Source organism: Choristoneura fumiferana, chromosome 20 (genome assembly GCF_025370935.1).
Source record: "Choristoneura fumiferana chromosome 20, NRCan_CFum_1, whole genome shotgun sequence".
Classification (NCBI taxonomy): Eukaryota; Metazoa; Arthropoda; class Insecta; order Lepidoptera; family Tortricidae; genus Choristoneura; species Choristoneura fumiferana.
In genome coordinates, this window is record NC_133491.1 from 9,958,272 (window position 1) to 10,102,450 (window position 144,179).

The 144,179-nt window shown below is 36.0% G+C and overlaps 8 protein-coding genes and 2 long non-coding RNA genes across 15 annotated transcripts; 4 read left to right on the forward strand and 6 right to left on the reverse strand.

Annotated features, from left to right (window-relative positions):
• Positions 1-38,904: 38,904 nt before the first annotated feature.
• LOC141439295 (neuronal synaptobrevin-like) lies at positions 38,905-49,970 on the reverse strand. 2 transcript variants are annotated; one of them, XM_074103554.1, is made up of 7 exons: positions 49,864-49,970; positions 47,030-47,237; positions 44,113-44,191; positions 43,069-43,148; positions 42,177-42,228; positions 39,924-40,052; positions 39,175-39,265 (listed from the first exon to the last, which is right to left on the reverse strand). In XM_074103554.1, coding segments are annotated over exons 1-7 (552 nt in total). In that variant the 5' UTR covers positions 49,866-49,970; the 3' UTR covers positions 39,175-39,263. The 2 variants fall into 2 exon arrangements, with proteins under 2 accessions (XP_073959654.1, XP_073959655.1); XM_074103553.1 differs by lacking the exon at positions 42,177-42,228 and having other exon boundaries at positions 38,905-39,265.
• Positions 49,971-50,894: 924 nt separating this feature from the next.
• On the reverse strand, positions 50,895-59,028 carry LOC141439297 (neuronal synaptobrevin-like). 3 transcript variants are annotated; one of them, XM_074103555.1, is made up of 7 exons: positions 58,914-59,028; positions 56,561-56,702; positions 55,097-55,175; positions 54,825-54,904; positions 54,571-54,622; positions 53,838-53,930; positions 50,895-52,915 (listed from the first exon to the last, which is right to left on the reverse strand). In XM_074103555.1, coding segments are annotated over exons 1-7 (450 nt in total). In that variant the 5' UTR covers positions 58,916-59,028; the 3' UTR covers positions 50,895-52,913. The 3 variants fall into 3 exon arrangements, with proteins under 3 accessions (XP_073959656.1, XP_073959658.1, XP_073959657.1); XM_074103557.1 differs by lacking the exon at positions 53,838-53,930; XM_074103556.1 differs by lacking the exon at positions 50,895-52,915 and having other exon boundaries at positions 53,844-53,959.
• A 15,252-nt stretch (positions 59,029-74,280) lies between these two features.
• On the reverse strand, positions 74,281-76,339 carry LOC141439174 (uncharacterized). Its single transcript, XM_074103342.1, has 4 exons — positions 76,268-76,339; positions 75,507-75,589; positions 75,225-75,360; positions 74,281-74,922 (listed from the first exon to the last, which is right to left on the reverse strand). Exons 1-4 carry the CDS (start codon positions 76,290-76,292, stop codon positions 74,855-74,857), a joined length of 312 nt encoding a protein of 103 aa, XP_073959443.1. The 5' UTR covers positions 76,293-76,339; the 3' UTR covers positions 74,281-74,854.
• A 669-nt stretch (positions 76,340-77,008) lies between these two features.
• On the forward strand, positions 77,009-79,318 carry LOC141439411 (uncharacterized). The gene is made up of 4 exons (XM_074103695.1): positions 77,009-77,113; positions 78,198-78,265; positions 78,767-78,905; positions 79,221-79,318. The coding sequence occupies exons 1-4, from the start codon at positions 77,089-77,091 to the stop codon at positions 79,316-79,318; spliced, it is 330 nt and encodes a 109-aa protein (XP_073959796.1). The 5' UTR covers positions 77,009-77,088.
• Positions 79,319-80,036: 718 nt separating this feature from the next.
• On the forward strand, positions 80,037-81,618 carry LOC141439412 (uncharacterized). The gene is made up of 2 exons (XM_074103696.1): positions 80,037-80,202; positions 80,544-81,618. Exons 1-2 carry the CDS (start codon positions 80,037-80,039, stop codon positions 80,606-80,608), a joined length of 231 nt encoding a protein of 76 aa, XP_073959797.1. The 3' UTR covers positions 80,609-81,618.
• Positions 81,619-95,698: 14,080 nt separating this feature from the next.
• On the forward strand, positions 95,699-113,098 carry LOC141439122 (PAS domain-containing protein cky-1-like). The gene is made up of 12 exons (XM_074103262.1): positions 95,699-96,100; positions 105,070-105,251; positions 106,344-106,417; positions 106,499-106,588; positions 106,948-107,136; positions 107,506-107,690; positions 108,496-108,602; positions 108,894-109,044; positions 109,487-109,716; positions 110,252-110,345; positions 111,784-111,932; positions 112,198-113,098. The coding sequence occupies exons 1-12, from the start codon at positions 96,090-96,092 to the stop codon at positions 112,368-112,370; spliced, it is 1,635 nt and encodes a 544-aa protein (XP_073959363.1). The 5' UTR covers positions 95,699-96,089; the 3' UTR covers positions 112,371-113,098.
• A 12,606-nt stretch (positions 113,099-125,704) lies between these two features.
• On the reverse strand, positions 125,705-130,897 carry LOC141439298 (uncharacterized). The gene is made up of 5 exons (XM_074103558.1): positions 130,722-130,897; positions 129,674-129,872; positions 128,341-128,393; positions 126,558-126,738; positions 125,705-125,951 (listed from the first exon to the last, which is right to left on the reverse strand). Exons 2-5 carry the CDS (start codon positions 129,699-129,701, stop codon positions 125,764-125,766), a joined length of 450 nt encoding a protein of 149 aa, XP_073959659.1. The 5' UTR covers positions 129,702-129,872; positions 130,722-130,897; the 3' UTR covers positions 125,705-125,763.
• Positions 130,898-131,812: 915 nt separating this feature from the next.
• On the reverse strand, positions 131,813-132,972 carry LOC141439166 (uncharacterized). The gene is made up of 2 exons (XR_012452565.1): positions 132,936-132,972; positions 131,813-131,932 (listed from the first exon to the last, which is right to left on the reverse strand). It is a non-coding gene; the product is annotated as an uncharacterized lncRNA (long non-coding RNA).
• A 28-nt stretch (positions 132,973-133,000) lies between these two features.
• On the reverse strand, positions 133,001-134,210 carry LOC141439109 (uncharacterized). Its single transcript, XR_012452558.1, has 3 exons — positions 134,053-134,210; positions 133,607-133,650; positions 133,001-133,055 (listed from the first exon to the last, which is right to left on the reverse strand). It is a non-coding gene; the product is annotated as an uncharacterized lncRNA (long non-coding RNA).
• A 1,493-nt stretch (positions 134,211-135,703) lies between these two features.
• LOC141439108 (uncharacterized) lies at positions 135,704-141,982 on the forward strand. Of its 3 annotated transcripts, none has more exons than XM_074103248.1 (7): positions 135,704-135,849; positions 136,425-136,557; positions 137,949-138,030; positions 138,730-138,992; positions 139,469-139,569; positions 141,060-141,198; positions 141,783-141,982. In XM_074103248.1, exons 4-7 carry the CDS (start codon positions 138,968-138,970, stop codon positions 141,863-141,865), a joined length of 348 nt encoding a protein of 115 aa, XP_073959349.1. In that variant the 5' UTR covers positions 135,704-135,849; positions 136,425-136,557; positions 137,949-138,030; positions 138,730-138,967; the 3' UTR covers positions 141,866-141,982. The 3 variants fall into 3 exon arrangements, with proteins under 3 accessions (XP_073959349.1, XP_073959350.1, XP_073959348.1); XM_074103249.1 differs by having other exon boundaries at positions 135,708-135,849; positions 139,469-139,560; XM_074103247.1 differs by having other exon boundaries at positions 135,713-135,849; positions 139,469-139,593.
• Positions 141,983-144,179: the final 2,197 nt, after the last annotated feature.

Sequence of the window (144,179 nt, forward strand, 5' to 3'; positions counted from 1 at the left end):
AGTGCTAGTGACCTTTCTTTCCTATTAATTGTTTAGCATGAGTTTTTTTTCGTCTACTATTCCTGTAATAGTTGAAAGAAAAGCATATTATGCACCTCGCATTAAGTAATTTATATTGCCCTCGTGCTTTTTAAAGCCCTCGCTCGCGCTCGGGCTCCAAATCGGCACTCGGTGCAATAATAAATAACTTTCTGCTTGGTGCAACAATCTACTAAAAAAACAGTCAAATACCGAATTAGTTAATTAAACCTAATTACGCTGTAAAAACTTATTGTCGTCAACTCTTAAAAACCAACCACAATAAGCCGTGAAATGAATTAGTGCGAGGTTTCTTTCTGATTTCTTTGTCAGCTGCATTTCTTGACTTCAGTGGTCTGTGACGGACGTGTTTTGGACGCCTGGAGCGCCAGACGCGGCTGAGCTTTGGTATGTTCGGTACGGTAAGTTCCACTTTTCTTTGCGTAAAGATTTCCGAAAATCAGCAATGAGGTGATACGTAGCAAAACGAGGGTCACCGACATAGCGAAGTGAATTAGCTCATTCAAGTGGCAATGGGCAGGCCATATAGCACAGAGAACAGATGGCCGTTGGGGCCGAAAAGTTGTCAAATGGAGGCCGCGGATCGGCAAGCAGGGTAGGACCACTAATGAGCGGACGGATGACCTGGTTAAAGCCGGGGTCCTCGGTGGGTGCAGGCCGCTTTTAACTGAAGCAACTGGAGGACATAGGCCTATTTCCAACAATGGGTGACCTACGGCTGATTTGATGATGGTGATGAAGCTTTCAAAGCCTATTTTGCGTTGCGTATTTTGGAATAAATCGCCAACGTAACAATATAATAAATATACAAGTATTTTTTATTTGTTCAAATACAAGGTGTCCCTCGGCTATGCCACATAGAGAGAATAAAGTATCTTAAATATAGTAGATAGATTTTTCTGTTGAAAGAAGACTTTATTTTGATTTTAAACTGCATTCAAAGAGATTTGTTTGTTTCAAATCATTCATGTTAATTTTGATCTACTTCCAGTGGTCGGATTGATATGAAATTTGGTGTAACTATAAACGTATGTTGGATGACATAATGCAAGCAGAGTCAACAAAAAGTACAATTAGCTAAAAGCATATTTTTTTTATTTTAACAATATCCATAAATAGGAAACAGATATTAAATCTTGTCAAAAACATAAAAATATCCCACACATTCCAGTACTAAAATATTTAACGTTCCTTAAGGATAATTAAGACTTGACATTCCTTCACACTGTTGTATCTGCCACGGTTGTTACGCGAGAATCCACAGAAAAACCAAACTTCCGAAAATTCCGGGCGTGCCTCTTACCGATTCGTTCCGACAAAAACAGATAACTGGGCCCAGTTCGGGAATAGCTCGGCTCTAGCACTACATGACCTCGCTGGAGGTTTGAAATAATTACCATGACCCGAACCGATTTTGAATCGCGAGGGCAGTTTGAATTTAGGTAATTCATTGCCACGTTTTCTTTCTTCTATAGTCTTCTAAACTTCATGCTCAACTAATTCATTTCATCGTGTTTCGTAGTATATTGTGAGAATACTGATTTGCACTTTATTATACATAGGTACTTCTTTTCCATGTAATGGTATATTTTTATGATGATTTTGTTGGTTTTCGATAAAATAACCGCAAAATGAATGGGCATTACAATTGAATATTTTTTTAATAAAGATACTAAGATACTACCACGTAATTAAAAAAAGTGAAAATAATGCATAAAAGTATTTGCACGGTGACAAATAAGGCCACCTGATTGTTCAAGCTTTTGTATAATGAACTCAACTTTTTTTAACATAACAATAAACTTCATAATTTGCAAAAGATAAAACTTCATACTTCTTTTCATACAACTTTCAGTGCATTATTAAACCCGCGATCATTCAATAAGTTATTGAAATTGGTAATCACAACAATGCGTGCCAGAAGGCAAAGAGACCACGTGCGCATGCGATGAAATATATACGTATTACCGAGGCATTCGACGCATGCGCGGGCCGAATAAAACAGCGTGAAATTAAGCCGGTGATGGGGTGGGTCCTATCGATATATCGACGAATCATTGCCAATAATTGATTTAAAACAATCTTATTTTCTACCACTAGAAGAAAACTACCGATAAGGGAACGTATCAAAATAAAGTAGAGTTTAATTAAAAAATGGACGAAATACATCATTATGTCATTTGATATAACATAATTCTCAATGAAACTATTGATTATACAAACTTTTATGATCGCGTAATCTACAGATTGGTTTAGGTTAGGTTAGGTTTAGTTTATAACAATCCTGTAAAGATGACAATTTCAGAGGAAATTGTAGTACTTATATCAAATGACTATTCTGTATTTCTTCCATTATTCTTTTAAACTTTATGTATTTTGGTATGGTACGTACCATAACCATGGGACTTAAAGAGAAGAAAAGTCAGAAAATAAACCAACATTTTAAACTGTAATTAAATTACCTAAAGCCAAAATTAAGCTTAGCATGCACTAATTCAAGATTTTTATGTCATGGTCTCTAGTGATTGTAGCAGGACAAGCTTTGCTTATCTATATATCTATACGTATAATTAAAAATATATCGTAAAATGTGTTGCTAAGCGCAAAGCTCAGGAACGGCTGGACCGATTTTACTAATTCTTTTTTTGTTGTGTTCGTAATTATCAGGGAAGGTTTTTATGGAAGAAAAATTTATGAAAATGACAACGGGGGCGAAGCCGCGGGCAACAGCTAGTGTAAAATAAAAACTGAATTTTTGTAAAAACTTAAAGTTTTTTTAGTAACTTCCATGTTTTTCCCAAATATGACAATAATTAAAATTTTTAGTTCATTTAACATTTTATAATACCTGGGGATGCAAGTGGTTAGTTGTCGTTCATTATGGCGTTCTAAGAAAGCGGCCATTGTTGAGAAGTGGACGTCCATACGACGTAATGATGTTGATAATGATAATTTTATAAAAAAACTCTATCTATGCAAAATCTGTGTCAAATTTTATGCCCACAAACATCGATGAAGTGGCAAGTCTAGCTCTGCGAATCGCAGTGCATAGCTACGCGGCTGCTTGGGAATCTCGCGTTACGCAGCCTGTGCGCAAGCGCAGTACACATAAGTCACGCAGTAGGGAAATGATTAGATGCAAGGAAAATGTTGACAATGAGATTGAGGTATAACTCGCTCATAACTACTCTCACCCAGGATTTAATTAAGACTTTCGGGTCCATATCGTCTCGCATACTTATCAAAAGGCCTAATGTAATGTTTATCAGAATGATCGTTTGTCATAACTTTTCTCTAAATTCAATAATTGTTCAGAATTATTATAAAACAAACCTAACCTAACCTATAGTTTTCTATAGGATGAGCATTTAAAAATTTCAGAAAATTTAAGGTTTCAATGGGAAAAAAATTATGCCAAAACGATGATTCGGACAAAAATTACGGTATGACTTCCGAAGAGTATGCGAACTTTGGCGCTCCCGCATCCAGTGCTTGAGCGCAACTCTCGCGTTGTCATCAGTCCACCTAGTGGGAGGCTGGGCAATACCTATCCAATCATCATCATCATCGTCTCAGCCGTAGGACAACCACTGTTGGACATAGGCCTTCCCCATACACCTCCAATCTAATGTATTTTTATGTGTATCGAATATGTATTAAATAAATCTCTCTCTCTCTCTCTCAGTGGCTTCGGTTGGCAGCGGCCTGCATCCACCGTGAACTCGCGGCTTTAACCAGGTCATCCATCCATCTCGTGGGGTATCGTAGGATTATGTCTTTTAAAACCATTAGGGGGTTGCTAAAACGATTTTTAGATTCAGTGATTTGTTTGCATAATATTCAACTTTAAAGTGCAAATTTTCATTAAAATCGAGCGTCCCCTCCCTCTGAAATCTAAATAGATGGGTGGAAAAATTAAAAAAAATCAGGATGGTAGTTTTCTTGAGAATTATTAGTAGTTTAAGAGTTAGTAGCAGCCGAAGGTATAAAATATACTTAAACTTGGAATACACACATACACACACACACAAACATCACGCCTGTATTCCCAAATGGGGTAGGCAGAGCACACGAAACGTTACCGCTTCGGAGCCACTTTTAGCAATTTTAGGTTTCAAGTTTGACAAAAACGGTATAATAGTGACAGGTTGCTAGCCTGTCACCTATGGTATACCTTAACCTATATCCTCCTATATCTTTATTAACTTGGAATATTCCGTACAAAATACGAAATCCTTAGAAAAATATTACTTATTTTTTTCGTAATGGCTACGGAACCCTATTTCGGGCGTGTCCGACATGCTCTTGGCCGGTTTTTTAAAGATCCCTAAGTTGTACCGCTCCGGAAACGCTGCCCCAGGAAGCTAGTTCCATACTTTAGCCGTGCGTGGAAAAAGTTTCGCTTAAAGCGGACGGTGCTAGATTGCCAATCATGACCGAATTAAATGTAGTGAAACTTTGCTGCAGGCAACCATTTTACTTTATCATAGTGGTTTTTACAATTTCTAAATTGAAAATACAAACTGAAATATAGATGCACAGAACAGAAACACCGAAAAACCGTAATCAAATCATCCTTCAACAAATAACTGCTCGTACGGTAAATTGAACGATTTGAAGTTCGGGGAATCATTTCTCTAAATCCGTTAAAGGATGAACTGTCAAATGTATCATTAATAATTATTCTACCGCATAATACTCTGTGTACTGTGTCCGGCCCATCCCACTTTCCATTTCCTGACTACATTACAATAGCTTTTTATATCGATACTTATTCGGTGGAAACAATGCGCCTCCCGTGCGGAATCGGGAATGTTATCTTTATAAAATATGCCTTTATACCTAACTATTGGTATTCTTGGATTGCGTTGGACAGATACATGTATTTGAAGAGATACGCAAATGGAGGTGATATAAAAGGAGATGCTAGAAAATTCTTATACCTACGTAAAACTTTTACGTTAATCCAGAGCAATGAATTTTCATTAAGCACTGTCTAAATTCGTGCTATTCATGTGTGAAGGTTGCTACCTTTTGTCAATATAATTGCTTAGCAATTTAATTGATGACAGATTCTTCATCAAAGCAAACACTAAGGCGTATTGTTTCAATTGACTTTTAAGTGAAAATAGTTTTTTAAATGTTTTAAGTTGTTACAACTGATAATTAACCTTACGGTGATAATGAAGTCAGTGCAAAAATACTATTACTGAATTGTAACTGCAAACAATAACTTTATAAGTAAAGATATTTTGTCGCGTGTTCACAAAACAATTGAAAAAATATACAAGCTTTGTGTTGTTTTTGCTCCCTTTCTGATGGTTGTCATTTGCTTCAACATCACACGTGGCTCTAATGTGGTGTATTGTTAAGCTTCATTTTGGTGTGCTACCACTTATTGATAAATGTTATGTGACAGATATCTGTGATGTCATCTCTGTTTGTATTGACGGAATAAACAGAGAGGGCACCACATTTATCTGACACATAAAATTTATCAATGAATGGTGAAACAGGCCCATTATCATTTAGTGGAAAGATTCCTTATAGATTAATCACTAACACAATTCAGGTAGTTTCAACAACAACCACTATGATTTTTCTCCTTGATGCGTCATTTTCATTAATTAGGTACGCTTGTTGTACATTATCACTAAACTTAAATTAAAGTATATATTGCTGCTAAATTAAAGTATGTTTATATTTATTGAGCTATTTCCATTTACGAAATACGTTTAAAGTGATTCAACGCCCGCCACGTTAGACAACAGATTACAACGAGCATCGTAATTTACTTATCGCGATGCTAACCGCCCCCATTTTCTCTCCTACGAGTTGATAAGATGAAATTACTGATATTATTGAGGGGGACCCACCTACGAGTGAGCGTCGTTAGGCGACACACTGTCGGGGAAAATGATGAACTTTTTAAAATATTACAAACTAACCTACTAACAAAAACTTGGAAAACTCCCGACATGGTCACTTCAAAGTTCAATATCTCAAAAACGGCATAACCGATTTTGATAAAACATGTCTAAAACCATTTCTAGAAAACCTGCTTTCAAATAAAAAAACCCGCATTAAAATTGGTTTACCCGTTTAACAGGTACGGTGCCACAGACAGACACAAACTTATAACGCCCCTCTTTTTGCGTCGGGGGTTAAAAAGTAAAGAAAAAGCTTTTTCTCTTTATCATCATCGTCATATCAGCTGTAGGACGTCTGCTGTTGAATATATGTAGGCCTCATCCATAAACCTATAGTTGCTTCGGTTTGAAGCGGCCTGCATTCGTCCATCTCGTTGGTACACGACCTACTCTGTGCATGTCGATCCGTGGTATTCGAGAACTTTTCAGCCCCGACGGCCAACTGTTCTCCGTGCTATGTGGCCTGCCCTTTGCCACATAAACGAGCTAATCCGCTTGGCTATGTCGGTGATCTTCGTTCTTCTACGTGTCTCGTCATATCTGATTTTCTCTTTATTTAGGTAGTTCGAAACAATCGGGCCTCAAAGCCGCAAGATGTGTGCTTAGTGGCAAAATATGTATGCACTAGCTTTTACCCGCGGCGATAAAAAAACAACCCAAGCAATAAGAAAAAAAAACAGTCAGAAAAGCGGGGCAGGCTTCGTAGGCTCAATGACATTGGTGACCTGGCACGGCGCCCTCACCTCACTATTACATAAAGCAACTTGCTTGTTTCTTTTGCAAGCGCTTTGATTATGGGCAAAACGGCCTATGAAAATAAAACTTGATAATATTTTATTTTAATTTGAATCGGGACGGAAAATCAGACTGCGCTTTTTAGTTGATAACAATTATAAGATTAGTTTTGGTAGCATGGTGAACGGCGGCTTGGGGTCACACTACAAAGGTCTATGTAGACTCAACTAAATAGATCTCAAATTCCAAAAAAATCGTGTGAGCTCGGGTTCAAATTACTCTGCTTGATAGGCCATAACAGTGGGTAGCAGACAGTTGACGGTTGGTTTAGCGCATTTAGGGGCTGTTTCACCATCCATTGATTAGCGTTAACCGACGGTTAAATGTGATGCCGTCTCCGTATATTCGAACAAAACAAATAGAGGCGGCATCACACCTAACCGCCAGTTAACACTAATCAATGGATGGTGAAACAGCCCCTTAAAGGGATTCATGGTAATAACACTCGAACAAACTTTATTCAAAAACACAACAACTCAAAAACTTGATTATATATTATAATTGAGTTCTACTTATACAGCCAAGCTCCAAAAAATCGTCGTTTCGCGTGCGAACTGACAGGCAAGTGGCTGTCTTGCAGGGACTCAACTAATAATTTTTGGTCAAATAATACATAAGGCCACTTGTGACAAATGGCCGTATAGCATGATACGACGATTTGTTCGTCGAGTTTTGAGCTCGTCTGTTGCAAGCGAGGACAGGCGAGGCGAGACAGCGCGACGTATTGTTTAGCCCGCGTTATTTAGCGCGATTGAAATTTCAAGCCAGCCGCCTAATGCCAGTGCTTTCGTGTGTGAACCTTGTAATATGATGTGTTTTAGTATCTTAGATGGCCGGGGAAAACGCGTCGAGAACGTCTTTATAATTCCACAGAGAATACACTGATGCTGTTTTTAGGGTTCCGGAGCCAAAATGGCTTCAGACAATAATGATGGGAAAAATTGAGGGGAAAAGACGCGTCGGAAAAAGAAAGAAATCGTGGCTTCGAAACATCAGAGAGTGGACCGGTATCGCCAGTGTGGAAGAACTGTTTTTTCTGGCGAGAGATAAGGAGAGATATGCGGAGCTGACAGCCAACCTCCAGGAGAGGCACTGCAAGAAGAAGAAGCCAAAATGGCAAAAACGGAAACCTTATAGTTTCGCCATGTCTATCTGTCTGTCTGTCTGTCCGTCCACGGCTTTGCTCAGGGACTATCAATGCTAGAAAGCTGTGATTTTGCGCGAATATGTATGTAAGCTATGCCGACAAAATGGTACAATAAACATTTAAAAAAAGTTTAGACGATAAATATAGACGTAAAGTGGGGGTGTTTTTTTTTCTCATCCAACTTTGTAGTGGGGTATCGTTGGGTAGGTGTTTTAAAATCATTAGGGGGTTACTAAAACGATTTTTCGATTCAGTGATATGTTTGCAAAATATTCAACTTTAAACTGTAAATTTTCATTAAAATCGAGCGCCCCCCCCCCTCTAAAATCTAAACCGGTGGGTGGAAAAATTTGAAAAAATTCAGAATGGTAAGTAATGATAAGTATATCAAACTTTCAAGGAAAACTATAACGGCTAAGTTGGCTTGAGAATTATTAGTAGAATTATTATTAATTATAACCTAGTTTAAGGGGCTGTTTCACCATCCATTGATTAGTGTTAACTGACGGTTAAATGTGATGCCGTCTCCGTCTATTCGAAGAAAAAAAAAGAGACGGCATCACATTTAGCACTAATTAATGGATGGTGAAACAGCCCCTAAGCGTAAATAGCAGCCTGAGGTATAAAATAAGAAATCCTTAGAAAAATATAACTTTTCGTAATGGCTACGGAACCCTATTTTGGGCGTGTCCGACATGCTCTTGGTCGGTTTTTATCATCATCATCATCATCATCCCAGCCTATATACGACCCACTGCTGAGCTCAGAATTCCTCTTAGACTGAGAATAAAAGGGCTTGGGCCGTAGCTCCCACGCAGGACCAGTGCAGATTGAGAACTTCACACGCATAGAATTGCTTCCCAGCTTTGTGCAGGTATGTTCAAGACGTTATCTGTCTTCATAAAGCTTTGTGGTTAATTTTGGCTGTCATGAATTTCAGTTCACACAAAAACACATGTCTAGTCACCTTTTTTTTTAGTTGATGTTTTAGTCTCAAAATGTACAGAGTACTATACTATGTTGCCAACCTAGAGGCCTAAGAAGGTAATACCTCAAGTGCCAGTAATTTCACCGGCTGTCTTACTCTCCACGCCGAAACACAACAGTGCAAGCACTGCTGCTTCACGGCAGAATTAGCGAGCAAGATGGTAGTAGCATGATAGGTGGCATTTGAAATTTACCACGAGCTTTACGGTGAAGGAGAACATCGTGAGGAAACCTTCAGAAACCTGCGAAGCAATTCAATGGTGTGTGTGAAGTTTCCAATCCGCACTGGGCCCGCGTGGGAACTACGGCCCAAGCCCTCTCATTCTGACAGGAGGCCTGTGCCCAGCAGTGGGACGTATGTAGGCTGGGATGATGAAAGGAAATAAAGCATACAAACCTTCCTCTGACTATTAAAAAATCCCATGAGACAACCGGGGTGGGTTTTTTATATTACCTGTAATAAAAACGACAGCACCGATTACGACTACATATAATTAATTACTGTCTTAATTACAAAATTCTCACACTTTACTATGAAAGTGTTGGTGTGACCTGAACGACTATTCATCTTCTTATTTCACACCTACTTTTTAGAGTTCCGTACCTCCTAAACTACTGGACCGAATTAATTGAAATTTGGTACAGTCGAGGTCAAACATACACACTACACAAACACACACACACACACACACACACACACACACACACACACACGCATGCACACACGCACGCATACATACTTATACTTACTGTTTTTATTCCCCAATGGAACGCATAGGTATAGTTTCGCCATGTCCGTCTCTTTCTATCTTATATCCTGCCTATAGTCAATCCCATAGCACTAAATACTTATTATTAACAGGACTCTGTAACTTGTAGTAACACAAGAACCGAAAGTTCCATTTTTTTCACTACAAGATACGAGTAACCTACATACACTACAACTACTGGCTAGAAGCACTAACTGAGCTTAAAAAATAAAAATAAAAAATGTTAACGAGCACTAGTCTATCGAATCTTAATTTAAAAATATCTGCCGTAAATTAGTACGGAACCCAACACCGCGTGGGCCGAAACGCAATTACTTAGCCGCTTTTTTATATATATCTTCCCGTACAGGGCATCGCAATTTATCGGCATGTAGCAAATCTCGTATCACCATAAACAACGAAAATCCAAACTCATCACACCACTAAAAACATACAATGTATGGACATGTTGAGTTTTTAAGTGGACGCCGGGAATCGAACCTGGGGCTCGTTACTCGCCGCCTAATGAACCGCCACTTCATTAGCGCTGCAAAAACGCCGACTCCGGCGCATCGCCTCTATGCATCTTGTATGAGACACCCAACGGGACGGACGTTATTCCGCAACTTGTGTGTAAAACTAGGTTTATACCGCGACTGCACCTGGAGAAATAAAACATGGCGAAACTATAAGGGTTCCATTTTTGCCATTTTGGCTACGGAACCCTAAAAATGGTCAACTTTCTATTACGCGAAAATCTTGAAAAATAAGGTATTTGACAATTTTATTCATTTTTTAATCTAATTCTTTTTTATTTCATATTTTCGACCACTGGAAATTGGTAAAATTTGACTTTCAAAATTATGGGTAAACGAATGATTCATTTTACTTTATATGTTCTTAAAAAAGTACGACAGATTTGACCTATACAAAATATTATAATTATAATAAAATCATACAAAAATATGTTTAACTTAAATTTCGACGGGGTTAAGTTTTTACACTGACGTTTATGATAAATAATTCTGATCCAGACTGAAAAGAAGATTGTGGAATGCTCTATACAGATATACATGTCTGTGACCATGGCGTTTTAAATTCAAGGTTCGATCCTACCCGTACAACTAAGCTACTTTTGTTTTGTAACATTTTCAAATACTTAACTTGAATTTGGATAATTTGTTGATCCTCATAGTTTAATCGTTAAATCGATCCATCGACATGGCGGTGTTGGTTATCACTGTATCTTGGTACGGGGGCCTTTAAATAATTTTTAACATTTATTTGACATCTCTTAGATAAACATTTATCATCAATGTACTGTCAATTTTGTATTTTATCACATTCATTTGAAAATTACATTTTACTTTATGAAAAAAACAATAAAATTAACAGTGATCATATTTTTAAAAAGTGGCAGATCAAAAATAGAAGTTTTTCTTACTCACTGTTCTTTTTGTTTACTGTTCTTAACTACTAACAAACTATTTAAATAACCATACCAAATTTCAAGTCCATCCCGTCACTAGAAGTTGGTGCACTTGCACTAGTGAAAACTTGTAAAAAAATATCTAAGTGAACGCACGGGGATAAAACTGTATGAGAGAGAGAGAGAAACATTTATTTAAACATATTCTATACACATAAAAATACATTAGCTGGAAAGAATACAAAAAAACATTGAATAGTATAAAGTGGGTGGGCCCCCTCAGCATAAAGTTACGGCAAGCCGCAACGCTGTTTTTCAGTGGGACCCATTTAAAAACTAAAACATATAAAAACATACAACACACTATGATGACACGAACGCCAGCGGAAAGAAGTTCGCAAAGAAACTTTTAATCCGGAAGCATGTAGGTATGACAACAATCCATCAGTTTAACCATTTTCGAAACGTTAAACCGTTAAACTTCAACAAGTCAGGCCAGGATTGTAGTGTAATATTTACAATTTCAATAATACCTAATGATATTGTGATGCATTACAATAACTCTCGATAAACTATAAAAACAGTGCAAAAATAAAATAAACATTCCTGATTAAAGACTGGATGGGAACACAGCCCGGCCCATTGCAAACCCGTTCACGATAAGTGAAGGTACCGTCATTCTTTGCAAAAATAATTCAAAAAACATTAACGATCATTCATAGTAGTCTTTTTCAAATGCGCTCAATGTGCGTAGTGACTGATAGTGTTACCCCAGTCAGATGGATCATTATTGAAGCAAGGTAAGTATCAGTTCGTTCTCCAGATTCTCCAGAATACTCCAGCCGTTGAGCCAGTTAGTGCAACGATATATTGCGTATTGTGAGCTACAAATTGATTGGCGCATCACACGGACCGCCACCTTCGCGCCTGTCACTTCGTCACTCCAAACACACACAGCACATGGCACAACGTATAACACAACACACAACTTTAACACAACCACATACAGCTCACACAAGCATAACGAACAGCATTCTTAAATTGGTGGTTTGAATTTCTGGAGCAACAGGATTTGATCCAGTTTGAGTTTTGTGTTCCAGTGTGAGAGTGAAAATTTGTTTGGGAAGGAATTGTGTCGGTGTAAAAATATGTCAAGCGATGCAGAGAAGTGTCAATTGTAAAAGATTTCTGCTGATCGGCGTATAATATTATCGGGTAGCGTTGTTTTAGTGATACGGTCTGGATATGAAGTGGAATGGTTAAAAAAATATTTCTCGCGTGGAAGCAAGCAATAAGGCATTGTTTTTAGGGAACTTGAAGGAAAATTGGGCTTTAACTAATGATATCTAGTTAATTAAGCAACAAAATGTGTTCATATAAAAACACAATGTTAAAGTATTAATTCACATTTTAGAAAATAATATAAAATGTAAAAAGCAGTAGGGATTCGGCTTTTTTAATGGTTGTCCTGATGTCCTGTTGGGCTGTCCTTTAATTGCCTTGATTTGTATTATTTCTGTTATTTTAGTGATTGCACAATTGTGCATGAAATTTATTGAAAAAGTACACAAATATTTCAGTCCACGTAAAAAAGTGCAAGTAAAAATCAAATTAATGATATAACGGATAACTCACGTCTTAAATCGAGTTTAGCTCGACATATTTCGGGCTAATCCGTATCCCTTCTTCTTAGGAGTAACGCGACTCGTCGGCTGCTGCAACACGCGCAACACGCTCGCTGTGTTAAGACGTGAGTTCTATATCATTTAATATGAGTGAGTCTCACGGTAGTTTCATGTTTAAAACCAAATGAATGTTAAAAAATTGTGATTTTCACACATGTTACTCTGACAGACTCATACTATAGCGAGATGAATTGTTCTCATATTGCACGCATGTACACACTAGTGACTAAGACTGTTGCCATACAGCTGAAACATCCAGATAAATATATCAGATAAATGAATCAATAACATTTTACATAATTAAATTCCCTCAGTAAAAAAAATAAAGACAAAAATTAAGTAAAAAAATACAAATAAAAAACACGAGTGCGACTTTTTGTTTTTTTGATTTCAGGTAGTTTTCTATCATCATCATCATCATCATCATTCCAGCCTATATACGTCCCACTGCTGGGCACAGGCCTATATCTCCCTGAAATAAAAAGTTAACCTTTTTTTATCGTACAGCTGGCAAACGAGCAAAGTTGTTCTAAAAAAATTAAATCTTTAAACGACTGAAAATTCCATTCCTCAAAACTCGTCCACCATTTATTTCCTAACCAAAATAAAATACGATCCGTAATGAAGTACGTAAAAAGATCATATATCGATAAACAATGGTAGCACAGGTTCAATAAATTCAAAGACATGCTCGGACAAAAATGTTCAGAATTGTTGTAGATACAGTATTTATGTGGGGAGCTAACCCGTGACCCAAAGCTACTGTACGGCCCTGGTGGTCTGGCTTGCATCCATTGAAATACTTAAAGCTGAGTATAAAGACAATTCATCGTTAAGAGAGCACTTTCATGGAAGCAGAACAGAGACGTAGGCCCACTCATTCAAAGTCTAAGTGAAAGTCAAAATATCTTTATTCAATTGAGGCTATAACAAGTACATAATATGTATTGTAAAACTCTTTATTGTACATAAAACATATGAAAATATGTATGAATATGTATGTCCAAAAATCTACCACGGGATCGGAAAACCTCAGTTTTTGTTAGTTCCTCGTTAATTTTCTACAATAGGGAAAGGTTTCTATGATTGGATCACTTAACTTCACTGCCTTATAATCTGCAGAATTTATGTAAGTAAATAAAACATTCATATTTACAATAGGTAGCAGTAAAGATCATATTAAATAAGATAAGATAATTTATTGAATAATAATTTGCAGTACAGTCAACGTCATAAGTAAGTGATCACTTTTGTACCATGTCATTTTAATTTCATGTTTGAAAAGCTATACGAAGTTGTGTACTGACTGAAAGCGACAAAGTACTAAAGTGATCACTTATTTATGAGTTTGAGTGTACATGATAAAAAATACAATATTTTACAAAATTCTATGTAACACGTTTGCCTGCACCAGGGTAACTAGAGAACTCTGTGTCACAGGCTAAAAGAGCTAGCACAAATTAAAATAATTATCTATGCTTAACAGTGCAAATAGATATGCGAAAGTGTGGAGAAATAAAATAAAGTGAAATCCAATCACAATAAAAAAATAACAAAATACGAGTTGTATTTACAATTATTCAATTAAATTTAAGTAATGTGTTTTAAGATCGTAATAATAAACAACACTGAAAGTGCAATTTTTAACCGGGTCAAATCCATTAATTAAGCCAAAGTAATTAATAAACTAAACTACTCGTTTCACATCCACGCATGGGCACAGAGACCGCTTCACAGAACGAGAGTGTACGCGTTGTAATTCCCAATTTCAACCGACTTCAGCAAAGGAGGAGGTTCTCAATTCGACTGTATGTTTAACGATTATTTTACGTCAAAATATCAGGAGTTCAGTAAAGTTAATCGCGGTCTATATCCCGTAGAAAACTGCGAATATCTAAACCCGTAATGTACACTATGCCACTGGAAAGAGCTCTCGAACAGTGCATACCGCGCTCAGCGCTGTAGTAGTTTTTCAATATGCTTCCATAATTTCAGTCCGATCGTACACTGTAGGTCGAAGGTTGCCATTTTAATAGATGTTTTTCTACGTCCAGCCAGGTTGCTATCGTGGACTGCATAATGGTTTGTGGGAATATTCAAAATCGGAAATAAATTAGTATACAGAGTATGGTTTACTCGCAACTTTTTGCTGTAAAAATTAGGAATGAACTACCCACATGGTGCTGTTCTCGAATAGCTTAAACATGTGGCCTTGAAAGGAGAAGTTTACTTATTTTTAACCCCCGACGCAAAAAGAGGGGTGTTATAAGTTTGACCGCTATGTGTGTCTGTCTTTCTGTCTGTCTGTCTGTGGCACCGTAGCTCTTAAACGGGTGGACCAATTTGAATGCGATTTTCTTTATTTGAAAGCAAGTTTTCTAGCGATGGTTCTTAGATATGTTTCATCAAAATCGGTTTAGCTGTTTTTGAGATATTGAACTTTGAAGTGACAAAGTCGAGGGTTTTCCAACTTTTTTGTTATCTAATAAGTTAGAAACGCACCAGAGATCCCACAGTTGCTGTTTTGTCTAGATACACTTACCAAGACGTCAAGTATTCTAAGAGCATTCTCCACCTCCCTCGAAAAAAAAAAAAAAAGAGATCTATACACCTTCATGCAGTGATCGTAAAGTCTGTGTATAGCTTTGTAGATATTTTTGCCCTTGGCTGTACTAAGTTCAACAAATTTATACTTAAAATCACGAAAATTTTCAATACATCGAAAATCCTATGTAAGTAACAAATTAAAACATACATCCAGCCTTTATTGTATTTTAGTAATGCAAGAGGCACTGGCGACTGATTGCAGATTAAAACAAAAACAAAAAAAATCCAGCCTTTAGGTTTCATATTTGATGCCATTCACAAACAATTCCTAAAAAGTAGTTTTGCGGAATCAAGGAAAATATGCCAAGTAGACGAGTAAATAGCAAAAACAATTACACAACTACTCACAAAGGAATGCGCATACAAAACTGTAAGTACTAAACCATAATTGCAATTTCTCAACCAAATAACCTTTAATTAATAATCAATTTGCAACGTCCTATAAATCACAATAGCAAAAGATATACATTGGTAATAATAATTTATAATGCTGCACTACCCCTCAGGGGCTATCAGTGCGATACGCGTATAATCTAATCTATCTCATGTTATGTTATCTGACACTACCGAGAGGAATAATAAATACAGCCTTAGTAATGTGGGGAGTAATTGATAACCGAGCAGTTTTTAACGTTGAAAGTATAGGCGAATTAGGATTTATTCGTTTTATTAGCATTGGTTTAACTTGTAAATCAGTGAGCCGTAAAGTAATGCAACAGTATATAGTGCTGTCTGATGTAAGTTCATGACGTGAATGATTTGCTTTTTATTAAAAAGAAACAAATAGCACGGTTACGTTTCTGGAGCGTTGTATATGTGTGTATTTCTTAGTTCATCTCTGTCTGTAGCTTGAATGGCTGAACGGGTTTCAACATACTGAGTTATCATTTGATTCTACATGTCTTTGCACATGATTTGGTTAGTAAGACGCTATGCGCCAAAGTTCACATACAATTTCAACTAACTTATAATTAATAAAAAACTTATTGACAACAGCATATCAGTATAAAAAAATCTTAGAATTGAAATTACGTACAGTCAACAGCACCATGTTGTACACATAACAAAGCGTGCATAATATAAATAAATATCTGATACGACTCTATTTCTAGGGCCGGTAGAACGTGTCAGATATTTTTGCACGCTTCGCTGTGGTAGATATTAATGCAGGAGATAGTACCAAAATTTCCAAAAGACGATTTTTCATGAACTTCTTTATTAGCAATAAATTTATTAACAAAAAAATACGAAGGGAAAAGTGAAGATGATGATTTATGAGTACAAATTGTTAGTAGAATAATATTTGAATAGGTAAAAAAATATATAACAGTCAATATGGACCTGCGATGATCACCATCAATGTGGATAACAATGTATGTAGCAGATACAGGACCTATAACGTTAAATAATTACCTGTCCTTGATTGCTTATAACGGCTGCCGTGTTTGTTCGAATTAATTATAGGCGATATCGATCGCAGCGATGCAGACAATACTCACTGCATTGTGCGATTTACGTTTTCTCGATGTAAATTAGTATTCATGACGGGATAGATTTTGTCTAGATATGCCGATTATTTTTACTGTTATTTTATATCATGATTGGTCCCTAAAATCATGTCAAATGTCCATGTCACACCCGTGTCGGTTATCGTTGGGAACGATACACTCGAAGTTGTTGACTTTGTCCAATTTCGACAAAGAGGTCGCCCGAAGAATCCAATTCGGATCGTCCAATATTCCGCAGTGCCTGAAGATTAGAGTCTTCGACCAGTGTGTGTTGCCAGTGATGACTTATGGCGCTGAGACGTGGTCCTTGACGTTGGCCTTTTAGAGAGGCTCAGAGTCACGCAACGAGCTATGGAGAGAGTTATGCTTGGACTTTTTTTGCGCGATAGAATCCGGAATACGGAAATTCGTCGAAGAACTAAAGTCACCGACATAGCTGGCAAAATATCAAAGTTGAAGTTGAAGAACAGATAACCGTTGGGGGAGAAAAGTCCTCGAGTGGCGACCAAGAACCGGAAGACAAAGCGTTGGCAGGCCTCCCACCAGGTGGACTGACGTCATCGTGAGAGTTGCGGGAAACCGGTGGATGCAAGTGGCGAGTTGTTCATTGTGGCGTTCTAAGGGGGAGGCCTTTGTTCAGCAGTGGACGTCTTCCGGCTGATGATGATCCCAGTAGTGGCCTAGTTACTCGACATTATGATTGCTAGCTAATTTACTTGAATGCAGGTGGGTATCATAAAAGGCGAGTAAGGGACCTGATATGAGAATGGGCACATATGGAATGAATTTTCTTTCAACTACAAACTGCGAACTCCAGGACTGAGTTGAGGAAGGCAATGGGAAACCAACACACTATTTTCTCAAGAAAATCGTCATAAAGTGTCACTACTGACCCTAAAGGTCAAGGTAAAGCTCATTACAGCCACCCGGCACCCGACCAGCACCGCCTCGCCTCGAGCGGTTAGTATTCTTCATATGGATTTGTATGGGTATGCGCTCACTACATCAACTCCGTACCGTCACCGGATCACCTCACTCGCGAGGTTGCCACGCGCGGATGCGAGTGGACCACTCGGTGATAGCCCGCTGCTCGCCGCCAAACTACTAGGAAATTCGTAGAACACGCGAGGTCCACTCGTTGTCAACGCGGCGTCCACTCGTGAACCACCTGCCGACAACGAGTGGACCTTTAACCGCCGACTATGACCGCTCTCTCAAGATGCTGTGTTTTGGAATACGTCGAACGTCGAGTTTCCTGTCGTCTGGCTTACTTATCTGTGAATCTAAAAAGTTTTATTGTCGTTCGCATAAAGTGTAGTATTGCTTGGTCTGATTCACAGATTATAAGTTGGTCAGTCTGTACATATCTTCGGCATAATGTGCTTAGACACTTGAGTCCTATCTAGTCGTACTGTATCTTTATCTCGTTCTGAGGTACCATTAGTGTCGCCTGTTCAGTGTTCACGGGCATACGTGTAACCCGCTGATTTATGCGCCAAGCTTTCTGAATCGATAATTTGTGTCGTGTCTCTTTTACGACCTCAAAAAGGATCATCCTTCTAACAATGGGCAGTCATTGTCTTAGTTTTTCAAGTCCGGGTAAAAACCCAGATGTTAAGTACTATAGATATACGCTGACGTTAAGTAGACAATATATGGATTAAGACCAGCAAGGAGGAAAATACTCTGAATGAAGGTGGGAAAATTTACCCAAAAGAGACCCTTCTTTATTTTTAAAAAGACTACAATACACAATGACTTTTTACTGAACACTAACACATAGTAAGCTGTACAGAAAATACAGGTGTATAGACACTACAAGAAGGGTATTTTCATAAAAAATATTTAATCCCTTCTTCGATTAAGAATATAGTTTGTAAACGTTGTGTTTTTTTTTTAGTTTTGCGTTTGACTTACATCTATGTCTCTGAATATGGAATTTCTTTAGTGTACCCGTTACATTTGCGTTTACTTAAATTGTATTATGTTTGCGGTTTGAATATTGAATCGGCCTATGATTATTGTAGATCAAGAAATTAGATCACCGCAGTTATTATTCTTTACGATATCATAGACCGAGTTTCCTAGAACAATACTTCCTGTCGCTAACAAAGTAAACAAACCCCAGGAAAACAACTTAATTCTTACAAAAGATATCGATCGCCAACAAGAAAATACACGGGAGCAATGAACAAGGAAAATCCAGCGATGATTTGTTCTTTAGTTAGAATTTAATATGGGTTATCATTGAGTGCAGAATCATTTACGTCAATAAACCACACGTTTCCTTAATATTTTTGTACCTAGAAAATAATGTACGGGCAAAGTCAAAGATATATTTGGAAATAACTAAAATCCGCATTGGCGATCCCTTGCTTCAAAAAGCGAATCAACTGTGTGAAACAATGAAGTTTTGCTAAATACTCGTACTTGTGATGCAAATCATTATAAAAACAACATTGTAAATCTGTTTAAAAAATATACCTATACTTCGTTGAGTTTCTTCTCAGCAAAGGTTTTTCCGAACCTGTGATAGATTTTTTAAGATTCATAAGTGCTTGTTATAATAGCCTAAATTGAATAAAAATACTTCGACTTTGACTTTGTTTACATTTTGCTACCTTGTTGCATTTACATTTGTTTTCATTTGAACTTGGTTAAGGCGTACAGTAACAAGGTTCTACCTCTAAAGGGTAATGATGTCTTTGAACTCGACTACATAACAATAGTGTAATAATTAAAACTAGTGTGAATACCTTGGCCATCCTAGACAGGGCAGGTACGATATAAACACGACGCGAGACAGGCCCGCTGTAGAAATTATACTTGTAAAACCCAATTTCAAAGATTCTCAACAATTACATCTAAATAAATTCAAGCTATGGCCCGCTGTGACTAGGTGCAGCACATTTGTGGCCTATACTAAAACTAGTGACTCCTTGAGCTGTAGCTTTCGCGAGCCTGTTTCTTATGTTTTCAAACCCAATGATTGGATTTTTTTTTGTGAAAAAAAATGTTTGTATGAAAATCAAATGTGTAAGATAATGGGAGTTAAAAAAAACAATCAAGTGTCTGTTCAATGGTATAATCATTACCATATATAATATTTAACGTTTAGAATAAAGTTTGTACCTCCACGTTGAATAGTTTGAGAAAGTGTAATGATTTTTAAAAACAAATGAATGAAAAAATATAACAGAAAAGTACAGTGTGTTTGAATATAATTTAAAATAAAAAGATATTTTTTGTAGGTGGTAGGACCTTGTGCAAGGTCCGTCCGGATTGCTACCACCATCTTGCTCACTAATCCTGGCGTGAAGCAGCAGTGCTTGCACTGTTGTGTTTCGGCGTGGAGAGTAAGACAGCCGGTGAAATTACTGGCACTTGAGGTATCCCATCTTAGGCCTCTAGGTTGGCAACGCATCTGCAATACCCCTGGTGTTGCAGATGTTTATGGGCGGTGGTGATCTCTTACCATCAGGAGACTCACTTGCTCGTTTGCCATCCAGTCAAATAAAAATAAAAAAAGGCAAAAACAGTCAAGAAAAAATCCCACTAAAACCGACTTATAAAACTTAAATCTAAACTCAATACAGCTGGCAGCCCATTCTCAGCAAACATGAACAAATGAAAAATTGTATCGGAAACCTAACAAAATAAAAGTGAACTCAAAGATCGCCCAGATTGAAACGTCCCTCAATAAATTTACCACGTGCCTTTAAAGGCTTTCAAAGTATAAAAACACCGCTCCGAGCCATAAATTATAACAACATAAACACCCAATAAGTATTGAGCTGCGAGCGAGCTGCAAAAAGCCGGCTAAATGCGAGCAGGACTCGAGGACGAAGGGTTCCCGTAACGCCTTATAATTTACATTATTAAAATCGAGTCCCTCATTCTGAGGGGAGGCCTGTGCCCATCAGTGTAATGTATATAGGCTTGAATGATGATAAAGATCGAGTAAAAACGCTGAAAGATTCCTTTAAGATGAAGGTTTCTTTTAATTCTTAACTTCATTTTAATCTAAGTATTTGCTGTTACTTAACGTCAGGGATAGTGTAGATAGCGGCTATATATATAGATAGTCCGACGATAAGCGGCTATAGTACCTAAATTCATCATCATCATCTCAAGCCTCTCTCAGCCAATTTGGTGTAGGCCTCCTTCAGCTTTCTCCACGTCGCTCTATTCTGAGCCGTCTGCATCCAGTTACTGCCCGCAACTCTCCCGATGTCATCCCTCCAACGCATCTGAGGTCTTCCAAACGGTCTCTTGCACCCCCAGCCCCAGCTTGCCGTACCTAAGTTACATAAACTTTAAATGTTTTTTTTCTCGTAATAGGGTCTCATAGGCAGCCTTTCGGTAAAGAATCCTAAAAAGGGCTGGGTTATATTACTTGTGATATAATATGCGGGTTCCGTCGCTAGAATACGACAGGGCGTTTTATTAAAATTGTAGTTTGGTTTAAAGTGCTTAGTTTTCAAGTCCGTAGCTATCTATAACATTTTTATAAAGCTTTTTAATAATATCAAACATTAAACAAAATGGTAAGCTTTTATAACTTACCACCCTCATCCATTACCCAGATATTTTACTGAACAGATATTTTATACTAATAATAATAATATTTTTAGGGTTCTACAGACTAAAAAGAGTAAGAGTTCAATTTAGTCATATTATCTAAAAGTAAACTATAATTTTATACATAAATCTTTCCTGTGGACATACTCGCAAAACTTTGGGCTTATAAGTTCTAAATTGCATTTTACCTTTTTATCAATATTCCCAGATCTCAAAACTTCTTGGTCTCAAAATACCAAAATTGCAGAATACCTAATTTTGTTTTCTTATAACACCGGAATCTTAAAAATCATCAAGGCTTTATTTAATCTGCGGCTGGACAGTTTGATCCAAATAGACGAAATTTAGAACGTAGATGTACCTGTTTACGTTATTAGATCTTAGGAATTTTACAAAGGCCATTTTTTCTAGCAATATTCTCACGAGATTGGGTTATAATAGCGTTTTATCTTGAGGCTTGTAATTTTGCACGGGTATTTCGAACACCTAAGTGAAAACTATAATTTTTTTTTTTCAATACCTGTGCATATTTATTATAATCTGGGAATTTCTATTCAACTTTCTGGCTAACGAAACCACGGGAAAAGCTATGTATGGTGTAATTATGTATTTAAGTATCTGTTCCTAGCCGTTGTGTAGAAGTTTTGCTTAGTATATAAGAGACTAGATCAATTGATGTAGGTACAGTATCCCACCAGATTTATTTACTAGCTTATGCCACTCGGCCAAGTTAGCCTCGTACTGACTGAGCCAGCAGCTTCACTCCACTTTATCCTATTCGATGGGGTCCACTACTATTCGATGTTATCTTTTTTTTCTTTTTTCCATATAATGTATTTTTATGTGTATCGAATATGTGTAAATAAATGTTTCTCTCTCTCTCTCTCTCTCTCTCTCTCTCTCTCTCTCTCTCATATCTCACGAATAACAATTTGAAAACAAAGGAACACTAATCTCAATTGTTTTGATTTAAGTTGGGCCCAATTACTTACGCAGAATCGCCCTGGGTCAGATTTTACTTAAGCGACAATAGTTTCATTCGTTGGAACCCCAACACATCGGCCACTTACACCATGTAATGACCAACAAAACAACGCCATAAATTCAAACTTAAAGAGGTGTTATAATTAATGTACGGCTCGTAAAAGGATGACCGTAAACGCTCGGTTAATTTCTTATCCCTTTGTGCGGTCAAAATGTCATAATTTGTATGAAATCAACACAAATAATTACACGCTTAAACATCTGTAGGCGATTCGAATCATGAGATTATCTTTTGCTTTAAAATTCCGACTGGAGCTTTAGTGCGGCTTTTTGAAATATTATATTCAGTTAGCATCTTTACAGGCTTTTAAATAAGTCTACAGAATTATGTTACAAGAAGAGGAACCATAAATAATCATGGCTACTGGCTTGTTTTGATGAGTAATATTTTAGATTTTTTTTTATTGTGTACCCATCCGTCTCAGCAAATATGGCCCAGAACACAAACCTAAACCACTGTTGTAACTAATTTAGTCGGTGTTTTAATGTTATTACAAATAAAAAAGGGTAGTCAGTAAAATTAAATTACCACTAAACTTATGATCCAGTGGCTGCACTCAAATATACCAATGGATATTTTAAATCGATATATAAGAGTTGATTTTCCGATTTTCCACATTAAAAATAGCGCACTGACGATTCTGAGTGCGGCAAATTGATATACCTATTTATTTATTTATTTTTCGGAACATTAAATAAGGAAGATGTTAAAGAGACGGTGCTTTTAATCTTTAACATTACAGATAACTCTTACTTCCAAAGTTCATTAATTCGTACATAGCGTAATAATTACTAATAGTGGGCGCACTTAATTTGTATCCTTCAAATAGCTGAGTTCCAACGCTCACTGAAGATCTAACGGATTAGGACTTACAAATTAGCGTAACCACCCTTTTAACACCGAGTTACATCACTAGTTGTTATTCTTACGCTGTAATTCATCTTTCAAATTAAGCTGACCAATAAACTCGGCACGAGCGTAGCCATAAAATGTGTCGCAGGACATCTCCGTTGAACGTTTATTTATACCCAATAGAAAAAATAAATTGCAACATGAACACGAGTAAGTAATTCACGAGATTGCCCCGTTAATTTACAATGGATGGTATTGTGACTTGGATATGTTGATGACTATTTATTTTAGACATCGGAAAGCTTGTTTTGTAGTTGAAATACTATTCGATATCATTGTGCTTGAACTGGGTTACTAAATCGAAAATAGAAACTGAGACATGGATGCACAGAAAAACCAGAAAAAGAGACCAGCACTGGGAATCGAATCCAGATCCTCAGCATTACGTGCTGCGTGCTATAACCCCTACACCACTGCTGGACAGGAATCTAGACACGATTTTTTCCTATGCATACATATCTCAGGTTACTAAAGTTTAATTAACGGGGCAAAGGGCCAAAGTATGGCTAGTCTGGTCTGAAATAATGCAGTAGGTAGGTACAGTTTCAATAGCGACACAACTTAAATATACAGTAGGTAAACAGAATTTATTTTTTTGTAAAATATACATAATTGATGCTGCATCAATTTTGAATACCAATTTAAAAAGTTCAAAGTATAAAGGTTCTATGACATACTCGGCTATATAATGAACATAATCTGGGGTTAAAAATAATCAAAATTTTGTTTAATACCAAATTCTGTTGATAAATTAATCTTATATTATTAATAACACTAAAATTGATATTAAAATAACAAGGGGTATAGTCGGGGTATGCCCAAATGTTTCCACCAATCCGTGATCCTCACCTTGACAAAAAACTACGAATTGGTTCGAAACCTCGACTACTAGGTAATACATGAGTGTCCCGTGGTCATCACTCATATTTGTTTTTAACGTTACCTATGTTTATTTTTAATAAGATAAATGTTTTAGGAATGCTCTAGCCGGGAATTAATTGACTGACTTTGGCCATGGCATAATTGGATTTAACACGTTGTCAAAAAAAAAAAAGTTTTTTGATAAATGTTTTCCTGATAAATTCAAAAATATATTATCACGCATCTAACATAATATTTCCTAACTGTTACATACAACCATCTGAATCTGAATGCCAACGCTAAGAACATTCACAACTATTCCCCCAAACCACTCAACATCAACAGTTACACTTAAAAGCACACCTACACTGAATTATTTTACTTAGAACAGATACCAAGGTGCTGAGTCGGTTAATTAACCCTTGTAATGGTATACGAGCTGCCCGTTAAATTAACAATTTATAAGCGTGTTTACAACTAAGCCCGTGTGATAACATGTTTTATTAGACATTCAGCACTGATAAGTGAAGTCTTATTTTATTTTGTTCCGTGTCTAAGCAATGTAGCTGTGTTAGGGTTAATGTTTAACAAGATTGACTATTATAAGGTATTATAAAATTAATCTGGAGTATTTCAATCAATATAACATGGTTGTAAATATCATTGGCGAATTTTCATTGAATTGATGTAATATTTTATTTGATATTCAAAGAATCACTTTCAAAACGTAATATAATGAGCAATCTTTGTTGGGTGTTTATATGGACCTATTCAGCCATTTTCTAAAACATCCCGGAAGCATTCTCTAATACCTCGTATAAAAATAATACTGAAAAAAAGGATAGCTGAACTAGTTAGGCTACTTGTCGTTTAGCCAAAATTTACTAAATAATTAGGAACCAAAATAATGCTAATATTGCAAAACTGATTTTGTAAGACATCAGACATCACCTTACTTTTAGCTACTAGTAGGCCTTAGTTTTGTAGTCACTGAAATTACTACAAGCAACATTTTTTTGTTACTGTTAGCAAATCTTTTTTTTTTAGTGCATGGGCGACATAAATTTTTACTTTCTAGGTACTTCGTATGTAAAAGTTAAAATATTTCTGTTTATGCAAGTTAGTTCGAATTATTAACATCGAATTGATGGCAACAGTGTGGAGTAGTTAGCAGTTCATATTTCTAAACACGCCAGGTAAATTTTGGCGATAGAAGTCTTAATTTACTTTCACTGGGGTTGTCCTATGTGTTTATTCCTTATCTTCATTAAGTAAATGAATTGAGAAAAGTCTATTACCGAACATAGATAGTCAGTTTTTTATTCTGCTAGAGACAGAGCTAGCCTATACATTATAAGCGATGCTTCTGTCTTGATGCCAATCTACTCACAGTGTTATGAAGCAATCGCATTTTCGTTCTTCTAATTCCCGTTGCAATATATTAATAACAAAGTCATTATATTGGGGCGAAAGATTCGTCGACTAAACTGCCGGCAACAACAAACACAAATTGGCCACGGTACAGTAATTGCCCACTAGAATTAAATCAAAAATTTACAAAGAAAAGTGGTGATAAATCATAACAAATATCGTGCTAATTATAATAATCTAGTCGCTTTTATCATTAAATTATTTGTATTATTGTTGTTTCATATAAAAAATTCAAGTGGGCAATTACTGTTACGTGGCCAATTACTGTACCTATGGTTTACCCAACGTCAAACAAAATCAAAGTCTTTAAACCCATACCTATTCGTATAGTATTTCTCAACAACATTGCCTATAATTTTCAGTGACAACAATGTACCCAAATTGTATCATAAATTGGCCAATCTATTGTCGTAACCCATTACCTTTAATACAGGCAACGCGTAACGACTTTATCACATTATGCCCTCAGGTACCTCTAAATTTGGCTGACACTCGCCATTGATTAATACCATCCAGGTGTAAATCTTAATTACAAGCTGTCCTACACAAATCCGAAATAACTAACACATAGGCCAAATACACAGCACTTATGCCCTTTTAACTTTGTTATATACACAAGCAATTACCAGACATTGTCATTATGTCGCAGTACTCGTAGACCAAGTCACCGCCCTGGTTTAAATTGAACGATATATCTTACGTTTTATCTACATTCCGAGTCGATATTCTGATAATATAATCGAGTAATCTGATATTTGAAATCGATTAGAATTTTTTGAGTCGAGTTGTCAAATTGTGTTTGAGTAGGTATATTGAGTGAGTCATATACTTGACTTTCAAAAGGGTGGGGCTAAGTTTCGGACCAAATCATAGTTAATCGGGTAATTATAATAATAATGTGCCTGGGTAGACTTTGTTAAAGATAACTATCTTATCTTAAAAAACCTCTAAAGCTTTAATTTTGGTTTAAAAATAGCACCCTATACGTAGTAATGACGTAGGTCATAGTTTCCAATTAACTTGAATTAATAACAGAGTTAAATCTAAGTATTTATTAGCTCTTTTTTTCTTTCTTTTTTTAAACATTATCAAAGTATAATATAAATTAACGTGTATTAAAATAAAATCTCAGATTATGACAGTACAAATAGAATTCTGCAGAGAACCTGGATTATTATCAACAAATGTACCAGAACGAATTCCATTTTATTATGATATTAATAACGTAATGATAGCGGACATGTCAAAATAATTGCTTGGCCGTAATGGTAAATTAAGATCAACAAATTAAATTCAGACACGGTTGATTAGACTGGATCTTAGATAGTGTCTAATAAATAGCTCCAGCTGTTAGGTTGACAGCATTGGATACTAATATTGGTCACTACGAGTATTTCATGAAACACCAAAATTTGGTAGGTACTTACAAAGTATTTCTCCTAAGTGTTCTTCTAAAAAACTATGTAAAAATATCTTAGACTTAAAACACTTACATACTCGTAAATACTACTTACTTAAAGAAGTGGAGCGCCGTCTTCGTCAGAGAGGTTTTGCCCCCCGCACTGGGTCGTTTCTTATGGAAAAGTTGTACATCGCTGTTCAACGCGCCAACGCGGCGAGTGTATTGGGCACCTTTGCACCTGGTATGGTGCGGGGCGGGTTATTTGACTGATTGTGTGTGTACCTATTTATCTGACTTCTAGAAGCATCTCTCTTAGGCAAGGCCCGATTTTTGTTTTTTTTTATGTCTTTGAATAGTTTTAACGCGCTGGGACCCCACGGACCAAGGGTCTTAACACCGAATGGGACAAAGTCGTATTCGGTGCCTAGACCCTTATACTTGGAAAATTTTACGTTTTATTAAAAAAAAATTACAAAAAAAACAAATCTTCACTTGGCTTGCCGTGACGTGAAGAAGGGGCGAGGACAATAATTTTATTAGTAAAAAATACGTGGTGCTCACAAATGTCTGGCTATCATGGGGGAGGCCTAGGTCCAGCAGTGGACGTCCCACGGCTGATATGACGATGTCAATGAGGAATATTAATATTCTTATAAATATTTATTTATTTATCTTTTACTTAAATATTATAATACGAATGTTTGTTGTCGGGTCTTGGATGTTTTAATATGTATTTAAGTATGTATTTATCTATATAAGTACGTTTATCCGTTGCCTAGTATCCACAGTACAAGCTTTACTTAGTTTGGGACTAGGTCAATGGGTGTCGAGTGTCCCATGATATTTATTTATTATTATTTATTTTTTAATATCACTAAACAGGCAAGCAAAAAAATATTCTTCATAACTATGGTACTTGTGGTTTTGATGATACAAATACCCAAACAAAAGCGACGGTTATCTCTATCAACGTGTTGGCAATTAACTCTTACACGGAGGAGGTATGAGCTAAGGTAAATCATGGCTCATAGTAATTTCGTAAGTTGGTCAATAAGCTTCCGGGTGTACACAACCTTATAGGGTTAATGAAATTTAAATCTGATTATTGGGTCAGTTGACAGTGGCCGATTTACCTACAAAGTACTTATGTGTAATTCAGAAAACAAAATAGCGCTAATCTCAACTGTGTTGATTTAAGTTGGTCCCAATTACTTAAGCAAAATCGCCTAGGTAGATATTTTGTATGTGTGTGTGTGTGTGTGTGTGTGTCTTAGTATTTGTTACTCCTTCACCCCAATATGGCTGGACGAATTTGGATAAAATTAGGTATATTTATCTGGAATAAGACATAAGCTACGGGAATTTTGTAAAATCCCGGAATTTTTATTCAACTGCTGGATCTAATGCTTTACGCATGCGAAGCCGCGGTTAAACACTAGTATTTCATAAGACAAGGGTAACACAGAACCTAGTAAAAAAACTTGCGACCGAATTTCGCTGACAAGATGCCTACAAGCGTTACTACTGGCCAAAGAAATGGAAATTTTATACTACAAAAACTGCACAAAAACCTTCGTTTCATCTAGCCAAAGTGAACAAAAAGAGCAGTAATAGCTTGGACAAATAAGATAAATTCTGTATTTACTATAACGACGCAGCTATTAGCCCTAAGTGCCTCCTGTTCGCCGTATGCGCCACATGTTTTTGTAAACAGTCCGACGCCGTTGGCCCATACAATTTGTAAAACGGTTATAAGCATTTTTATTACACTATCTTTTATATCTTTTACTTTTATTACGGCGTATCAGCCGTAGAATATTCACTGTCAGACAAAGGCTTTTCCCATGCCATCCACTAATATATATTTGTACATCTGTTTCTCGGGAAATTTGTTCATTTTAAGTAAGTATGTGTTTTATACAACTAACTGTTGTCCGTGAGATTTTCTCCGAAGAGTTTGTTTATCAATCCCGCTCAAGATTAATAAAATCTCCATACCAAATGTCATCTAAGCCTGTTCAGATGTTATTGCGTGATGCAAAAATATTTCGCAAATTTCCTCGTTTTTTTAATGTGTAGGTAATCCTTTACATTTTATATATATTTTAAACGAATAGGAAGTCAAACAAGCAAGCGTACTACCATTTACCTTAACGTTAGATGGATTGCAGAATCAGTTGTGTTATTTTGTTAGCCTAGAGGAATGCAAGTGATTAAGACTTTCGGCAAAAAATACAGCTACTGTTATGTAGGTCAATTAAAGCAAAGCAGCAACTAACTAAGTCTCTCGTGTATTTCAATTCAGACTTTCTTAAAGGAAAATTTCATTCAACTTTTTTTTTCCAAGCTAAACCTTCATTGTATGGCGACTGGCATCGCCCGATCTCTTCTTAAGTAGAGTGTAAAATAAAATTTAACTGCCCAAACGACATTGTGCCTGTTCAATGGCAGCGGTTATAGAATTGTACTATGATTATTGCTAAAATAAAAGGTTATGGGCACTTTCCAATGTGGGGGACAGGGACAGTAGGAAAAAGCTTTGCGGAACGACAGAACTTGGTTGTGAATAACACTGTATTTATTAGGCCAAAGTTATGTTATTAAAAACTAAAACTACCATGAATTAAATGTTTTATAAATAAATGTACCTTTGCTATTATTATACCGGGTGTGGCCTGTGATACGAGCAAATAATTAAAACATAGATCGTATTCGTCAAACTGAACAACATTAGTTCAGCGATTTTTAAAAATAATAGAGTCTTTAGATTTTCCTTTTTTCATACAAATTAAATACTGCTATCAATGTACGCTATCCTAGAACACAACTGACGTCCCCTGGCACGCTACAAACATCAAGCATTTTGCTTTACATTGCTTCTTCGAATAAACTTAAAAGTGTAATAAAAATTAGAAAACTAATTATTTTTAAATGTCGCTGAACTAATGTTGTTTAGTTTGACGAGGACGATCTACGTTTTAGTTTTTTGCTCATATCACAGGCCACACCCGGTATTATTCAAAATGTGGCTCTACCCATTTATGGGACTAATTGCCAATGTCAGTAAAAGATAATTACAAAACATGTGGTCCAGTTCGGTGAAAGACATACTTTATAGCTTGTTCACACTAGCGGTTTAGCCCGCGTTCCCGCTCCACCGGGAAAAACGCTAGTGTAAAAAAGCTCTTACACAACTCTATTTCATATTCGATTCATATTATCTGTCACTTTAAAGATTTTCCATTACCATAAACGTAATATTTTTTTACAAATCAAAGGGTGGATATACTTACCTACTTACTTAATTTTGAGTGTCCTGTTATTTTGCAGCTTAGTTTTATTTATTTATCATTATTTTTCACCAAAAAAATTTTGATAAATGCATTGTTTGACAGAGACATATTTAGATTTAAAAAAACTGCTATTAACTTCATAGAAAAGCTATAAAATAAAACTAATTTAACAAAACTCAAAATAAGCCACGTGATTAGGATTGGGAATTAGAAAAGTATCTGTTACACGATACATTCGTCACGTATGTGTTGACCATGACTTCATTCCGGAAAAACCTCATAAAAATATGCTAGTAAAGACAGCCATTTTGATAAAGGAATGCGATCTCATCTCGCTTCAGCACGTAGCATGCGCGCGCGCACCAGTAGCGCCCTCCATCGTTATAACAAAACTCACCCATGTAGAAACCGTTAAGAATGAACACAAATTACAAAAAATATATTGTTTCATAATGACTGCCAAGTAAGTTCATAATAAGACATCTTATGAAATTAACATTTGCACTGTAATATCTTCTTTTTCTTTGTGAAAGTTGCCTAGACGAGATCACTGGACTTTGCTCACAACGTGGTGTTCAATAAACAAAACATTGTATTGTTTTGTAATAACATCACACAAATTAAATTGGCAAATCGACTTTACCATATCCATGGAAGCCGAGGTTTAGGTGAAACAATATGAAATGCATTAAAATACAATCGCATTACAATAATACTTGGGATTGTTGCTCTTGTCGGCGGATCCTGCGATGATTGGACGAGTTACTCGAGCAGCAAGGCTTGTGCACTATAAAAAGATGGAAGCTTTTTCAAATTATACTAAGAAAAATACTCGGAGAAGGAAAGCTAAGCTATAACTTTAGTGTCAGTTACTTATAATAAGTTTCCTGACGATGTTGTCCTTTACCGCAAAGCTTGTGGTAAATCTCAAATATAATTTCGCCGGCCATTCTTATTCTGCTGTGCACTCAATCTAATTACGGTGTCACTATTGCTGGGAAGAAGCAAGACACAGTAGTTAAACTGAGTCCATGAATGAAACAGGTCATGCCCATGTAATATTTCTGTGCACTCTATCTAATTACCGTGTCACTTTGAAGTGACATGGTACTTAGACTGGTGCACAGATGAACGAGAAAGGCCGTCGCACATGAATCGTACTGAAAAAGAAATGAAGGCTAGTAGCATCTAGTAGTCTAGAACTCTATTAAGTAACATACTTCAACAGTCGGGACACATTACTGGGAATATTTGAGCTGGTCATCTATTTGAATTGGTCCTGACTGTTGAGGTTACTTAACAGAGAGTCGTCTACAAGACTTGTTTGTTTGTTTATACTCTTTATTGTACAAAAAGGAAGTATAAAGGTGTACTTATCCCTATTCTGCCAATCAACCTTTAGAGTGTCTGACTTGTTTTTCTTTTTCAGTTTATATTTAAAGTTTTCTAAGAGCTATCGAGTTCTTTGATTTTTTTATTACTCGTAACGCTTCATCTGGTCGTCGAGACTAACACAAATGACCGCGAGTCTCGTAACATACTTGACTATAAACTAGTAATCGCAAGTACGATATGAAACAATTTACTTACAACTCGCATTGTTTCGAGGTTGAAAGTGAATACCATTTCTCTAAGGATTAAGCACGTCTCGTATGAGATTCTCCGTATATTATAGTGCTTAATCCAACCAATGATGGAATAGACTAGGAATGTAGGTGAAATAATTTTAGTAGATTGATAAACAAGGGTTGTAAATTGACCATTTACACTCGAGTTGAACACTACTTTTCATCACAAATGCGTGGAAATAAAAAAAACCGTTATAAATGTATACGCAATTTGTAACAGAGCGGAAGACAATTTAACGCGCCAAACCGTCTTTTTTTTAATGGCCTCGCGCTCTTTGGCTTTGGCACATTCAGCCAGCAGCATTATGCCAGCATGGATTTGGAGCATGGAGGTTTGGAGGCTATTTGGAGATAAGTATTACGCATTACATTAGAGTTCGGAACAATTCTTTTTTTTTTTACTTACTTCCCTAAAGATGTAAATCCTCTTTTTGTAAATCGAACTTAGAACACGGATTTCAAGTTAAATGTAAATTCCCAGTCCCCTAACAAAGTGCCTATTAATAGAGATAAACATTATACAGCGACTGAATTATAGTGAAAGTCGCGAACACCTCGTTAGTTTGACGTAATAATCGCAATTTGCTGGTTACGGGCTATACGTAATAGCCCTTTATGTTGGGACCACTTTATTGGCTCGCATGCATGCACTTGGTACAAAATCGAAGTTCGCATCATCTCGTCCTTCTCACTCTCGTATTAAATAATATAAACGGCACCTGGCAGGCTACTCCGAAACTCGAAACTCGAAGTTCGTGTCGTGCGGTCCCTCTGACACTTATACTATTTAATACGAGAGCGAGAGGGACCGCACGACACGAACTTCGAGTTTCGAGTTTCGGAGTAGCCCTGCTGGACGGCAAGACACGAAGTTCAAAATTTTGCATTTCGTACTACACACTATAGGACCAGTAACATTCGTATTTGTCGTGCTACCTACTTTAATTACTTCAGACAGTCGCAGTACCCATCAAAACAGCGTAGGGGAAGGTCGCATCGAGAGATTAATAATCGATATACTCGTAGAGAAACTCATTGTTTGATATTTGTCACTAATAAATAAAGAACACAGTGTACCCCCTATTTATTTAATACGAACAATGTTACTTCTTAATACAATAATGCATAGACACGTCAGCAGTATTCAGTAGTAGTTGTGTGATTCCAAATAACAAAGTAAAATTGACTTTTTTTTTTAGATTAGAAATGTAAGTCCGGTAAAGAGAAATTTTAACCCATTTTACTCGTACCTCATGACATTTATACCAAGACAAATAGTCCCCAACCATTCATCTAAAATATTTGTACTGTAAGCGCTAGACCCAGGAGGCTCTCATTATTTGTAACAGCCAATCTCTCAACACGGCATAATGCTCACGCCGAGATCACACAACGAGGTCGCGAGGTCAAAAAAATGTATTCATAGTAAACACTTCAGAGAACTTGAAAATAAACAACGATATGTGCTCTTCAAACACCTGACAGTCCCATTACCGCGTACTGTCAGCGCACAGTGGTCCAACTCCACAGCTCGAGGACCAAGATTAATTTAAACTGTTTTTCAATGAAATTTCGTGTTTTGTTTAAGATAATAATAATAAAATCGTTTATCTCAGGCAATTATGGTCCATTCGATAAATACCTGAATACGATATCTTTCGGCCAGAAAGCAGCGCTCGCGATGGTCTTCATCAGCAGCCGTGGTAGGTACGCGCATTTCAAACGAGCTAAAGTGCTATTTTATGTGTATTTATTTTATATTCGAGTTGCCGAATTGCAAACATACTTACTCAGTAACCGTAATGTAGAATATTTGTATACCTACTGCTAAAAAGTAGCGAAACTTTATTTAGCACTCGCTACTAGGTACTCGCAACTTTGTCCGCGTGCGTCCGTGGTAATTTAATTTTATAAGTCAAAGATTTTTTTTTAAATCAACTGAGAAATGTTTGAGTCTATCCATTAGTAACAAATAATATATTTTTTCCAAATATTAGTTTCAAATATTATATTATCATCACAGTAAATTATCAGAACTGTATCAAGTTTCTTATGTAGTAAAATCTTTTGCAAGTGGTGCCTTAAAATTATTGTTTTTTTTAATACATAATAAAAAAGTTTAATCCATACTTTATTTTGTCCCAATCCAAGTGGCTTGCGGCTCACGGTGCGGCTCACTCACCGGACATCAGCGCAGGCGCAGCCTGACACGCAATTAAATAATGCCCAGAGTTCACACTAAATTCAATATCTCCCAGTTAACTTATCCTAGAGCCTTATGATTCTGATAGTACCAATGGTGATCTTCACTGATTTCTTATGTAAACCAAATAAATATTTCTCAATATATATTTGGTTTATATAATCAATATTTATTATATCTCAGTATATACCCATACCCATTCCGCTATTAAGATACATCATTATTAAATACGAAGAATTTATAAATCGAGTATTTTAGGTTTTTTTCTAATGTGTACTTACTATCTTTGATTGAAGACTCTTTCTTTGTTCACCTCTTTCGTCCGTTGGCCATGCGAAGCCGGGGCGGGTCGCTAGTTTGTTGAAACTTAAGTTCTAATGACATATATATTTCCTAGAATACTTGGTACATACTATTATTACCTACCAGCGTTACAAGTAAAAAGGGTGATTAAATACAATATTGTAATCAACTCGAATTCAGTCGAGGACCCATAGTACACCAATACGCGTGCGTCGTTCAGAGTATAGTTCGTAACCCAACACGCTTTGTTTTCCCAGACAGTTCCCACCAAGAAACTAATTGACTGTCTGAACAACGAAATATAGCGCGAACTCTTTTTGCACGGTACTATTGTGAATAAACTAAAATAAAAGTGCCCCACAGGCCCTGTGACCACAAAAAAACAAATTTTTAGACTACAAATGGCCAGTTATAATTTACCGCGGTGCCAAACTTTTCTCAAGTAGGTATTTTGCGACTACGTTTTTCAAATTTTGCTAATCTGAAGCTAATTATCGCTTTATTATATTATCTATCTGCCTGTCATCCTTTTTAAACACGTTAACTTTTTAATTTACAGTAACGGTTGAACACTAGGTACCAACATTACTTAAGTTCCAGTGACACGCGCGTATAACTCATGTCATACCGCCATTAACGTAACTCAAAATGGCGGGCGAGAATCAAAGCGAAAGCGCGCGAACTCTCATAACATTCTCTATGGTCTAGTCTAGTTCAGGGCTTCCCAACCTGGGGACCAGAACGCTATTCCAAGATATCTGCAGACTGTTTAAATAGATAAAAATACTTATAAAATTATACATTAATTATGTACTCGTAGTCTTATATAAATCTAAGACGTTCAATAGGACACAAATTGCAGCTGTCATCCTAGTGCAATTTAAAACCAATACCATGGAGATTACATTATTTATTGTATTAATTGTACTGATGACAGATGTGAAATCGTAGCGACTATAGCCAAAGGTATGGGGTTGAAAAAGTTTGGGAAAGGCTGATTTCATCTATGATATGCTAAGAAATAAGCACTACCATCAAACAAAGTCTAGATTATGAACTGTAGTCAAACTATCTAGAGTTCTGTTTTCCTTGGGTAAAATTTCAAATTTTCTTCATTTTCATTATGACAGGATTAAATTTATCAATTTACAAAGATTGTTCGATGTCTCGCTTTATTAACACGTTAACGGAGCGTGATTGTGTCTCGCTAAATATTAAATTATAGAAGTTTACCGTGCTTTACCGATAACACATAGTGCCAGTCGTTAATGGGTTGGCTACGGACAATCTTGATGCATTACTAACGTCTTGGTAACCTATAAACGTAATATTAATGATACCTTTTACTTGCAGATAGAGGAGTATGAAGCGATCAGTGTTGATTTACGGTTAATTGAATGTAATCACTATAGCTCTAGAAGATACTGATGTAAAATGCATCTTAGTAGAGTTCGAACTACTTATAAACTAGTCCATAATTATTTAGTGCATGTGCTGAAATTGAATAACTACTTGAATAGTGTCGTCCAAATCAGAGACAAATGAAAATCAATTACTTTATCAAGTTTACTTTATCTCATTCGTAAATATTTATACTTCTGTCTTATAAGTAACTCTAATAAAATAACCATGAAACTAAGACTAATAATTAGACTAAAGGTGTATCTATAAATACTATAAAATAAAGTCACTTCCCGTCGTCTGTCTGTAAGTAATTTTTCAAAACATAAAACTAGCGACGCGCCCCGGTTTCGTGCGGGTGTATTTTCGGGGAAAGGGAAGTGACAAATGAAAATGAAAAAAATTAAAATGAAAAAAATTATTCGAGACAAAATATCACTCTACAAAACGAAAAAAGACGTGTCATTTCATTAGTTTGGACAATAAAAAAAAAATCAGTATTTTTCGGAAATATATAAGTATACCTTCCGCCGCCTAACTTTGCCTAAAAGTTCATTGCCCCGACTAGTACCACAAAAACTATAAAGACATAATTCCAATAATTGAATAGGCACTATACCGTTAAGCGATTCGAGCACAATCCGGGAGTAACGTAAAGACGTCGCATGAAAAATTTATCTCAAAAATGCGTCAAAACTGAGTATTAGGTAATGAACTTTTAGACAGATTTATATGGCGCGAGGTATACTTATTTATACTTTTTTATGTGAAAGCTAACTAGGAATGCCACTATATTATTGGATCTACTAAAACTTTTTGTTATGACAACGATTATACGTACGCATGCGCCTATTTTAAATGCCCTCTTTCATAATTTTCATAAATGTGTAATCATCATTATCAGTAATAATTAAAAGTCCTTTAATTATAAGCATTTTTGGCGTGTGTTAATTTTTTTTCATATTTTTACTGTACGACTTTTTAAATTTTTATGCTTAGAAACCATACTTCAAACCTAACTAAACATTTGGTTATAGTTTTTTCTAATTTAACATTTTTATTTCCAATTAAATAAGTACAGTGTTTTTACTTAACTTGCTGTGTCAGTATGTTTGTGGGTTAAATCTTAGATGTCTGATTTAACCTTCATTTAGTGATCGGATTGACTTGAAATCGAGTAAACATATTATGAAGGTTGGATGGCAATGCACAAATGTGATGGCAGTGTACACAAAAAAAAACCGGTTTTTAAATTAAGAACTTATTTGAACAAGTTTTTGAAAAATATCCTTTTTGTAAGTACTTTTTAAACGAAGAAACTTAGAGTGTATGGAGATAAACATGCTTGAAACGAATGAAATCTTCGAACTATAGAAACACATAAGATACTTAAAGATTGCGAGGTGGCCAGGGCCCCAGTTCACAATATGTTTGTTTATTATGTTCCGCTGTGTCGGCCTAATTCGTTAACCTGCTAAGTCCAGTTTTGGGCGAAAATTACTTTTCATACTTGTTAGAAAGCGCACACCATTCTCTACCGTTTGGTAAAGGAATAACGGCGATATAAGCATAAAATAAGTGTCAAATCTTATGCTCGAAAAACTGCTGTGTGGAAGTTAACACAGAAAATCTGCTAAGTTCAGTTCGGGCCTCAGTTTTGCACTGACAGTTATTCGCGATGCCATGTGCTGAAAATCGTGAAAATTATCAACAGGGTAAATTTATTGTGTTATTTCTCATAGTTCTATATATTATTTAACGTCGAGAATATATATTCATTAATTACCTATTTTGCTATTTTCGTTAATTACTATAAGTTGTTTTTATTTTATATACAAAGAGTAATTTTAGGTGTAAGTACAATCTCATAATTATTAGAGTGATTGATTAACATTAAATACAATTTTTATTACTGGCTAAATTGGTTTTATCGTATAATAATAATAAACAAATTGTTATGGATGTTTTCTCCAGTAATTTAAGTCTTATGACTGCTAAGTCCTATATTCAATTTAACCTTCAACACGAAAACCTGCTAAATACTCCTTTTTATTAATTTCCTGTGATTTGTGTAAGATATACTGTTAATTATATCTTTAAAATATCAAGTTTAGTCATAGCTACCAACGGGATTATTAAAATTTTGATTAGTTAACGATTGAAGATTTTATGCAGTTTTGTCAATGTCCTGTAAACTTAGCCAAATGGATTTAGAAGGTTAACGAATTAGGCCGACGCGTTATCTAAACAGCTATCGAAGCACTTATCTCTAAGCATGCTACTTCCAGACAACCCAAGATGCTAACCTTTGCACCAGTCTCCATATGTTCCAATCAATAGCGTTGAATTTTTATTGTCATTTTATCACATTTATGGTGAACGTGGACGGCCTTTATTACAAGAATAGTTGAAAATAAGGCTTTAATTTATATTCATTTTCAAATAAATTTATTTTAATTTTAAGGCATATTCTTAGTATTGAAACGTTATTTCTAACGATTACAATGTTCGTTTATGTTACTACATATTTAAAAGTCTGTAGGTACATAGAGTCTGTTAAGGGAGTCGTGTCCCTTGAAATAGTCAACATTATCAAAAATCTTTTAAATTTCAATACAAATTATAGGTACGCTGAAAACTATAAGCCTAGATACCTCAGTTTCTAAACACCGCATTAATTAAAAAACAGCTACATAAATTCAAATATCAATTTTGAACATGAAACTAACATGAGACTTACTAACGCATAAATTAACATGTCGAGCTAAACTCGATTTAAGACGTGACTTATCTGGATTTATTTAATTAAGTATGGCTAATCTAAGCTAAAATGACGCGTCCTTCACTCAACGGGGATTCAGTTCCCCGTTAGACTCAGGCGGTCATTGTAAGTAAGTTTTGCTGTCCAAATAAACATAATGAACTTATTGAATTGAGTGAGGGAGGCGTCATTTTAGCTTAGATAAGCTCTATTTCAAGTATAAGTCATTAGTATGTTTAGCTTATTATCGGTGTTATAGGTAGAGTCATTCACGATGACGCGTGCCGTGGTTCTTATTACAATGTCATTAATGGCTAATTTTGACAAAATCACGCGTCTTCGTGGATGGCACTAGGTTTAAACGATGTTTAAAAGATTTTTGAAAATGCCGCCTCTTTAAAGGCATATCTAGTCGTAATTATTTGGGGAACTAATTTTCAATAAGTACTTCGTATTTGAGAACAATGTTGACTGCTTTCTTATAATGGAATAACTCTTCGTATAATTCCGTGTACAGAGATTGCTCACGTTGTGGACTTGTAGTGGGGGTTTCCTTCAATATTTTATTCTGGAAAAGAAAAACATGCTAGTCAGGTTGCCGATAGTTATTAAATTTTTGCTACAACTTTAATCATTAGAAATATTCTTCTTTTTGACCAAGTATAAATATTAGTCGCAGCTTCAGTTACAAGCGTTCTTGATAGATAAGTACATTTTACTCAGTCACAATTCACTGTTTCACTGGAAAAATATCCAAAAACATGTAAACCACAGGCTGTTTTATCAATCTTTCTATAAGGTCGTGAACCTTTGCCCGCATAAAAAAACAACTGTTACTTCTTTCATAATCTTGAAAAATATGCTTTTAGATTCCATTTTTTTTTGCAAAAAAATCTGCTGATATTACACGCAGAAGGGTTCCCCTCGGAATAATCATGCGTCGTAATAATCTGAACTTAATTCCGTAATATTAAACTATTTGTTAGTTAAGCCTGTGCTACACGGTTTTAAGCAAAGATTTTAAACAGTGTAAAAAATGATTTAAAACACAATTTGTCTTAACCTTTAAATGCCCTTGGTAGACAACCGTGCATTTCAAACATCTGACAGAACTTTGCGGTTTGTTTCAAACCGTGCAGGCAGTAGCTTGTGACTCGCTTCGATGAAGCTCGCCTTGGTTAATACTGTGATTTTAAGCCATCAAGGACACGCTTTAAGTTACTTACATTTTCCAGCTGGGGCAGTGGTAGCGGTCGCTGCTGGCGTTGCCATTGTGGCGGCTGGAGCCGGGGCCGGCGCCGGGGCCGGGGCTGGTGCCGGGGCCGGGGCCGGCGTATCACCGCCACTATAGCGAACTGTCAAAAAACATTATTCTGAAGATTTCGACTACGTCAGAACTAAAATTTGCAATTTGAACTGAGTCAAAATTGTTAAAAGTTACAGCGTTAAGGATTGACAAGCTGAGAATCAAAATACGCTGACGTCGCGCTATAAACACGAGGACGTGCTTCATTGATCTTAATAGCGAAATCCAAAGTCATGAATTCCAGTCCTGAGGGTCTATTGCGAGTGTCAGTAACGTTACACAATAGGCTCTCAGGTAAGGTACATTCAATACTGAACGTCAGGCATCAAAGTAGTTTGAGTAAAGCCTCATTTAGACGATGCAAGAACTTGTATGCGAGTTGCATTACGGTGCGGACTATTGAGGGACAATTAATTCAGTTGACCTGACAAATAGCGCAATGTAGCGAAACTTGCATGCAATTCGGATCGTAAAATACGAAAAAAATCGATTGAAATGACGTAAATGGGCATTTTCACAAAAAAGTGTACCTATTCTTTTTTTAATTGGAAGTGACAAACTGGCTCATAAAATTTTGTATGAAAAAATAATTACATTTTGAAAGAAAAGGGTACGCTTTTTTTTAAAACGCCCAAATATGACAATTATGACAACCCTAGCACTTCAATGAATTTTGCTCGCATTTCACGCACCCTGGTACCTAATGGCAAGTGAACATGTAGCTGACATTTCTATAGTATCTCTGAGTAGAACATTTTTCATCTGCCTTAGCTACTTAGTACTACTCCTAGTAAACATTATTACTATCACAAAACTTATGACAAAAATAGTAGCACAAAAAGCCTACCTACTGGGTATTTCTACCGGCTTTTAATTAAAACCAAGTAAAAATTACTGGTACAGTCAAGTGCAAAGATATGTATACATCCCAGTCTCAAAAAATGGCATCATAATTAAGATCATAGATTTGGGAACATCTAAATGTGCATAAACATGTATACATTGTTTGAAAGATAGGTATGTATATGCTACATGTGCAATAATATAAAATAAATCTCTATGTATATACTTTTTCTCTGTACTGTTACTGTAAATAAAGAGTTATTGTATTGTATTGTATTGTATTGTAATATGTCTTCAGTAATTAAATCATAAATGAACTAAAAGAATTTCCTTGCTCACCCGCGACCTTTCGATAGCTAAGCTTATGCAAAATATGCGTGGTCTAACAACTGGTAGCATGGTGTACGGTTGTGTTACTCTGAAGATGAGCTCTGGTTGAGTTCGAAACGCGTCAGTGTAGTGTGGTGGTGGTGATAGATGGGTTTGTGTGATTTGTGTGTGTTCTTACAGGTGGAGGTGGAGGAACTGCATGAACATGCATATTTTGCATAAGCTTAGCTATCGTAAGGTCGCGGGTGAGCAAGGAAATTCTTTTAGTTCATTGATATGGACCTCCGCAAAGTAACGCCTGATTCAATAAATTATTTAAATCATAAATTTTAGAAACACCATAAAGCTCATAAATACGTATACGTCATTAGTCAATATGACAATCCTTCATTCATGATTTATAACAATTATAACTAAACCATATGTTAAAGTGGCCAGCTGGCCAGCCACTTAATTCTAAAGAGTCTTTACGTAATACCAACATTAACCAGTCACTGGCCATTACCAAAAAAATGCAGAATATTTTGAAAAGAGAACTTTTAGGCCTGAAGGCAATCTGTTGTTAGATACTTTACTACGAGTATGTGAACTGATTTCTGAAAAGTAAAAATGTACTGAATAACTGAACACATGAAACATAGAATAGTAGTTTATTGAATCATTAATAAGTGTCATATATTAAAGAGATAAAAAATTTAAAAGCAACGATTGTAATAATTACTTATATGTTACGCTTCATATTTAAAACACACTGTAAGTACACAACGTATTACATTTTTTTATATAACATTAATGGGGGAGGCCTTTGCCCAGCAGTGGGACACTTCTATAGGCTTTTAAATAATAATAATAAATAATAAACATTAATGGACATTACTATATTTTTTACTAAACAATAAAATCTAGACAGTGCGGCCTGTATTAAGTTACAAAAAAATCTTGCGTTTGAAGAAGTAATGACAATGGTTTACTTACAGAAAATATAGATTAGTAGACTCACCATACAGAATACCTATTATTATGAGCGCGATAACTCCCATAATAATCATCATCTGAAATACGTTATAATTGCTTACTTCATTTATCATACCATTACCTATTTTAGAATTACCGAATTTTTTGGTCGAGTCCGATATATTGTTTTTTGTGTTTTTGAGTAAAATTTTGTTGTTAAAAGCGTCTGCTGATTACTTTGAACCCGTGATTCAAGATTTCAATTTTCTAAAGTATGACTGAAATCACAAAAACAGTCACAGTGTACTTTTACGAATGTGGTTAATGTATGTCCCTGTAAGTACAGCCTCGTAATTCTTGGGCCTATTTAATTAGTACCCGAATCATCAGGGCGTACGAGTACATAACTTACTGTAGTAAGAAGATAATAAGTAAGAGTGATAAGTAGTTAAGCATCTATTTATACAAATGTATGTACACCTGTAAAGTTAGGGTTTGCTGAGACTTCTAACGTTGCAAGTGTGACTGCAACTGTAATCCAATCTTCGCATGCATGAATAAATCATTTCATAAATCATTTACAATAACATTTGAGAAGTACAGAAACCCCCTCGCTATCCCTGCTTTTTTTCAATGACACGACCGCTTTCGTTGTCTTTTTGTCAAAACAATTGCTATGTGCATCCCGAATATGATAGATAGATAACAAAAACATGCGTTATTTAACGATGCAAATTTTCAAATGTATATTTTCTACCGTAAAACAGATGATTATCTTGAATTACGTTTCAAAAGGCATAATGTAACTTTATATCGCTATACTTAACGCATCTTTCTCTTTGTGTCAAAACTTGTATGAAAAGAACAGATGCTAACGATATAGTCATCATGCTACGGCAGATACTCTTAAATGTTTATAAATTGTTAGGTATTTTTACCTTTAAGTTTTGTAACCAGAACTTATTTTTCAGACTGGCAGCTTGGGTTTTGAATGAAGATGCACCCTCTTCCAGGGCCTCTGTAATAAAATAACTTATCTTTATGTGTTTATTCAACTATTCAAATTATTTAAAACCGTTTGAAGGAAAATCAGTTGTTCGCTTAGGTTTGAAAAAAATCTCTTAAATAATCACAAAAAGTTTTGAAGAACTACTCAATGTGAAATATTTTAAAATTAATATGATATACAGCGTGTATTTTTGATACTACCTCAAACTTTAAGGGTAGTTAGTGAAGGCCCTAATAATCACATTTTATTATGTTTTAGTAAAAAAAATTGACTTATTATTTTCCTTACAAAATTAATTAGCACGCAATGTATCACTACGTGATACTGCTTTGTTTTTATTCAAACGTCGCACTTGTTGACATGACAGCTGTCACAGAACGTTTCTCTCTCGTATCAAATTATTATACGCGTTACATTGCTGCTCGAAAATATTTGAAAAATTTATTACGCCCTGGTATTTATGTTTAAATTGACAATTTGTTTTGATATCGGTTCACAGGACTTCAATCTTCGTCTGGTTACAGTTTTAGATAGTATCAAAAATACACGCTGTATTTTAGCAGATGATTGGGTTAGTCTGAACAAACCCTAATGTAAAGGTCATCGGATTTTTTGATTCAAGATGATTCAAGTCACGTCTTGAATATCAACAAAGGTATGAAAACATAGCATCCATCATTAAAAAAATCAGTATAAATCTATGTAGGTATGTTCAGTTCAATAATCTCGCATATTGGAAAGCATTGCACCATCCATGGTCTTCTAGGCGAACCATTTTCGATAAATTGTCTGTTTTTAATTTGTGCGAACAAATGTAGTTGACTGTTGCTATATCGGTCAGCCATACTAATACAATCAATCTCTCTAAAATTTTCAAGTGTGTGCCAAAAAAAAATCCTATCACATGACAGACGGATGGACGGACAGACAGCCTCTGTGTATTAAAAATGTAAATTATGGAACAGGTTGTTACCAGCATGTTCAGTCAGCTGCGATATCGCATTGTCTCTCTCCAAGACCTTCTGCATGTTCGTATTCATAATACTGACCACCTGAAATTATTAAGCCAAATATTAAAACTATAGTTGACTAGTTGACGTATTTCTTTCACTTATTCTAATGCGACAAAGTGAAAAATTAGATATACTCGACCGCTAAGTATATGAATCGAAAATGTCCACTTATCGTGAGACTCACTTATTTTATATGATAAAACCGGCCAAGAGCGTATCGGACACGCCCAGGATAGGGTTCCGTAGCCATTACGAAAAAATCAAAAGGATTTCGTATTGTGTACGGAATCTTCCAAGTTCAGATATGTTTTATACCTTAGGCTGTTATTTACTCTTAAACTATTAATAATTCTCAAGAAATCTTAGCCGCTATAATTTTCCTCGTAAATTGATATATCTAGGTAACCATTTTCACTTTTTTCAAATTTTTCCGCCCAACAGTTTAGATTTTAGAAGAGGGGGGATGCTCGATTTTGATGAAAATTTGCACTTGAATGCAAGTTGAATATTTCGCAAACAGATCACTGAATAGGAAAATCGTCTTAAAGGGGGTTGCTTTGGTTTTAAAACACCTATCTAACAATACCCACTATAGGGTTAGTTGAAAAAAAAAACCACCCCCACCTTACGTCTATCCAAAAATATTTATTTTTTTTTATTTTACCACTTTGTCGGCGTGACTGATATGTATATTCATGCCAAATTACAGCTTTCTAGTACTAACGGTCTCTGAGCTTAGCCGCGGACGGACAGACATGGCGAAACTATAAGGGTTCCTAATTGACTACGGAACCCTAACAAAAACGAATAACTCATGTAAACGTTATCATTTAAAATGTCCTCTTAGGTATCTTCTGTTCGTCGAGAGTAGATAAAAGAATAAAAAAATGGTTAGTATTTAAACGCACATCAAAAAAAGTCCTTTTTTATCCAAATAAAAACGAATTCACATCAAAATTACTGATTGCACAGCAAAATATTCCACTCAAAATATTACGTAATAAACCGCAACTTATATTCGTGGCGTACCGCTATTTATCTTAAAGTAAAGCATTTTTATTACTGCAGAGCTAATAATGACTAATGAACCATAAAAGAATTTCCTTGCTCACCCGCAACCTTATGATAGCCAAGCTTATACAAAATATGCGTGTTCATGCAGTTCCTCCACCTCCACACTGTAAGAACACACACAAACCCATATATCACCACCACCACACTACACTGACGCGTTTCGAACTGAACCAGAGCTCATCTTCAGAGTAACACAACCGTACACCATGCTACCAGTTGTTAGACTAACAAACCACAACAACCGTTTTAATTTGTCACTGTAACTCCCCAAGTACCTTTTTACCAAGTATTTTTTTCTCAAACAAAACAAAACTAACCACAAAATATTAATAAATTTTAATCGTCCTGTAAAAAATTTAATCTTTTCATTTTCATTTTCACAACACCACCTTGATTTTTTTATTTATTTACTGTCAAGGCGTGTTTTATTAACTGCCATTGCTGAAATTAGACCCACGCCGTTATTAATGAGCAGGTAAATTTAGTATCATCTCCCTTGCTACGGTTTGTTAGTCTAACAACTGGTAGCATGGTGTACGGTTGTGTTACTCTGAAGATAAGCTCTGGTGTGGTGTGGTGGTCTGATGGTGGTGTGGTGGTCTAGTGTGGTGGTGGTGGTGATAGATGGGTTTGTGTGATATGTGTGTGTTCTTACAGTGTGGAGGTGGAGGAGCTGCAAGAACACGCATATTTTGCGTTAGCTTGGCTATCATAAGGTCGCGGGTGAGCAAAGAAATTCTTTTAGTTCATTGATATGGACCTCCGCAAAGTAACGCCTGATTCAATAAATTAATAATGACTAACGCACATCATACCTTGTAACTCTTTTTTATTATAATGTAGCTTCTATTTTCATATAGCGCACAGCAGTTTACATAAATTAAACAGAATTTTATTTGACATTTATCCTCTTATTTATTAAGTACAACATATGTATACCTATCAATTTATTTTCAGCATTTATATACATTTTTACATCAAGTAATTACATATCCAGCCACATGCATGTGCCATGTGCTTGTGTTTGGCCACTAGTAGGGGCCAAACACTAGCACATAAATTAACACAAACATACATTACACAAGCTTTGCTAAGCTTACTTTGGGACTAGGTCAATTGGTTTGAATTGTCCCGTGATATTTATTTATTTATTTAAATTATTTCCTAAATAAATTAGGTTCTGGCGCTTCGCCTCACGCGACGCGACGGCTCAAGCGTTGTGGTCGCAATTGTACCTTACGCTCCTCCTCGCTCCGCTTGTCGTCGTATCTATTTTTCCGGTGCCAAATTGCCAATAAGTTATTTTGCTATGAGAATGAGCATCATCTACGCACGCTCTAGTTAATTTGCTGTGCAGTCAGTATTTTTGTTGTTTGATGTATATTTTCGAATTATCTGCAATACTAGTTTTGCTAAACATTTAGTTTATTTGTATTGAAATAATTTAATTGATGTGCAAAAGTATATAAATGATGAGAATAAATTTATAGGCAATTATTTATTTGATGTGCAATTAATAATATTCCTAAAAAACAGGAGTATGTTCTTTAAAAATTCTGTTTATTTTTTATTTATACTTACTCAGTGTTATATTATCAGTGACTATTAGTCACAAATACTAAATAAAGAACATACATTACAAGATTCTGGAGAAGTTTACAGTTAGTTCCCCATAACAGCGCTGGTGTAGTAATGTTGCTAAAATGCTGCAGGCATTTACTTTTTTTCTTAGTTCGTCCGTTTGGACAGGCTAAAATGCAGCCACTGAAACTGATGTTCTAATACAAAATAAATATAATTTACGTCATCAATTTGCGCCTGCGTTTGCTGCAGTCGTCGTTGGGCTGCCTGCTGTTGCATAGTATGAGGGCCCCCTAACAGCTCCCCGTCGGGTCCATACTGGGGCTCTCGGGGTGGGGGAGCCCCAGGGGCCCTAGTAGGGGCCCCAGGGACCGCGGCAGGTGCGGATGCGGGAGCCTCGGCAGCTGCTTCCACGTCTTTGTCTTTGGCCCTGAAAATAGTGGCTATTTAAGTAGTAGAAGAATGAGTAACATCAAATCGTAATATTAACGTTCGTAAGTAACGTTCGCTTAGCGGTCCGGATGCTTGCGGCAGGCAGACTCATGCTACGGGCACCGGAGCAGAGGCAGACTGAGGAGGAGATAGCGGGACGATTTGACCGTTTCTAGTCAGACTGGTAAGATTGAGAATGTAGAGACGAGTGGAAGAAAGGACAAGTTTTTTCCCAGCGGCAAAACAACAGTTAGGTACCTAATTGTTTTAAGTCTATATCCATAATCATGATGCATATGTCGGCGGCCGATCGTAAAATCCGCCAGATCAAGAAATTCTTAGGCATATCGTGAAATGGCGCCATTTCATGAATTGGCCAGTTTAGGCTGATCATGAAATTCCTAGGCATATCATGAATCGCCGCCATATCGGTTCTAGCACTTCGCCGGCCACTGCCGCGGCACGCTCGCTTCACTCACTCAGCTCGTGCGTTGTGGTCACAATTCATACTAAACACTCTTCGCTTAGCTCGTCGTGCCTAAATTTTCCTTTTTTTCGGCATATTACGATGTGCCCGGTATAGAGCTAGGAATATCGACGAATGCGTTGCTCTTTATCGATCTGCCGTATTGTTTTAGAGCCACTGGCCAACTTTTAGGCATATCATGAAATGGCTCCATTTCATTATATTCCTAGGAATTGCGTGATCTGGCGGATTTTACGATCGGCCGCCAACACATACAACTACGTCGAAATATTGGGAGCTCATTAACGACAATCACGGTCTATATGAGGAGATTCGTAGAAGAACGAGGGTCACCGACATAGCCAAGCCAATTAGGTCGTTGAAATGGCAGTGGGCAGGCCATATAGCATGGAACAGATGCCGTTGGGGCTAAAAAGTTCTCGAAAGGAGACCGGCGATCGGCAAGCGCAGCGTAAGACGTCCACCAACGAGATAGATGAACGTATGACCTGGTTAAAGCCACAGGTTCACGGTGGATGCAGGCCGCTTCCAACCAAAGCAACTGGAGGTCTATGGGGAGGCCTATGTCCAACAGTGGACTTGCTACGGCTAATATGATGATGGTGACCGTCTATATCCCGTATCAAATATGTCTTAAGTCCTAATTTAACCGCTAGCCGGCAGGCTGGCTAGCCTCTATGTTGTCTAACGCGCTCACATCACAATCCTGCGATTCATTCATTATCTCTTTCTACTGCCATTTTACTTCGTTTGATAGAAAGGAACAGTGATTGGGATTGCGACAGTGCGCGTCAAACCAAACTTAACCTAACTTTTATTGTTTTAAAGGAAAGTAAAACTGAACTTATTATGAGCAGTATAACAGTGCAAAAGATTTTAATTATGAGGTGTTTTTTAAATTCTTAACTGTGTTTCTAATTGACAAATATTTAACTAAACATCACACATATCAACCAATTACTTCACAAGTGTGTAGCAATTCATTATCATCATCATCATCAACCGGAAGCCGTCGACTGTTGAAACAAAGGTCTCCCCTTTAGAACGCCACAATGAACGGCAACTCGTCTCTTGCGTCCACCGGTTGCCCGCAACTCTCACCTAGTGGGAGACGGGAGACCTGCCAACGGTCAACGGTGTAGCAATTATGCCGCTGATATTACCAATGCGAAAGTTTCTAAGTACATAAATACGTGCGTGCGTGCGTGTCATTTTACTCATTCGTGCTAAAACAGCAGGAGGGATTTGAATGAAATTTGGTATGTAGATAGCTGGACTTCTGAAATAACACATAGGCTACAATTATATAATAAAAAATATAGAAGTAACGGTAAGTAAAAGTATAATCGAAATAATTGTCATCTGAGATCTCTTACTCCATTTCATTTAACTTTGAAATTTTAACAATCATACTCACTCATATTTTTCAATAATTCAAGTTAATAAATATGTAGATAAATTAGTAAAAATCTTGATTTTATTAAAATCATAATTAAGCGAATGTAACCGTTTAATTTTTAGGTTAAATGAAACTACATACATAAGTAAGAAAAAAATGATGGCGACTATACGGGAATAGAAGTAGGTACCTACTCTAAGGGACTGAGTCCACCAAACGTTGAAGAATCATTGATAAAAGGTACAAAAAGTTATGGTCGGAGTCAGGGTGTCTGGTGTGTACATCGAAGAAGTTAGTTCGCTAATCAATACTGAAATTGGCAAAATGCCATATGACGTCAAGGCGAGAATGGGATAAGCTTGGATATGATAAAACTATAATCATAGACGTTAGTAAAAGTATGAAGGTGAATACAAAGACCTGCATTATTCTTGATTTAAAACATCCTATTGTTTATACGTTGCCAAAAGTACAAACTTTGTTTGTAATTCTTAATTATTTGAAAACCATAATATTATTTTACTGTTCGCCAATAATACTGTTAACAAAGTAAGTAAAAAAGGGAAAATAAAATAAATTATATCCAAAAAAATCCATCAAAAAATCTATTAGTAACTTGCATTCTGAAAAAAGTTATAAATGTTTCTATTTAATCGAACCAAACTATTTCCAAGCTATTATCAAAACACTTTGTAACGACATAATAGTGTCAAAATAAATAAAAGCATAATTACTTACATTTTTTTTTATTCAAAGTACAAATGCGAGTCCCAAGTTGGTGAAAAACGGGAGCAGACTGGCTGGCGGCACTACGACAGAATGACGCAGAGCAGTAAGCTGCCCTGTTTTCAACTAGTGTTGTCTTTCACATCGATATATGCGACAGAATGAGACGAAATAGTGCGCCGAATGACTAGTGACGTGGCGCACATCGATGGTTGAAGAGTACTTACTTCGTATAAGCTATAGTAGGTTAAAACTTACCCCAGTTTTTGGAACAGTATACCATTACTTGATTATCACGCTATAAGACTCTTAAATTCTATTTAGTTGTTTATTTGAGTTGTTTCTAATGTTGAAATAATGTTAACACATGTAAATAAAAAATGATTATTTTACGTATGTATTCTAGTTTATTTTATTTTTATACGACAGGTTAATAGCACCCTTTGTTTTAATATTTTAAAAAGTCCTTCAATTTAAGAAGTGAACTATTTCTACTAGAAGTCTACCGAGTCTACAATTTCTAGTTTCAATAAACTTAAACAAAACTTTGCAGTTTTATGCAAGTTTATGTTTTATTACTAACTTATATTTAATTGAGTACGAAAATAAAATATACGTTTTATCGGGCTTTTGCGAGATTACCAGCTGATGTTTTTTCGTTACTTACTTCTTTTTACTACGATCGTATTTAAAATCCATTTTGACCATAAATTTAATACACGTCGTGAGTTTTCTATTTAATTAAATTTGTCATTTTTTCAGTAAACGTTAACAGCTTCATGAATATACGCATGGTATTTTCAAATTCTTCTGGAATATTTCAGGAGGTTATTACTATTAGGTTAGTGTGACTGTTAAGGTTTTTCTAAACCTACAAGTATTACAGTGAAATATTTTGGAAGAATTTGAAGACATCTTGTATAATTATGTAGATAGTTCTATATTTTCAGAGAGGAAATGAGTAATTATGTTTTTTTTGTGTATCAAGAAACCATCATTCGTCATTCAATGGTTAGGTAGTTTGGACGAAAATAAAACAAGTGTTTATTCACATATTCATTATTAATCACATTATTGTATAACCTAAAATCGTTATTTTTATTATAAGTGTTCTAAATTCAATAAACAACTATGTAATTGTCGTCAAACGACGCCCTTGCTTTGTAGTTTTAGAAAAATAACAACATTTTTTCACTCATTGAAGTTTGTAAGGTTTAGGCCAAAAAAATAATGAAAAGGTCAAATATTTACAGCCACAACATCATAAATGTAAAATTTAACATGTAATCAAAGATTATGTCTATTCGTTGACTCAAAAATATTTAACTTTAATTATAACACTATAAAATGTTTGTATTTATTGATATGATCATTCGTAATGAAAAAAAAACGTGAAGGTCAAAAAGTTAGAAGTGTAGTTGTATTTACAAAGTCAAGTTCGATATTAGTTTTGGGGCACCTTGTATATATATTTCAATCTATTCCATCCACATGATTTCTGAGCGTTTTGAAGTGCATTAGATGTGCTTACGGTTTGTTTTTAGTATTTTCCTAAAGTTAACAAGACATTGATAATGCTATTGTATTCATCTCTTTAACATAAGTGCATTTTGAAGTAGAATCAGGGAAAATCTACAAGAATTTAACACCATCGATTCATCGATCAGAAGTTGCAGAATATCATGTATGTCTATAGATCCACGCATCATTCCAACGTTATTATAAGAGAACTAATATTGTCAATGGCACCATATTATAACCTATACTTACAATTTTCATTAAAATGTATAATGAAACATTCAAATCAAATAACTAAAGTATCCAAGATTTTGCAAATTAACAACAATAGTCATCTAATTTTTTCTAGTCACAAAAAGGGATAACTCTCTAGCTTCGTATAAAATTGAAGGCACAAGATAAATAAATCAACAACTACCGAATAATCTCTACGATTTACATAAAAATTGTAAATACAGTCCATTTTATCCATACATATACTTAAACCATTTGAAGTTAAATAGATATTTCCAAGAAATCTATTAGCAAATACTACTTTGACAGTTTAACATAACGTCTAATTGACGTACACAAAATTAGAAATTAAAAATAAATCTTAATAATATTCCGTAATACATATAATATTTGCAAATAATTGACCCCAAGAGGCTGCAGCAGTGTCATTCCTGGTCTGAATTTGTTTTATATTTTTTCGAGACGTACAGTCTTCAACTAGATATGCCAAATGAAAGAAGATATGCAATTCTGATAGGTATTCGATAAAATTATCTTAAATCTAAATTTCTATCACTTAACAATTCAATTCCATTTTTCGCTATTGCTGCTAATTTTATTGGTGTCACGAATACGAATTTTATAATAATTGCAAGATTTTACAGTTTTAGATAATTATAATCAAGAGTGTGACTAACCAAATCATTAACTCGTTTTGGAATAGATAGTTTTATATAAATATTAATAAATTTCCGCTACATTGGAAGAACTCGCTCACTAGTGTATAACTTTGAAATTCTTCGAGCAGGCTTAGGCCAATTTTAATTAAATTTAAATTAAAGCAGCTTCACAGCGAAGTTTCAAATTATATATTATAGAAAGGACTTGCTCGTAGAGTCCTTGAACAAGGCACGCAAATGAAACTTATAATTCAGCTAAAATGTTACATACTTATTACTTTTACTGACTACAAACGCATTGATTTAATAAAGGAAAAATATTTAGAAGTATGTCTACAAAATGAAATAAAAGATCTTTTGACCAGTACTTCAGTAATTTAAGGTAAAATTGTAAATACTTAACGGCAATTTACGCGTATGATATCCATTTAAATATATTATGTGATATAATTTTGATAAGGATAACATTTAGCCAAATTTTGTTTCATTTTAGGTAGGTATTCTAGATTCTAGAGATGCTACCTAATTTATTTAAGTAGATATTAGAATGTAAAGTACCTAGTGTAAATACGTAGTATATGGTTTTGCAGACAGCTTCACGTTTTAAGTAGAACCCAACGGATGCGATGAATAAATATCTTACATGTATTTTCCTGAAACATAAATACGATCAGTAAATACAAATTTCGGTGAAAAATATAATCAGCGTTGTCTGTAAATAGATCCCCATTAAAATAAACAAGTTTTTGGAAAGATTTCAAATTTCAATCAACAACGTTTATTCGGGAAGCAATTTTACAATCTCAATTAAATTTATCCTAGGATTTTTTTTATTAAGGCAATAAACAGTCACATAGTTAAACATTGCATTTATAACATGAAAAGGTAAACCTAAACAAATATGAAAGGGCTGTTTCACCACCCATTGATTAGTCTTAACTGACGGTTAAACGTGATGCCGTCTCTATTTGTTTTGTTCGAATAGAAGACGGCATCACATTTAACCGTCAGTTAAGTTAAGACTAATCGATGGGTGGTGAAACAGCCCCTTAATATTAAAATTTAAGAATCTCAATGCAGAAAATTACGAAGACTGCCCATTTCCTCAAATATTTTAAATGTTGGTGCAAAAGATGTGGAACTCGACCGTTTGTAATTATTTTCAAACTCAATATGTAAATGTGAATGTATTGTTTTAGAACTCCATACTCGTAAGTGGGACGTAAATATTGAATATCTTACCATTCTCCAGTGTTGATAGTATTCAAAACGTGTAAGAAAGCGTAGTTGTGTATAAAAAGGTACAACAGTAAATATTGAAAGGTGTGATGTAAGTACTGAAATGTTTCTAAACTACTTCGATGAATGTCTGAAAGTGTCAGTAAATGTACGAATGTAAAACCACAGTAACAATCCAATATAAATAACACAAAAATGTGTAGGAAAATAATGTTTTACTTACCGTGGAACTCACCAATGTAAATGTATCAACGAATACAAGCCCTGAACATGCGCAAGCGTTTAGATCAAGAAGGAAGTAAGAGAGGGAAAGACAGAAGATCTAACGTTACTCACAATGAATAGTATTAGCTGGCATAGTGATATTGCTGGTTATGCCCGATACACCCGAGGAGATGCCAGTCATAGTCGGGGTGCCACGGTATCGAACTAACCAAACATTTGTTTAATGTTATCACCTGCAAACAGCCATGAGCAGAACTTATGCCTCGAAGCTACTACTGGCTATCTCAAGAGCCTCGTAGTTCAACAAGGTTTAGCGCTAGAAGGATAAGAGTTTACTACGAGTTCTTCTGGATAGTTGCGACTATTATTGTAAGCCTTTATTTATTAAAACAGTTTTATAAAGTGTATATTTCTGATGATTCTTTGTAATCTACTGTTCATTTGTAATATTTTATGTATTTAACAATATAATTTGATCACAATTTCAATAACAGCAATCAGTGATAAAAAATACGTTGGTGTCTAAAACCAAAAATATAAATTCCTCCAGAGAACGTAATCACAAAAGGATTGGTAAATAAAATGTTGTAACAGTCACAGTCAAATAGTAGAGTGGGAATTTGCAAGGCATAAGGTTTTTGAATACACATTGAAGGAACAATATACAGCCAATTATAACACAAATATTGCTTCTTTGGGCAACAAAGTTGAAACACAACCAATCTGGCCGGTAAACTTGTTTCATTTCAACTCCTGTTGCTCATAAGATTTCTAAATTTAATTTTTCTAAGTTTTTGGTCACTCGACAACATTGACGGAATATTGTTAAAGTGTAACTACTTACCAAACAGTAGGCCTATTATGACGATTCCAATCACTCCCATTATTATCATCATCTGCAATAATGTGATATCATCATTTTCAGTATTGACGTTTGTTTTAATTATTATGGTTTTTATGAGAAAACAACATAAAGTATCAATTTTTTAGCTAGTGAAAACCTACACAATAATATATTACTATATCTTCAGCTTTTTGACTTTGATTAAACGGAACCAACGTTTAGCTGCTATTATTTCCAAGCTAATAATTGATTACCTTTAAATTCTGTAGCCAAAATTTGTTCTTTAAGCTCTTTGCCTGTTGCTCAAACTGCGACGCGCCGTATTGGAGGGCATCTACAAAAATAAAGAATATTGTTCGATTATTGTACATATTACTAGCTTAAAGTTTATCTTTTATATTACTATCATTATTAGCTGGTGGCACGTCATTTGCGTAAAATATAATTTTGCCTTACTACACTGATTAGTTAGAAAGGTAGTAATTTGTAATTGCTTATTTATCACCTATTCAAAAATTGTTATTACCAGCTCTGTCGTCCAGTTCTGATAGCTTTGCATCTCTCTCTAGTACTTTCTCCACATTTGTCTTCATAATGTCCACCACCTGAAATTCAAAATATTTTACATAGTTTAAGTTTGTAATTGAAAAGTTATCATCATTTATAATGAACATTGAATAGATTGTAGCACCCATAACCTACCATTGATTTTAAAAGCATGGTACATTTTTACCAATCTTTTTGTACTGTAACAAAATGTAGATATTTCCGATGGAATGCAAAAGTCTTCGTATCACAAAGTCACAAAACGCTTCGTCATCATCGTACCATAATTTATTAACCCTTGAATTAACATGTGCACTGCAAGGCCGACTTGTATATTCACCAAGGACAAAAGTGACAACAGGTTGACCTTGACCTAGCCCTTTATGCCCGTTTCACACGAGGGCAGAACAGTCGGGCAGGACAGTAGGCAGCACAGTACCGTAAACTGCTTCAACTTTGCCCTCTGGCGCCAACATTGCCTGAGTTGATTTTGAGTCGCGATAACTTAGGACTCTTATAGTTTTTAAACTTTAATCTACACGGGAATTATTATTACGAGGAGACAAAAGTTTAAAAACCTAAAGGGTGCTAAGTTATCGACTCTAAATTGAATCAGGCAATGTTGGGGCTAGAGGGCAAAGTTGAAGCAGTTTACGGTACTGCTACAATCTGAACGCACACGCCGAGACAGAACAGTACTGTTCTGCTGCCTACTGTCTTGCCCGACTGTTCTGCCCTCGTGTAAAACGGGCATTACAGTAAGTTAATAAACGTACGCAGTAAATAAAGGCGCCTGACTGAAATATGTGATCATAAAATCAACGAGAAATAACGATCATCATCATTTTCTTCAGATTATAGACATATTAGATATTTTGACCTGGATAACTCACGTCTTTAATCAATTTTAGCAGCCGCCGAGTCGCGTTGCTCCTAAGAGGAAGGGTTACGGATTAGCCCTAAACATGTCGAGCTAAACTCTAAAGTGCAATTTATTTATTTTTTAACTCGTATGCAATATTGCTGAAGATTTTGCGCCCCAGTAATATTAAAAAATAATGTTTTATTTTACAGCATACAAAAAGTTACCAATTAACACATAACCAATTTGTAGGGTTCCGAATCCAAAGGGAAAAAACGGAAAAACATAGTAAAAAGAATCTGCACAAAACTGTGAAACAATGCAATGGTGAGTGTGAAGTTCCCAATGCGCACTGGGCTCGCGTGGGAACTATGATCCAAGCCTTTTATTTAGAGAAAAGTGCCCACTAGTTGGAAGTAGTCAAGGAAACTGAATCACATAACCAGGGTAGAACCTTTGTGCTATACATCTGCCAATGAAATCATAGCGAAATTGGTTATGAGGTTCCACCCTGGTACGTGTTTCAGTTTCCTTGACTGTATATAGGCTGGGATGATGATGATAATGATGATGATGCTATACCTCATCGACTTGCGCCTGCGTCTGCTGCAAGCGTCGCTGGGCGGCCACTTGCTGCATGTTGCGTGGGCCCCCGATAATCTCCCCGTCGGGACCGGTCTGGGGCTCCGTGGAGGGCATGCCGGGGGGGCCTTCTGGTGCTGCCCTGGAATACCAAAAGCAATCAATATAATGAGACATCCAATATAATAGGGCTGGCCATATCAGCGGAAGAACTGTTAACCGCTGGGGTAAACGAGTTCTTGAGTGGAGACCTTGGTAAGCGTGGCGTAGGACGCTCTCAGACTAGGTAGAGCGATGATCCTAAGAGGGGGCTGAGGATCGTGCTCAGTGGCTTTTAAGTTTAGAAGCCTATGTCCAGAAGTGGACGAAGATAGGCTGATGATGACGATGAATGAGACAAGCGCAGCGTAGGACATCCAAGAACTAGATGGACGGATGACTTGGTTAAAGCCGCGAGTTCACGATGGATGCAGGCCGCTTCGAACTCAAGCAACTAAAGTTCTATGCGGGGAGGGCTCTGTCCAACAGTGGACGTCCAATAGCTGATATGATGATGATGATGATTGTAACCGATATCTTGACTAAGCTAGCTTTCGATAAAAAAAAACTGATATTTCTTTTGTGAGCTATGATGCCACTGACAGACATTACGTACATAAAGCGGTCAAACTTATAGATGGTGAGTTATTGTTTCTGAAAAATTCTTCTTAACAATGTCAATCATCTAGATTCAGTAAATAGAATAAGTCACCCAAATCAATACCAAACTTGGCAATATGCCGACTCAGCATATTTACGGGTAAGGTCATTTACCTACACTTATTTGACTTAGTTCCATTACGGAATATGAAAAATGATAGTCTAGAATTCGTTTTAAGTTTTTGAGACAGTATAATGTTCAACTCATTTAACCCTTTAGTGGATAACGTCAAGATATTTGCCGACATACCACTCAGACATTTTATTTTCTTTCTCAATGAACGTGGTGTTAGTTAATATAAATTTTGTTTCGCATTTATAAGATAATATACTCGTACTAATCTACAAATAAAAAGAAAGCCGTTAAAAGTTATTCCATCCCTTGTTAAAATATGATGATTCTTAGGCCTAAAGTTAGATTTTTAACTATTGCCTACATTTGAAGAAAAATGATAGTAAATAAAATTTTCTTTGCTGGATTTATCCAGTAGTCACAATCCTTTAGTTTCAGAGACAAGTTTGGCGATATAAAGTTTAAAGAAAAAAAAACTGTTATTTGATTATTTAAAAAAATGAAGACGGCAATATATTTGCCACTATCCGTTAAGTGTCTAGTGTTTATTAAAGGAAAGGGTAGGTAACTATTGTTATTATTTAAATATGAAGCAATAGCTTAATTCAATACTTCAAATTATTACATGCTAGCAACCTTTAGCTAGTTTTGCTGGGATTACAATACCTACTTGGAAATACCTACCTACATATTAAAAATTTATTCATTTTCGATACTTCCTGCCACCCGCAGTCCCCCCAGCAAACTGACATGACGGTCTTGTCATTTACTGCCCTTGGCTGATAGCGGCAAACATATTGCCGTCTTATAATTCAGAAACCCCGAAATAATATATATATTTCTCTTTCTCAAAAATCATAAAAAAAACCGTGCTGTGCGTTCGTTAAAGTTCTCGATTCGTTGCTATAAAAGAATAATGGCTTTGGATTATTTCTGAGAATGAAATAACATGATGTCAAAAAAACTTACTGCTTCAGTCTAAAGCGAAAATTAAAACAGATTACTCAAAATTTTATGTAAGTAACTATAAGTTAATTCTATATTAACCATCATAAAGAATTTTATTAGTAAACTTATTTGAAAAAAAGAAGTGAAACGTCCTATTTTCTTAAGTTCACCTTCATATGCACAGTAAAACATTTTCAAAACATCAATATGAATCATATCTTATATTCATAAATATTAATCTTTTTTTAAATATTTTTTATTTTGGGCACACAACACAAAAAGGAAACGACAGGTAGGTACGTAGCCTGAATTTCAATAAACTGTGATTCCGTGATAAAGTAATAACTTCGGATTGGTGCCAATAAATATGACACTTCAGTGATTTTAACAGATTAAATCAACAAGTGTGAATTTTTTAAATAATTATTCTCTTAGAAGTGCCTTTCAGAAACATAAAAAATAGTAAAATGTATTTTTTTTTTCGGTATAAAAGTAAAATTGTGTAAGATATCAGTCAGGTATTTCAGAGTGAACAAAGCAACAGATTAGCATTCCAATTTGCCGCATGCAACAATCAATTGATCAACTTTCTACGATTTTTCAAACTTGATCTCTAATTTCAATCGTACTTACATCGCAATTTTTTCTCCTTGTTAAGTGAATTTATAGGTTTCTAAGGTATTTGTATGGTTGAGAGCTTTCGCGGGGCTTTCAGGCGCACGGTCTTGCCGCAAAGCACGACTGAAGCCGGCCGCAGTGAAATCGCGAACACAAGTGCTGACGGAGCTTTAAATCCTAGTCCCAGTTCTTTTTTCCGCCCATTTTTTTTACTTTTATATCATTTTTTAAAAACTGAATGAACGGAAAGATATATTAGTGTTGAGATTACTTTTACGGTGATCCCGTAAAACCTAAATTGAAAATACAAACTGAAATATAGATGCACAGAAAAACCAGAAAATAAGACCAACACTGGGAATCGAACCCAGGTCCTCGGTATTCCGTACCGCGTGCTATACCGTTACATAGCACAACAACACAACAGTATAACAGTGGTGTAGCGGTATAGCACGCGGTACGGAATACCGAGGACCTGGGTTCGATTCCCAGTGTTGGTCTTATTTTTCTGGTTTTTCTGTGCATCTATATTTCAGTTTGTATTTTCAATTTATATTAGTGTTCTTTTTTCGTTTAAATGTATTATTTTGCAACTAGAGGTATAACGTGCCAGTAAAAGTTTATCGAGCGAGCTGTCGGTATGCCTCCAACAAGATGGAGCGACGACCTGGTTAAGATCGCGGGATCGCGTTGAATGCGGAAAGCACAAGACCGGTCTGAGTGGAGAGCCTTGGGGGAGGCCTGTCACAGAGTATATAATAGTACTAACGTACAGAATGGCCACGCACTGATTCGAGTTACCCCACCCCTCAAGCGCAGATTGCAGGAAAACCGCAGGAAAGCAGTCGGGTGCGCAACGAATTTAGGTCAGCCGCATGGCACTAAGTTCGGGAGCAATAATTTTGCGAAATGGTAACGGTACCCTACCTACTTCCTTTTATAAATAAATAATGATTTCTGAAACTATCGCGATTAATACATTAAATAACTACCTACCGAATAACTCGTTTAAGTTTGTAGTCGTACATCTATTGTAATTGAAAATAATAATGCTTAAATACACAGACAGACACATTTTAAGTAGGTTTAAATAAATAGGTAAGATTAACGATTACATTTATTTAAGCGATTATATCTAAGCCATACCTACATATAAGTACCTTTTAAATGTCATTGGTAGTACTAATGGTACTAGGGTTTTGCGATAGTCAGCCCTGTGTATCTTACGCACACATTGACGCGTGTACAGACGTCTTCGTGTTTATGTAGATTCAAGAACGCGTATTTTGTACGTCGTGGCCGCCGTGTGCCTATGTCCAGCAGCAGTGGACGTCATTCGGCTAACATCATGATGATGATAATGAAAAATTTATGTCGAACATGACGGCTATCATTTCCATTCTATTTTCAACTTTTGAATCAAAAACCGCATGGAAATGTTTTTGTTGGTTTGAATAATCCAAAATAAAATACAAAAAAATGACTGCAGTAACTGTACTTTTATGATTGGTTTTTGGAGTCTTTTTTTATTTTTTATTTCAACTCCAAATTTGTTACTTTTACGGGTATCCCGTGAAACCATATCGAAAATACAAACTGAGACATGGATGCACAGAAAAACCAAAAAAAGAGACCAGCACTGGGAATCGAACCCAGGTCCTCAACAATCCGTGATGCGTGCTATAACCCATACACCACTGCTGGACAGGAATCTAGACACAAATTTTTCCTATGCATACATATCTCAGGTTGCTTATTTCAACTATGCTACTTAAGCAGCAGCACTAGCCTTATCCTAAGACCGAGTATAGTAAAGCGATGGTAATTACAAGTATGTTAGACAATATAGCCGCAGATGACCAGACGTTTTGGTGTTTAAGTATTTCGTTAACCACTTTCGTGATCGCCATTCCTTTGGTTGCCGCATGCGCGCCGCCGCGGCCGCATTGATCGTCGGACTCGTGGGGTAGGTCCGGGGGAAGCCGCACGTGTCGCACTGCATCAATGAAATGCATCAATGTAATTACGATAAGCTGTGGCATTTTTTGGTCACAACGAGGTTTGATTCATAAACTTTTTTTGAATTTTGTCAATTTAAGGATTAACAAAAATAATCCAAAGCACTCTCATATTATTTTTTTTACTTCGCTTTTGTTCTACTGAAATTAGAACCAAAATTAAAAATTTTATTGTCAAGGGTTGGATCCCTTTTTTGTTAAACTAAGTGCATTATTATTTGTCGTATACGAGTTATTAAATATTTTACAAGTTCCACGGTTTTGACTGTTGCAAAAATTCCTAATTGCCTAGGAATGATAAAGAATTTATGCAAATTTTAGCTTTCTAGATCCAAGATTTTGGGCTGAGCGTTGATGAATCCATCAGTAAGGACTTTCATTGTTATTTAGTAGGTGAAAATAAGGATGGATAAGGTCTTGTGTTCTAACCCTTGGTACGGGCAGACTAACTTCGATGTAATGGCGGTTAGTAGTAAGTTGTATGTATTCTTTATTACACCATCATCATTGTTATATCAACTGTAGGACGTTCACTGTTGGACATAGTCAGTTTATGTCAATATTTTCATGGTAGAAAGAGATGGTAAATGCGATTATAATGATGAGCTTGTTAGACAACATACCCTTAGGATTTTTTTTGAATTATCTGTTGGGGATAAGAGCAACAGCTGAGCGTTTCCTTATTTGGTACAGAATAAAACTTATTTGTTATTTTCGTGGCTAAGATCCAACTTTTTGGCTGAAGTATGTAGATTTTTTTGGTAAACCCGCGCCGTGAATGAATATTGTTTTTCGATATATACTCAGCGTCATAAAATTTGGCTCACTCTACATACAAAATTACCTGTTTTTGCATACATTTAAGGGCCTGATTTTTGCCGCTCAGTATATTTTCCTCCTTATTCATGACCGCCTGTGTTTAGCTAACGTTAAGTTAACATTATGTATGGGTCAGGCTATGGTACGTAACGATTCAACATGAGAACCGTTTAAAAAAATGGCCTGATAAAATGTTCAGTCGACGCTACTGCCATAGTTGGCGTGGCGGCATTTTACGCCAGACTACAAAGCAAAAAAATGCCCAATTAGGGGACTGCTTTTAACGAAAGTATCATTTATGTATGGCAAGCTAAAAATTTTCATATACGAGTATTTACAACTCTCAAGTGTCAACTTTATCATATTATGTCGTTTTAAATTCAGAAATAAAAAACCTTTTCTTAAAATATTTTCATTATTTCATACCATCATCATCATTTCAATTTGTAACCTCTCACAAGTGACAAACTGTCTTAACTTCAAAAATTAAACTAATGGGAGTCACTTGTTTCAAACGTTCAAATGTCACTGGCCGCTCCAATCAGCTCGGACGCATAACGTAACGACGCTTAATGCTCGCCGCGTGCGTACGCGCCATAAAACAATACGAATGCTTACCTTTTGTGATCAGCGCTATTATGGACAAGACACCATACATTTTTTTTTAAACAGTGATGTATTTTTTTTGGTGTAAGCTTCATAGCCGTCCAAAAACATTTGAAGCATTACAAGGAATGCAGATGCGATATAGTGGTGCCAATTGTGAATGGAACGTGTGGAACGTGGTGCGTTTTTTTAATTGCCTTCAAAAAGAAGGTACTCAACTAATTGTATGTTCGTTAAGCATCTCAACTACGCGGAATAGGAGCTCCGCTCCATCAACATTGTCTTATACTTGTAAATTTGGGCAACTCTGCGCCTAATCAATTGTCAAAATTTCACAAGGGACCAATAATACTATGGCGAAATCAGTAAAGGGAATAAAGTATTTTACTAAAACCTTAAAAAAAAAACAAATACGTTTGACCAACAAAATATAAACAAAGTGATCTTTTGGAGAAACGAAAAAAAAAAGCCATCAATATTTCTTGAATAATTTTTGCCGAAATAAAATCTTAAGAAAGATATAATAAGAACTTGGGTACCCATAACATTTGTACTTTATTTTTCAACAATGCATAGAACCTACATAAATAAATACAAACGACAAAACATCCTGTCCACACAACGCTCTCCGATGATAAATACATTAAATATAAATTTTATAAGCCCATTAAAATTAGGGCGGTCGGGCTGCGAGCAAATTGTTGTGCGCGGCGCGGGCGCACAAAGGATGCCGCTAATCAATTGCCTCTACGGCGGGCTCGGTGCGGACAAATGGGGTAAGTACAAAGTTTTGAATTTCGGTTTTTGATTTTTTATTGGGTGACAGTTCGTGTTTATGCTGGGATTCAGGAAAGTTAAGTTCGTAACTGAAAGTTATCTAAATTGTTCAGATTTAGGAGGTTTTGAGTCAATATTTTAGCACCCTCTATATTTATCTGTTTCTTTCAAATCTTACTATACTACCCATTTAAAGCACCGCCTATGTATCTGAAAAAAACACTTGGGTAATTCATCCCATCGTATAGATGCTACGTAAGACACTGCTTTAGATGGTACAAATAACTGGAAAAATATGGGTGAAATCTTTTATTCATATTTTTAATCAGATATTTACCTACTTTAAATCTAATTACTTACTAAAATTCGCCGTGCGTTTACTCTTCCAACTCCTTACTTTAAGTAATTATTTGTTGTTGATAAATCATGTTCAAGTTTTATTTAATCTTGACTTACGTCCCTTTCTCGCTTGTCCTTGTACTGAGATTCTCATTGCCGGCTCTTCATTTGTTTTATTAGCAGGACTTGGAGGCATCGTAAGTCACTCTCCTAATACGTTTATTTATTTGTGGTATATCTTTAATTATTGTATTTAAGTAATGAGCGTCAATTTGTGGGAGAGTCCGGGAACTGAATGAGACAGACTGGACATTGTAATGGAACAAATAAATCCAATACAAATAAATTTCCGGAGCGGTACACCTTAGGGATCTTTAAAAACCGGCCAAGAGCATGTCGGAAACGCCTGAAATAGGGTTCCGTAACCATTACGAAAAAATTAAGTAATATTTTTCGAAGAATTTCGTATTTTGTACGGAATATTCCAAGTTTAGGTATATTTTATACCTTAGGCTGCTATTTACTCTTGAACTACTAGTAATTCTCAAGAAAACTTAACCGTTATAGTTTTCCTTGTAAGTTTGATATACTTACTATCATACTGAATTTTTTTCAAATTTTTCCACCGACCGGTTTAGATTTTAGAGGTGGGGGACGCTCGATTTTAATGAAAATTTGCACTTTAAAGTTGAATATTTTGCAAACAAATCACTGAATCGAAAAATCGTTTTAGTAACCCCTAATGGTTTTAAAAGACCTATACAACGATACCCCACACTACAAGATTCGATGAGAAAAAAAAATCACCCCCACTTTACGTCTATGCGAGGTACTCAAAAAAATATTTATTTTTAATTTTTCATTGTACTATTTTGTCGGCATAGTTTACATATATATTCGTGCAAAATTACAGCTTTCTAGCATTGATAGTCCCTGAGCAAAGCCGCGGACGGACAGACAGACAGACATGGCGAAACTATAAGGGTTCCGTTTTTGCCATTTTGGCTACGGTATGGCTACGGTACGACGTAAGACGTAGACGTAAGGTGGGGGCGATTTTTTTTTCTCATCCAACGTTGTAGTGTGAGGTATCGTTGGATAGGTCTCTTAAAACCATTACCGAGTTGCTACAATGATTTTTCGATTCAGTGATTTGTTTGCAAAATATTCAACTTTAAAGTGCAAATTTTCATTAATATCGAGCGTCCCCCCCCTTTAAAACCTAAACCAGTGGGTGGAAAAATTTGAAAAAATTCAGGATGGTAGTAATATATCAAACTTACAAGGAAAACTATGACGGTTAAGGTTTCTTGAGAATTATTAGTAGTTTAAGAGTAAATAGCAGTAAAAAAAAACCTAAACTTAGAATATTCCGTACAAATACGAAATCCTTAGAAAAATGTTACTTAATTTTTTCTTAATGACTACGGAACTCTATTTCGGGTGTGTCCGACACGCTCTTGGCCGGTTTTTAATCCTACTTATAGAGTAGAAAGAACTGATATAATATTCTCTTCTCTTTCTTAATTTGTTCGTAATTTGCTTTCATATTTAGGAGGTGATATTTTTGCCGTTATAAATATGATGGAGCGGAGATAGGATTGCCAACTATAAGTTTTAGAACAGAACTTTTTAAAACGGAGCAGCGAGAACACTCGTATGCCGTGTAGCCCGTAACCATAGTACAGTCTTTGCCCGTAAAGATGGTAAATGAATGCAAAAGTGTAGACCATTTTATGATAATTTATGTGCAAGTTTCTTTTTCTACGATTTATGTCGTCACTTTTGAAATCATTATCATATGAGCCGAAGGACGTTCACTGTTGGACATATAGGCCTCCCCCACATACTTCTCGTTACTTCGATTTAAAACGCGGCCCGCAACCTGCAACCACTGTCCATTTTTTTTACTGCATAGAGATGTATAGTCGTAAGTTCAAAAGTGGAGAACGGGTGGCCGTTGAAGCCGAAAAGTTCTCGAATGGAGACCGCGGATCGGCAAGCGCAGCGTAGGACGTCCACCAACGAGATGCACCAATGACTTGGTTAAAGCCGTGGGTTCACGGTGGATGCAAGCCGCTTCCAACAGAAGCAACTGGAGGTCTATAGGGGAGGCCTATGACCAACAGCGTACGTCCTACTGCTGATATGATAATGATGATGAAGTTAGAACTAAAGTCTCCGACATAGCTGGAAAAATATGCAAGTTGAAGTGGTAATGGGCGGGCAAGAACAGATAACCGTTGGGGGAGAAAAGTCCTCGAGTGGCGATCATGAACCGGAAGACGAAGCGGTGGCAGGCCTCCCACCAGGTGGACTGACGACATCGTGAGAGTTGCGGGATACCGGTGGATGCAAGTGGCGAGTTGTCGTTCATTGTGGCGTTCTAAGGGCCTTTGTTCAGTAGTGGACGTCTTCCGGCTGATGATGCTGATGATGATGAATGAAGTTAGAGAGCAGGTGTACTGTACGACATTCTATGAGCAATTAGGCCAGTTACAGCGCAACTAGGCGGCGCAAACACAAGCTGGCTTTGTCCCCCGCGTTAGCGCCGCCCAGCTAAGTGCCGGCGATCCTTGTTAACTGGTTGGGTTAACAAGGCGAGTGTTTGCGCGCCGTTGTTAGGACGCTGCGCGTGCGCGGGTCGCTTTAGGGAACGAGAAAATATGGGTAGGTATTACTAGATTTTCGATACCGCTCAAAATCTGGTGAGTGGAGAACAGGAGGGCCATTTCCGTTTGCCCAGCAGTGGGACACATTTCGACACCAAATCATACGAACTAATTTTGTAACCGGCTAGCCGGTCGGTGAAATAAAAGGCGTGACGTTACAAAATAAAAATATAATAAAATATGTACAATTACTTTAGTCAGCACTGTTCTAGTAGATAGATTAAAAAAAACACTGGCCTGAGACTTCTAGGACAGGTAGGAAAACAGGGCAGGGTGTTAGGTAGCTTCGGAGCATCCAGTAGCGCCGGCGATCTGCTCCGAGACAGCAGAGCGGAGAGGAAGTGGAGATGAAGATTTGTTTTCAGCAGGAAAAAGGAAGGACTGGAATGAAACACCCTGCTTTACTGCTTGCTTGCAGCACCCATCCAAGTCTCGTTTTAGTGTCAGGCCAGAGAAAGAAAGCTAAACGAGACTTGGATTAGGTTTTACAAAATATAAAATAAATAAATGTTAGAAATAGATCAAATAATATTAACAATACTGCACTAGAGGCAGCCCAAGTAGCACAGTGACAAGTAGCTCAGTAAATTGTTTAGCTATCACTGAGTAAAAGTATTATTTATTTTTAAAAGAAATCAAATTTCGGCTTATCAATAATTTGGAATTTGGAATTTTGTGCTTCTGTAAGCGGCCAGTTGCGCACCGCGGAGGTTTGCCATGCTACAATTTTACTATAAACCATTGGAGAACGAGCTGGAGTGAAGGATTTTGCTAAATTATCACAGGAATCTTCGAGGCTGTATTGTCTTACGCACAGGCGCTTGCGATCGCATTCACTATCTCTTTCTATTGTCATCCTATACCGGGCGCCAGAAAAAAGTGGTGAAAACAATTGTGATTCTGAGTGCGTTAGTTTAATCCCCTGTGATGTCTAATAACCTCTTCGATATTTTCTTTTATAGCTTTAAAGTGATGGACCTCACAGACCAAGGGTCTCGACACCGAACGGGATAAAGTCATAGACAGAGAGAGAGGCAGATGGAGAGTAGAGTCGTATGTAATCTGTATTTGTATACTTTCACTTCTGCGCCAGCTCTCTTGCAGGTTCCATGGAGATGGGAAGGATATATCTCATATATCTTAAGTAATTTTCTATATTCCAACCTAATAAAATTTAACCTAAAATACTATTTAAATCACTAAAAAATGTAGAGCACAATAATAGATATTGCAAAAGAAAGTAACATTTTTAACCATGCCATGACATATGACATAGCACTACAGATGTTACCGATTTTATATGACTTGGCACGTGTAAGGACAGCTATTTAAATGCCATGTTACTCAGAATTTAATACAATAATGTTAATAAACACCCACTCGCTTCTGACCAGAGTGTTACACTTTTGACATAACCTTTCCATATTGACTGTTAAATATTTACTGGTCGGTTTTAACACTTTTCGGAACTTTGTGGGTAAAGCTGCGTTCCTAACGTATTTATTTATGAAATTAAAGTTACTATCTAAACATTAGGGTTATCGATCGCCGCCAGAAATGTTTAGGTTTTGTGCCATGTTTTGAGACAATTTAAGTAGTTATGTCTTTCTTCAAAATCAAGTTGGCAGGTTAGCTTGAATCGCCGTTAATGAAAACAAAAAAAATAGGGAGGAGTCCTGGCAGGCTGCACTTTGTGAACTTAATCAGAGCTCTAAACCCAGTTTGACTTTTTTGAGACGTACGGAACCCTCAGTGCACGGATCCGACTCGCACTGGGTTTTTTTTTTCTTGAAGACCCTTAAATTATACCTGTCGCTGATCCGTTGACGCGTACACAACGCCAGGCTTAAGCCTTTGGAGATACTAAAACTCCTACGGGATAGGAAATTCAGCTAATTTTTATATTCCAAGGGGGTGAAGCGGGTACAACCTAGGCAAGGATGAAATAGACAAATCTAAAAAACAAACACGTTAATGATACTCCAACCAACCAGTTATTTTAACATGTTATTGTGACCGGTGTCACCTTAAGTTGGCGTTAAAGTGTCAATATACCGTAAGAGAATTATTGTGCAGTTTCCTTACATTGCCGCGGCCAATCAACCACTTATAAATGTATAGACCGGCGACACCGCAATGAATGAAGAAGAATGCAAGTCGCTCTTTATTCCATCGCACATAAGTATAGGCTTAAGTCAGAATTCGGTGGCCATGTGCCGACGTATTATCACTTCTCCGGTAATACGAGACACGGGTGCACTAGTACTACAAACAGAAAACGTAAACATAGTAAAACTAACTCCAAAAAGCTTTAAAAACCCATGTCTTTCACACTAAAGCAGACCGTAACATTTTGAACTTAGTTTGAGTATTAAATGCTTTGACACGCCGTTAGTTTTCTATGAAATAAGGTTGTATGAGACACAGTATTAAGGGTCCTCAGTGCATGCTACCGCTTTTGGGCATTCTCTTATGGTAGCATTAGATCTGGCGTCTAGGCAGGTAAAGGTATAATTATTGTATGGTGTTTTAACGCATCAGACCCGAGATTGTTCAGGTAAAGCAAACGCAAATAGCGCGCAGATCTCTATGTTATATTCTAATCAAATCAGAATACAGAAATTCGCCAAAGACTTAAATCACCAACATAGCTCGAAGAAGTCTAAAAAATATTATTGGTTTCCTCTTATGTATGTATGTATGTAAACTCTTTACTGTACAAAATAAGTTACAAACACAATTGACAGACATTGAGATATATGTACAAAGGCGAACTTATCTCTTTAAGTGATCTCTACCAGTCAGCCTTTGAGTGGATGAGAGGAGCATTCAGTTAGGGATAAACAAAAAGTGAGTTTAAAACTTAAAACCTAGCATAGCATAGCATAGCATAATATTAAGAAAAAATCATTTCAGAAAAATATTTTCGGCAAATAATTAGAGAACCAAGACAGATTCAAATTACTGGTCGGTTTGAAATAAAAAAAAACCTTACTTAGCTATGGAAGGGGAACATACATAACAGTAAAACGGGTAGCTGCCCCCATCCAGGTTCATCACTTGTTCTTTTAATATATTTAAATACTTAATACATATTATAATTAGAAACTGGCAAGAACTTGAAACAGTTTACTTTGTAGCGAAGCTGTCAGCATGACATAACTTACGCTTTCGCTAGCCAGCCTCTAATAAATAAATTAAAGCTTAACTACACTTTATTCCAGATGACAAGAAGAATTTGTCAATAATAGGATATTTCGTGGAGTGGAAAAAAAACATTGGGTATGGCAAATTTGATTACTTTTAAAACTCTGTTATATTCAGTCAGAGCTATCGATGAAGGCTATAATTTACAATTCTAAGAAAATATCCGATTTCAAAAACTGTGATTATTTCACCGAGGCAATTCACAAGAGGATTATGTTCTTGTGTAATAATATGTCGATCGATTATATAACATTTCCAACGAAAAAAAAACTGAATATTTTCGTTGTCTAACCCGCAAAGCAAGAAAAACTTGAGTTGTATATGGCCTTGCCATATATACTTGTCGTCGATCTATGAGCCAACCGAAGCAACTGGAGGTCTATGGGGGAGGGTCTATGGTCCAACAGTGGACGTCATACGGCTGAGATGATGATGATGATGAGCTTGACGCTTGTGGCATATTTGTATGAAGAATGACGTACGTAAGCCAGCTACTGGTACCAAATTGTGCGAGCCTACAGGCATGTGTATTTCGAGCCTTACATAACGCATACCTATCGAAATCTAACGTTATCTAGAGTGAAGTTTAGTAACAAGTAATAAACGAAATGAACTGGTAAGTCAATACGCTACAATAACAGATTAATCGCGAAGTGATAGTTTGGCGACCTGATACCTGCGCCCGCGCCGATACGTCTTGTCGGAGAGGTCGTTAGTTACGCCGTGGGGGGTCCGATGCAAGTGCGTCTTTTGTTTTGGGCTTTAATTGTTATTGTTTTAATCACTTATATGATTCAGTTTTTTTATGTGGCAGGATAGATACTTAATTACTTAACATTTGTTTCATTTTGGGAGGAAATAGTGGGACGTATATAGGCTGGGATGATAATGGATGATCTTTTAAACCCCGACATAAAAAGATTTGCTATAAATTGGACATGTTGTCTCTATGTCTGTGGTATAGTAGTTCTCAAACGGATGAAACGATTCCCATACGAATTTCCTTACGGTAGTTCTTAGCTAATTATTATTTTTATATATATGAGGGGGAAAACGAGCATACAGATCACCCGACGGGAAGCAATCACCGCCGCCCATAGACACCTGTCTACACGAGGGTGGCACAGGTGCGTTGCAGGCCCTTTGAGAAATGTCTTCAAAATTGGTTCAGCCGTTTTTGAGGAACTGAACTTTTTTTTTATTCGACTGGATGGCAAATGAGCAAGTGGGAAAGAATATAGTCGGGAGTTTTCAACTTTTTAAAAGTTAGTGTTAGTTGAGAGCCGCTGCTCCATCCAAACACTTTACCCTAATTAAAATTTTAATTAAAACAAGTTTAAACATTACAATCTGATCCTGTACGCAGTACGGGCTTTATTAAATTGAGTATTGTACGCTGTGTAATGGGACGGGAGATCTATCTTTATGAAGCCTGCGCAAGAGTTTATCATGGGTTTAGAAGTCGGTTGAAATTAGTTTATAACACCAGACCATGCCCACGTCTGTCAAGAGAGAATCCAGCTTTATAACCAGGGAGGTGACATGGTCAAATTCTAGTTATTTTTTCGCAAATACAACATGGAAACTTATTTATTGCAAAATAACATTAATCAAATAACAAAATCAATTCTCCTCTTTTTTCGCGGAGTATTATTATAATTTATTTATCCATACTTACTATATACTATACTATACTAATATTATAAATGCGAAAGTGTGTGTTTGTGTGTTTGTTTGTATGTTTGTCCGTCTTTCGCGTCGAAACGGAGCGACGGATCGACGTGATTTTTGACATAGATATAGTTTATGGGCCAGAGAGTGACATGGGCTACTTTTTATCCCGGAAAAATGCATAGTTTCCGAGGGAATAGCGCGCGATAACCGAAACCCACGCGAGCGGAGCCGCAGGCAAAAGCTAGTAAGCCTGTAAAGGTGTCCCACTGCTGGGCAAAGGCCTCCCCCCATGTCCTCCACTGGAGTTGAGTGGAATGATATTATTTTTATTAAAATCAATGAGCTTAGAAAACTATCTGCTGTTGTCCTAGAGCTCCCTGGGTCCATGAGGCGGGGGTCATGACCCCCATGACAATTGCCCTTGTGACATTACTAATGAAACAGCTAAGAACCACCGCACAGAAACTTGCTTTCTCGTAAAAAAACCGCATCGAAGTCGGTCCTTCCAATCGAGAACTATGATACTACAGACAGACACACATTGGCGTCAAACTTATAACACCCAAAACCCTGTTTAGGCGTCGTGGTTTAAAAATCACCGGGGAAAATTTATTCATTATTTTGCGTCACTGCTTAAAAACCTCGTTGCACCTTTGCAATGCATGAATTGGATTATTTGTTGGGATCGATCAACTTTTTCTTGTCACTCGTAACTATAGTTAAGGTCTCCTAAGTCACTCTTTTAAACCGTAAGTTTAAAAAAAAACTTAAAATTAAAATTTGCCTTTTGGGTATATTTAAGCCCCTTCATGTAGGTAATAAGCATGTTAGTATAATGTGACACAACATTTCTTCTATTAAACTGTACTACTTTTGTCCGCTCACTGACAGGACAGAATAGCAAAAAGAAATATGTAGTTGATCCACCACCATTCAAACCAAAATAGAAACTTACGAGACTTACAACAACTATTTTAACCAAACCACTAAGTATACAAAACAAAACTGCTCAACTAATTTGTTAAAAAAATAGTAGTCAGTTTACATTCACCAGTTTGCCTACCGTTGCTTTGTACAATATTTTCTAAGAACAGTTGGCGACGCAATATGTACTGCATACGTGTGACGCTGCGTTTGCGCTGGTGCTGGTACGTAGGCTGCGCATGATTTACACGCGCTCCTGTTTGCCGTCGTAAAAGCAAGGCAGTGGCCATTGGTGAAGCGGGGTTAGCAAAATATCAAAACTAATATCTATGTATGTATGTAAACACTTAATTATACAAAAGAAAAGAAACAAAATACAATTGACAAACTACTACCCCCATTGAATGATTATTGACGTTGAATTTTTAATAATAACGGACATTCTAATTTTATTTTTTACTTATTTTAGTGTTTTAATTATTAATTCTGAAATTCTAATAGCTACTTAGTTGTAGGTTTTAACATAATTTATTTAATTGTATAAATTTAGACGTAGCGGTAACATAATCATAATTAAACTATTGTTAATCTGTATTCACACTCGCAGACTATCAAGTTACAGGCCCAGCCTAGTTTGGAGTCTAACGGAAAATTTTAACATTATGTATTAAGTGTTTTTGCCAAATAAAAAAATAATAATTATAGGTGTACTAGAATCTGAGTCTGAATCTGATTGATTATGGACTGACCAGTCCCCCGAACTGAGCAAAGTATTGCGATGAATGAACTATAGCAATTACTTTGCCCACCCGCGAACTTATGATAGCTACTTCTATACAACAAGTGTATACATGAAGCTCCTCCACCTCCACACTGTAAGAACATACACAAGTCACGCAAACCTATATCGCCACCACCAGACAACACTGACGAGTTGCGAACTTAACTATTCACCATGCTGCCAGAGATGTTAGACCAGGTAGGTACCGGATACCAGGTGTTGATGGTCTAACTTCAAATATTTCATGACAATTTGTCTCTGTTTCCATTTTTCTCTTCATAAAAGACATTTAATGTTACGAATAAAATGTTTATCTTTATTTCTTAATTTTAATTCATGTGCCATTCTATTTTACTTATTATCAGTCCTGCGCAAGGCCTCATTTCTCATTAGCTCCAGGAAACACGTCTTTTCCGGTCCCGCGCAGCTTCTGCGTCACAAAGACAATTTTCCATAGAATAGTAACATACTATAACAGAGGATGGAAAGGAATGAAATAATGTTATATAGTTTCGCAGTTCCTACTAACAACTAATATTATTTAAAAGCCTATAGAGGTGTCCCACTGCTGGGCAAAGGCCTCCCCCCATGTCCTCCACTCGACTCGGTTTTGGGCGATCTCTGACCAGCTGCAAAGAAAGGCGTCCAGATCATCACGCCATCGACGCCTGGGCCTGCCACCCCTGAGAACTAAAACCTCACAGTTTTTTTTTTACTTTTCTATGAGAACAACATTTATAGGAGCTAATCAAGAGTATTAATGATTGCCAAAGTAGTCACAAGTAAAGGTCTCTACCCACTACACCGTATCATACCATGACCGTAATATCAACGTGTCCGGCAAAAATATATTCTTTGTATCGAAAAGTATAAGCCTGCCCTACCACGTTTAACTAACTAACTAGCACGTTTCTTAAGAGAAGTTTCCCTGCCGGCCGCGCGGCCGCGTTAGGTATTCGTTTGGGATATTGCTGTCCTTATCGCTCGTGACATAAGCGCTCGCAGCCGTCCCCCCATGCCTTCCGCAACGACGTCCGTAATTTATATCGAGATAGCTGTAGGCTTTTTAAGATTTGGGCGGTTGAATTTTGGGTTTCGTTGTCCTCATATTATACGAAAAGTATAGCACAGAAATCAATGATATTTTACAATCAAGATATTCATTATATTTTCTATGCGTGTGGTTTTTTCGATTTTTGTAAAAATGCTTTATTAGTCTGTAATTATCGTGCAAAGTTGACATCTTTTTTTGTTGACTTTTGAGCTCCTGTAATTCTGATATTACACATTTATATGGAAACGTCTAGTCCATACTTACAAAATTTCATCTATTTCTGTTGCCTACTTTGCAAATGAGACCGGGACTACGTTTGTATGGAGAATGGAACGAAGAGACTTCTCTTAACTTCCGTTTCTAATACGTGCCTATTACGGCCATGGGATGAGACGTGTAATGGGTAGAGACCTGACTTGAGTCCTGAAATATATTAGTTGTGATGTGAGTTGTGAAATAAGTTTTGATTATATTGTATTGTAAGTACTCTTTATTGTATCTACATAAAACACAGAAATTAACAGGCAACAAGAGAGTAACAAAGGCGAACCTTTTAAAGAAATCTCTTCCTTAAGAATCATCTGCAATAATCTCTTATAATAATATAGTAGATTTGTAAAGCTCGCTTTTTGCTACCTACTAAAACGATTTCAGGCAACGGCTAAATCGATCATGTCATGAGAAATGTTTAGTTGAGTGCAGATTTGTTTACGTTTCTACAAACTCACAAAAAACAAAGCTGTTGTAAATAATTATTACTAACTACCTGTTGACCGCGGCTTTGCCCCCGTTCTAATCTTTCTTTTTATTTTATTTTAACACAAACTTTGTCCCGGTTATAACGACCATAACAAAAAAAATCGATTCGGTGCCGTCATTCGGAAGTTATCCGTAGGTACATACATTTCAGCGATTTATTGTTATTTATATATAGATATAGAAGAAGATTCTTTACGTGTGTTACTGTCAACCAATCTTAAGCCATTGCTATCACAGAATCGTATCATCCCAAATTTCTCAGCGTCAGTTTATTGCCGATGTGGTCGATTAAAACCAAATCATTATTTAACAATTTGATTTTATTCTTATGTCGTCCGTCCTGGAGCTGGGGCAGCCTCGTATCTGCAAACGTCCGTTATAACGTGACGGTATTCTGCAATTAAAAATACGGGTCTGTACACAGAAGATAAGGAAGCGTTTTCAATCCCCCCCCCACTCGCTGTCCCCTTTAGTCTGATATATATAATATTTAGCGACAACATCTCTTAACGCCATAAAATTCAGTAATTCTTCATCGTACAAATAGGTAGGTATATTTGGGGGCTGTTTCACCACCTATTGATTAATTTTAACTGACGGATAAATGTGATGCCGTCTTTGTTTGTTTTATTTGAATAAAGTGACTGCAACTCTCAAAGAAACTTCACAATCTAAAGAATACTGAATCAAACTCACGTTTCTTCTCATCACAGTTGTACTCATAGAGGTCGCAGTTGTCGTTGAACATCCGTGTGATTCCGAGTGAGTCCTGCCCGCAAATAGGGACGAAATCGTGCTGGCATTCGTCGGCCATCTTGCAAAAATTTATCACCTAAAAGAAAATATTATATCCAATAGAAATAGATTGCGTCTTTGGCATCTGCCATCGATTTTATAGCTTGTATTTTCTTTTAGTGAGATAATAACGTTATATGAATTACCAAGTTTCATCGATAACCTAAAGTTTGCCCTACTTACCGGTTCTAGGGGAAAAAAGTAATCCTCAGCTTCGATTTCGACATGGCAACAGACTTCTGTAGCGTATCTGATTATGAATAAACCTGAAAAAAAAATGCATTTTTAAGGGCGAAGCCAGACCAGTGTAATTTATTGAGTTGTGAGTCTCGTATTTGGAGTCGCCGCTCGCGGTGTAGCACAAACGGGACTTGTACCGGGTGTGGCCTGTAATATGAGCAAATAATTAAAACATAGATCCTCAAACTGGACAACATTAGTTAGTGACTTTTAAAAATAATTAGTTTTTTAATTTTTATTACACTTTTAAATTTATTCGAAAAAGCAATGTAAAGCAAAATGCTTGATCTTTGTACCATGACAGGCGACGTCAGTTGTGTTCTAGAATGGCGTACATTGATAGCATTATTACATTTGTATCAAAAAAGGGAAAATTCAAAGACTCCATTATTTTTAAGTCGCTGAACTAATGTTTTTAGTTTGACATGGACGATCTATGTTTTAATTTTTTGCTCGTATTACAGGCCACACCCGGTATAAAACCGAATGCAGAAGAATTTCGCGACTCACAATTCGAAAAATACGCTCGTCTGGCTTTACCCTAAATGTTAGCAGAGCCGTTAGCGTATTTGTACGTGAATGGGCCACTTTTTAATCGAAATTAATTTTAAAAGGAGAATGGGCAAATTTGAAGGTACGGGACTTGGTCTACGAGCGGACAAGGATAATTTGAATATATGACAATCGATTACATATTAACTTACTGGTTATTATCTTCCGTAATATCATTATTATTGCACAAGTTGTTCTAACACGACACACTTACGATCTACCAGTAAGAGAATGTCAAATGTTTACCTAAATAATTAATTGTTAGTAGCTAGAGTACAGGATATTATGACAAAACATACGGTTCTAGCGAAAATTGTTTAGATGAGTCAAATGTGGTCAGGAGTGGCAAACACTTGACTCTCTCTCTCTCTCTTGTTGTATTTCCAGAAAAAAAAACTTATCCCTTCTCTACACTACAATTGGAGCTTCTAAGCGAAATTTCATTCCATGTTCAGTCACCATCAATTCAATAACATCTGACTCAACAAAGCAAGAATTAATATCTAATACGACTTTATTAAATTTCTAGGGCCGGTAGGACGTATCAGATATTTTTGCACTCTCTACTTTGGCAGATATTAATGTAGGTGACTGTACCTACCAGTACAGAACAGAAAAAACAATTGAAATGTCAAGCATATTACGGTGTTCAATCAATTCTGTACTGTAATTAAACCCTTAAGGCTTCTGATTACGATACAAGTGGAAAAACATTGAAATTCGAGAACTTCCATACAAAATCTTAATATTTTTTTCAGATAGTTTTTTTTTCACTTGTACCGTATTAGTAATAGGTTAAATTATACATATAGTATAGATTTTTTATACCTCCATGTATTTAAATTTCAATTAATTCTGGTAAAGCATACCGATGGTGATGCACTTCTGGCTATATTGCTCTAGTACTGAGATCAAAGTTTAATGTATTCGATAACTAAATGTTACTGGAATCACTCGCGGACGAAGCGCCAGTATGTGGCTGAAAATCTTGATTTACTGTATGTATTAAAACTTAACTCCTGTTTGTTATAATTTTATTTAAAGGTTCTCGAGTGGAGACCGCGGTTTGGAAAACGCAGCGTAGGACGTCCACCAACAAGATGGACGGATGACCTGGTTAAAGTCGCGGGTTCAAGGTGGATGCAAGCCGCTTCCAACCGAGGCAACTGAAGGTCTATGGGGGAGGCCTATGTCCAACAGTGGACGTCCTACGGCTGATATGATGATGATGATAATGTTATTTTACTTAACTTAAAAAAAAACCTTTTTTAGAATTTAAGACAATGTTTACATGCCAATGTAACTGGTTAGACATGGTACTGCACATTAGCACTAATTTACATATAAGACCATTTTTACCATGTCCAAACCAAAATAGTCTATTAACTTTCATTTTATACCATTACAAAAACTGTATTATAATTATGTAGGTATTTTGAAATAATTTTATAGTGCTTTCGAAACTTCGCTCGAAACTTGAATTTATTTTCTGATTTAATATTATTTTTAGTTTTATTTTATTGTACAATAGCCAAAATTTTTTGAAATTGACTGTCATGCATACTAGCAAAACAAATAGATAAGTATACAGTATAGGAAATTTTGAATAGGTAATATTTTTTTAAAACAGAATCATAATAGAGTCACTTTGTTGGCTATCTGTCCGTCCATCCGTCCGCCCGTATGGTCCTATTTTTAGGAACGCGTATCAAGCTGAACTTATTATCTATTATTAAAAAATTGTGAAAAAAAAAACAAATTTCTAAGTCAACGCAATCAAAAGACACGGTCATTAAGAAAAGGTATTTCTACCGGTACTTTCCGGGGAATCAAAACCAGAGAACCTTTAGTTGTCCTAGAATCTTCAAATTTGGTATGAAAATACCTCTTATGGCTCAACCACTGAGAAAAGTCTAAAAATATCAATTTCTTAGGGGCTATATCATTAACCATCTAAAATGACCCCACACTGCGTACATTTTGCTTAGGAGAGGGACTCTACTAACACTGGATATTCATAGATGCCTACAAACTTGTACGTAACCGATGTGACAGGTATTTATTTTAAGACTATTTTTGCAGGCTTCCCATGGATGATTCCTATTGCCGTGGTACAATGTCATCTGCCAGATTATGTATCGACTCCATCGGTATGTATCGATTAATGAACTTTTATTTACTTAGGTCCAGATATCCGTTATCATCAGCATCCCAGTCTTTATAAAGATTGGGATGATTGGGCCGTAGTACCCACGCGGGCCCAATGCGGATTGGGAACTTCACACAGACCATTTATGAAGGTTTCCTCACGATATTTTCCTTCATCCGTTATATTAAAAGATACAAGAAATACATTATTTACAGTCAAAGAAACAGAAATGCATGCCAGTTTGGGATCTTTCTGCTGCAAATATTATTAACCTGCCAAGGAAATAGTTGCAAAATTGTAAATGACAGACAGCAACACAAATACTTGCACATGTAACGAAATACATTTGGTGGCACTGCGAGCTTTTTTCTTATATATGGGAGTGTTGCCAGCTAACTGAAACGAGTGCTTTTAAGCCGTCCGAGCATGCTGCAAGGCTGCTATTTTATTGGGAACCACCCATTCTTGAACTAGGTCATGGTCGTTTATATACTTTATTTAGAACAAAGTGGAGCAGTTCTGCGTGCTAGCGGAGAAATGCATCCATGACACAATACCCATTTGTGGGCGGAGCGGCGAGGAAATGAGAACTTTTCTGGACCTTTGCGACTTACTGGAGTACGCTTGTGATAGTAATAACGGTAAAACTACAATTTAAATCTCTATCAGAAAAATAAAACTAGTATAAGATAAATATGTATATATATACACTAATTTTAATATTTGAAGGCTTGTTTCTGCCCTTGGTTACGCTCGCGTCGATTTTTTTCAGTCAAAAGTAGTTCTTGCCTTGATATATATGTAAATGTTGTCAGGTATTCATTGAAGTTATTAATTAAGTTTTTGGTACTTTGAATTAAAACTGTCCGGGTCACACATGCGATATCCAAATTCAATGCTTTAGTAAAATGCATCGTCATTTGTATAATTTACGTAGTCCAATGTTTCTGTTCTAGTGTTCACCCACATTGAAGACACCGTCGGCTGCCCTATAGCAAAACCCGGCCTTAAATTAAATGATTGCCTCCTAATAGAACGCAGTAATCAAAAATGACGCTTTAAAGGTTTAAATTTAATTTTAAATCTACCACAATGAAGTATTTATATAATAAAATAATTTTATTTACAATTCACTTTCTTTGCATGAAAACAGTCCTGCATTTTTAGTTAGCACAACGTAGAACATTTACTGCGTTTTAAACTAGATAGTTTTTGTATTCTAGGCTTAACTAATCGGCCTTCTAATTTTACATAAATGCATACAGATAAATAGCATACATCTTTGAACAAAGTTAAAATTCAAATATATACTGCGCTGCTGAGGCCAGCATAGTATAGTGATAACTACGAGCACCAAATGCATAAATCGCTTAAATTCTAACTAGAATCACTCGCTAACGCTCGTGATTCAATTATAGAATCACTCGGGTTGCAGCTCTCTTGTTGCACAAATAATATTTCATCTTGGGCGTTAACACTTGGCTCAGGATTCTACTTTAGAATCCTCGCTACGCTCAATTCTATTGTAAACGCTACATTCCAATGTAAAAACAAATTTTGCTCCCTGTGACACAAATAACTTGGTGGCACTGCGAGCTTTTTTCTTATATATGGGAGTGTTGCCAGCTAACTGAAACGAGTGCTTTTAAGCCGTCCGAGCATGCAATGAGCTGGGAAATCGCTCCCCGCTCCGCTTATCGCACATTGACGTGGACGTCGGCTGTTTCTTCATAAACTTCAACCAAAAACATCCACCATTCTTGAACTAGGTCATGGTCGTTTATATACTTTATTTTCAGAACAAAGTGGAGCAGTTCTGCGTGCTAGCGGAGAAATGCATCCATGACACAATACCCATTTGTGGGCGGAGCGGCGAGGAAATGAGAACTTTTCTGGACCTTTGCGACTTACTGGAGTACGCTTGTGATAGTAATAACGGTAAAACTACAATTTAAATCTCTATCAGAAAAATAAAACTAGTATAAGAAATATATAAACAAATATGTATCAAATATATATATAACAATAATTTTAATATTTGAAGGCTTGTTTCTGCCCTTGGTTACGCTCGCGTCGATTTTTTTTCAGTCAAAAGTAGTTCTTGCCTTGATATATATGTAATGTAATGTTGTTCAGGTATTCATTGAAGTTATTAATTAGTTTCTTTAGCTACTTTGAATTAAAACTGTCCGGGTCACACATGCGATATCCAAATTCAATGCTTTAGTAAAATGCATCGTCATTTGTATAATTTACGTAGTCCAATGTTTCTGTTCTAGTGTTCACCCACATTGAAGACACCGTCGGCTGCCCTATAGCAAAACCCGGCCTTAAAGTAATATAATCAAGTCAATTACACCAACATACTGCCTCCTAACGAAGCACGCAGTAATCAACGAAATGACGCTTTCGTGAAAAGCGTAAAAATTTAATTTTAAGAAATCTACCACAATTATTGTGTATGAATATATTTATATAACCTAAAATAATTTTATTTACAATTCACTTTCTTTTTTCGCATGAAAACAGTCCTGCATTTTTAGTTAGCACAACGTAGAACATTTACTGCGTTTTAAACTAGATAGTGCGTTTTGTTTTAGGCTTCTAGGCTTACCTACTAATTTCAGGCCTTCTAATAGATTTACATAAATGTATTTTTGGATATCTAGACATACAGATAAATAGCATACATCTTTGAACAAAGTTAAAATTCAGTAATAGCTATACTGCGTTCTTCGTTACGAGGCCAGCATAGTATAGTACGATAAAACTACGAGCACAAAATACAGACGCAGAACTTTTTGCGGAAAAAGAATCTTTACTTAAATATGTGTTTAAGTATCATTACGGTAATGCGCTCCAGTCTGACCTGAGATCACAAGTAAGAGATGGATGTATACTAGGTTATAAGTGAGAAAGAGGGATGGATAACTCGAAGGTTGACCGGGTAACAGGTTGGGCAGACAGAATAAGTATAGCAGTAACGTAGTTTGCGCTGGCGCATCTGATAGGGTTGCAGCGAAAAAATAATCTGGGATTAAGAATTGTTTAGAGTATAAAAGGCAAAAATGCGCTTGTGAGAAATGTGTGAGTATGCAAAAACATTGTACCTTATATACTCATCAGTCCATAAATATACATTTTTAATTCAGAAATACTTCATCAAACGTGCAAAATTGAAGTCCACTCTGTGGGATCGTCTTCCGGTTCGTGGTCGCCACTTAAAAATTAGGTTGAAGTTTGATATATTTATATTTACCCTAATATAGAACTAAATAAATTAGTCATTTTATTTAGCAGCACTATTTATGGCTGAATCGAATAAATTATGTTTTGTTCTATATTGGAACAGTCGATTGCAAATTACAAAAATGTTTAAATAACACAAACTGTGTAATTTTTTGTAATAACCTCTCTATATAAGTACATTTATTAAAATGATTATTATATAAGAGGTACAGTCACCTGCATCTAAAATATCTGATACGTCCCACTGGCCCTAGAAATAGAGTCGTATTTAATTCATGCACGCTTTGTTGGGTCAGATATTGGTACTGGTGACTGTACCAAGTGCACAAGCAAAGAAATTCCTCTTTAAAATCCCGTCAAACTGTAATAGCATTGAACTAATCGATTCACTCAATTATTAAAGGCTGACCAGGAATATAAAAAACCTGACGCGAGGGCAGCACTTCTACGTTTTATATTGCAACATTCTTTACAGTTACTATACTATACCTATCAGTCATATTGATAATATAAACGGTGTCGGTGATGTTATTTAAAGGAATATTTTCTTATCCCTCAGACTTTTTCTAGGACATATACTTTTATACATTGTGAATTATTTTCCTTCCAAAGCTATTGATAATCTTCGGCATTTTCAAACACTTTAAAATACCACGCGCAAACAACGTTAGGCTTTGACAGCAATAGACAGATGACATTTGAATTTAGTGTTACCAGTGCAAGAAATCAGTTCTACTGGTTTTCCGCAATATGGCGAGGGTTTTTATAATTCTGGTCAGCCTTTAATAAATCATAACGCTCGAACTTTCTTCTATAGAATATTTTAGGGCGTTTTCAAACCAGCACCCCATGCAACCGGCCGGCCGTGAGAAAGGTACAATTTGAACAAGCCGTAATTAGCGAGTGGAGTATTAAATCACGGGCCCCGCCTCGGCGTCGCAGGCGCACAGACTGCAGGGGCAAATAGATCACTGGAAGACCTTTATTTGTTACAAGATTTAGACCAGTGTTTTTCAAGTTATCATTGTCATTATCATGACCCAGAAACAAAATATTATAAATAGATACTATTTCATTCTAAAGGACAAACGACTCTTTACAAACACAGTTGTTCTTTATATCTTCGTTATGTCTACGGAAGATGCTTAACGTACTAGAGGCAATTTGGGCTCATAAAAAAATAAAAAACTGGTAGAGGTAAATAAAGCGGGGAACTTATCAGCACCTCTTCAAAACAAAAACTGTCTTTCAAGCAGAACAATATTAACTTGAAGATTAGACTATTTTGCAGTATACGAGTAGTCAAACTCCTGGCTAAGTACCTATATTTAACTTAGACATGTACGTACGTGTATGTACTCGTAAAGGGAGCAAAAAGCTAAAAATAGATCATAAATTATAAACGGTGCATGCGCAGATGTTTTGTACGGGTAATCTAAGCAAGTAACATTTTCCTAGTTCCTTTACCATTAAGTAATCCGATAACGTCAATTGCTATAGAGTGAGACAGCTGTCTACACGAAATTGTGTTCTCAGGCTTGCAGCGATTCAGTTGATTAGAGCCGTGGGTTCAAGTTCGGAACAGGTGGATTTCAGGGGTCAAGGGCAAGTATCGGTTTGAACCTTTTAACCATTCACGGAGAATCAGTTTTCCGTAAAATAAACTTATATTTACATATAAGAAGTAGGCTTTTTTTCAATGCCTGCCTAATTTATTGAAACTTTTACTTTTAAATTAATGTTAAAGCAGCAACACATGTACGTTAACTGTCAAAGAGCTTTTTACCTTGATAGTAAACATGTGTGTGTGTGTGTGTGTGTGTGTGTGTGTGTGTGTGTGTGTGTGTGTGTGTGTGTGTGTGTGTGTGTGTGTGTGTGTGGTCATATTAAACTCTTCAACTTTTTGCCTACTTTTGATACGTTGACGACTTATCCACATACTCTTAGAAAGGAACTTGTTGTTAAATTAAATCTTACGATCAACTCTAATCGACTTATAATTTTTAGTTTTATTAGAACAAGTAGAATGACACATATTCGATCATTATCATCATCATGTCAGCCGAAAAACGTCCACTGCTGGACATAGGCCTCCCCCAAGGATGGACATATTCGATACATAAGAACAAATACATTTTCAAGATAAAAAATCTAATAGTGCATATAAATCGGGCCTTACTCAGCATAAAGCTGGTTTTCAGTGACATTTATAGAAGATGCCCTCTTGAAATTTAGACCAAACTCCAACAAACATTCCTAAACCTCATCCGACTAAACTCGAAGGTAAAAATAGAAATAAGGGTGTGCAAAGCAAAACAAGGTTAATTGCGACATGACAGGGCAAGCCTAGTTGGGCCTGCGCCAACAATGGGTATGAAAGCACATGGCAAATTGGCTTATGTTCGTGCCAAGTTCATGAACTCGATTTTTGCACTAGAAAAATGTCTAGACGATTTCATTTAGTCGTTAGAGTGCAAAAAGGTCACATGATCTTTCCTTTGGGATGTTAGTCGGATTTCGATACGATACACTGCGATCAACATCATCATTCATTTTATCTGAAATATAATGCTGTAAGTTTCCATTGGTTAATAAATACATTTTCATTTGTTAATAAATACATTTTCACTGGTTAATAAATCATCAACCGGCAGGCATCTACTGCTGAAGAAAAACCATCCTCTTATAGCACCACAATGAACGACAGCTCGCCACTTGCATCCACTGGTTGCCCACAACGCTCACGACGTCGTAAGTCCACCTACTGGGAGGCCTGCCAACCCTTCGTCTTCCGGTTCGCGGTCGCCACTCGAGGACTTTTCTCCCCCAACGGTTATCTGTTCTTCGAGCGATGTAGCTTCAACTTGCATATTCTTCGAGCTATTTACTTTACTTCTTAGGCAAAGTTCCGTATGCCGGATTCAATTGTGCAAAGAAACTCCGAGCATAGCTGTCTTCATAGAGTCGTACATTAAGATATTTAGATAATATCCACAGAAGATAAGGTTAACTGGAAGAGATACGTTTAAGGGATAAGTTCGTTTTTGTACATCTTATTATACTGTTTTCTTGTAATTTTATGTGTCTTATGTACAATAAAGAGTTTTACAATACAATACAAGATACTTTACAGTTTTATGTATAGCAGGTATCCCAAATTCCACAAATGAAAGAACAACGCCTGTACTTCTTTCAATCACTCCTAATCTTACCTAGAGTCAGATGCAGCCACTCTACCTACGCCAACTTTACCTGGACTAATTGTTATGAATTATGATAAATATTTTACAGTCACCAGCACCTGACACAACAAGCGTGTATAAATATCTGATACGACTCTATTTCTAGGGCCGAAAGGACGTGTCAGATATTTTTGCACGCTCCGCTGTGGCACATATTAATGCTGGTGACTGTACCTACTTACCTATCATGCTAAATGGCGCGTAGTAAACAATATTGAATCAGAACAGATTAAGGTATAGCGACGACCTTAGAAGAAAAATAGAACTGCTAAATCTGGCGATACTCTTGTGTACATTTAGAAGAGTTACCTATTACAATATGTTACCTTTTTGTCGCAATTAACGTTATACATCGTTGTATGTTACCGATTAAAACAGGTCAAAATGTAACTCTGCTCATTTTACTTTCAAAGGAATCTGACAAGTATTTGCTGATTGACTATATTATCCAGACTCTGCTCTGGTATGCGGCATGGCCCGCCGGTTGTTTGGCAACCGTGGCAGGTAAACAGGCGCGCGCGCACCCTGCCACGCCCGCCGACCCGCGGGTCTTAGGGTTACCAGAGCTGATTTTTTCCATTTACTCGTAGCTAGTGTGACCAGCTACGGCTATCAAATTAAATTAAATAATATTAATCTGCAAAAAACTAACTACTTATTATTATTTATTGCGTAAAAAAATTTAACTGACTGGCACATCTATAGCTGAATCGGAAAGTTTGTGAAGACGTTTGGATGTTTGTTACTCAATTACGCAGTAACGACGGAACGCATTTAGATAAAACCTGGCTTACAAACGGACAAATATCTGGATATTGTACAGTCAACGTCATAAATAAGTGTTCACTTTTGTACCTTGTCACTTTAAGGTCATGTTTGAAAGGCCATACGAAATCATGTAACGACTGAAAGCGACGAGGTACAAAAGTGATCACTTATTTATGACGTTGACTGTACTGTAATTTATATCGATGTAATTCTGCTTAACATGATTTAATTTTCAACTATTGAAAAATTGCATTTTTCGATTTATTATTTTTGCAAACGAAGAATCGCAGCCGTTAAAATAAGACATCTCACTATCATTACAAATCAACAGATCCGCACAGATGCATTTTATTTCAATATCAGATCTCAAAGAAATCGTATCGCCCCATAAATACGATCGCTGGTTGGTATATCGACCAAATCAATACCAAAAGTCGTAAGGAACAAAAACTATTCGCTACTTTGACGACTTTACGATAATGGACTACAGTTCAAAGTGGTAATGGATATTTTGGTGCCTTGCGATTTTTGATGTAACAGTCGGAGATATTTGTGCGTCTGTCCATAAGACACCGATATCGGATAATCGGATAAGCCTATGGTTTTATCTCCGTGGAACAGGTCATCACTTGTAGAAATTCTACGACCTTTTCGAATGTATTACAAACACTTAGAAGTATGTTGAGTTAGTTCTGGGAAGTCAAATTGAATTACATTTTTTGACATTAATCAGTGCTATGGATTTAATTTACCTACTGTGTTTTTTTGCGAGTGTGTATGTTTGTTTTTTTTAGGGTTCCGTACCTCAAATGGAAAAACGGAACCCTTATAGGATCACTTTTTGTCCGTCTGTCTGTCTGAGGTCTACTGTCCCTTGGGGCTGTGAAAAAATCAAACTTCTAAGCCAACGCAATCAAAAGATGCAGCCGTTTATGCTGCAAATTTCCGCAAATTTTCGAAACTCGCAAGGGGATCAAAACTTACAGGGTACTTCCCGTGAACTCAGAATCTTGAAATTTGGTATAAAGGTAGCTAATATAATACAACCAAGTAGAAAAGTCTGAAAATCTTGATTTTTTATGTCTGTCTGTAAATATCAATGCCCAATATAATCTAACCCCACACTGCGTACATTTAGCTTAAGAGTAGGGCTCTGCATACACTGGATGTATTAAATCACTCGGAAAAAGCGAGAAATATCTTCAACACACGATTCCCGTATACTTACTTACCTATAAATGTGTACGGAACCCTCGGTGCGCAAGTCCGACTCGCACTTGCCTGGTTTTTTATTTTTTGGTAATTTTCCATATTTTTTGTTTTTAATTGTAATAAAGATTATCCGCACAGAATCTTGCCTATATGTATTTAGAGCTCATATCATATCGAAATAGTCGAAATATCGTATTTGAAGAAATACTACGATGATGTTAAAAATATTGAATTTAATGACAATGTTTCCATTAGTATTTTGTTGCATGGAAAGTTAATTACGGTAAAATCAACCTCAAAATTTTAAAACTGTAAAAGCGTCTTATTTGTTCTGTGAGAAAAACCGGCTGCATCCTATTTGGCATAAAATATAAAGTCGATAAACGCAAGTTTCTGTTTTTAATATATGCAAACCTTCCAGAAAATGATCTTTACATAATAATAGACAACTACTGTATTTTTCTACGTCCTTCTTCTTAGAAACCTTCGAAAGATTACACGGGAACTCTATAGTTCTTTAATGAGGAGGATCATTTAAATAGTACAAATTATATCCATGGTGAATCATCTCATCTAAAGAAAGGTTTCCGCTAATTTTATCAAAAACATAAACCTCCAATTCGGACCAATCAAACCCTAATAGGTTGCAGTATAACCTTAGTATAACGCAGACGCCTTGTAATTTTTCAATTTTGGAACAACAAATAAAATTATAATGTCCGAATTGTAACAACCAGCCCTGTTCTTAAAAATGCATCCTAAGTGAGGTTCGCTTACTTGCCTTATAACTAACGGCTGGTTGGAGATTAAGCGTTATAAAAATATGATCCAGAAAAATAAATGAGTAACAAAAGGTCGGGATTTACGAGAAAATAAACAACAAGAGTGGCCCGGGTTGCTTTCGAGGTAAGTGTGAAAGCAAATGTGAACATGGGTTCAGTTTTTTTTAATAAATATGGACAAGAAGTTTTTTTCACTGAGTAAGTGCTTAAGTCTTTGTATTTACTCTGCCATAGCATAGTATAAGCGAAAAAAAAAGATCGTTGTCCCAAAACTATAGAATTAACATTGTATAACCACAGTGACGAACCAATGGCCTACTAAGCAAAAAAATCTACCCTAAAAACAGTTTAATGTACAATTTAATATTTAGTGTGAAATAACGCTAGCTGGTAATTATTAAGATGATAAACAATAACAATAATAAAAAAAGATATATTTATCGTAATCATCGGTCTAAAAATATCTACCTAAATTTTTTTTACCTACTGCTTATAATAATTCTAACACTTACAACTTACATAATTATGTAACAGTAATTAATATTTACCTAATTAATATTTCGAAATGTAAATTTATAAGTCAACAATTATTTTAACAAGTTTTTCAGTTACCAAAATATCAGCTGTATTGTTGAAAGGAACCCTAAAATTGATGTTAACACTTTAGTAAAACAGGTAATGTAAGTTTTAATAACAAAATTATAGGTTAGTCGCTAAAAATATTACTAGGTATGAAAAGATATGGGTGGCTTTTCTTAGTAAACAAATTCTTTCATTATTTCCCAATTATGTTTACTTATCGTAAATTTATACTTATTTTGCGACTTGGAAATTATTATGAATCATAACTTATGATAAATCAAAGACGGACCTCAGATGTGCAAAATAGTTTTTTTTTTTCTATTTACAAGCTTTTATTTCGTTTGCCGTGTTAGAAAGTAAGTTGGATTACATTTTGGAAGTCGAAATTACCCCCTATAGCAACGATCGGACTGACTTTAATTTTTCATATACATATTTTTGTTAGATGACTACGAAAATACAGACAGACAGAAGTACAGACATTTTTAGAAAAACATTATTAGGTATACGGCTGTACCTCATCAATATCAGTATAGATATCTATGACCTCCACTATACTTATAATGAGTTTGAGCTAATGACAAAAAGGTGCACAATAATGTTTAACGTCTTGATGTGCTCAGGTTTTTTTGTGCTCATACAACTACTCTATAATTTAATACCAAGAATACTTGGAGTGTCTCTGTTGTCGTACACTCAAACTTTAAAATAAAATTACCTGGGCGACCGAGCTTTGCTCGGGCTGAAACTTGTTAATAGGCGTTTTCCCAGACATAAAACTAAGCTAGATCGATTTGTCATCCCCTAAAACCCTCATATTTATACCAAATTACATCGAAATCGTTGGAGCCGTTTCCGATACATACATACATTTACCTAAAAATATTAGGTAGATACTTGGATAAAAAACAGTCAAACACTTTTTACAATAAACTGTGGCGACCCACAACCACACAACTTGATACCATCTCAACGGCCTACTTAGTACTAAACCGACGAAATCGGTGCACCCTTTGTGATAAAGTCTTCACCCAGTTAAAAGTTTCTCAGTAGCGTATGGTGGGCGACACAAATCGCCACTAAAAGTTGAAGAAAGGGTTAACTAGAACAATAGGTAGGTACCTAACTATATTTAAAAAGAAAATTTGGTATGAATGATAGCTTTTTACTTTTAATTAAAGCTTTTTTGGTGACACCAAGGCTTGCAATCATTTGCTTTTTACTTGGATATACTTTAAAACTCGGCATTTAGTACCTATTATGGTTTTCGCGATAGATGTATCTGTGTGACATACTTAAAAAGAAGTCAAAGAGGACGATATCTGTATGAAAACATGTGTGTGTCACTAACCTAGCTCTCTCGCTCACATGGCGGCGGTTTTTTTTTAAACGGAAGGTAAAAAGGTTATAGCTCATTGCCAGTGGATTACGTTACTATATTCTTTTGTTCCACGAAGGATCCCAGCTGTTGTCCACCGTACCGATAATGATCGTCTAGCTAATAGGCCGCGGCTCTTTGTCCATTGTTTACATTGGGGTGGGACGTGATTTCGGGAGTCACGCCGGCACCTTTGGTCTCGGACCTCCCCGTGGTCGCGGGTACGCAGTTATCACTGACACAGGGTGATCAGAAAAATAATATATATTGTATCATTACGTGAAAAATAATTTGTTTAGGTAATATGCTCAGAAGTCAACTGACTAGCTTTGTTATCTGGAGCTAAAATAGTTAGGCTGATAAAAAAATAAAAAGTAATTTATTTGAAATGTAAAATTTGCAGTACTTCTAGTATATTAATTTATTTTATAATTTGGTGAATATAGGTAGAAGTTAAAGAGTTGTACCTAATAGCTGACGACAAACTGAAGACTTACCTAATAATTGATATACTTAGTATCTATATCATACAAAAGTGCTCCTTTCGACACAGTCGGCTAAAATAGCGTAACGCCATTCTCACTATTGTGATTTCAGATAAGATCTACTTTGAAATATCGCATCACCATTACACAGATTATGTTTAAATATTTTGCTAATATCAATCAACATGACGCAGACTCCCTAAGACATGCTCTGCGATCTCGCAGATCTGCACATGAGAGTTGCTGCATGAGAGTCTCTTACATAAAACAAAAACAAAACAACAAAAAACAAACAACAACTTAAAAAAAGCTGAAATAATGGCACCGCGACAATTTTTACCTAAAATCATCCCTGTTTAAAAGACCTCCTACGACTATATTTTGAATTTTTATTACCAACTCAATGGACCATACTGTATACAGGGGTGCGCATGCGGCGCGGTTTGGGCGCGTGCGTGCAGCTATAATGACGCGCCGCGCCGGACGTCGCCGCTTTGATGCGCCGAACTTTCGCTCTCTGTTCCAGGATCCGTTGATTTTGTCGTACGTCGGAAGTTATTGGTCTAACTATTAATCTGAGAGACACAATGGAAGATATTTAATAAGTATAAATAAAAATTAAATCAAAAAAATATATTATTTTAATATTTCGTAACCAAAAGGTATCTATCCTCCGCTGTCTGTATGCCTGTCTGTCCATCTTTCACAGGATTATCTTTTCAACCGTACTACTAAAAACTTAAAATTTACGTAGAGGGTATAGTACAGTGGCCTTTATAATGTAAATAGCTGGGTCATATTAACTAACTCACCGGATCCCAAGATACCTACAGGCTCAGCTTAGTTTGGGGCCCACCGGATACTACCTCCATGTACTCTTTTAGTTTGTGTAGTAAATATTTTCTTTCTTTCTATTAATATATTTATATTACACTATTTGATGAATGAGGTCAAAAGGTTATTTCAAGTTAAACCATACTTAGAGAATGCAGAACTTTTTTATGTCTGGTCGGATAGCATTATAACGTCATCTATCGAAACAGAACTGTAAATGTATTTCTCTTAACCGTAACCAAATGGTTGGAAAGACAAGATGACCTGAAACTATTCATGACCCGAATTGTAGTTGATCGTACATTCCGGCACGCACATTGAAAAGGCTCAATAAATGTTTAAGCCAACGTATTAATCGTTTACCTCAAAGAAAGGGCTGTGAGAAAAAAACAAAAAAGATCAATTTTAGGATCACGCGTCGCCCGCGGCGGGCTACCGAGTTACGCCGATAACCACCTCGCATCTACACTGTCGATAACTGGAGCTAAAATGACGTAAACGACATTGAATTACTTCGCTGTTAGATCATTTTTGCTTTGAGGTGTTTGGCCTGTAAAAATTGGTGAAATTCAGGAAAGTCGTACCTAGTCGTAGTCCGTGCCGTGGCAATCTCTTCTATCTTCTTCTATCTTCGTGTCGTAACATATGCGTTTTCGGAACTTCGCCCAGTGCCGCTGTCACAATTATTCATACATTTTGAACGCACATGTGCGTCGGTGTCACCTATGGAAATCAGATGGCAGTGAATGCGTTAAGACAGTGTATAATATTTAGTTACTTGCGAGTAATGTTTTATGTGCGAAAGAAAAGAAAAGTTACACTAAAGTTAAAATAAACTAAGGATAGGGAATTTAAACACAAATCGGATCATATATGACACAAAATTATTGAAAGAAGCAGTGCCAGCGGAGTTGTCAAATACCGTATTGCCAACTACGAACTCAGGGCTCCAGAAAGTGGAAGAAATGGAAGTGTGGAAGGCAAGGGGGAAAAACATCACACTATTTTCCCAAGAAATTGTCCTGAAGGTTTACTACTGATTTTCATCCGACGACACGACCACTCTGTCAAAAGCATGGCGACTTGGAAGAAGAGAGGAAAGTCATGTGACAATTTTGAACTAGTTTGAAATAAATAAATAAAAATTGTTTAGTAACATCCACATCGTAACTATTGTACTTACATCAATCCAATTTTTAAAAGGTGTAAACAAACCGATTTCATCAAAATTCTTGTAGCTAAACACCTACTGAATCAAATCGAATATAATATAATTCGTGTCTTTTAACTAGACGTCTAATCACTTTTATCGCCAAAACTCACATTCTTGTTTGTTTTTTTTTTAATATGACTGTCCATTGGAGGACAATTTTGCCAGTGCCTAGAAGGTTTGGCCATCATACGGTAAAAAAATTCTACAAAACGAAATATGGAGAGGTAAATGGTATTATAGATGAACAATGGCAGCGCCAGAAGCCCTAAATTCACTTGATTTCAATATTTTTAAAAGCTTCGCTAAAATGACGTTATTTCTTGAATGAAACACGTGTAGGTGTTATAATCTGTGGTAGCATAGACTAGCGTAGAGGTGGTTAAAAATTTGACATTTTAAAAATCGATTCATGCTCGATTGAATAAGCGATTTTTATTTACTTACCTTAAAATTGAAACATTGTTACTTACTGCTTTTATAATAGAATAAACAGTCTTTGGAATTAAATCAAGTACTGTAAATAATAAAATGGACAAAAATACTTTGATCTATTCAATTAATAAATTAATCGATTTACTGATCAGATTAATTATTTTGTAATAGGTTCTAAGTAGGTTTTCACATCACTAAATGTCTGTGGTCTGGTTTATGGTATCTATGTTTACACTTTTTACTAACTGGATTGAAATACAATATACATTTTTACAATTTGCACCACAAAAAGGTACAGCAGGGCTACTACGAAACTCGAAACTCGAAGTTTGTATCATACCGTCCCTCTCGCTCTCGTATTAAATAGTACAAGGTGTCAGAGGGACCACACGACTCGAACTTCGAGTTTCGAGTTTCGTAGTAGACCTGTAGATTACAATCTACTAAAAATCTACTGAAATCTACAGGACTACTACGAAACTCGAAGTTCATGTCGTGCGGTCCCTAGACACTTATACTATTTAATACGATAGCGAGAGGGACGGTACGATACGAACTTCGAGTTTCGAGTTTCGTAGTAGCCCTGCTAGTCCTTACTTCTTTCTGTTGAAAAAGGTTACCGAGAAGGACCGCTCTGAAGCGACAAGGCTGCCTATTTACTTACCTAATCATTTTCTCTCTGCGTACTTTTTCTGTGTCGCTTACTATTGCAAATACGATCACAAAAAAAACACTCAGCACAAAGCTTGTATTATAAATTTTCTTATTGCAAAGTTGCGAAAGTAAAAATTGTTCATTTGTTCCCGTTCCTCTTTAGCGGAAAAGTTAACAGCAAACATCCAGACTTGAACCCACAATCCATCACTTGGCAACGCGAACCATCATGCTAAATGGGTATTAACAGTGAAATATAGACGAGCATAAGTCTTCATTTTACTTTGCTAAAACATATTCAAAGGTCTTTAAATTATGCCGTAGGAACCAGGGGGAGAATAAACAAAAATCATCATCATCATATCAGCCATAGCACGTCCACTGTTGGACATAAGTCCACCATATACCTCCAGTTGCAGGTGGTAGGACCTTGTGCAAGGTCCGCCTGGATTGCTACCACCATCTTGCGCGCTAATCCTGCCGGGAATCAGCGCTTGCACTGTTGTGTTTCGGCGTGGAGAGTAAGACAACCGGTGAAATTACTGGCACTTGAGGTATCCCATCTTAGGCCTCTAGTTTGGCAACGCATCTGCAACCCCCCTGGTGTTGTAGGTGTCTATGGGCGGTGGTGATCTCTTACCATCAGGAGACCCACTTGCTCGTTTGCCATGCAGTCGAATAAAAAAAAAAGTTGCTTAGGTTGGATGGAAGCGGCCTGCATCCAACCAAGATGAACCTGGAGCTTTAACCGAGCCATTCATCCATCTGATCCTGCCGGTCCTGAGCTGCGCTTTCCGATTCACGGTCTTCGAGAACTTTTCTGCCCCAATGGCCATCTGTTCTCCGTGCTATATGCCCTGCTCTTTGCACTTAAACAGGATAGCTGAACTAGTTAGGCTACTGGTCGTTTAGCCAAAATTTACTAATTAGGAACCAAAATAACGCTAATATTGCAAAACTGATTTTGTAAGACAGCACCTAACTTTTAGCTACTTGTAGGCCTTAGTTTTGTAGTCACTCAAATTATGTTACAAGCAACATTTTTTTTTGTTACTTTTGGCAAATCTTTTTTTTTCAATGTGCTACTTCAACGAGCTAATTTGCTTGGCTATGTCGTAACCCTCGCTCTTCTACGTATATCCTCATTCAAACATAATCTATTTTTGATTAAGTATTTTTCAGTCCTGTTTTTTATAGTTATAACTCAAATCGTAGATAACTCAAATAACAGATAATCGTTGGAGGAGAAAGGTCTTGAGTGGCGACTATGAACTAAAAGACGTACCGTATTGGTAGGCTTAGGAAGGACTAAGTAAATAAAATAAATAATTAAATAAATATCATGGGACACTTGACACCAATTGACCTAGTCCCAAACTAAGCAAAGCTTGTACTATGGACACTAGGCAACGGATAAACATACTTATATAGATAAATACATACTTAAATACATATTAAACATCCAAGACCCGAGAACAAACATTCGTATTATTCATACAAATATCTGCACTGACCGGGATTCGAACCCGGGACCTCAAGCTTCGTAGTCAGGTTCTCTAACCACTTAGCCATCCGGTCGTCGAATCGACGACGTAAACGTTGAATGCAGGTAGCAAGTTACGTTGTCATCTCCGTTGTCATTCATTGTGGCATTCTAGCAAGAAGGGCTGCACAATGAACCATTTTTAGATGAATCCAAAAATATCGTCTTGCCCACGGCTATATCTACTAAGATTTCATTTATCGCTGTCCTGCGGGAACTATGCGATTTCCCGGGATAAAAACTGAAAATAAAACAACTAACAGAGCAGAGGATTAAAATCTGACACATGTTAGGTAAGAACTACTTCAAAAACTCTCAAAAGACCAAGCCTAACTTGATAAAGAATCACAAAAACTTAACGTCAAACATTTTTTTTACTGATTCCAACTTCATAAAAATAAAATACCCACTTACTTTAAACTAAAATAAAAATCTTTAACAAGTACAACAGTGTATTAAGTTCATCACACGCCTCCACCTGCTAATCGATGGCTCGAATTAAAGCACCATCCGCAAAAACGAATCTCGACTCAAGAGGGCTGTCATTAAATACTAATTAACGTTAACAATCCATGCGCAGGCGCACGTCCCGTCCCACGCGCACAAATCGCCGCGTATTATGACAATATCAATAACTGTCATTTCGCCCAATCATTATAGTTTCGTCTCGTTTACGCAAACCGCCGTAATTGCCGCGCCTTTACCTACGTCTCTTTCGAACTCATTAATCTCAAGTTACGCTCATAACCAACCGCTCTTTCCATTTCTTTCGTGCGAAACCGCGACGGCACATTGGAAAAACACGACGGACAGACCTATAGCCGTCCTACTCCAATACACCGCAGCTTCATGAAAATAAAGTTGTCGGTACTTTTTTCACTTGAAAATTAAATAGTTTAGTTTACAAAATGACAAGTGGAAAGTGAGTCGAACGCTTTTGAAATTGGAAGGTCCCCTCCACCCGAAGGGACTCGTTAGGCGCGCGTTTTTTCAACAAAAAAGAAAAAGGCTCGCGGGAAAGAGAGGCTCTGTTGAGGCTTTTTATAGTTGCGGGCCCGGTGCGCGCGCGCACGGCAGTATCCGAGCTTAAGGAGCGAGCCTTAATCTCATTCTAATAAAAAGCTTACGCATAAATTGTCGCGGTATCTATATGGAAATTCAAAATAGTTTTTTCATAACGTGTTATGACATCGTGCTGTGAGGTTGTACAGGCTATAATTATGTGCATCACGTGCGTTTTATCTTTACTTTTATGACTGGATATGACACTTAGTGATTTTTATTCCGTGGAAAAGGGTTGATAATTTTTTTTGAGCTATCATTAAGACTTGATCCTTCGGACTGTGTGGTCGTGTTTATTTGTTATTGTTGATTGACGTTTAAAATGCATAAGAATAATCAGTGCGCTTAAGTGTTTGAAGTTTCGATTTTATTTGTCAGTTTACTGCAAAATGTTTCTAAGGTGAGACTGTTTTAAAGTTTTCTTTTCCTTAAGTTTATTTTTATTTATTAATCGATTATAATTAATAATTTAAATTTTTATTTCTTTAAATTTCTATTTAGTATTTTTGCCATTATTACTATGATTTATAAGTAACAAAACGAATAAATCCTTTTTAAACAACGCTGTGAAACTTCAATCTGCGCTTGCGCACCCTAAATTACAACTTTAAGCGTTTAAAAAATATTAACCTTAGATTAATAATTGTGTGTACAATATTGATCTGCAATTATCATGCAAGCAAACAATAATAATCGCTTGTATTATTATAATAAATTCACGATACGCGTGAGTGACCTTTTGAATAACAAATGAAGATCACAGCTTATTTACGCACATATGACAGCAGTACAGTGCAGACAAATAGGTATGGTATTAGTTTCCATATGATCGCACACAGAATCACATCGTCCTTTAAATAAAGGACAAAATATCAAATCTAAAGTTAATATTTTATGTCATGCATTCTACATTTAACAATCATTTATCATTCAGTCATTTAACAATAACTTTGTTACTTCGGGACAGATATAATAATAATATAACTTACAAATTACAAAGTAGTCTATGTAAATCAGAGAGTCACAAACTTTTTTTCTCGTAGACCACTTTTAAATTTTTAATGTTTTTGGTAGACCGCCTGCTGTTACATTACTATAGCTAGGAAACTAAAATTCCCATTGTTTTTCACGTGAACGTAGACCCCTGTCTGGTCTCCCTTGGACCCCTGAGGATCCACCTGGACCACTTTGGGAACCTATCAGAAACTCCCATATGTTGAAAATAGCGCCGCACAAATAATTTTATTCTACCTACAAAACCATGTTGATGCATGTTAATAAGATAATACCAAATAGGCACCAAGTCAATCAATCTGTACACTTGAAGTTGTCGAAAAATTATTTGCAAATTTAGAAGAATATTTTCATATCACAAATCATATACGAAGTCGAATAAAAGTTTGTGAAACAAGAGGTAATTTTTTAAATATGTATTAAGTACTGTTTTGATACATGTAGTACGGGTTGCCATTGCGAGATGAATCACGATTTTCTATTCTCGTGTCAGATTTCAACTAATATTTTAAAATAAACTTCAAAGAATAAACCTAAAAAAAATGTACAACACAAACAAAACCTTCTTCTCTTTTAAACACTATCATTTTTAGAATTTTTCTATACTTGAAAATATTTAGTCAACTGCAGTTATACCCGGTTAAATCCGGATATAATAAAACAAAAAGTCTAATGATAATGTAAGATCTTTTAGCGCTATTGCTGCTCAAATTGTATTGTTACCTAAGTGCTAAATATATATTGCGCCTTGAGATATATAACCTTGTACGGACATATATTTACCTAATACGTAACGTAATAGCTGGTTAGCTGAAGTTGGTTACACACTTTTTTAACAAAAAAAAAGTAAAAGGAATTACTTTTTGCTTTTAATGCTCTACATTATATGTACATTAAAATTATTGCGTTTATTGTTCATTTCATTAATTGGAAATATTTTCGCAATGAGATAGTATAAATTAGTAGATAAGTATTACTACAAAAAGTATGTATTAAGTTCATTATCATCCAAGAAAAAGATAATAAAGATCAAGACCATAAAGCGGCGCCGACGGACTTTTCTAGCTACCCTACCCTACTCTTTTAAACTGGAGTCAAAGTTCATTAAAATTTAACTTATTGAAAATTAACATTTCTTTGCGTGTTTCGGGGCTTCTAAAAGTGAACAACATACAAGATACAAGATATCCCGAAAACATCCAATCATACCTCGCGAAGTCTGGAATAGTAAGTTTTTGTCTGGAATATCGAAGTCTGGAATAATAAGAAGGGTTGATAAGTTTTTGCATAACTTTTAATTTTAATGCAAGCTTTTTACTGTCAGCACTTGATTGCAATTGAAACATTCACATCGAAGTTTTACACGTGTACTCATTAAGTAAAACCGACTTGTGAAGCCGACCACATGAAATAAACCAATATTCACTTCCCATATTTGAAATGGACAGATATGTGATTAAAGATTAAAAAATGAAAATTTTAAAAAATGTAATGTATTGTTTCGTGAAATGAATTTCATATACAATTCATCATAAATACTTCAATGCTAAAAAGTAAAACAGATAGTACTTGTGTACACTTTTCAAATTAAGCTCTACCACAGTCAACCAAAACTATAGTGCATGTACTATTATCTATTCTGTGACGTTATTATAGATTGTTATTGCTTTATATATATATAATATATAACGACATCGACATCTCATGATTTCAGATGTAGACCGCGAATATCTTTCATGAGTTCCCGATATTTTGATGCAAACGTAGACTGAAAAATTATCGGTATTAGAAATATCAGCGGCTGCTGCAACACGCGCACTGACATGTTTCGCGCGCTGACATGTTTGACGTATTTTTAATGTTTGTTGGTGCGCGTTGCAGCAGCCGCTGAGTCGCGTTGCTCCGAAGACGAAGGGCTACGGATTAGCCCGAAACATGTCGAGCTAATTTCGATTTAAGACGTGAGCTATCCGGGTCAATTTATTTAGACCGGTTTATTTTCTATTTCCAATATTGTTGTTTAATCTCAATAAAGTGGCGAATGAATTAACATAGATCCCCTTATTCCTCTTAGTGCCACCAACTTGTTCCACCAGTGGTACGAGAAGGAATTGTTATTCCTCGCCATAACACTAAATAATTACTTGGGCGGCCGAGATTTTTCCCAGAGATAAGACCAAGCTAAATCGATTTTTCATCCCCGAAAACCCCTACATACATACCAAATTTCATCGAAATCGTTGGAACCATTTCCGAGATCCCCGAAATATATATACAAGAATTGCTCGTTTAACCTGTCCTCTCCCAGAGGCACAAATTTGTGCCCAAATTCCTTTGATCCTGTTATCCTGGGAGATGACAGATTAAAGGTATTAGATTAGATAGATAGATAATTGTTGCTCTACTACAAGCCTTCAGTTGTTTTCAACCAATTTCATTCCGAATACGAAGTTTCTTGAAACCCGTGGGTCTGAAGGCTATTTCAAATAAATTTCCGATATTTTAGTCCTCACAGTATTAATTGTCAGTGTCCACACACGTCACAAAGTAGCTCAAACGAGTAAGTCACGTCTCGCCTTCACTACTAACGGCTGCGTGTCAACAAACTAACAAACAGATTAATTAGTTCATACTAGTAGATAAATTGTTGGGAAAATAAACTGATACTCATGTAAAAAAACTATGTTTTTCTCATAGAGGCCATGACATGACAAGGTTGTTTATATACACATTAGTTTCTGATCTGAAAGCTCATTTTGATGAAATCGTAGATACATTTAAAAAAGATATGAAATGGACGCGTTGATTTATCGAATGCTGTAAAAACTAAGTTAAAATAGTTTTAGTTGGTCAGGAGTTCTAACTTACTTCTCACATATTTTAAATTATTAGTAGGAATATTAAAAAAATATGATTTATTTATTCACAGGAAAATTCATTCAGTTTTTTTTTTTTAGTACACACACAACACACAAACATCACGCCTGTATTCCCAAATGGGGTAGGCAGAGCACACGAAACGAAACGTTACCGCTTCGGAGCCACTATTAGCAATTTTAGGTTTTAAGTTTGAAAAACGGTACAATAGTGACAGGTTGCTAGCCTGTCGCCTATGGTATACCTTAACCTATATCCTCAGTCGCCTCTTACGACATCCATGGAAGAAATAGTGACGTGTAATTCTAACCCGACACCACACGGGTTTTTTTTTAATTAGTTAGGTATTTAATGGGATTAACCATTGGAATTTAGAGTAATCTTTTATTATTCTTTTAAATATGACGGTGTACTGATAACATTTATAACACAATATATTTAAGTTAATGATAATTACAAAAACCTCTGAAGGAGCACTTCAAATAAACGACACTTAATTTTCAAAAACTTAAAGAATTTTTCCGCTTAATTTGACTCCCATTTCAAGCATTCCGATTTATACGAACGCGCTAATGTATTAGAATTTTCACGGTTCGCCGTAAGCGAGCGTGTCGCGGGCACGTCGCTTGACGTACGCAAGGAATGCTGTAGGGATGTTCCGTGCGTCAGGAAATATCGATGACTATTTATTTATTTCAAACTTTTAAACAATCATTATAGGCATTGCCTAATGCGATAATATAGTTAAACATTACAAATGTATACGACAAGGAATTAACACGTGGAAACTCCTGCTTATTTGCCCTCATACTTTGTTAAAAGTTACTTTGTCATTTTGTAAATCAAGATGACACTTATTGATAAATGGATGCATTTCATAACAAATAAGTAATTTTAATAAATATACCGACAATTTCTAGTCTCGGTAGTTTTACAGTATCAAACATTTTGTGAGTGAAAAAACTGACGGATGGAAACTGACATAGACAGACAGACATAACAAATAAAGATTTATTTTTTTATTGGTTAAGTGCTATAAGAGATACCTTTAAACCAAATTTCAAGTTTGTAGGACAAGCCCTATAGAGTTTGATTCCCCGATATCTTATATGGAAACACCTTTTTTAAATGACTTATGATTGCGCCTACTCAAAAGTTTCTTTTTTTTCTTGCTCTATGATGATGCAGATTTAAGTAGAAATCATTTCAGATTGATAAATCTACGCGTTCCTGAAAAGAAGAGTTTTTGCCAATTGAGATACGGGGCCCTAAAAATTCTCAAAATGATCATTTTTTTATTAATCACGGCTTTTCGTTTTAACCCGTCGAATGATTTAGGCACACACGTGTGTGCCTAAGGAAACCTGTCCGAAAATGCGCTAGGTGCACTCGGTGAGTGTGTCTATCGCAGTTCTGGACAAATTTCGCTAGGCGCATTTTGCACCCCCAAATCGCTCGACGGGTTAATTATGGAATATAACTTGAAAACTCGAATTTACTTTTGTAACGCATGAAAAAATAGCCTCACTTGTGCACATCACTAGAATTCCGCTTTTTCTAGCGCAGTGCGTAAACGATTACCTATGTTACGTCGCATTCTTGATTTGATATCTATGTAAAAAGTTACAATAAAGTTACGCTTTGCTGTACCAGATTTCTATGAGTTTATTAAGTGAAAAAAAAAACTAATCTACTTACAAAGTTGGTTGATGGCTTGCCGTAGTGTTTTCATTTCTAAATTTTATGTATTGATTATGGTTACTTAACAATTGTTAACTTTAAATAAGTCAACTGGTAAATAACGAATTTCTTTTTAATTTCTGAAGAAAGGATAGCAGTCTTACTAATTAGTAGCTGATGTTGTCCGCGACTTTGTATTTGGACAATTCGTTTATCCTTATTTTTAAATATTTTTTTCTAGAGTAAAAGTAACCCATGTGTTAATTTAGGGTGTCGTATATTTTCTACATAAATACAAATAAATGCAAAGACAACATGTTACATACACGTTTACAAATTTACTAGAAAAACTACTCTTTATTCAACTTTAGCTAGTGTTCTATTGCAATTTTATACCTATTTTGACAACTTATTCATGTCAGACAGACGGGCACCAATATCAGTACTATTTCTGCAAACTTAGGTACAAAAACTAAGTAAAGACCTAAACTTGATTTATGTGGCGTGGCCGTTAAAACCATTTCAACATTATAAACCCCACTTTTACTCAGTCCTGAACACAAACCCGCAACAACTTGAACAACAAAATAAACAACAATAACTCAATATAAAATCTCAAACAAATTAATAACCCGCCGTCAAAGGTACCAATCATCCCATGTTTTCCCACAATCATATTAGTGGTAAAAAACTCAATCACTCAAATGAGAAGTTGCTCCAAAAATGATTTAACTCGAAAAGCACATTAGTTAGATTTTGTTCTAAATCTTGTGGGATGAAGGTTTGAAATAGTTTGAATGTTTTTCGTTGATGCGCTTGGGCTTAAGTGGTGGTATACAGATGTACAGTCGCGGTATGAAAAGGTTCATCAGTCGTCTTCTAACCCAGTGGAGTTAAAGCATTAGCATAATAAATCAAAATTGCCTGAAAACCAACAGAGAAGAGTTTTAGGTCACTAAATAGGTCTTTAGGCGTCAAATTTCCTTACTGAACTGAGATATTTTTATTTTACTCTAGTTACACATATTTATAAATATAATATTATATATATATATACATATATATATTGAAGTGAATGATTACCCACACCCACACAGCTACAAAAATTACAAAAGAAAAATGAATGAAATGAATGAGTAAATGTCAAAATCAACGAAATGTTCTAGCTGTGTGTGTAATCATTCACTTTAACTCTCGTGGCACTACCTATACAATGGTACATACGGTAGAGCAAGCTACTATACCGTGCCATTATTTTTTTGGAAACGTTAAAACAAAAAGAATTAAATTATTTACAAGTGCATGGTCATTGGTCACTCTGCGATTAATAGTGTAGGGTTTTACTTAAACATAAACGATCCATTATGAATTACTGACGGTGTAGGCTTGATCCAGCTCACGTCTCCCAAATCACGCAATAGAAAAATTTTTTTTTTTAATAATTTCATACAATTTTCCATTTATTACTCAAAACACTTTGGCCTGTGATCAAGTTCCTCTTATAATATTTCTGTGGGTTTTAACTTATAATACAGTCTGATATTATCATATTGTATTTAATACTTAAAGCTTGTCCTCTACGTTGGTAACCATAAAGCTGGCTTTTTCCTCGGTCAACGTATTGGCATTGCCATACAATAATGTACAAATTATTTGCACGTACTGCACCCCACCTAATCTAAGTGAAATATGTAAATATATAGGTTTTTAAGCTTCGTTTTACTCTTATTTTTGTTCGCTTCGGTAATAAAGTATTTGTTATTTTTGTACATTATGTATTTTAAATAAATCACATTTTGTTTAAAAATGGACAAACTTTTTCTTGCCGCGACTGTACATAGTACAAAGGACTCCCAGGTGAGATTAAAGCACCGCCTGCGCCAGCGCGTGTTAACACGCCGCTCGCACCGGAAAACTACTTCCTACAAAGCTAAGTGAATAAATCTTTTAACTGCCTTTAGATAGATATTAATGTCAGTTATATTGCAAAAATAAAACTGTATCCTTTATCATGATATTTGATAGATACCGACTTATGAAAGTGGCGCTGTTTATTAAAACTGTATAATTTATTACTTTAATATTAAAGTAATAAATTATCCTGATCCTGATCAAAGTAACCTAAGTTTTTTTTTTAATTAACATATTCGGATCGCTGTACTATTCATATTCGACGGACAGTAGGTAGGACCTTCGATCAGGTAAAGCCACAAGAAGTACGATATGTATGACTTCGATGTACATCTATTATGAAATAAAAATTAATTACCGATTGATATCAAACGCATGCTTTCAAAAAGGATCGCTTCAGGCTGCACCTCAAAGTCAAAGTCAAAACATCTTTATTCAATTTAGGCAATAAGCATTTATGCATGTCAAAAAAAATCTACCACCGGTACACCTAACCTTACCTTTTGCCTTTTTTCGTTGCGTTTGCTGTCAAGAAATTTTTATGAAGGAAAAGAAACAATTAGATTAAAAATCTCCACATAAAAAAATATTGAGACAAAACCTACGACAGAAGTTTTAATCTCATTATCTTCATTTATACCTACACAAACCATACCCAAAGCTAGCAGCTAGTATTAACCATTAGTAATTTACCCAGATCACTGAAAGACAAAGTTACACGTCATAACGATTTATTTTTATTTCATTGTCACAATAGTACTTGCGAACAAGGATGCAAATTCTCGATTTCTTCCGGCAAAGCCGGCATTTTATCACCATAAATATGGAAAAAACCTTTTCTAGGATGCAGACAATGCGCGGATACAGTGTTCCGGACAGGTGCGCGGGAGTCGTGTGATCATCGGTTAGAGTTGCCAGATGTGATTTGAAAAAAAAAAACCGTAAAATTCAAATTTTCCATAGATTTTATTTTTTCATATTCCACTAATATTATAAATGCCAAAGTTTATGATCTGTTGATTTGTTTGTTACCTCTTCAGTTCTTAGCCGCTGAATGGATTATAGATAAAATTCGGTATACAGATAGCTTGAATCCGGGGAAGACATAGTATAGTTTTATCCAGGAAAATTGCATAGTTCCCGCGGGATAGCGATAAACGAATTCTACGCGGAGAGTCGTGGGCAACAGCTGTTTTTTGCATAAAACTGATCCGTGATTGACCCCATCTTACCTGATGAAAAGTGCAGATGCCACCAAAGATGCATCTCGCTGGTGCAGTAAGAGCCTATTCGCTCTATTCCATTCTATTTTGTTCTAGAGAGCCCTCAAGAGACCTAGAGTATCTACCCGTACTAGAGTTACCTGACTCTTTGCTCCTCTGAAAAACAAAACATAAATAGAACGTAAACTTAGTTACGTTTATAAAAAGAGATCTTATATATAAGAAGTTGGCAATTCAGATCCATTCAGTTCAATTCTGTTTTTGATTTTGTTTTTAGCTTCTAAAAAATCTTTCGAATTTGAATTATGTTAGTCGGCATGTATGAGTTAAATTTTGGATGCGGACTTACACACTCCTCCAGTGATCGCATTGACTTGAAATCATGTTATATGTACCTACCATCAGCCAAATAATCGGTGTGTTAACAAGTTCCTATCAGATGAATACGTCGCTAAAGTCGAACTTTCAAGTTGACAGATACGTCTATTGGCATTATTGTTTTATGACATGCAAACTATTATCAACTTTAGGGTGGTAGACCACATGTTTGGCTGATGGTACATACAGTAAAATTGTATCATAAATCACGTTTTTAATAAAAAAAAACTAATTTTACTCCGCCTTTGCTTTTAAATTCATCATTAACCTTAAACGCTTCATACAGATTCGAACCGACGAAGTCCACGAAGGGCGCAAGCAAGATGCGACGCGACCTCATCAACGCAGAGATATCAAACCTGCGCGACCTGCTGCCGCTTCCCCCGTCCACGCGGCAGAGACTCTCGCAGCTGCAGCTCATGGCGCTCGTCTGCGTCTATGTGAGGAAGATGAACTACTTCCAGCAACGTACGTTTAACTATAACATATCGATCTATTTCTAACCTTCGACACAAAGAAAGTGGTGTTACAAATTTGACGCCAATGTCTGTCTGTCTATGACACCGTAGCTCTCAAACGAATGGATAAATTTCGATGCGGTTTTATTTACGTGGAAGCAAGTTTTCTTGCAGTGATTTTAAGCAATGTTTAATTAAAATCATCTTAGCCGTTTTTGAGATATTGAACTTTGAAATGACATTGGTTTTCAACTTTTATAAATTGGTTAAGCTATTGTTATATTAATCATCTCATCTCCTTTTCAAACAAAACTTTTCAGTTTAACAAACTTTCGTACTTATACATATACCGATATGTATATATCTTTTAGTGACGCAGATGTTAAAATTTAAACTAGTGGCTTGGCTATCTATTAAAACTTCTTTGGCCAGTGAGAGAATTAATCATTCAAGCGTAAACAGCTGAGTCTATAAATACCAAACTTTGTGTCAAAGGTTTAATTAACTAAACTTGAGTACTTAAATTGTGTTTTCGGATTTAACATTTACTAGACAAAAAACATGTAGATATTCACAATTTAATAACATCATCACCTTTTTGTAGGCTAGCTTAAGTGAAAATGGTGGATGAACGATGACAGCGCGAATTCTATTTTTATTATTGTTCTTATCCATGTCACGTCACGTCATGTCATGTCACGAATAAATGTTTTTTATCTTTCTTTCTAAAATAGGCACTTGAAACACTACGTTCAGCCATATGACATAAAATACAGAACATAACTGTTTTCTGACGTCATTTAATTTAATATGCGAAATTAACTCAGTCGTGAAAATGGTAACTGTAACAACTGACAGATAAACATCATGTATCTCATGTTGTTCCAACAATTTCCCTTTTCCCACCCAAAAGCCTCGTAAGCTCATCACGTATTTATCCCGAAATCTCACGGTCACATTTTGAAAACGTCTCCCAAATTTTTTGTCAGCTCACCTTCAGTCACGACAGGGCATATTAAGACGTTTAACATGCATTTAGTCCACTATCTTATCTCTCGTTGCTATAACTTTACCCATAATGCCGTCTTTCTTTCCGTTTTAGTGTTTAAAAGTCACGACTTCAGCTACGAGTATCAAGAACAACCGACACCCACACCTAATATTGGATTTTCAAAGGTATTTGCTTCTTTTTCAAGTTTTATGAGTCCTCAAGTGAAACAATAAAATACAGTATTGACATTTACAATGTCGTTGCAGGCAATGAACGGTTTTATGATGATGATGACACAGAACGGGAAACTATTGTACATATCGGAAAATGCTGCTGAATACTTGGGACACTCGATGGTTTGTATTTACATTGTACTTACAAATTATTAGGTACCATCAGCCAAAAATGTGGTATAATATAACCACCCTAAAGTTGATAATCGTTTGCATATCAACAAAACAATAATGCCAATAGACGTGTCTCTCAACTTTAGCGACATATTCATTTGATAGGAACTTGTTTAAAAATTGATAGACCACTTATTTGGCTGATGGTACCAAAACTGAATCACAACTCAATACAATGACTCTTTATTGAACACCACAATATAGAAAGCAGTACAGAAAACAGAGTAGACATAATAAGGACTAGACATTATTGAAAAAATAACAATCTTTACGTAGGTATCAAACTTAAACTGTGTCATATTTTTCAGGAAGACTTACTAATACATGGTGACAGCGTATACGATATTATAGATAGACAAGACCACCAAACTGTTCAGACTGAATTGAACAGAGGGAGCAATGGCGAGACTGAAAATGTACCAAAGAATAGACATTTCTTCTGTAGAATGAACGTTTCAAGGAATGCTAGAAGACAAATGCGATTCGGTGACCAAAAAGTGAGTATAACTGTCAACCAAGAAAAAACTTTTCATTTTGAGAAACTAAATTTTATACCGAAGAGCAAATAATTATTAATTTAAATAATGATTGGGTTAGGTATTTTAAGTATTTATTTTTCTGTTTTATGGCTAATAAACGCCAAAGTTACTACATGTTTATGTAGCATTTGAAATTCGTGCCCTTGAAATAAAACAAAAACCATAAAAACTAGCTTTACTATTTATGTTTGTTCAATTTTTTTATTAATGTATACTTATACACTTAGACAAAACTTTTTTTAACATGAAACGCAAGCGACACCTAAATTGAGTTAATTTGTTAATCAAAGAATCTTCAAACCTATTTAACGATTGCCCATCTTATAGGTGGCTCTAGTGAGAGGTCACTACGTGTCGTACCTGCCACTGTGCAGCCGCAACGAGCCGGTGTTCCTGGCGGTGTGCACGCCGCTGGCCATGCCCGAGACGCGCGAGTGCGTCGTCCACGGCGCCACCAACGTCTTCACCACCGTGCATGGCATGGACATGAAGATACTGCATATAGACACCAAGTAAGTTGAAGACCCACTGTATACAGTGCAGCCGCTACCTTGTCGAGACGCACGGGTGCTTGGTGCACGGCGCCACCAACGTGTTCACCACCGTACACGGCATGGACATAAAGATACTGCATATAGACACTAAGTAAGTTCTATACACCCACTATATCAGTGCAACTGTTGCCAAACCGAGACGCACTAGTATGGGTGTCAGGTGCAATGCCACCAACATGTTTACTGGACATGATTATATCACTGCACATAGACACCAAGTAAGTTGAAGACCAGCTGTATACAGTGCAGCTCAGCTGTTGCCATGCCAAGACATGCGAGTATGTGGTGCCAGGTGCTACCAAAACCTGTTAACCGCTAAGGATGGCATGAACATGATTATGTTACTTCATATAGATACCGACCAAGTTGAAGACCCTCTATATACTGCGATGCGTGTCATGCACGGCGCCACCAACATGTTCATCGCGAAGCATGGCATGAACATGATTTTATCACTGCATACAGACACCAAGTATGTTAAAGACCGGACGCATAGTTTGATTTTCTGACATTTTCGTCATCACACAGGTACATTACAGTTCACCTTTCCATTATTAATATGCCCGTGTAATGGTCCGTATGTATGTGGAAACTTATTCTCTTGTCTAAAATTAAGCAGCATTGTTGGTTCTGTAGTATAGCCAAACCAACAATAATTTGACATTATCCTTCTGTTAAAATTCTTCCTTAACCAACAAAAAATACGTAAAATAAATTCGTGCGGCTAATTGCCAATCTATTATAGTAATATTTTTTGTTACAGCGGAGAATGGTACCTAGGTTGGAAGAAATCTGAATTAGCTGATGTATCCTGGTATCAACTTCTTCATTGGGACAGTTTACGAGAAGCACAGAGTAAACATAGGTTAAGTGAGTAACCAAAGTACTTAACAAAAAGTGTTTTAGTCATTGCGCTCACTAATAAAAGAAAAGATCAATTGTTTACATTTCGTGTACTTATCCATTTACTTGAAATCTGTGCATTTTAAGTCAAGTTTCAAACAGTTTTTCTCGAAAACTAAGAATTATTTTTCAAAGTAAAAAATTGTTCATTTTTCACCCAGGATTTTTTGTTTTTTGCGTAAAAATGCGGATAATCTAACTTACACACCGGCTGCTATAATGTAAATCGGAAATGTTATTTTACTTTTCTTGTTGCAGTAACACAGTCAGAGCAAGACAAATGTTGTATTCTCCTAGTGAAACTCCAGCAACGTAGCGGTCAGTTCCTATGGGTGCACGTTGTGCTACAAGTAAAAGATGCGGCCGATACTCCTCGGCAGTTCATTATCGCTACTAATCAAGTTTTAAGGTTTGCATTTATAACAACCGAAGATAATTCTTCCTCGTCTTACTTTTAGTATGATTATTCCATTTTGTTTTACTTCAAGATCTTATCTATTTTACCTTATCATCCAGTGATTACCATTCGCTTTACGGTATTTGTTTCATAAAATTGACTTCGAAGTTAGATGCATATACAAAAATATTATCACACCCATAAACAATGTGAGTCACATTGTAGAACATATCTTCAAAATCCATTTCATGGTTATTTTGTGAGACTATAAGAACTAGTCGGACAGACAGACTGATCAAAATAAGAATTTTTGTTTCAAAATTGGTACACATTTTTAGAACGCAAACACTCAACTTTAGAAAAATTGGAGTCAAATCAAACGTTGTAGGTTCTTCATAAATCTATGGTTAAGATTCAAACTGTCAAGTACTCTAACTGTAATTCTTTTCAACAGTGAAGAAGACGCCGCAATAATGCTAGCAAATTCATGGCTTTACCAATACTACGGTTACCAGAACCAGCCTTGCGGCGTCCTGGACCCTCGGTGTCAGAAGTTCTTCAGAAGAGAGACAACGTACCAGGACGCGTACCAAGAATACTCGTACGTTGACAGTCAAGAGATGGAGTACCCGGCATACCATGTATCAACGTATGTCCCTCAGAAGATGTCCGAAGACTTGAATGGTACGTTATTTTGATTTCTTTCTTACTCTGCAGTAATTTTTTTGGCAGTTTCTGTAGCTGTAGTAGGGTAATAGTCAGCGTTTTTGCGGCGTTTTTTTCGTCATTACCATTTCGGCAAGTATTATTAAAAGAGGTGATGGGCAGGGTTAAATTTTATGAAAACTAAAGACCGATGCTAAATCTAGTGTCATTAAAATTGTGCGACTTGTCTTTCCGGTGTGCTAATAAACGTGGTCCGAACTGTCAAACGCTCGAAAAAACCTAACTTGTCAGTTTTGTTCGCAGACATTCAATTCAGTAGGTATAATAAATCAAATGGAAAGTAATCACTTTCGACACATGCTCCTTGTAGGTAAGCATTTTTACCTGTATGTACATAGGTATTAACTAGGTAGGTATCTGACGAAAGTGACTGTTTCTCTATGATCGCTATAAACTTGCGCGCTGGGTATGACTTCGGTTTCCTTGTAGCTGCAGATTTAGACAGCTGTTTTTGGAAGTATCGACATTAATTTGTTATTTTTATTTGTTTTAGGGCTAGCATTACACGGTTGTGAAAGAACATATCCTGATCGGGGACCAGTCGACTATTCTACGCATTCTCCACAGTCTACCATCAGCGAAGAAAGGTATGATTAAATTTTTATCCAACGATTTTTTAAAGTAGGTATGGCTTCCATTTGGGAACTCGAGTGTCGTTTATTACGATTATCTCTATTACTATTATCAAAACGACCGAGTCAAATATTTAATGCGATTGCTTCAAAGTGTGTCTCGTTTTCATAAATCGTTTCACTTGCTAAATAATCGTCCAACAATGAACACTGGATTAAAAAACAAACATCGCCCAAGGTCACTTCGTACAATTTGTATCTGTCATGTCGCGGCAAGAGATAAATATGAAAATCATCACCCCGTCGCAAGCGCACCGGCCGCGTAATTTGACATCTTTCATTACCATATTTATTGTATATCAATTTTACCAACTTAACTTTACACTTACAACAACCAATACTTCTTAAGCACGAGCGTCGCAAGACCTCGAATTGAATGACGGTACGTTAGACATCGGCAATTTTAAAATGGTTAAACTAAGTGTAAACCAAATATGACAACGTCAACTAAAAATGTATCTCAAAGTTCTCGCTTGAATGCTATTGATGCTACAAAAACACATTTGAATAGGAAAGTTTATTACATGTGGAGATTAAAAACGATTGAACAGTTTCATACAGAATTTGTTTTCAGTTGTTGAGAAAATAAATGATATTTGTTTTATTAAATAATCATTTTTATTACGAGAAAATTTACAATGTTATATTATACACATTACCTAATAAACTAAAGATAAATCCTGAACAAATTAAATAGAATAACAAATTTCAAACTGAATATTTCAAAAAATAAAAGAGAACTTAGAAAATTTACTGCTTTTAGTTTTGTAGTCTCCGCTGTTATCTGACCTAACAGTTTGATATGAAACTTAGTAAACTTACTTACTCGTAGAGTAAGGCCAAACGAACGTAATATTTTGAGTTTTGAGTTGCGTGTTTCGGTATGGGGGAGGCCTATTGTCCGACAGTAGATCCTACGGCTGATAAGATGATGATGATGATGTTGAGGATTTTTTATTTATTTAAAAGTTACCAGATAGTTTATATTTATGAACTAAGTCGTCTGTCAAAAATAACGGAAGTTAAGTAAAACACAGTGTATACTTCGTAGTAGTATATTTTGTATGTTTCTTTATATACATGTACATACAATGATTGATGTAAACCAGTGGACCGTTTGACCGAAGACTTGTGTGGAATGAATGGGGCGAGCGAATGAGTGAAAGAGGTTTGATTGGAGTTTTGATCGAGTAAGCCTACGTGCTAGTTGTATTTTCTGTTTTTCTCTCATTTTTAACGTATTCAGTATTTTAATTTTTGAATAACCTTTTTTACTTCCGTTTTAAAGTTTGTTTACCTTCGCACGATCCCACATACATAGATCCTACGAGTAGATACATTTTATTATTTCTGTGGCGTACGTTCAAAAAAAAAACTTACTTTTCTTCCACAGATCGCCTCTCCATTACGATCCATCGCCTGAGATCGTGGTAAACAGCAATATGTACATGTACCCTCATCACGGCAAACGGGAGTACTACGAACAATATCCAAGAGTGAACTACCCCGCCCAGGAAGCTTGCACGAGTACTGGGGTAGAAGGTAATAAAAACTAAACTAAAACTAATACTATACCAAACTAATACTAAACTAAAACTAAACTAAACTAAAACTAAACTAAAACTAAACATTTTACCGGTGGCATAATTATTTGCCGGGCATTTTTGTTACGCCACCACTGTTAGTATGTCACATATGTTGAAGAAACAAGGCGTACGAACTGTAAGAATTTTACAAAATGTAGGTACGTGTGCTTGCAGTAAAATATTAATTTATTCAAATTTAAATGCTTAATTTTTTTCCACAGTTATGGAGTACCCAAGCCCAAAGCGCATGCGCTTAGCTTCCCTGACCCTGGACACGGACGGCATGGACCGGTGGAACCCCAGCCCCCCCTGGTCTGATACCCTGAAGGCCCCGGAGTACCAACGGTTTAGTTACAACCACGTGGTGCAGCCCGATCGGACTATGGTCACTTAACTGTGAACCGGGGCCCGTTTTGCGAGAATTTGAAGAACTGGGACCCATTTTGCGAGTTAAAAAGTTTTTAAGACAAAATTGGTAATAAAATATTATTAGAAGTTATTAATTCCGTTTTGTGTATTTTTTTCGGGTCAAAAATAATAATTGATACAATTTATTGAGTCAGACGATGATTTGCATACGTAAATGAGGCTTAGGAAATGTTATTTTTATACAAGGTGGGCCCTGTAACAGGAGCAAAAAATTTCTCACCACCACTCTTCATCTTGATCTAATGTAGTTCTACAACTTTTAAAAATAACTAGTATAATGATTTTTATTATAGTTTAAAGTTCAATTGGACAAGCAATGTATTGCAAAATCCGTCAATTTCGTGACAGGCGATGTCATTTAGGCTATTGGATGGCGTAAATTGAAAATATCAATTAATTTCTTTGGAATAAACATAATGATAAAATTACTTAATTTTTGAAAATTACGGAACTTAAGTAGTTCCATTTGAGTAGCAGAACCTGTATTTTGTACTGTACCTGTTACAGGGCCCACCCGGTAGACACCTCGAATGGACGCATAGTAATAATTATTAGTAAATCCTTTGTCGAAAAATTTCAATATCGCATGCCTGACCAAACTGATTTCTATATAAGTTACCCACATAAACAGGCACACAATTGTCCACATTTAACCAATAATACCTTTTTCGGTCATTTAAAAAAAAACATATTGACCATGTAATTAAAAAAAAACAAACTAGGATGAAAATTAAGTCATCGTATATTTTTAACCCCCGACGGAAATAGTTTGACCGCTATGTGTGTCTGTGTTTGTGTCTGTCTGTCTGTGGCACCGTAGCTCTTAAACGGGTGGACCGATTTGAATGCGGTTTTTTTTAATTGAAAACAGGTAATCTAGCGATGGTTCTTAAATATGTTTTATCAAAATCGGTTCAGTCGAGGGTTTTCCAGCTTTTTGTTGGTTAGGTTATAAGTAGCTACTAAGCGACGAAGTGTGTAGGTATTTGAATGAATATATTTTTCCAGACTTGTTAATTTATTTGTTATGTATGTAACTTCCTGTTTATTTTTTTGGTATGTATCTAACTAGGTATTGTTTATATTATATTAGTTGTGTATGTTTTCATATTTGATATTCATTTCATACATTCCAAAAAATAAGACTAAAAAGTAATACTTTATATAGGTAAATTTTAAATGATCAACATTGTTTTTAAAGCACAGTGTAGTTGATTGTACTATCGACTCTAAATAAACTATTTTCAGGTTTTTCGTAACTTAACTAACATTTTGTACATGAAAACAAAAATTTTGGCTGATTGAGACCACTCATCCTTAAGAAGCGAAAGATTATCTATGTACTAATGTAAATAATATTTAATGTACAAAATTCCTATGGGATAGGAAATTTAGCAACTAAAGCGAAGTTGTGAACGTAGCCTAGTTATAAAAAATCAGATTCAGTTGTGGCCAATTAACATTGTATTTATTTATAGTAAGTTATTAAACATTTATTTAAGTGCAATGCGTCGTGCAATTAAAATTATTTTTTTCGTTGAATTGAAATTGACGAATTTAACAGTATTTTATTTTAATTGTGTTTTTATAATTGCTTCCTTATCTATGACTTATTTAATAAGTATTTTTAGAATAAGCAATGGAAAATGGTTCCGTCCAAATATTTGTGCATTCCAAAGGAAAATTTAGACTACGGTTTTGTGTATATATATTTAATTAAGTCGAGTAATTTTGTACATACCTATGGATCATTTAGGTAATTCCTATTAAATTATGTTAAAGAACTTGTGTTAAATTTACTGAAATGAAAATAAATAAAATTTACAAAATATCTGGTGTGATTTAATTTTAACTAATATTCTGGGTCATTTTTTGTAGTGTAGTTAAAAAATTGACAAGCAATCAATAAGAATGTTAAAGTTACGTAGATAAAACAAACAAATGTTAAATTGACGAAAACTTAAATTTCAAATTTTTTTCTTAGCATATTCCATGCCCTTCCTCTTCTTCAGCCCATAGCCACCCAATGCTGAGTGTGCTGATTGTAGGCATCCTGCATTCACTCGGTCCAGTGCTCTCCTCATCCAGCACCTTCCCGCCACACTGATTACATGGCCTACTGATGGAATAATACCTGCTCTTTCCACCACTTGTCTCTATCAAGAGGATGCTCCTGTAGCTCTTTATCCCGCTATACTATTTTAGCTGAACTAAATACATGCAAAGACATTAATGTTAAACGCAGAATTGCTTACTAATTAGTTATCAAATCAAAGCGCCTTTGATTTAATGAGCTTTACGGAACCCACCCCATATTAACATAGATTAAAACTACAGTTACCACCAACGACGTATCATCTCATTCCCTAATCAAACCTTGTATAGTTCTGTTAACTGATTCATTCGTCGAACGCGAATTAATTTCAACAGTTTCAGGAACCATTTAAATGCCTAATACAAGTCATTAAACATTAAGAAACAAGCCGTCGAACCTCCTAATAGATGTAACAGGGTGTCACTGACCAGTGTAAGTTGAAACTTCAAGGACTGGTATAGTACCCCTTTTGTAGTCATTCACGGTTTGAGTGCGGGGGGGGTGGTAGGCCAGGCTATAGTTGCGGCGCTACGTCTGTCAATCAATCGATGTGTGGGATAAGTGACAAGACAATTTAGTTTTTGCATATGATACCTAAAAGCAACTGTTTAATTTACAAGCAATAGCCTACAAAACTATTGCTGAAAGCAGAAGAAGAAAATAAAGGAGGTAAATAACTACCCAGGTAGTTTACGATTGAGAAAGCTGTGTTTCGTCATAAATTTCAAAAATATTTTAGAAGGAATGTGAAGATTAGAATTGTATTCGACAAGTGGATAGCCTAGTGATTATGAAAAGAGCTTTCGACTTCAAGTCCTGGTAGGGGCAGGCATTTGTGTGATGAATGAATATCTGCACTCGATTTACGGTTGTAATACATGTATACGTTAAATTCTATAAGTTTATTATTATTTTTGAACTCGTTTTCTACGACCCATGATGCAGGCTTGAATTGGTTTTGGAATAGATCATCATCATCATCAGCCTGTAGCAGTCCACTGCTGGACTGGACATAGGTCTCCCCCAATGAGCGCAATCTATCCGCGGCATGACGGATCCAGTTTCTACTAGCAGCCTCTTGTGGAACGAGTACTGCCTTTTCGCAACGTAACGTTTGGCAACCTGTTTCATTTCGCAAACTCTAAAACTGTAAATATTTCAGGATTTATTTCAAGGCCATCGTGTAGCCTTTAGGTTAGGTAAGGTTAGTTTTATAAAAATCCTGAAATATTTACAGTTTCAAAAATATTAAACAGTTGGGAAATGAAAAGTTGCGAAATGAAACAGGTTGCCAAACGTTATTCGCCGAAACATTAGTAAACCCTTGTGGAACTATTTAGGTCAATTTGTTTGATTTGAAAACACAGGCTAGGATTTTTTAAATTTCATTTTAATTTGAAAGGATTAGGCTTATGCTACAACTGTCTTGCTGCTTTGTTTTTCTTTAAATTGTTAGACATTTATCAAAACTATCTAACTCTTTATTCGTAGAGCAAATGCAGCGCTGCAAAAATTCAACAGAAAACTTTAAACATTTCCAATTTGATTATTTTACGAGGGTCAAAATAAGGTTATACAGAGTGCATGTTGCCACATAAGATTGTAATTTTCAACAAAAATCTCCACTCGCGCATAGCTTGTCACTTCGCCCTCAAAAAGCTTAAGCTGTAGCAAAACTTCGATGAATTGGTATTGCAACATTGTCTGACTGACTGCAGCTATGATGAATTATGGAGGAGGACACTTTACCCTCTGTTACGTGATCCTTTATTACTCTTTGGATTACAATGAGGTTCAAAAACAGTAGAACTTTACCATCACTTTAAGGACCAGATTTTTTTTTTAATTATAATACGTAAATATTTTGTTCGTTTAAAAAAAAGTTTTTTTATAAAGTTCATCGATTTATGATCCAGGTTATGTTATCGAATGGGTGTCGGATCTCAGCGTCATGCGCATTTATAGAATCTATAATGATTAGTGGACCTAAATCTGAATAGTTTGATGTAACATGGAGCCAGCCAATAATACAAATACGCATGAAAAGATACACTCTGGAAGAAAAGTTTATGAGCTAACGAAACTCTGATTTCATTTTTAAAAAAACCCTTGTGAAATAATGTTTGAAATCACAAAATGCCGAATAGATCTGAAATTAAAGTATGTTTCTTTGAAGTTACGTAGGTGAGGATTTGCTGTGTGCATTTTGTATTTTTAATTTTACAGGCTATTTCTTGGTATTCTGTGCGTTTTTATTCATAAATAAAAAACTATTCCCAACAACTTCCCAATACGTGCTGGGCCCACGTGGGAACTACGGTCCAAGCCCTCACATTCTACAAGGAGGCCTGTGCCCATCTATGGGACGTATGTAGGCAGAAATTAAACAAACTTAATTGTCTATTTTAAATTTTTGACAAATTAACAGCTTTATTCATTCTTAACTCACTATCGCATAATCCCATCCAAGTGCTTGAGAAGCATCGAAGTTCGCATTAGCGCGGTTCGTTAGCGGAAAACAAATTAATAAATTATTGTCTCGTATGTTTTCCAGCACACGTGCGTGGGAACTGTGCCTTATGTGGGACATCTCGGTGACAGGGTGAGAAACGAATGTAAACAGTGTATCGACTAAAAGTTCTACGATAAATATATAGAAGGAATCAATAAGGCACTTCCAGTAAGAATAAAAAAAGCGAATAAGTTGCGAAAATATTCTTTCGAATGCGCTTAGTTACTGAGAGAGACAACGAATTTTCTTAATTGGTTGGTACACCGGTTGGGTGAGTGCGAATCTTGGGCGGTCAGTATTAAATAAATAAAGAGATGCATAAAACAAACATACGTATACACACGTGTACACAATACATATAAAATTAAGTAGATACATATACTATCAGTCAAAAGAAGGTATTAGTATGAAATCAAAAATACGGTTGAATGTTTGTTTGAATACATTAAACTAAATTAAAAGTATTTATTTTGTGTAATGTTGTATTTTGTGTATTGTCGAACCACGCTTACACGTTTATTCAGCCTTCGAGATAAAAAACCTATTCCGCACAATCAGCTATTATTTCACGAGCAGCTCTAAAACAGCCGTAAACCTGAAGTAATGATCTCTTACGGCCACTAACTAAACTAAAACCCTCTAGTGTCAGATAAAAATGCATTAAAATGCAGTTTACGACTGGACCGACAACGTGTATGATAAATATTCATGCTAATATCCACGCATCCTGGATTCAATAGAAAAAGGAAAACAAGGATTCTCACATGCACCGATGGATGGATCCGATTTGCTATAAATATTTTAATTTCTACCGGCGTTTGTAGTGAGGTCACATTTATTGCGAATTACCTATTGTTGAGGTTATGGATGAGGGCGAAGAATGGCAGGAAATATCGGAGGGGCGGTAGAAAGTACCAGAATCGGCGAGGAAATGGATGGAAGAACATATTTAAGTGTGAAAATATAAGAGTCATCTTTATTTATTATGGATCTATGAATGAACATAATATTATAATCCAATTAAAAATTATATAAATAATTTAAATTTCATATCATGCTCATGATTGTGTGAAGTTTTTCTTATTTATTGTTGAAATGTACGTATTGTTTGTTAACTTTAATATAGATTTTTTAGCTTATATTATGTTAAAAATGTGCTTGCCTATGAGGCAGATCATAGCAACGCACAATATAGAGGTAACAACCACTCGATGTAAAAGAGCATAAAACTTAAACCAAGAGAGACAACATGTCGTCCAAACCGTACCATCGGAACCCCTGCCACAGACCGCCAAAAATAAGAAGTTAATCATTGTTTGGACGACCGGATGGCCAAGTGGTTAGAGAACCTGACTACGAAGCTTGAGGTCCCGGATTCGGATTCCCGGCCGAGGTAGATATTTGTATGAATAATACTAATGTCTGTTCTCGGGTCTTGGATCTTTAATATGTATTTAGGTATATCTATATCCGTTGTCTAGTATCCATAGTACAAGCTATTGCTTAGTTTGGGACTAGGTCAATTTGTGTCAAGTGTCCCATGATATTTATTTATTTATTTAAAGAAGCTATACAGCAGTTTTGACTCACCTGCCATCTACCTATAATAACCATTGAATTGACTTCTTTTTGACGGCTATCAATTTCATACAACTTCTAACTTAAAACAACAGCTAACAAATAGCAGTCTTGACTTTATCGGAACCATTGATACTATCGATGGAGCTACATTTTCAAAAAAAGAATTAAATAGAAACATAAAACGGTTTTCTTGGTTGAAAAAAAAATGGAACTAAGAGCTATCAGATATACCTATCTACCAAGGTTTATCTGCCACCATAGATTAAGACGTATTCAACATCCGACAAATTATGTTTAAATCAAACAGTTGTTGGCTTTATACAATCTTGTACGAAGATATGAATTTATACTCGATCGCAATAAAGAGCTAAACATAGGCTTAATAGCCAAGTAAATTTTCGGATATTGACCTACTCTTACGCTTTGATTTCAAACTATTTATACTTACTAGAATAAAGTTTCCTATGTTACATTATCCGAGTTGTTTTTACTTTGATACGATTTCATACAATTTTATTCGACTGGATGGCAAACGAGCAAGTGGGTCTCCTGATGGTAAGAGATCACCACCGCCCATAAACATCTTTCCTTCTCTGTATCTTTTATTTTCTGTATTTAATGACGTTCATCAGAGGCGTGTCTCTAGGTTTACATTTTGTGAGTTTTGTTGTGCGTGATGAACTGATGACTGATGACGATGACCGCCCGGTATTAATATCAGAATTCGACGTTAGATTGTGCCAAGTCGCAAAACTCCTAACACAACATCGTTCCAACACAGAAAAAACAAATAACCAAAGCATTTAAGTAACATTGCATAATACGCTACAACAATATCATACAAAACGATAAAATTATAATTTAATCAATAATCGGCATAATTACGCCGCAAAAAAGTCAAGTCACCTCTTTACAGGGTGTAGTTTGAATACAAAGGAGACTGTAAGCTAAGAAGCGGCGACTCCTTTATTCGTGTTAAACGGAACGAGTCGATATAGAAAACAATCGACGGGGTAGCACGACTCGATGGCTTCATTAGTAGGGATGGGATAGAGTCGATCTGATTATCGATAATGCAGGAAGACGATGTTCGCGGAAGGGATCGTTCTGTGAAGGCTGTTGCTGAGGTCAATGCACGTAAGTTTTGCAGATATTATTATTAGCGATAGATATTATAGTATAACAGACGGTGATTTAAAGAAATAGGCTGAAAATAGCTAAATATATGGCGCTTACGTAACTGTAGATACTAGTTGAAATCCGATCAAGGATCAAATAAGTTGTTTCTTATCGATATTTTGATCAACACTTGACAATGCGTGTTATCGGAAAAACCATTTCAGCTAACTTTACATACATATAACAGAGTTAAAAAATGTTTTAAATTCAAGATAAGAAGAGTAAGAAGGCATTTACTTGATTTGCTAAAAAAAAATCTGTGTAGGTATATGCAAGGTGTTCTAAAATATACTATCTGGATTTTTGATTCAAAGTGAAGCCACCCCTTTGACGATGCACACTTTTAATTCGAATAACAATCAATGTACACTTATGTAAAAAATTGTCAACGACGATTAGAAAAGTCCTAAGAAAACATTTACAAGCTAACCCAACCATCTGCTGAAATATATCGGATTAATTATAAAAAAAACTTGTTTAACAATATTTCAGTGCATTACAATTTAAATGGTTTATTTAGATGTTATTTCAGAATTAGCTCGCTGAAGTGGCGTTGGGCTGGCCACGTCTGTCGCAGGACCGATGAACGATGGAGCAGACGAGTCCTCGAATGGAGACCACGGACGGGAAAACGTAGTGTAGGGCGTCCTGAGGCACGGTGGACGGACGACCTTAAGAGGGTCGCTGGCGGCGGATGGATGCGAGGGGCTGAAGACAGAGTGTTGTGGCGCGCCATGGAAGAGGCCTATGTCCAGCAGTGGACTGCTGTAGGCTGATGATGATGATGGCGAGACGTTATTTTATGGTGCTTTTTTTTTTAATTGCATACAATGTACCAAAACACTTGAAGCGGAGAAGCACACTAAAACGTTGTATTTCATTAGAATCAGCAATGAACTGCACTGCTTCTGTTAACATTTCAGACCGTTTAAATATCTAAAGTTTAAACTGTCCATGGTATCGATAAATTTAATAGCCTTACTCTTTCAAACAAACGCACGATTTTCATGTCGTTTGCCACGTGTCCGCGGCAGATACACGACGCAAGCCTCCACCCTGAATTTAAAATTACTAAATACATAATTTTATTCAAAATTACCTTTTCTAATTCTAATCGTTCGATGCACACGCGCCACAGCGCCACAGAATATAAATTATCTTTTTTTTCTTCAAAATTTAGACGAAAGCGTGTAACGGTTGTGTATCGATACCATCGATGTTTGGTTTCCTCAGACCGTTAGAGAAATCGAACGGGTGTTTCGATTTCCGAATCGATTCTTTGATATCCTTTCGAACGTTCCGTACAGGATGTTTGTAAATTAGTTGTTGTCAGGAAGCTGTTTCTTTTATTGGAATTAAACAGTTCGAACGATTTTTATCGCGATTGTATTTAACTGTACCTATATCACGATAAATTGACGATTTATTTATTATTTAATCTCCTCTGTCATTGAGCAAAAGAGAATCCTCTGAATGCATATAGGTATTATAAGCGTAGTATATAAAGATTACTTTTATTTATTTATATTTTTAGATTTGTTCAGATTCCGTAGCTAGCTTTTTGTTGTTTTTTATATAAAATTAAATTTTGTTAAATATTGTGTTAGCAGTTATATTATTTTCTAATTGCAGTTTTTGTTGACTGTGACATGGATATGTCGGTACCAAATTGCAAGTAGATTCAATCCCTCGAAGTGGGTAAATCAACTAGTTAGATTGGACCTTAACAAGCATACAAAGATTGCAAGTTAATAAAAGTTCACACAAAAATATATTACGCAATCAATATTTTTTTTTACTTTTTATTTAATTTGATTTTGTTTCAATTTTGATTGTATTTAATTTTGTTTTGCATACTAACATAGTCTTATGACTGCTTTGTAACTAACAATCTATGGATCTGAGAAATCTGAAATAAATTATTATTATTACTACTATTATTATTAATAATAATAATAGTGGGTTTAATAGCTTTAGTTAGATACGGAGCCATCGAATTACTCAAAATTTGCTCTTACTGCCGCAGCAGTATAATTAGTAGGTACTTACAGCATTTTTAAAAAGAAGTTTAATACTACTACTAACTAGTACTAGTTACGCTTAGAGAGGCCAATTAGACAGGCAGTTTAACATCAAAATTAATCAATGAACTAAAATAATTTCTTTGCTCACACGCGACCTAAAAATAAGTCATTGATATGGACCTCCGCAAAGTAACGCCTGATTCAATAAATTATTCAAAATTAATCATCTAACTTACAGAACGTGGCTAAATGAACGTGTCACGTGAAAGCCTAATCAGGTATTGTCACGTATACGTTAACTGATCAAACTCCAGACATCTGGGTTTAACCTTAATGGTAGGTCTCTGAGTTTAGTTTAGTTGTTATGAAATTGCGAATTAGGATTACTAGATAGTTAATGAACTAGTTTTCATAAACGAGATACGAGATAATCGGTTAGAGAACTTTATCGATGATAGACTTTAGCGTGCTTAGTCCTATCTTATCTTTAGGTCTATGACCGTCTATGTTAAGGGAACACTATAATCTTGTGTTGAGTTTTAGGATTTGCTTTTTAATAGGCATATTGATGTAGGTTAGGTACAGGTACAGGTAAATGGTTATTTTATTTATATTTATCAGTGCTCCTGTTTTTTGTCAATTGGGTAGAATTCTGGGTAAAAGAAAACGACGCTTGAAAGGAGAAATTGACTAAGCGACATTTTTGTGAAGATTTTGAGACAAAGCTCAAACGAACGAGAAAAACTTAATGATTCCGAACATGTATATAACTCACTATCTTGGAAAAATGTCGCTTATTCAATTTCTCCTTTCAACAGTCGAAATATTATTCTATTTAGTTCGTCAGCTATATTATCATAACTAATGGACACGTATTTTTCTTTCGTCAATTAAACAAAAAACTATCAAGATACAGCCAGTGAAAATCCCGTGTGACGTCACGCCTTGCGACAATCTTTAACAGTGACGTAACGAGCCCCCACCCCCGAACTTTAACGCGCTTCATCTTTGTCATTTTTAGGGTTCTGCAGTCAACTCATACATAGCACCTATTAACAACTTTTATTCTTCTTATTAGCTTTTAGCTACTATGGGGCGCAGGCGTAAAAATTTTGCCTCCCGGTTTTTCCTGTGGGCTCCGTAGAAACCGGCGGAGGGAGAATACCAGCAGCGTCTTCTTGGCTACTTCTTACATCCTATTCTGCGCTCACGAACCCGCTTGCCAAGCTTAGCGAGTATTGGCACCCCCCAAGGGAGGCATATGTCCAACAGTGGACGTCCTGCGGCTGAGATAATGATGCTGATTATTAGTTTTGAGATACCAACCTACTACTACCTAAATATCTGTTACAATTTGACTATACAAGTATCTCAAAGTTTGTCAATTGTGTTTTGTTTCTTTTCTTTTGTACAATAAAGAGTTTACATACATACATACTATATCAACTTCCCCATAGTAATAGCAAAGCATGCTTTACTTAAGTCAAAACGAGATCGTGGGAAAAACAGGTGGAGTTGGCGTGCGTATACAATCTTATCTTATCTTATAAACAATAAAGTGGCGATTTCACTCAACATGGTACATTACATTTGCGAAATTTACTCCTTTTACGCCCGCGCGTGCCGTATGATCAAAACAAGGCAATTATGAATTTACTTAGTTTTAATTTTGACTACGAAACTACTGATTACGTTTAACAAAATGGTATCGGAAAATTTTCACAAAATTTATTCATTGGAATACTAGTATCTTGAATGGTGAGGATTGCCTTTAATGGTCATACCATTTGAATTACCTAAGTAGTATCAAAATGTATGAAACTCACTGGCAGTGTAACGTCTAAATCTAAATATTGGTTGTTTCTGGCAAGTGTATATACTTCGTTTTTTTAGCATTACAAAAAGGGTAAACAATCTTGACGAGTCTTTTTATTGAAAAACATTTTCAAAAAACAATAACTATTACTTATGATACCAAAAGAATGTAATGATCATAATGTCCTTGCTATTTGTTACATATTTGCTGTGGCTTATTTTTCAAAAGTGTTTTTCGATAAAAAGACACGTCAAGATCGCTTACCTTCTTTCTAATGCTAAAAAAAATGAAGTATAGATAGTACAATGTTATATTATACTATGTACTACGCGGACGGAGACTGTCCGCGTAGAAGTATGAAGAATAGTTTACAATAGTTTAGTTTAGTGTGACACGAGAATCCTTCCTACTATAATATTATAAATGCGAAAGTTTGTAAGTCTGTTTGTTACTTCATCAGGTCTAAACCATTGAACCGATAGTTTGAATCCCGGAGAAGGACATAGGATAGTTTTTATCCCTAAAAATTTCATAGTTCCCGCGGGATAGGACGGAGTCGCGGGTAACGGCTAGTTTTATATATTACTTATAGATGTACTGTACAGACGTACGTAAGCAAATTGTAATAAAAAACACCCATTAATTAATTTAAACACCTAACTAGCCCTTCGGAAATTGACATCTGTTGGAAAAAAAGCACAAGTTTTTTCAAAAACTGATTTCATTGTGCATATTCATAATCAAAGAGTTGGTGCTATGCAATTATTGCTATTTATTTTTTATGCAATTTTCCGGAATAAAACCTCTTTCATATCTCCTTTTCAGTCTCAAACTCTCCGTACCAAATTTTATCATGATCATGATCGCTGGAATATTTTAAGCGTGAAAGCCAAATAAATAAACGAACGTGATCACTTTCGGTTTTATAATAGATTTTAGTAAGGATCAATATGGATATCGTCGTACAATGTATTCGTTTGTTGTCAAACATTAGTACAACATAAATAAAATAAAAGTTCATACAAATCAAATAGTTTTGTTCATACTAGCGCCATCTAGTCAACAAAACGAGCAAGAATATGCGATAATGGCTTCCACTCACGGGCTCCGCTTGGCTTGCCTATGTGCCAGCAAGCGCCGCCACAACCTCTTTACGTAACAGTTGATCTTGATTCCAACAGATGGCGCTACTGACATCAAATAATGTTTTTCTGAAGTTTGTGAAAGTCATTGTGTATAATTGAGGAAACTGAATCATGGTACCTTTTCCATAATCGACAGATGTACGAGTATAGCATGTCAATATGACATTAGTAGCACAAAGGTTCCACTTTGTTACCTGATCCAGTTTCCTCAACCGTACTTAAATTTTACTAATTTTATTACGACTTTTACCCCCTGTTTCACCATCTATTGATTAAATTCATTTGACGGATAAATGTGATGCCGTCTCTATTTGTTTTTTGGAATAGACGGAGACGGCATCACATTTATCCATCAAATAAAATTAATCAATGAGTGGTGAACAGCCCCTTAGTGTATTAAAGTAGTCATTATAAGAAAAAAAGTAAGTAGTTAAATCAGGCGTACCCGAATAAGGTGCACCTCGAAGTCTTTTTTTTTATGTAGCCTGTAATATGTCCCACTGCTGGGCAAAGGCATGAGCATGCACCTGCCAATCGAGCTGAAAAGCTCTCAGGTCGTCCCGCCATCTCCTCTTGGGTCTGCCTCTGCTCCTTTGACCATCCTTCGGAACCCATTCGGTAACGATTCGTGACCATCGGTCTGGATGCATGCGGCAGACATGTCCAGCCTAGTCCCACTTTAGCTTAGCGGTCTTGACACCCCACACCCACATCGGTTATACGGGTTTTGGAGCGCAGTGCCGTGTTTTTGATTCGATCAGTTCTTCGCACCTCGAAGTCTAAAAGTCCTGAAAACCCTGTTAGGTAATAAGTACCTTGTTATAAGAAAAATACACTAGTCACCAGTTCAATATAATATAATAGCTTTCTATTAGGTGGAAGATTTCACAGATCGTTGAAGTAGCTTTCAGTTTACCCACCCATTACCTACTAACAAAATCACAATCAATTTTTTTCACTTTTTATTAGTTTGAATTAAGAAAACATGTAAAAAACGAATTCGGTTTTACATAGCCAACTTCATTCTTTGTGAGAATTTCCATTCTGGAGGGAGTTGAGTAATCGGAGAAGAAGGGGTCGCAGAAGGGAAGAAGGTCACGCGCGATATGCGTTCCCACTCGAAAATCTCGTTTTTATGCTCTTCATCATACTTCTTCTTCATATCACAGATCTCTTTCTCGATCAGGTAAAACACTGTAATTAAATTAATTGATTTATTCATACGTTACTTGCGAAGATCCTTAAAACCCGCAAGATTGTGCAGGTTGCATTACATTGGGGCGCTCGGATGACTACCACAAACTCGTTGACTTCACGTCCTCGCAATGTAGAGCATCTTGCACGATTTTTCTTGCAGGGCGTAACCTAGGTTTTAGAGTCTGGCCAGCGATATAATTTTTACAATAACTACTTTGGCATCATCATCATCATATCAGCCGTAGGACCTCCACTGTTGAACATAGGCCTCTACCATAGACCTGCCGTTATTTCAGTTGGAAGTGGCCTGCATCCACCGTGAACCCGCGGCTTTAACCAGCTCATCCGCCCATCTCGTTGCTGGACATCCTACGCTGCGCTAGCCGATTTCCGATCTCGATTCGAGAACTTTTCGGCCCGAACTGCCATCTCTTCTTCATTGTGCGCCCATTGCCACTTCAATGAGGTAATTCGTTTAGCCATGTCAGTGGCCCTAGTTCTTCTACGGATCTCCTCATTTCTGCTTCCGTAGAGAATTCCCAAGCATAGCTCTGTCCATAGCTCGCTGAGCATAGTTTGTACTTGTGCTCTATTCTTACTTACCGACTCTCCCTTTTCCGTCACAGTTGGTTTTGAACATGGCACATTCGTCCGGGAAGTCTGCGAGGTAATGGTTGACATCACTGTAACCGCAGACAGGTCCATTGGCCGGTGACTTGCAGGACCTCAGCCGGTGGCAGTAGTATTGGGACACAAGTATCGCTGTGTCTATTTCTTTGTGTGTCTAAAATGTTGAGCTTTGTTCAATTTAATTTCTAAAATTATAACTTAAATTTTAGTGACCTAGAACTAAATATTTATACGCTTGGTTGCATACTAAATACATGCATGCGGCTTTATTCGCAGAGTAGTTCCTTAGGCAATACAAAAAGGAGAAAAATTAGTAGGTACCAAAGGAATGGAACTAAAAGAACTACTGCGAGTAATCCAGCAAAGCTTGTACTATGGGTACTAGGCAACAGATAAACTTAGTTATATAGATAATTACAATACATATTTATCAGCAGCCTTATTCATAAAAAGTTAGAGCCTCCTTGAAGGCTCCTTGAAGGCCCGATGCTAAAAAAACATGATTCATAAACGTCTGTTAGCGCTAATCAGTCGATCAAGGCTCTGCTAAAGTTAGAGGACCGTAGACCCTCCTTTATCTCCCTGCTAAGTCACAAAATGGCCGCCACAAGTTTGAACAGTTGACTTTGACAAGAGCAAAAAACCATACCGAAGATATTTTAGTGAAGGGAGGGTTACGCAAAGATTTAAAAATAATCCAGGAAAATTTATTTTCAGGATTTTGTATTCAAAAATCCTCTAAATTAGGTATTTATTACTGCTACTTTACTAACAATAAATATGAAAAAAAAAACGGCTTTTTGCACTTAGGTACAACATAAACATGCGGATCGGAAATGGCGGGAAAACAAACATCTGGCTTTTTATTTTTTTTCCTGCTAATTTGCTGTCACTGCTGTCAATTTTTTTTTAATTATCGATGAGGCCATTTTTTGTCTTTGATTTGTCAAGATGGCCAACATAACGTGTCTAATCCGTCTATCAGCAGCTCAACAACTAGCAGACTGCTAGTAAGCGTTTATGAATCATACTTCTTGACAACCTTCTAACAAGCTTAATCAGTCGGCTAAGTAACAGACCGATCAAACCTCAATTAAGGATTTTTTATGAATAATGCTGTAGGTCAATTAGTGTCAAGTTTCCGGTAACATTTATTTATTTTCTAAATTATACCAAAACTAGAATACATAAAAAATCGGTTTGAAGAATCTTAATTTCTCATTAAAAACAATTTGGCACTTACTTAATTGAGAAACTTAATATTTAAAAGGTAGTTTTTTTAGTTCACAGTATAGTAGAGGAAACAAGTAAGTTACTTATATAAAGCTAAAGTTTTCCGTGATAATATGAGACGTATACATACAAGAATACTATAGCAAAATCAAGTCTGTTCTTTTTTTTTATAAGTAAGTAGTTACTCGTAGGTATTCTCAAAAACTAAAGATTAGTTTTAGATTGAATAAATCACCCTCTGTTCACTGGTAAAATATATAACTTAAAACATTAAGTATAAAGCTGCGTTAGGGCTTATAAAAAAAGTGTATCTAGTATCCGCAGTGATGTATTTGATTATTTAGATTTGAATTCGGCAAAGGTTTTAGCATCTTTAATGTTTTAATTAAAAAAGGATAGCTGGGACTGTGAATCGGACCCAATTCCTCATCAGGTTGTTCAGTCGTATCTACAGACTTGACAAAATTTATACAGACATGACAAAACCTTTCTGTTACGATATGAAAAACGAAACATAACTTACCTTAGCTGCCACTAGATGACTGTGTTGAACGAATACTAAGAGGCTTATAAACCCTGTACAAAAATACGATTAATAATATGTTTTTAGGGTTCCGTACCACACAAACAAACAGAACCATTACAGGATCACTGTGTTATCCGTCTGTCTGTTTGTCAAAATCTTTTTTCAGGAACGCATGAGGGTTATAAAACTGTAATTAATTTCAAATACTTAAGTCTGCGATAACTTGAAGCTCTAAAAGAACAAACTTTTAAGTCGACGCAATTAAAAGATACAGTCATTAAAATGTCGTTTTCTTACAGATTGCCGTAGAATCAGAACCTATAGGGTACTTCCAGGTGTTCAAGAAACTTGAAATTTAAATAGCTATTATATCTAGCACAACCAATAAGAAAGCCGAAAAACCTTTAATGTTCATGTCTCTATGTGTATAATGTCAGTGTATAATCATAGTAAAAGAGAACAAGTAGGTCTACTCCGACCCTTTAGGAGACTTAAGGGCCTACTCCGGCGCGGACGCTTAGGGTTGTCGACGTCTATTTAAGATTAATTACCTACCGGCAAATGATTTTAGTACGAAAGTTAACTTAAAATTGTCTAATGTCTGTGTATAGCTAGAGAAACCAGACAGATTCTATGCCGTTATATTATTATCATTACACTAAATTAAAAAATGTTATTTATAAATTCGCCGGAACGGTGATGGCAACTATATACATACTACTCATGTTTACCTTCACATAATACTATAACTATATTGTTTATGAGCCCTTGCACGAAACTATTACAGTACACTTATATACACTAATTTACAACTATACCTAATACAAAAATACGTAAGTACGAGCACGCGAACGTAAAAGGTGATCATCTCGCGAAGCGAGCGCAAGACGAGCGAGCTAAAATCGAAACGTTGACTAAATATAAACATTAATCCTCCTTAAATTAACAGTGTGTGCGTGCAGCGGGTGCATGCGTGCGCATACATTCAAGCCGCGCGATGTACTTTTGTTCGTAGTGAGCCTACTTGTTCTCTTTTACTATGGTATAATAATTGTCTCAAAGACTCTGTGCTAGAAAGCACTAATTTGGCATAGGCAAGGCATGTTTAGATATTAATCATTTAGTTAGACAAAGGGGTAAAATATATTTACAACCTTTTATTACACGTTTTTAACAAGTGAATGGAGAGCGATACGTATCATTATGTTTGGACGCTATCATACTGCTTCATACTTACGTATATTTTTCTAGCCAGTGTCCCTATTTTCGCCTGCCCTCGAAACAAACTTTACCTGCCCATGGCCCGATATACACTTGGCCAATTTCTTACCTATCATTAAGTCGCTTCTATGGAACATATTCCACAAACAGTACTTGAAGTTTCGATGGCGAAAATATTACATAGACGTTCCACTATAATTTAAAGAGCTCATGTAAACAACCGTACAGGTAATCAAATGAAAGACAATTTCACACCTGAGCGGTTTAATGTTTGCGTTAACAGCTCGTATAGTTAGTTACTGTGAAATCTGAAAATTAATTACGTAAATATTAGTGTTCGTATGCGTCTAATGTTTGTACACACAGAGTATTGGGGTGGATAATCAAACAAGTCGGCTTAACGAACCACAGAACTATGAGTACCTGCCTGCAGATATTTGGGCTGGAAACTAGCACTACAAGTAGATTGTAATATCACGTATTTACTATAGTAACACACACACAAACACACACACACACACAAACATCACGCCTGTATTCCCAAATGGGGTAGGCAGAGCACACGAAACCTTACGGCTTCGGAGCCACTTTTAGCAATTTTAGTTATTACGAGTATAGTAACGTATTATGTATTAATCATGTCAATTTTGTGGTTGACTTTAATTTTTATGAGTTAAAAACTAAATACCTACTTTTCCTTATCATCTCACTAGTCCGCTTCAAATAGAAATCGACTTTAAAATCTTACAAAAAGCGTTTTATACAGAAACACTCTTTCTTTTAAGATATCTAAGTTCTATCGTTCTGGAAATATAAGCACTGCATGCAAGACAAATTCTAAAGTATAATCGTGTGTCGCAAAAGATCTTCGAAAGCTGAACTACGGTAGACTCCAAACTGTCTCAAAAGAACTCGTAAAGAATATATTTTAAATCTAAGCCACAGACTCGATGCCAGTGGGCAGCGGGCAGTTCAGCGGCAATTCATTGCTGTACATTGCACCGCCGAGAGGCTTGCCGCACAATGGATACTTGACAACACACGTAATGGATAGAGAAACGCTCACCCGACTGCTGTAAGCCGGTCAAATAAGCCTAAAACTGCCTAAATTAATAATCAACGACGATGAGAAATAAGTTAGATAAGGAGAGACACACCAGTTCTGCTTGCACAGTTACGTTTGAAGACGGAGCATTGGTTGATGAATTTCTTAAACACACGTTTTCTTATTTGGATGTCTTTAGCACAGACAACTCCGTCACGTCTGGTGCCGTGGCAGGTGCTGGATCGCCAACACCAGTATTCGTTTACTTCTGGCAGTTGATCCTCGAGGTTTCCACTATAGAGTTAAAACATTATAGTTCCCTACGACAAATAATCGGAAACAAACAGTTACTCTTTTATTTATAAAAATAATAAAAGATTTAGGGGCTGTTTCACCATCCATTGATTAGTGTTAACTGACGGTTAAATGTGATGGCGTCTCCGTCTATTCGTGCAAAACAAATAGAGACGGCATCACATTTAACCGTCAGTTAACACTAATCAATGAATGGTGAAACAGGGGCTTAATATAATTAAAAAGTAACGTGACTCACATTGGCAGACAAAGCATAGCCTAAATCACCGGAGCTGCGTATAGAGACTTGAAATATGGCAGGCAAGTTCCATTTCTTCAATATCGCATATACTTATTTATAAAATGGGTTATAATCACAATCCTCAAGGTCTGAGTCGCTCATTTCTTCTATGATACTTTACAGTGGCGTAGCTACCGGAGGGCTAGACGGGGCAGTGCCCCGGGGCCCCCAAGCTGAGGGGACCCCTATGACTCTTGACTTCCAAACTATAAATGACAAATCTGGAATACGTCGAATTCGGAACACGGCGAATACGAATACGGAACAAACTATTTTAAATAGTTTAGTTGGGTCCCTAGTTTTTTTTACCCCTGGGCCTTTGGTTACTTAGCTACGCCATTGATGCTTTATGTACTAACGCTAACAGAATTACTTAAACATCTAAGGTTGATTATCACGAATATTTTTTCTGGAATTTCCATGGGACAAAGGGCCAGACAATTTTTTATTGGCTGCGAAGCCGCGGAATAAAGCTAATAAATATCTTATTATCTAGAAGCCTGTAGAGGTGTCCCACTGCTGGGCAAAGGCCTCCCCCCATGTCTTCCACTCTTCCACTCTACCCGTTCTTGGGCGATTTCTGACTAATATGTAATAAATGAAAAACGTTTTTATTCACCAAATATTGTAATAATGTAAAGCACCCCATTTCAAAAGAAGTTAAATTTCTCACTTGCTTTCAAGTGCCGGCAAATTTTGGCATTTTGAAGGATCGGTTTTCACGTAATCTGAAATTGTACAACATAATGTAATTTTCTTACTACTACCTATTTAACGTAGCTAAACTGGCTCACTACAATGTTATTAAAAAACCAACATCACGGATATTTAACACAACTAGGTACACTTTTAATAGAATATTAAAATACGCTATTTAGAGTAGGTAAGGGATCGCCATTGTTGGTTTCCAAACTTCCTCAGAAGGATGGCTTTCTCGGAAGATACACTATATCAAAAATTCAGTAGATAATAGGGTATAAGTACACTTTCATAAGACTGCTATTTCTATATAATATATAAACGTCTGATCTATCTACATTTTGAAATGTGTAACTTTTTGAAAACTGCGCTAATTAGGCAAGTGCACGAGTGTTTAACTGTGCATAGTCATAGCAGAGCGTACCGAACCCTTAGGAGCTACGCTAGCTACGCGGCAGTGTCCCCAACTTAGGGTATTTTACCCTAAATTTAGGGTATTTATACAAGTTGAGGGTATTTTTAGGGTAAAAGTTTTCGAATAAAATGTACGATTTCAAGAAAAAAATACTGCAGATGACATAGAAGTCAAGACTATTATGTATGCATTCCAAGAATGTTTCGAAACGGTGTGGTAGTTTAGCTATTAGTTTAGTAATAAATTGCGTTTACTTGCTTAGTTATTATTTAAAAAATATGAGTAAAAAAATGCCTAATTTAGGGTAATTTCGCGTAGCGTTAGGGTAAAAAAAATATCTGAGGTGGCAACACTGCTACGTGGTTTGCAGTGAAGCGGGTGGACGCCTATTGAAAAATACATAGTATGAGCAGCGCTAACTGTACGGTTTTTACCTATACCCACCAGAAATTCAAAAATCGAAGTTCGTATCGTACCGTCCCTCTTTCTCTCGTATTAAATAATATAAGCGTCACCGTGACGGCAAGATACGAAGTTCGAATTTTGCACTTCGTTGCCTATAGGGCTATAATAGCTACCTACTTAGGCCCGAGCAGTACAATAACGTTCTAACTTACCAGTTTTCTTAATGCAGTTATACTCTTTAATGTCGCATTCCAGGAACCTTCTATTACCATTTGAGTCGACCCGCATCTCTCTATGCCGTTGTGGATACAGATTTTTGCTTCAAAACAGACCTACAGAGAGTGATACTAAAAGTAAGTTAAGTAAGTACGTAAGTACCTAAAATAATGTCAACAAGACTCTGCCACTGTTTTCACTAGTGTGTCTATACTCTTTAATGTCGCAAGCTTTAGGAACCTTCTGGATTACCATTTGAGTCCATTCGCTTATCTCGTGCCCTTGTCGAGAAATAAAAATATCCTTTAATTTATTTTGGTCTTCTAACATAATTTATGCAAATTTTCAAAGCAATCGGTTCAGTAGGTAGTTAAAGCATTAAAGCAAAACTGACAAACAAACTCAAAATTAGTAAGGATATATGACGGAGTTTTTAATGAAAATAAATACAACTGTATTAAGAACCACCTTCTATTTGAATTATATTAGATAAATAACTTTTTTCAGCTTTTATGCTCAATCTCAATGACAACTTTGTTGATACAAAAAAAATACAACCGAATTGATAACCTCCTCCTTTTTTTCAAGTCGGTTAAAAATCCTTTGTGTGGAAGTTCTATTTCCATTAGACTGTTTTTTTTGTATTAGTTATAAGTACGTTACTTACATTTGCCGCATTAGCATCATCCAAAACTAAACCAATCGCCAAAACTGTAAATCATATTATTTTTAGTAACAGTTCAGTTCAGTTCAGAATTGAAAATATCTAGCTAAATTAAATTTCTTTAAGTTGGGACTTTAGGTTGGAATGTTGACTGGTAGAAATGCCTTAAAGGGATCGTTAAGTTCGCCTTTGTGCATGTAACGCGAAGTTCATTACGTCATCACGAATTACAGATCGATTTCTATAGACGAATATTCCTTAATCTGATATACCGATACATATTCCAGAATAATTTTAAAACACACCTTAAATGAACAATATTATACATTTTTTTTAAATTGAATTTAATTAAAAAAACTTGAACCAGCAAAGAGTTCGTTATTACTTTGTCTTTGATAAAAGCGGTTGACCCCTTAATTAAGATCGCTAATGGTATTAAAAAATCTTACCTAACAATACTACGCCAAACATTTTTATCAACGGAGCTTGTTTCTATCGCTACTCAGTTCGCTTATAAGGCGAGTGTACAAAGTGAAGCTAAAACATCTGAAAGTCGCTAACGCTTTGGTTCCCGCGCAATTATTATTTCGCGAGTATTTCAAAATCTCATTTGCGAGGCGAGGGATGGATAAAGCGGTAAAATTGTTAGGATGTTAATAGTCTGGAATGTTTTTTAGAGTTCCGTGCCTCAAAAAAAATAATGATAAAATTAAAACCTTTATGCAAACCGATTATGGTAATCCAGACCAACCTTAAGCAAAAAATGAATCAATGAGAATAGTGTTCTTTTGTTTGTTTTATTTTTCTAGTGAAATGTGCTAATATCTAATGTTCTTTCAAAAATAAAAATGTAAATATGAATGGTAATACGACATGAATACGATGGCAAAAACCTGTATACTTTTAGATACTGAGTAGACTAGTGTACCTAAGATTGATTTCGATCACATCTACAGAATCATACAGTAGATTTTCCTCACCGTGAAGCTCATGGTAGGTACATTTCAAATGTAATACGCACATAAATTCCTGAAAAGCTCAGACATTCGTTGACATATTATTATAATTATTCAATTCAGTAAGTAGTAAGGCTACACGATATAACTGGGTGGTACTTAAATGAAAAAATACGGCTGACTTAACTGATTTAGATGAACTTTTAGAGATAGTTAAAACAATTTTACCTACGCAACGTAAAAATTCAATGTATCAATTATAACTATCACAACTTTACTGAACCCTCAGTGCACGAATCACACTCGCCTGACTTTTTTATTTGACGATCTGTTTCAAATTTAAGTCTGGATTGAGAGCGGAGCAGCTTTTTAATATAAATTTATTAGAATTGATTTAAATATTTAATTTTGGCAATCAAAAATATCGATGAAGTGTTCATTTTTATCGGCAATAATGTAATACTTTTCTTAACGTATAAAGTATAAATATTATTGGAAGAGTTGCAACAATACCTATGTATGTCCAGTGTTAAGTCAAAGAATCAAGGCCGTGGTGGCCGAGTGGTTTGACCTATGGCCTCTCAAGCAGAGGATCGCGGGTTCAAAGCCCGGCTCGCACCTGTGTGTTTTTCGAAATTCATGTGCGGAATTTCATTTGAAATTTACCACGAGCTCTACGGGGAAGGAAAACATCGTGAGGAAACCTGCACAAACCTGCGAAGCAATTCAACGGTGTGTGTGAAGTTCGCAATCTGAACTGGGCCCGCGTGGGAACTACTGCCCAAGCCCTCTCATTCTGAGAGGAGGCCTGTGCCCAGCAGTGGGACGTATATAGGCTGGGATGATGAAAACAATAATTCCAATAAACGTGTTTGTCAACTTGAAAGTTCTACTTTAGTGACATATTCATTTGATAGGAACTTGTTTAAAATTTGGTAGACCACTTATTTGGCTTATGGTACATATCGTTTAAATGTCTGAAGGTTTGAAAAAAAAGGTGATCAGATTTTTACTGATAAGTATATTATTTCAAACTCCGTGTAGTCACAGCTTAACAATAGCACTAGTAATAAAATTTCACAACTTCTAACATCGTTATAGGTTACAAAGTAAATGGAAAACGTATAAAACCTCATAGCCAACGCTAACAGACTTTATCAAAGAACGTTAGATTGTTTGAGTTTTATTGTTATTCTATTACTTTTGTTCAAACAAATGAATATCGTTTATAAAAATACTTTTTACTTATTGACTTTAGTTTGGTTTTGTAGTGCTAATTGGTTTACAGACGTAAGTAAATAGCAAACTTCATTCAATAATGATAGGGCCGTCTTAACCGTATAGAGCAATACGATAGGTACCTAACTTGCTTCGTTCTTCAAATTCAACATGTTTATTATGCAAAATTTTGTCTATGTATTTTTTTATACTACTAGGGCTTTCGGAAAAACCATCATTGCCAAGAAGAATGCGCCGCAAGACTCTTTGAAGAAAGTCATTATTTAATATTCTTGTGTCTGTATAACATAAGGCCTAAATGGGCCTAAATAAATAAATGGTTGGCATTTCACATCTAAAATATGACAGTTATATCTAAAGTGGCGTCCTCATTTGATTCTTCTTTGGCAAACTAGCTTTAGCCAGCGACTTTGTCTCCGAAGAACTTTGACACGCCTGCCCGAAATATGTAATTTCCCGAAATAAAAACTATCCTATGCTTTTCAGCGTGTCAAACACTCTATATACCAAATTTTATTACAATCGGCTGCTAAGCGTGAAAACGTAAGAAACAAATAAACATACATTCACATTTATAATATTAAGTACCTACTTAGGATGAATTAATAGGTTATTTTTGGTTTCAGTTGTTGTGCGAAGACGCTGTAAAGTGTAAACATAACTACCAAAGAATATGCGCTTTAGAACCCCTCAAAGATAATCCGCGTTGGTTCAGGGACATCTGCTTCATGCTCGAACACAACTGCAAACTCAAAAACGGTATGTTAATACTATAATTATATCTTGTATACATTATAGTCCCCACCTCGACGAATGGTCTACTACTGCACCGTTCCTATGGCATTTCCTGCCATTTACTGTACATTGAAGTTGTGGGATAAACTCCTGTCCACTGACAAGAAAGGCCATCGCTGGGTCTACTACTATGACATCGGATAGATTAAAAGTATATTGCCCTCCGACAACGGGCTAGTACTTTCGGTTTGCTAGCTGACATGGGTGACGGTGTGATCGCATCAAACAAACAAAACGCATTATGGACCCCTTTCGTTCGTATTTTTCTTTTTGGCCTATTTTAATTTGGCTTAATTCATTTCGCATAATTTGTATGTGTATAGTACAGTCCCATAGTAATACTTTGGCCACTACTTTATTTGGTATATTATGGTTTTAGAATAATTTTAGTTGGACAATTATATATTTGACTAATTTATATTGTACATCATTCATTTATTAATTCCAAATTTTGCAATTTTATAACTTACACATTACACAATAAACTAAAGATAAATCCTAACTAAACATATTTTACATTATTATACATATTATTATTTAGGCTAAGTAATAGTTATTTTTCATATTTTACGTCGACCTTGCTTTTGTTCCTAAACATACCTATTATGACTTTTGCTATAGCATTTTTATTGCTACCTATGTGACATTTGTACATTACATTTTTTAGGACTAAACACATTTATGCTTTTTGTATTTATGCTGCTTGATGTTAGTCCATGTGACGATTATGCTTTTAAATGCTATGCGTAATAATTTATGCCTAAAGATGATTAGGTATATCGATTTTTCGCAAAAAAAATATAATATTATGCAATATTGATTTTATGCATTCCAACAGTGAACCATCGCACATATCATGATGTGGGCCGCGAGTAAGTCAGCCACTCGGCCACTTTTTTAAGTCGTACCTTCTGTAGCACTAAAAGTCTAAAAACGAAAAAGGAGATATTTTTTTTAAAAAGTGCAATTATGCCTTGTTATACCGAAGATTAGGTAGAGCCGTGTGTTATGTATATTATTCATATTATTATAATTAGTCCGTCTGTTAGAAAATCAAGAAATATTTGAAACGTAAGTTTCTTTTTGTTTATGAACCAAAAAAATACAAGGATAAAGCGTGTCAACGTTCGGCAATGGGGGGCTGTGTGTGACGTAACGTCTAAACAAAAGCTGTAGCGAGGCGTGACGTCACGCAAACCTTAACACGCTATATCTTTTTTTGCTTAATTGACAAAGGAAGAAATACATGTCTAATATTTTTTGATAATTTAGTTGACAGACAAATTACCTACCTTTATTTTTTACGAAAGATCAGGCAAGATTGACGTCAAATATTAATTATTTTATAATTTCAGATTACAAAGTAACAACAAGGACTAAATGCGAAAACGTAAATACCTCGGCGACTACCTCGTTTTACTAATGAAAAGAGAATACGTAGGTACAATAATAAGTTGGTTAAGGATTAGAACAAAAAAATACATTTTTTTAGACTATCGCGGTCATTACTAATTTTATATGAATTAAATTTGGGTTTTGTCCTGCGTATCTTGATTTTAGAGAAGCTCGATATTTCGGCACAGTTGCATGCGCCATGATCACGAGAGAGCTGTGCCGAAAGAACGCGGAACAAAATCCGAATTTAATTCATAAAAATAATACATTTATTCACAAAGAGCAATTATTACAGAAATAACTTAGTCAAATAACTCGCCCCTTGTCATTTCCGGTGCAAAAGTGCCCATGTGTCATATGTTATTAAGTAAATAACTGAAAACCTCATACACCCAAAAAAAAAATTTCATTTTAAGTTAGTTGATTACACTTATTTTCGACCTTCATTATTAAAAATAAATATTCGTGTGTTTTGCTTAGTCAGTAATTCTACATGATTTCCAACTCTTTACTCGTAATTTTATAATTGATAGTTGCGCTTTGTCGTTTTTAGAAAAAGTAAATTATCTAAGTGGAATGCAAATTCGCTAAAACAATTTTAAAATCGGCATATTGCATTCATATAATATTTAGACTGGACACAATAAAACAAGGATTTAATAACACAAATACAACCTGATTTAAAACGTAGTGTATTTGATTCTACTCCCGATTCTGAGCAAAGTACTTTCTGGTTTTCAGTAATTTAATCAACACCTTGTATATGTAAATGTCTAACCGTCTTAAACGGTGTGATGAAGCATAATGTCTATTTACTTTCCATCGCCGATGTTATTGTGTTTATGTATCATGGAGGAAGTTTACGCACAGAAAATACAACACAGGCATTCTGGATTATATATATACACGTGTATACTGAGAAATAGCAAACCGCCTAAGGCACTGTTCATTTGAAGTCGAGTTAGGGAGAACCTGTACGATGGCATCTGTACGCAAAATTAAAGGTAAATTAAAGATTTTATTAATAACCTTTGAAGAGCCTCTTCCATGTTTTATGCAAATTTTCTTGTGATTTTGAGATGTTATTTGTGAAAATCTGATTTTGATAATGTTAATGATAAACATAAATGTATCCTAGGCAAGCATAAACAAAAAAGCGTAAACTAATGGACACCGTCTTCATTCAGAATGATAAAGCTCCCCCGAGTCTTTAGACTGGGCCTATATATTTTCACTTTCATTTTCAGAATGCAATAAAATATTTTCATTTTCATTTTCAAAGATTTTTTTAAATTAAATAATTTCAATAAAAGTAATATATTTCTGCGACAAGAATGGAGCATTGAGTATGTTTTTTGATTAATGCTATTTTACAATAAATTAAATAAGTAATATTTTGACCGTTTATGATCCTCCTCTGGCTTTAAGCTAGATTCGCTCTTGGCTAGAATCAAGTATTAATAATACTAGTTGTTTCCAGTAATTTTACTCTTCTGCTGCTTGGTGTCACTTGCAGTTGGCCACGGGCCTCCTCCCGACCGGGATTCCGAAGACATCGCCATGGGAAGGAAGGTACAGAAGGTACCTCCGAGACGACCAGAGAGTGTGTGTAAAGCTACTTTTTCCTAAAGTTTTCGTGACGTTTTCGTGACATCTTGAATTAAAAAAGATTATGAAAATTATTAAAAAAAGGGCCTGATGTGAGAGTCGGAGCAGCGCTCTCTGATCAAACTACTTTTTTCCACACCAACAATACACTATTTTCCAAAGAAAGTCTTCATGAAGGTTCACTGCCAAGCTTCTACCGACTACTCTGTCATTGAACTAAAAGAATTTTTTTGCTCACCCGTGACCTTAAAAGAAAAGGAAGAGAAGAGAAGAGAAGAGAAAAAGAAAGAAGAGAAAAGAAAAGAAAAAGAGAGAAGAGTGAGCAAAGTTATTCTTTTAGTTCATGGATATGGACCTCCGTTATTAAATAGTTACTATTGTACCAGGGATGTTACGGAACTCCGGTCCCGTTACCGTTAAGTCGACACTTCCGTTTGGATTACACATCGTTTTCGGTTCCGGTTCCGTTACTTTTGAAACGGAAGTTATATCGAATGTCAATACTTAACCCGGCAGGGGGGCTTGAACGGCGTACGTCAAAAACGCTTTATACCAGTCACTCGCTCATCGCCCCGCTTGCCACGTACTGCGCTAACATCTCGTCCACCTATCACTCAGGCTCAGATTCTGGTTCCGGTTCCGTTTTTGGTTCCGATTCCGTTTCTGGTTTCGATAAACTTATTTGAAAATCCGCTTGCGGTTCCGATAAAACACGTACACCTATTGCTTACCATGGAAAATCTCTATTATACCTGTGTTTTCTGTACTGCTTAATATGTGTTGGTATTCAATATAGAGTCATTGTATTGTTTTTCTACGTAATATCTATACCGCTTTACAACACGTGAGTTGTAAGGCTTTGTCATTGAAATATCCTAGTAATTTTCCTTATTAAAAGCACTTATGAGGTCATTGCCCAGGACGTTAATGGTGCTATTACCATACGCCAAAGTTGGTAATATGTTGAGGATCGAAAGTTGTGGTTCGACCGGAAATTTCCCTTGGGGCGTACATGACCTAATAAAATTTGGAGGGTTAAACATTGGGCCGTAGACTACTGAGAGGTATAATTTAATCGGGAATATCCTGTGTACATCAATGATATGAGTAATTAGATCCAATTTATGGTTGGTAGGATAAGATAGAGGTAAGCAACCCTAACTACAAAGTGTTCCGGGCTGAAATCTGAAATGAAAAATTTCTGCCCTGGGCATAAATTTAATATGCCGGTTATTGACAAATGTTTCTGATCTTCGTTTTCTCCCATATAGTAGAAATTTGTTTGGTCGAAGACTAAGTCGGTTATTAATTATAATGCAACAATTTTAAATTTGTTATACATTGAGACAAAATGAAGTTATTCCTAGAAGACATACTACAAAATTATAATGCGAATCCGGTTTATCATAATTTTCGCATTTATAATAATTTATTTATAGCAAGATCCCGGCTTCACATTTCAGATGAGTGCCAAATGGTGCAGCATGGCTAAGGTGTGCAACCACGACCGCGTGCCCATCTGCGGGCTCAGTCACGCAGGGGACGTCATGGGCTTCCGGGACCTCTGTGACATGTTCGACTACAACTGCATTAGAAGGCGAAGTTTGTATTAATCCACTATGTATTCTTATTTATAACGCGACGATTGTATCGTTCAACTATTCCTATATGTGATGGCTGGTGTACAGTCTTAAGCAGTATAGGTAAAAAACTCAAACATAGGAGCTGTTGTATGTAGTAGCAACGTGTCCGTATAGATAAGTCAACGTTCCACATTCAAAAATTATTTCAGCCCCATATCCATTCAGTGCATGCACTATTACATACCCAACAGGTAATTTACTTAAGTTTTTCACCTATACCTCAATGTCATTATCGGTCCGTAGCCGTAAATAGGCCTCGTCTAAAACTCGCATTTTTACCCTGTGCTCGGCTCTTTTGGATCCAGCTTCTCGCAAATCATAACTCCACTTCTATGTTGACGTTTTTATATTATAGTATGCGTACCAAGTTGCGGTCTACACTCAAAAACTCGTCGTCCCAGTTGTTATCGGTTCTTCAACAGATCTACATTATGACCAGCCTACTGCCATTTCAGCTTACCGTGCTAATCTTGGATGCTATATACTTTATTTATGTTGTAGTATGCCATCATTGAGTGAAAACCAATCAATTTTTTTTTCTAGATTACAAACAGACGAGCTGCCCGGCAGACAGAAATTTTTTGACCGCCTCTAGGAAACCTACCAATTCGTTTTATGACGAGTAAAGTGTTATTGTACCACCAGCAGAATTATTTAATTAAATATATTAAGATTATGTTTATATTACAAATAATGTATTAGATAGTTTTAATTTTCTAATAAAACTTTACTATTTTTCATTACCTAGTGTTTATTTCGCTATCTTTCCATCTTCAACGACATATTCTTAATAGGTTCCCGTAGAGTTATGGAATATATATAATTACTAGCTTTGCCCTGACTTCGTTGCGTGAATAATAACTTTGCTGAAGTAAATTCATTTAGGCATCCTGTTCTCCATTATAGCACATAAAACTACAGTTTATTTAATAAAATATACTGAACTAACTGAACATCCATACATTTATTTCTTTGGTATAAACATAAATATTTTCGGGTAGCCACATTGTTAGCATATACACGTTATTCTACCCTGTTCAACACAAAACACTTTTTATTATGTCCTCATAGTGAAACTTGACACCTTACGTCCTTTATTGCAAGATAGGATTTAGGATTATAATTACAAACGGATTTTTACTAAGCATAGCTACAGTATTTCCGATAAACTACTTATAGTTAATTTGTTTGGAATTATTAATTATAGAACTTTTCCCCATATTTATATGTCGATATTTTAAAAGCGCCGAAAATATCATTTTTGGGTTCCGTAGCTCAAAAGGAAAAAATGGAACCCTTATAAGATCACTTTGCTGTCCGTACGTCCGTCTGTCTGTCAAGATCCTCTATCTCGTAAACACGCGGAATATCGGTATCGAATTGAGATTAAAACCCTTAACTCAGGTCAATAGTCCCGAAATCTGTGAAAAAATCAAACTTCTAAGTCAAGGCAATCAAAAGCTACAGTCATTAAAAAGGTGTGTGTCCATACAAATTGCCTTAACAGAAAAGTTATAGGGCATTCCGGCTGTCCTAAAAACTTAGTTTTTTTGCATAAAGGTAGCTCTTATATATAGCACAATAAATAAGAAAAATCTGGAAATCATAATTTTTCATGTCTGACTGTCTATGTCAATAAGCCATCTATTATAACCCCACATTGCGTACATTTGCTATGAGCTTAAAGGACACTGCTAACACTGCATCATTTCCTCTGCTAACATCCCCTCGCCGGTAAAAATTCAAAAACGCTTGAACAAATATCTATTATTTCTTATAATGTCCAAATGCCAAGTTTCACAAAGAACCATCGATTTATCTTTCAATAATGACGATCTTCCATATAAAGTTTCATCGTTATTTCACCCCCTCATAGGAAGAATTTTAAAAAAACGCGCGAACAAATATCTATTTATCTCTTATCACGTGCCAAATGGCTAGTTTCATAAATATTCATCGATTTATCTTCGATAATGACGACCTTCCATATAAACTTTCAACCCTATTTCATCCCCTCACAGGTCGAATTTTCAAAAAAGCTCAAACAAATATCGATTATTTCTTATTAAGGGCCTAAATGCCAAGTTTCATGGTTTTATCTTCGACAGCGACGAACTTCCACCATATTAACTTTCATCCCCTATTTCAACCCTTTAAAACCTTTTTTTTCGCAATAAAAGATAGCGTATGTTCTTTCCCAAGGTCTAGGTATTCTATCTCTGCACCAGATTTCATCCAAATCGCGTTCAGCCGTTTAGCCGTGAAAGCGTAACAGACAGACAGAGTTACATTCGCATTTACAATATTAATATGGATTAAGGGCCTAAATGCCAAGTTTCATGGTTTTATCTTCGACAGCGACCGAACTTCCACCATATTAACTTTCATCCCTATTTCAACCCTTAAAACCTTTTTTTCGCAATAAAAGATAGCTATGTTCTTTCCCAAGGTCTATTCTATCTCTGTACAAATTTCATCCAAATCGGTTCAGCCGTTTAGCCGTAAAGCGTAACAGACAGACAGACAGACAGACAGACAGACAGACAGAGTTACTTTCGCATTTATATATTATAGTATGGATTCAGTTTTTATTCTTCGTTGCCTGAACACCAGCGCCATGACTGAAGAAATTTATTTAACTGTTATATTTAGATAAAGATTTCACGTACAAACTTTTTTAACACCAAATAAATTTATTATATTCTAATATTATACAAATATTTTTCTTTGGTACATAGCCATAAATTGTTTTATATTATATAATATTTACCGTTTGTTGAAAATTATAACACTTTAATTCATCGTCTATGTTCACAAAAAAAAAACTTTTTTTTTGTAAATTATGTATTTGCAAGCTTAACTCAGTGGTATCGAACATAAGATTGCAAGATAATTTACAACTCCTTCTATATTATTATCGACAGTGGAAAGGAAAAACTA

Bases quoted from the DNA above. Each gene is read 5' to 3' on its own strand.
- LOC141439295 (XM_074103553.1), bottom strand. The intron at 43,149-44,112 runs GTAACAACCTGT...ATTTTATTACAG, and splicing joins GCAGCTGACTGAACATGCTG to AGGCCCTGGAAGAGGGTGCA. The intron at 39,266-39,923 runs GTAAGTAACTTA...TTTCTTTTCCAG, and splicing joins CACTGCCCCAGCTGGAAAAT to AATAAAATATTGAAGGAAAC.
- LOC141439297 (XM_074103555.1), bottom strand. The intron at 55,176-56,560 runs GTATAGCATCAT...TTTGAATTTCAG, and splicing joins CGCAGGCGCAAGTCGATGAG to GTGGTGGACATTATGAAGAC. The intron at 54,905-55,096 runs GTAATAACAATT...TTATTTTTGTAG, and splicing joins AGAACTGGACGACAGAGCTG to ATGCCCTCCAATACGGCGCG.
- LOC141439174 (XM_074103342.1), bottom strand. From the start codon at position 76,292: ATGATATTACGGAAGATAATAACCA. The intron at 75,590-76,267 runs GTAAGTTAATAT...TTTTTTTTTCAG, and splicing joins ATTACGGAAGATAATAACCA to GTTTATTCATAATCAGATAC. The intron at 75,361-75,506 runs GTAAGTAGGGCA...ATTTTCTTTTAG, and splicing joins ACTTTTTTCCCCTAGAACCG to GTGATAAATTTTTGCAAGAT.
- LOC141439411 (XM_074103695.1), top strand. From the start codon at position 77,089: ATGTGGCTGAAAATCTTGATTTACT. The intron at 77,114-78,197 runs GTATGTATTAAA...CTATTTTTGCAG, and splicing joins GCTGAAAATCTTGATTTACT to GCTTCCCATGGATGATTCCT. The intron at 78,906-79,220 runs GTAAAACTACAA...TTTCTGTTCTAG, and splicing joins CGCTTGTGATAGTAATAACG to TGTTCACCCACATTGAAGAC.
- LOC141439412 (XM_074103696.1), top strand. From the start codon at position 80,037: ATGGTCGTTTATATACTTTATTTTCAGAACAAAGTGGAGCAGTTCTGC. The intron at 80,203-80,543 runs GTAAAACTACAA...TTTCTGTTCTAG, and splicing joins CGCTTGTGATAGTAATAACG to TGTTCACCCACATTGAAGAC.
- LOC141439122 (XM_074103262.1), top strand. The intron at 108,603-108,893 runs GTGAGTAACCAA...TTCTTGTTGCAG, and splicing joins ACAGAGTAAACATAGGTTAA to TAACACAGTCAGAGCAAGAC. The intron at 111,933-112,197 runs GTAATAAAAACT...TTTTTTCCACAG, and splicing joins CACGAGTACTGGGGTAGAAG to TTATGGAGTACCCAAGCCCA.
- LOC141439298 (XM_074103558.1), bottom strand. From the start codon at position 129,701: ATGTTCCATAGAAGCGACTTAATGATAG. The intron at 126,739-128,340 runs GTAAGTTATGTT...TCAACATTTTAG, and splicing joins GTCATCTAGTGGCAGCTAAG to ACACACAAAGAAATAGACAC. The intron at 125,952-126,557 runs GTAAGTAAGAAT...ATTTAATTACAG, and splicing joins TGACGGAAAAGGGAGAGTCG to TGTTTTACCTGATCGAGAAA.
- LOC141439108 (XM_074103247.1), top strand. From the start codon at position 138,968: ATGGCATCTGTACGCAAAATTAAAG. The intron at 138,993-139,468 runs GTAAATTAAAGA...AGTTGTTTCCAG, and splicing joins ATCTGTACGCAAAATTAAAG to TAATTTTACTCTTCTGCTGC. The intron at 139,594-141,059 runs GTGTGTAAAGCT...TTCACATTTCAG, and splicing joins CTCCGAGACGACCAGAGAGT to ATGAGTGCCAAATGGTGCAG.